Raw genomic sequence first — 121,896 nt, forward strand, 5'->3', positions numbered from 1 at the left:
CATGACTGGAAGCTACGGGCTTCGTTTACCATCCGGAGGCAGGTCGGCGAAAGATAGACGAGTGGGTCACTCTCCACGTGGGCCAACAGATAGAACCTCCTGACAAAAGGGAGCCGCACCTGCTGGAGGAGCTCCGGCCAGTAGTGCAGTCTCCGCTTGAGATCAGTCTTCACCCAACGCACTGCAATTTGATAAACCGTCTCCTCCTTGTCCACACCAAGCTCGCTGTCCGATATAAACTCAAGCAGACGCTTCCAAGGCAGCCTCTCAAAGTCTGTCGCTTTAGCCAGCTCCATTATATTTTTTAGGACAAAGCGGCGAGCACTGGTTGCCAGCTCTCTGCAGGCATAAGCCTCTGCAAAGTCCTGGATCTCTAAGCAGTTGGAAACATCCAGCCGCTGTTCCAGAAACGCACAGCAAGCGTCTTTGACTGAGGGAAACTGAAACAAATCAGCCGTCTTCAGAAGGAGGTCCACGTTATCCTGAGTGACGGTCACCCGTCCTGTGTAGCAGAAGTCTACCAGCAGACCTAGAAGCTCTGCCGACACCTCATGTAGAACTACACGGTCCATAACGCTCTCCCTCAGTGTTCCTGCAAACATAGCCCGGAAGTAGGTGCTGGCAGCGGCCAACACCGTGCGGTGACAGTGGAACTCGCGACCCTCGGCACACAGAGTCACATCGAAAAATTTACGTTCCGCTCTGAGTTCATGGATTCCCCGCAGCAGGTTAAAGGCGTGGGCCGTGTCAAAAAACGGCAGGGTGGACGGTTGCGTCTGCAAAACCGGCCTCTCCATCTCTTCTCTCCCTGGATGATTGGTTTCCTGCATCGAATTATGTTTTCATCTGAAAGAGAGAAAGACCAGAAACATAAATCCATGTCCTCCAAATACCTTGACAATATATACAAAGAAAAGCAGCAAATTCTCACATTTCAGTACCAGGAAACATTTTTCATGCTCTCTAAAAATGGTCTTAACCATTTAATGATTATCATAACAGATGTTGATTGACGTAATATACTACTGTCAAACACTGATCTACAATGGTAAAGAAAGATCACAATGATTAAACATTCAGAGTTTGACATAAAAAAAAGTTTAAAAACAAACTCAATGCCTGAAAAGCAGATCAGCAGTTACACAGGCAAACATTTAAGCAATATGTCACAGGCCACTGTTCTTTCTCCTACCTGACAAGTCCCTCTAGAAACAAACAGCGACAGCAGCGTACGTACTACAGAATATGAAACAGCAAAACTCGGCAAAACTCTTGTTAGAAGGACCAGATCCTTGCGCCGTGTTTAAGAAAGAGAGCTCGCTTGTGCTCAGGAGCTATAAATACACCAGCAGTGTCCATTTCCCGGGAAGGGGGAGCTTTGGGGAGAACACCTAACGCGTTGTGAGCCGACACTGTGGGTAGAGTTTAAACTCCACCCCACCCCACTGGTATGTCTCTGTGGTCAGTCACTGTGAGTAAAGTGGTCTTTCAGAGAGGAGCTCAGTGAGTCAGGGCCTCCTCACCACCACCATCATCATCATCGTCGTCATCAGCACAAAAGCAAAGTGAAAACGCAGTCATACCATTCTGCAATCAGCTTACCACAACACAGACGCACCAGCGCTGAGCCTCTCTGGTCACAGCAGATGAACGGGAATAACGCCGATGTCATTCCTGTTCATGATGCTCTTGAAATGATGAGACAACCATCACAGAATTAACTGATAACTATCTTAATAACTGCTCTAGGGATATCACAGCATTATCATTCTGTCGGTGAGTCGATCCCTCACTTCGGTTGAAGTTAAAATACGGTTTGATCAACTACTTCCAGATTTTTGTTTTTTATGAATGAATATTTATTTTTCTGTTTTTTTCATGGTTGTATAAATCATCCCAAGAGGTTTACACCACTTAAAGGTACAATATGTAGTATTTATGGGTTTATATAACCCAAAATCCACTTTTTTATACATATTATGTGCTCCTGCATTGTCTAGTCGCTGTATAATAGTTTTAGTTTCATTTTCGTAGTGTTTCAAAAAGTCATGTTAAATAACATGACCACGGACCGCGGTTGCATAGCCACTGTTAGCAGTGAGACGCCGTGTTTCTACCGGAGCCTGTAAGGACAAACGCGAGAGAACAAATCAAGCGTCTCTTTACTTGTAGCGGAAGTCCCGCCTCCACTCTCTCCGCTTCGTCTGCTACGGCCCCGGTAGCTCGCCCTCTCCCTCGCCTCACGAACCTCATCTGCTGACACGGAGAAAGACGACGAGGACGACATTTGACCAGCTGGGGATACCGTAGCGCTCAGGGAAGGGAGGGGGTGAGCAGAGCTGCAGGTCTTTGTTGTAAATTTCAGCCTCTCCTTTAGATGGCACTATAAACTACTTATTTCCCCTTTAATTAATTAATTATTCTAAACATAATATCTATGTATTCTATAACGAGGCCCTTTTTTGGTCTCAATTCTAAAATACAATATTCTGTATATGACACTAAATTCCTGCAAATAATTAATTGCTGCTAAATGCAAAGTATAACTGCTTTTTTAACTGTTTTGGGGAAATAAATATCAGATCACGTATGTACAATCAGCAGAAAAAAGCATATGTACAGTATAAGGCAATAAATAATATCAGTTGACCTGAACTAATGTCAACATTCGTTCCCTCTGATAACTCACAGTTATCTCCTTACAGAGATTTGTATCAAGGTTGTTGTAAAGCCCCGCGGTGCTCTGGCCAAAGGCCTTGGTACACATTCCACGCCACGGTTCAACAATGCAGTGGTCCACACAGCTTTACAAGGGATTAAACTGACCTGTGAAGGACGGACATGGCCTCTCAAACCCAGACCTGCACTCAAAGCCCCCACATCTTTCCTTCCTTACTTGTGTGTACGCGATCATGTATATGTTAAAGGTCCCATATTATGCTAAATCAACTTTTTAATCATTTTAATCCTTATATTTGGGACTCTGGAGGCCCTATCAGTCGCCAAAATGTGAAAAAAGATGACTCGCTCATGTTTTTGTGGTCCTCCTCAGTCTAAGTACAGGAGATAAAACACGCGATGTTGACTTCCGCGCTCCTTGGGACGCCACAAGATTCTAAATTCCTGGAATTGTTGTCTCGCAGAGCTCCGCTTTATCCTTAAAACATGCGAGAGTGCTGGCAAGAGCAACGGTATCTGGAAGTCCACGAAAAGTTATATACTTGGCTCCACAGTGCAGCACAGAGTTCTACACAAACTTTCAGCCTCAGAGGATTTATCTGTCCAGTGGATACATGTTATATATGACGGCAATGTGCCTGCTAGAGCCTGCAAATGATCACTTTTCCAAATGCTTACTGCCGTTAGCTCACAGTAGCCTCTGTGGCTGATGTCATTTCCTGTCCTTTAAGTTTAGTTTTACTTTTTTTTTTTAAAGAGATACTACTAAACAGAGCGTTCTGAACAGGGATTTTTGGCAGAGTGGTTGAACTGCTGTGGTGTTTCATCCTTAGGGTATTTTGACCAAAACATGTCACAGAAATGTTCATTAGGACACCAGGGAACTTGTTGAACTTGGAGAAATAGGGTATAATATGGGACCTTTAAGTATTGGCATTTCTTTACGCAGAATTCAGTTCAGTGATTCACTAGCAGTAGAAATGCTTGAAACTTTCCTATTTTCTTGCACACACCTTGTTATGTTGCAGACACCATCATATTTTGACAAGTAACGTGATGGGAGTCCAAAACAGGCCTACATCAAAATGATCCGACCAGACTGTATGTGTGGTTGCCATGGAGAGCGTGACCAAGAACAAATCCCTCTCCTCCCTGTCCCGAGTTACAAATACTAACAAAGTCTACGCACAAAGAAAGAGTCAATAAAATTTGTTCCTCACCAACGCCAAGTTATAACCGTTTTCTGTTACATAACATTATCACAAACATCAAAATGAATTGGGTTAGGAGCATAATGTACACATAATCCAAAAGGATCACGATATAAAGATGGAAGATAAAAGGTCTGGAGCATACTGTGGTAGTTGAAGTTGAATCACAATGAGAAAAGAGTCTGGCATTTTGAACGCAACCAGCATGAATAAAGTAAACCGTCACACCCCTAATAAGGACAGCTTGAAAGGAGTATTAAGCAGCTCACAATGAGTATGTTTACCAACCAGCTCCAGGAATAGCTGACAAAATGTTATACTCTCAGAAGGGAGAGAGGGACGCTGTGAGGCAGCAGAGGTGTGCAAACAATCCCACCGCTGTGAGTGTGGAAATGTAACGTGTCATCCATACACCTGCACAGATAGACACTTTATAGGTGAAAGTGCCCCGCTTTCATGAAGCACTACAACTGTAGAAGTCTGTCTTCCCCCGGACCTGAACTCATGACCTGCAAATATATACGGGGTAAAACAAATTGAGATGTTGTGCGCTGTTAGTCACAAGACTTTGTCACATTCTGGCTCAAGGATGGTCAGTGTATTTGCTATTCCTTAAAAGGTTGATGATGAGACTGTCTAGGTCTGTGTTTGGGAACCATGTTGGAAACAGTCAACTAATGAACACGGAAACTCTGAGAGTACATCTTTTGTTTTTTTAAACAAATGAAGAAGAAACTTGAAGCCAAATAATCCCCTCACACAGGTGCTGCCATCTTGTGATAGCGACATCATTTGCATAATTTGTTTGATATATAGCAGGTATACAACATTTTCGGGATTTAACTATCCAACTATAAAAGTAAGGCAACATTCTGAAAAATGCACAACACTCAATGGACACAGAAGCAAAACTTAACAAAAACAAAGCATTATTTTATGTCTGTCTTTTTTCATTTAATAAAAAAAAAAAAGGGTGATTTATTCGCCGTTTCATGACTCCCAAGCATTCAGTGATTTATGTCGTACGCTGTGTTAATCTGGGAGCTGCTCTGTGCATGTGAACAGGGTATGAAAAACAGTTAACACAAAGCAGCTGCTTACAACTCTTCTTCTCTAAGGTTTAATGCAACTGCTGCCCCTCGCAAACCTGTAATTTACAAACACTCTTTTGAATTTTTGTCACCTCGGCGTCAACAGAAAAACAGAGACAAGACTCAGTTGGAAACTTTTCAAATGCTAGCAACTAAACAGACAGTTCTAAACATTTCATATGGAAATATTGCTCCTTTTGAAATGTGACATATTATATCCTATTTCTTCAAGTTAACCTAGTTCCCTGGTGTCCTAATGCACATGTCTGTGACATGCTTTGGTCAAAAATACCATAAGGATGAAGCACCACAACAAGTTCAATCACTCTGCCAAAACAGCCCTGTTCAGAACGCTCTGTTTAGTAGCATCTCTTTAGGTCCACCTTAAAAAAAAGTAAAACGAAACTTAAGGGACACGAAATGATAGAGGCTACTGGGAGCTAACAGCAGTTAGCATTTGGAAAAACGATCATTTGCAGGCTCTAGCAGGCACATTGCTGTCATATATAACATGTATCCACTGGACAGATAAATCCTCTGAGGCTGGAAGTTTGTGTAGAACTCTGTGCTGCACTGTGGAGCCAAGAATAGAACTTTTGGCAGACTTCAGATACCATTGCCCATTGACCATTCCCAGTGAGCGCGGAAGTCAACATCGCGTGTTTTATCTCCTGCACTTAGACTGAGGAGGACCACAAAAACTTTAGTCTTTACCGTTTAGACTACTACTTTTCCAAGTGAAGAAGCATCAATAAACAGAATTGTACGGGAAACGTCGTGCAGAGTGAATGTAAGTGTCAACACAGGCTAGTTTTTGAATTAAGCCTCTGGCTTTACGACCACGGATGATTTCAAATACCCAGTTTTGTCTTGTATCAACTACCAATGCATTCCTGTAATTCCTGCTCATGACAGGATTACAGTTGGAACTTTCCATAAACATCAGCGGAGGAACTACGCAGATGCTTCACCCAAATAAGAGTGTTAACACGAAACTAAATACAAGTAAAACTCTTTTGATTGTCTCAGTTATTCTAAGGATTGTTTGGTTTGCAAAGAAATACGAGACAATTAATGCCACGGTTACTCAGGGTCTAAAGAATTATTCCAAAAGGCAGTTTCATTACAAAGCACACTGTCTGACATGGCTCTAATTAACAACAGGAAAAGATGAATAGCACTCTGGCAATTTATCTTTTTATTATGTCTGTGGTGGAAAATCCAAAGACAGAGCTGCAAAAGGAGGAGAATGTGGACCTGGGCATGGCGAGAGAGAGAGAGAGAGGCCAATTTGGAAAAGGAGCCTGAGGTAATGACTTTTATACATATATGGGTTTTTGTCAGTGAAGTAGTATTAGGCCATGGCGTGTTTCTCACAGTAAGACAGAGGACCACAATTTCAGAGCCATGACATAAGAAATCGCTCAATGTCTGGCCCCAAATCATACACAGTAGACTATACCGACCATATCTTATAAGATAATTGCAGGATTGGGCATAATTGTGCAACATGGATACCATAAATGTGGGTACAACATCATGTATGAAGACTGTGTGCAGACGGAGCTGTGTTTTGGAACTTAATAGGAGACAAATGAACGTAGAAGACAAAATGTCATAAACAAAAGTAGATAAATCATAAACCCCGGCAGCTGTTCTTTTAATTTGTGTGTGGAGAAAATTTCAAAAGAGACTGAGGAAGAGGGGAATGTTGCTCAATAAGCCATTTCATGTTGCAATTGTTTAGGTCACAACGAGATGGTCGTCCTACATTTCACACACCGTCAGAGACTTTTTTTTAGCAGGCAGTTGTTGAATTCTTCCTCACGACCCAAGAAATAGCTACCATTGTTTCACAATGGCCGTCTTTTATCTGGGATATATTTTTTTTTTAACAAAGAAACACTCAAAATAGTACAATCATTGTAAATAACAAAAATACTGACCTGTGCACAGAAAGATCATCGTCATATTTAACGGTGAATTATGTAATAAATCAAAAGCAACTGGCCATAAAATCCTCCTTATATGTCACAGAGAATCAGGAACATTGTTCATATAACAAACTGAACTCACCAACAACAACAGTACAGCCAAAATATCTGCATAAAAAAATATATTTTGCAGACTGCAAATCATGTTTATGTTTTGAAATCATGTTTTGGCATGTGGCGCCACCTACCGCCATCTACCAATCATTGCAGTCAGTAGAGTCTCAGCTGCCGAGCAAACACGGGTTGCCAGTTACGTCAGAAAACGAAACCTAAAAGACCTCGGCATTTTGAATTTGAATGTAGTAACCGTTTTTGGCCACATTCTTACATATGGCACCTTTAAAACGCTGGTATTTCAGGATATTTCACCAGCTTCTCATTATTATTTTTATTTGTAAATTACTACCAGATGATGTCTGACAACGTGGTGACTTAGCTAAAAGTGTGATGAAGAAGCAGGGGAAAGAAAAAATACTTTAGCAGAAGTATTTCAAAAATAGTACAGACATTTTTTTTAGTGTGGGTACTTTAATTCCACCAGCGACAAACACTTTGTCATAGTCGTCTTGCAGATCATACCATACATGTCCACAACAGTGAGCCCAGAGAGGCCTCAGTTTTCCAACTGGTCCCGTGCAAAAGCCATAATATTCAAATGTCTTATGCGACGGTCGACACGAAGCCACATATGCACCAGCTCAATCCTTCAAATCGCATGCTATTATTACCACAACACGACAGAATGGAAACTGTTGAGCAACTTTCACGTCGCTAATTAACTCCCGCCACGCTTTATGCGATCTCATACCAAATGTCTGTCTGTGTCGTTTCGTTTATCGACACGTTTAATACCATACAAACAACATTAAACGCGTTAAAACGATGTATCTGCAGCATACACACGATTTCAAAACCCCGCATCGCCTGTAAACATCTAATTAGCGTCACGTTCACGCGACGCTCGTTTCCTACGGGACATAACGCCACTGTCGCTTCTGTCATTCGAACCAGACAAAATAACGCCACTCAAAACCCGAGACAACTCGGGAGGACTTACCGGCGTTCGCCTGCACCTGGTGTTAACGCTTTAAACGAGCTTAGAGCGACCACAACGTGCGAAAAGGACGAGATACGAAAGTTTGACGCCGCGGGCTCCGAGATCCTCTCTCTGCGCCACGATACCGTAAACAGAAATACACGATGCGTTCAGGGACGGTCGGAAATGTGACAACCCGGAGAAACTCAGACGCATTTGATGACCCTGGGCCCGAAGGCAGTATCATTCTGTGATTTTAACACTGACAGAAGACTGATTCATATTTTCTTTACTGTAGTTGTTTATTACAGTTATTTGTAATTTCAAACCGTGTTTATTTGCATCACTATGGAAGCCTGTTTTGGCCACATGGCAAAAAGAGAATGCATAGCGAAGACATAATTATGAGACACAAAATCATTATTATCAGACAGTCATCAAGTCATAATTTTGAGATATAATGTAATTATTATGACACAGCAGCTAATTATTATGACTTAGTATCTCATCATTATGACTTAATATCTATTTATTATGACTTAGTATCTCATTATATGCCTCATTATTATGACCTAGTATCTCATTATTATGACTTAGTATCTCATCATTATGACTTAATATCTCATTATTATGACTTAGTATCTCATTATTATGCCTCATTATTATGACCTAGTATCTCATTATTATGACTTAGTAATAGTATGACTTAGTATCTCATTATTATGACTAAGTATCTCATTATTATGACTTAGTATCTCATTGTTATGACCTAATATTCATCATTATGACTTAGTATCTCATTATTATGACTTATTATGACTTAGTACCTCATCATTATGACTTCATATCTCATTATTATGCCTTAATATCTAATTATTATGACTTAGTATCTCATTATTATGCCTTAGTATCTCATTATAATGCCTTAGTATCTTATTATGACTTAGTATCTCATTATTATGACAGTATCTCATTATAATGCCTTAGTATCTTATTATTATGACTTAGTATCTCATTATTATGACTTATAATGCCTTAGTATCTTATTATTATGACTTAATATCTCATATTATGCCTTAGTATCTCATTATATAGCCTTAGTATCTTATTATTATGACTTAGTATCTCATAATGATGAAATACCTTCTCATAATTACGACTAATATATTAATAGATATACAAATATATATATATATTTTTCATGTGACTTCCATACTTCCATATATATATATAAGTATATATATAAGTCTGTGTATACATATAAATGAGCCAGTTATACAAATTAAAAATACTTCCCTGCATGTAACACTTTTACAAAATAATACGTAGTGTTTGAGTGGAATAACCTTAAAATAACTTTAGTTAGATAAAATAAACTATGTGAATTATTAAGGTGGGGAAAGTCTATAAAACTAGAGATGTAGGTCGACAGTTGTGTAGAATAGCTACGAAATAGAGTGGAATAACACTTTAAAACTGTGTTCTGGTCATCCTCTTCGTTAGATGGCGCTGTCGCAAAAAAGGAGCGTTATTTAAAAAAGGGAGGGTCCACTGTGCTCGGTTCTTTTTTCCCTCAGCTCGTCACCGGGAGGAGCTACGCACTGCAGTAAAGGAGCCGCAGATACAGCACATTCACCTGCACCTTTATTTAGACTTGTCAATTTACATCACATAATACCGACAAGCGAAAATGGTGAGTATAAAATCATATTAAATGTCTAATATATTCTTCATCCGTCGTTTTAATGTTAAATTCGTAGTCAACGTGAATGGTGGAGAGAGAAAAAAAGAGATTTTTTTTTTCTGTTCTAAATTGATTTATATTGGATTGCACCACTACTTGAAATTCATAACCAATGCACAATAACACACAATTACAAATATAATGGGGGCTGCAGAGCATGTCCTTTTAAATAGTAGTCGAATATATTTATACATTACCTGCAGTTAATCCTTTCCTCCCACACGACTCTCCTAAATCAGATTAAATCAAACGTTTTACCACTGGTTTGTCGCCATTTCTGCCGCCATTTTGTCGATTTTCTGAGCCTTTATACATAATCTAAGACAAATAAGATGCAGCACAGTGTTGTGTTTAAGATCAAATTGAAATTATACATGTATTTTTTTTCTTTATGTGTCTCATTAATCTAAGCCAAGCATACTATTTATGTCTAGGATATATAAAGAAAAAGAAAGAAAACAAAAGAAAATGGGATGGGACATAATCTCAGTGAAGAATTGAAATGCGTCTTTTTAAGCAGACAGCACAAAGGAACACGTCTGACCTAGATAATCCTCTCTCTGCAGTAATTCTATGTGCTGAAGGAGACAATTCCTGGTTGTTGTCTTTGGTTTGGATTTGTATTCATCATTTTAATTATGAATGGTGTGGAATTCTTGTTTCTCATGCCAGAAATGCACCTTAATCCAAATGTTATTTCTCTTCACCCCAGCGTGAGTGCATCTCCATCCACGTTGGTCAGGCCGGTGTCCAGATCGGCAATGCCTGCTGGGAGCTTTACTGCCTGGAACACGGGATCCAGCCTGACGGACAGATGCCCAGTGACAAGACTCTTGGAGGAGGAGACGACTCCTTCAACACCTTCTTCAGTGAGACTGGAGCCGGAAAGCACGTCCCCAGAGCTGTTTTTGTCGACCTGGAGCCCACTGTCATCGGTGCGCGTCATAGCTTTTCTCTCATAACATTAACATAGGCACAGTTATGAATGTGTAATATTTAAATAATACGAAATAATAATATAACAGCTAATATTCTTCTTTAGATGAGGTGCGCACTGGGACATACCGTCAACTGTTCCACCCTGAGCAGCTGATCACTGGGAAGGAAGATGCTGCCAACAACTACGCCCGTGGACACTACACTATTGGCAAGGAGATCATTGACATCGTGCTGGACAGGATCCGCAAACTGGTGGGTAATTTAGTGGTGGACCGAGTTTCAAAATTTTTATAACGAAAGGTCAAAGTATTATACATTGTACTCTTGTTTCACATATTTTAATCCCTGTCTCCCTCTCTGTCCTCAGTCTGACCAGTGCACTGGTCTGCAGGGCTTCCTGGTTTTCCACAGCTTTGGCGGCGGCACCGGCTCTGGCTTCACCTCACTGCTGATGGAGCGTCTGTCTGTCGATTATGGCAAGAAGTCCAAGCTGGAGTTCTCCATCTACCCAGCTCCCCAGGTGTCCACTGCTGTGGTGGAGCCCTACAACGCCATCCTGACCACCCACACCACCCTGGAGCACTCCGACTGTGCTTTCATGGTGGATAATGAGGCCATCTATGATATCTGCCGCAGGAACCTCGACATCGATCGTCCCTCCTACACCAACCTGAACAGGCTGATCAGTCAGATTGTGTCCTCCATCACCGCCTCCCTCCGTTTCGACGGTGCTCTCAATGTTGATCTGACCGAGTTCCAGACCAACTTGGTGCCATATCCCCGTATCCACTTCCCTCTGGCCACCTACGCCCCTGTCATCTCTGCTGAGAAGGCGTACCACGAGCAGCTCTCAGTGTCCGAGATCACAAACGCCTGCTTCGAACCGGCCAATCAGATGGTGAAATGTGACCCTCGCCACGGCAAGTACATGGCCTGCTGCCTGCTGTATCGTGGTGACGTGGTGCCCAAAGATGTCAATGCCGCCATCGCCACCATCAAGACCAAGCGCTCCATCCAGTTCGTGGACTGGTGTCCCACTGGTTTCAAGGTCGGCATCAACTACCAGCCGCCCACTGTGGTTCCTGGTGGAGACCTGGCCAAGGTCCAGAGAGCTGTGTGCATGCTGAGCAACACCACTGCTATCGCTGAAGCCTGGGCGCGGCTCGACCACAAGTTTGACCTGATGTACGCCAAGCGCGCCTTTGTTCACTGGTATGTAGGTGAGGGTATGGAGGAGGGAGAGTTCTCTGAGGCCAGAGAGGACATGGCAGCGCTGGAGAAAGATTATGAGGAGGTGGGAGTCGACTCCATTGAGGGTGAGGGAGAGGAGGAAGGAGAGGAGTTTTAAAGGAAACGCAAGGGAGAGAGTTTAAATTCCATAAATGATAAATTGATAACTGGTATTTGACTTTTGCCAGTTCGATCATGTTTAGAGCAAAGTCTTTTAAATGCCTGTTTGGCTCTGATCTCAATAAAGTTCGCTGCAAAATGAATATGTCTGTTATCTATTATTTATTTATTATTTTTTGCAGATGCTGACATGAGCTATTAGTTGCAAGTGGTAACGCCATGATCCTGAAACAATGAAATCCCTCGGCTTTGGACAAGTTTAGAATAGAGAGTTCCAACAACAGGTACTGATGTACATTCAAAGACCCTTATCTCCTTCTGCCTGCTCATTATTCCTCTCTGAGATATGAGCTACAAATGAGCACACACACCAGCATTTCATCTCCATGGACTGAATTTTAAGCAGTTTATTGAACTGAAAATTGTGATCGCTTTGGTGGCTTATTGTCTGTCAATATTCTGCTGGTTAAAAGGGACTAAAAAATTATGGATAAATCATTTTTTCCATGCAAAACTATGAAAAGCCATTACTGTGGTTTGTAAGTAATCCACACTGACATTAGAGGTCTACTTTTGCACACAAGATACCAACCTACCAAGAAGATACTCATTTAAAAAAAAAAAGGAAAAGAAAAGTATTACTGAAAACTATAAACAATGGCTTCTTCATATTCTAGATGTCATTATTCAAAATATGCTTACACAGGAGTGGTACTATATGCGTCTGCCTGTTCAGTGGTTGTCTTCTGCATCTTCTTGTGGTTATAAAGGGGGAGTTACTGTTGCTTTTCTATAATCTTGAACCAGTCTGGCCGATCTCCTCTGACCTGTGACCTCAACAAGGCGTTTACGCCCAGAGTCCTGCAGCTCGCTGTGTAGCAGTGCCAAAAGGTATTACTTGCCCGAGACAAAGAGGATTGGATTTACTGTTTAATACTGAACAAACTAATTAGATCACCAAATCAATAGCAAACGTTATTACCACCCCAGACGCCCAGGACACTCCTTCTAGTATTGGATCACAGTGCATCTTACATTTTATATACGTTTGCTTTGAGTGCCTTTTTTTTAAACTTTATGTGAATATAAATATTCAAAAAGATCACTATTTTTTTTAGCTTCCAATAGCTCCCATGTTATTCGATCCACTGATGCAGGAAAACACGATGTACATCAGTTTAATGGGTTTTAGAGCTTTATGTGACTCTAATGACAAACTGTGCTTAACACATCTTTGTATTGGATCTTAGTACTTACTATATTTTTTAAAATAAATATTCATGTCAAACAGTCCTTACTCTGGGGACTGTTTACACCTATTCAGTCACTAGAGGGAGACATGTTCTAGTTTTTATGTTATGTACGCACATGGTTCTACCAGCAGTTTCATATATTAATATATACTATCTCACTCTTTCAGTCGTTGGGGTCACAAATAGCCTTCATACTGGCTCCAGAGGCCAAACCTTAGCCGCTGTACAATCTCAATGTACATTTTCCATAAATTAACAAGTGGATTGCACCCGTCTGTTTATAAAGACCCATTGAATTTAAACTCAAACATTATTCAGCAATCTGTTGCATTTTGTCTGTTTATATTCATTTGCATTAGCCTCACAACTCTCACATCTGGAATGGAGAAGTACCAACTACTAAAATTCATGCCACATATGTTATCTTTTGATTATTACTGTGTTACTCACACGTTCTAATAAGTTTTTTATCTGTGGTGGTTATGCAGCGAGTAGCTGAACTAACTTCAGGAAGTCTGTTTTGTGAAGACAAGTTAGAGTTTGAGTTCTTTTACATTTGTTTTTAATTTGATAAATGCCAATGACAGTCAATCAATGAAATACTATGTGACATTTTTGGCTAATGTTTTGTTATTTTCCATAGTAGTAGTAGTACCTCTAGACCACATGTGTCAAACTCATGTGGCCCGCGAGTGATTAATTGGTCTTAAAAATCTGTGTTAAAATAGGTCTATGCCGCTTTAAGGCATGCGTTGACCATAAACTACATTTCCCACAATGCACGGGGATCGCGTTACCCGCAAAGTGACGGCAGTGCCACTAGATCATGCGACGAGTGAAGTAAGTAACTAGGTAACTACTCCGTAGCATATTGCTAAATAACTTTCTGTATTTATCAGAAAGTTATTTAGCAATATGTTACGGAGTAGGGAAATTTGCTTTTTGGGCTTTTGGGCTTTTATGGGGTTTTCCGTTGCAGTACCCACAGTGGCCACCATGTAAAAATTGTCTTCAAGGCAGAGGGGGACGGTGCTCTATCCAGTTCGTATAATACATCCATGGCGTGTGTGTAAAACGAAGTCGCGGCAGTTTCATGCAGCCGTGCAGTGAATGACTCCGCCCACGTTGACTATAGGTACTACTTTTGTAGCGGTAAAACCAACCTAAACCGTGCTGTGTCGAGGCGAGCTGGGACCATAAGTGGAAAATGTGCCTCATACACGGTCATTAAATTACAATTAAGAATATACAATAGCATTTGTCTGTAGCTATGTTGTTTTCTGACACTTTAAATTGTCCTATTAATGAAGCCTGGACATCAACCGCTCCAATGATTTCCATTATTCATTTTTATTACGTTATAAGACGAAGCAGAAATGCAGTTCAGCAAATAACCGAGCGGCCTAGTAGTTGCATCTACACGATAACAATGATGATACTGACACTTTTTATATGTTGTTGTAACGCTCTGCTGCAAATTTAAGACCACAGGCCAGTCGGTGAGTAAATTATTAATATGGGAAGCTGCAGTTTTGAATGTCAATATGTCTCCCCAGAGAGAGAGAGTGAAAGAAATGCCGATCCTGAGGTTTAATCAATAGAAACAGAGTGGTCATTCAGGAGCGGTGAAGCGGAATGACAGTGGTTGACAAGTCATGAGATATTTAACTCAAAACAGTTTTCTGATGATGGAGAGAAAGCTGTGAAATTGAGTTTGTACGACAAACAAATCTGTAACTAATACGCAACCGCGTCGCATGATGTACCCGGTGTATTATATTCTAAATGATAATGATGATGTATGTTTGTGTGTTAAAGGTCATGGCCATGTTTTGGTTTAATTGAATTCCCAGGCTATTGTTGCACAGCAGTGCCACTCCATGACGCAACAGCTCTGAAGAGCGAGATAATAACACATTCTGGGCTTGTCGAATATTGCACTCTTTGTGGCACTGGGTGTCCGCGGGGGGAAAGGAAAACACCGGGTAGCTGCATAGCATATTTAGTTTGTTCTTCTCCTAGAGGCAATATGCAGCGTGTTCAGCAAACCATATCCTGGATAAATAAATAAATAAATAAATAAAAGATGCATTATTTTAAAGTTATTAATATTCATGCATTCAAATGTGTGTTGTTTTAGATTTGCTTTAAATGATGTTTGAACTAAACCTGTGTGCGGATGTCTGTACTCAGTGTGCCGCACCACCCATTTATTTACCCGCAATAATTAGTTTATTCACTTGAAGCAATAAGTGTTTACTTACAACACTTAATTATTTTGGAAATAAATGAATCATTTTCTAAATGACTTTCCTTGGGCTCTATTAAGGGACGTTCGAAACATAAATTCTTCCTTTCATTGGCTCATCAGCGAAAACCACTCCACATAACACATCCACTACAGCAGGGGTTCTCAAAGTGTTGATACCTGAGGGCCAATTTAGGAACCCAACATTGGACTGAGAGCCGCCAAAGGAAAAAAAGGGAAAAAAAACAGAAATAAATCCCATTTGTACTAATTTTAATGACCAGATTGCAGTTCTACAGTTTAGCGTTAAGTAGTATAAGCGTTAATATAATGTAATTTAAGCATTAATATAATAACGCTTTATAATTTACTGGGTAATTACCCAGTATTTTGGCCATTGTTCTTACCTTCTAATTACAGGTTAATACCAAGTAACACATTTCTGTTACCATATATTTACTGGGTAAATAGCTAGTAATTGGGGGCTGTAGCTACCTGCTTATTACCAGCTTATAACCTAATAATACACTAAAATTCACCATATAGAAACCAGGTAAATACCCAGTATTTTTGTTTACACTTATTGGTCTGTATCCAGTAATGTCCAATAAACATTTAACAAGCTTAGTAGCTCCTGGATTAAAACTATCAACTGTAATTCAGTGCGGGCCGCCAGAAATGTTTCTGCGGGCCGCCATTGGCCCCCGGGCCGCACCTTGAGAACCGACGCACTACAGGGTCTGTGTTTTTTATGATTTCATGTCTTGTTTTGCGTCCACTCTGCTCATCGTGTGATGAAGGAGACCTGGAAGAGAGAGTAACACAGTTACCCACTGTGTCCTCTGGCGAATCGGCAAGAGCCACGTTTTATTTGCAGTTTGGTGTGTTGCATGAGCCCGGTTTACACAGCGTCACTGCTGCTGTCAGCCGTGTCAGTCAGGCATCACTGTGTCTGTGCGTGCCAAGGACTCTCAGCCAGCACGGACTGAAAAATCCCGCTCATCCCCCCCACCCCCCCTGCCTTGTCAAACCATTTGGATGTCACATGACTCACATGTTATACAGGGTTAATGCCAAATTACACATTGAGGCCACGCTGTGTTCTTAAAGCGCGCTCTCTCCTCTCTCCTCTCTCCGAGTCAGTGTTCACATGCAACGAGGCGATCGCGGAAACTGTAACGTTCACGCTCGTTCTGATGAACGACGTGTTTCCATTTGCTGAGCGAGTGGGTTTGAAATGGAAGAATTTGGCAAAGCGTAATCATAAAAAAACCCTGTCAGTTGTCAGCGATGATTGAAACGTGTTTCTCTTGCCACAGTTTGCCAACGTTACTGCTGAGGAACTTGCACATTTTCTGCACCCAGTCATCATTCTCTATTGTGCTGTGCTTGCACTTGCATACTATACTTTATTCTACAGTCCACGTAGGTTTTTCTCTTTCTGTTGCGGATCGTATTTAAGGGGGAGAAAGTGAATAATAATTTGTGAGGGCACATGGCAGTCTGAAGTCTAACACAATCATATGCCGCCGATGATTAGATACGACGTCTGTGGGCACATCTGCATTTGCTGAGTGCACACTAAGAGAAATATGTCATTTGCAAAACAAAAAAATTCTCTCTGCATATATATATATATACAGTCTTGTAAACTGAATATGACTTTGATACAGTAGCTTATGCTGCCATTACAGAGGCCATCAGAGCACCTAAGTGGAAGATTAGAACCCCATTTATCCTTCGGAGAAATATATTGTTTAGATTCCTGGACAGCAGGTTTTCTGACACATCAGCAAAAATGTGGCTGCGGTTACATTTGTCATTATACCATTCAGCCCCTCCCCCCTCCCCTCCTCCCCTCCCCCTTCAATATATACGGTGACTTCTCTCCCACTGGTGAAGATTCCTCACATCACACACGTCTGCTTGTTTAGTTTGCCTCCTGAACACAACACAATTAATCATGCTGTCATACAATCTATGCACGAGCGCTACAGTAGATGGCCCAGGGGTGACCGGCCATGCACAGACGAGCACATTTAGACAGAATAGCAGACGCCGTCGTGCACTGATATTCATTATTGCTGCGGCCACATGTGATTAAGTAAAGGGAAGCGTTGCAGTGTGCGCATGTAGTCAGATCGCCTTCCATAATTGCAGGGTTTTGTGCACTCGAAAAAGTCCATTTGGATAAGTCAATCATGCTGCCGTGAAAGATGGACCAAAAAAAAAAAGGAAATAATTCTTCAACTAAACAACTCATTCTAACCAGGATGCCAGAAGAAAGTGTTGTATTTAATAATAATAAAAAAAAAAACAAAGGTATGAAGCAGAGATAGAATAGGTCACCGCGTTCTAACAGGGACGGAGGCGCAGATGCATGTGGCAACACTCCGGGACTGAGACGACTGAAAGAAATAATTGGATAATTCTATATTTGGCTCCACGTTTGTGTATTCCGCTCTTCAGCTTTAATCAATTCTTCCCGAGTACATGACTGGTCCCCTCACCGACACACTCCAAAAAAGTCTTCAAATATGAAATGCCAGCTAAACGAACAGCTAATAACAAGTTGTTGTTGTTGCTGTTGTTTTTTTTTTAAACTGAGTTTTCCCCCTGAATTCTAAGCCTGTTATCTCCATCACTAGAGGAGGAGTGACACCAGCACAACAGTGTTGCTGATGACAAAAACTGTTCATTTTGGTGCCGTCTGTGGGAAATAATAAGACATTAAACCCTGGGAGGGCTGGAGAGCCTTATGTCCCCTACAGCCTGTCTTCAAAGAGCGGCTTTCCTCCTTCTCACCAAAGACGTTTGGATTTGGGGGCTCCTGCCTCCTGCCTCCTGCCACATTTCCTGAAGCAGCTGTGTTATTATGGATGGAGATTATGGAGTGTTGGTGGGCAGAGGATAACCTCCACTGATTATTAGGGAAACAAAGAGCGCTGCTTTCCTGCTGGATTCCTGCTTCAACACATTTATACGACTCTGAGTACTTCTAGAATTTCCCACACAAATCTACTTCGGACATAAAATAAACTTTTGCCACAAGATTTGTACTGAAAACACAACATTTCATGTCACAGGTTGTTTTTTTTTAATGCTGCCACGAGAGAGAGAGAGAGAGAGAGAGAGAGAGCGAGTCACTGTGCTGAGACAGTCTGTGCTAAAGCTGTGTGACTGGATATCAGGTTCAGTCTTCAGTGCTCGCGGGTGTTCAACCTGGGAATTCTTAAACCCGGATGTTCAAACTCCTGAGGAGACTTTGATACGGAGCAGCTGCGTTCTTGTCGGCTCTGAACTGTCCTGAAACCGAAACTATTTCAACACAAATGAGCGTCGCTCACTGCAGGCTATCAGGCATCTATCTTATAAAGCAAGTTGCGTTTGTGTGTCTGTCCGTGTGTCTGTGACAGGCATATCTCGCTGACTGTTGGTCAGATCGCCCTAAGACTTTGGATATGGGTTGAGCATGGCCCGATGGTGTGCATCCTTGATTTTCACTTTTTTTTTTTTGGAGGAATGTTAATTTTCGCTGATTTATCACGCTACACCAGGTGGTAGGCAGAGGCTCATCAGCAGCAGCTGCGCTGTCTGGAGCGGGGAGGTGGGAGTGAAGAGGCTGTCCTCACGGTGGGTGAGACATTTTCACACGGTTCACCAGAGAACATGGTGTTACACTGAAACGACGAAGTTGGTGTCCATTTACCAATACGGAAGCACATATTTATTTTGCATTAGCATGCTACTACTTTGCGGCTAACTTGACGAACCCGTTTCCATAGGTAAGCTAGCGAGGCTACGATTAGTATTAGCGTAGTGCTAACATAATAATACAAACACTGTGCAACCTCATTAGGCACAACGCAAATGCTTTCATTTGCGATTAGCATTAGCATAGCTAGCTGTTGTGACTGTCAGCCACGCCAGGCTATTATGCTAGCCTTTACTTTTCTTAGCATGCATTACCATAACTGAAAAATCTTCTTCAGCTCCCACTATAGGAATACATACTTCCTACGGGCACTGCACTGGTAATAATAAAAAAGAGTCATCCTTCCTTTAGAAAGGCGTCTTGGCGACAAAAACCATGATTCAGATAAGAATATTCATATATAGATTAAATAAAATGTGGAGTTGTCACAGTAAAAGAAATTGATAATCTTCTTACCCCACAACATGAGAGAGCTGCCCACGGGATTACAAAGTTTATTTAGTGCAAAGAAACTCAGTGCCAGTGAAAACAAGTTAATCCTTTCATATTCATGCTCACGTGTGTCACTTTTTCTGCATCCAAGTTGAAAACCCATGCTCAGTTTTTCTGCTCCGTCAAAGACGCTGCCACAGAAATACAGAGATGATAAAGTTATCACAACACAAAAGAAAATAAGGCAACACTTTGTCAATTAATATCATTGTGAAGTTTCATTAAAACATATTCTAATGCCGGAGAAACACCAGTGGAACTGAATTTTTAGCACCAAATATGAATGTTTTTAAATCCAGATTGAAAACACTGCATTTCTCCTAAATTTTAATCTCGTGCACGATATTATTTTAATAATTGTAGAGTAAACTGTTGTTTAGTGCCGCACTCTCATATTTTATGCTCCATTTTAGTCAAACTTTTTGTTTTATTTCATTCTTTTTATGACTCTGTACTCTGTTTTATTTACGTTATAATTGGGTTTTGTTCAAATTGTACATTTTAATGTTTCCAAAGTTGTAAATCAAGTCATTTTGACAAGTTGCCCTTGTCTATGAAAAAAGTGTTACAGGAATAACAGAATGTTGGGGATGAAAGGCTTTGTCATAATTTTGATTTAGAACATTAAATCCTCAGGTTTTACAGCCATAGATGTCTGTACTTTACTTTGTTATTTATATTTCTAGCAACTTTCACATTTACACCACTACATTTCCTCTAACTATCGTAGAAGAAGAAGAAGAAGAGTTGGTAATGGTCTGTATTTATACAGAGCTTTTCTAGTCTTGATGAACTGCTTTATTCTATAGTTTATGTGCTTCAACGTGGAGTTAAGGACACATGTAGCAGAGCCAGGAATTGAATTACCATCTAGGGTTGTGAATCTTTGGGTGTCTCACGATTCGATTCGATTCCGATTCTTAGGATCACAATTCCATTGAAAATCGATTCTCGATTCAAAAATTGCTATAATGTATAGTGTGTTAAGGCAAATTATGGCATCAAAACAACACAGTTTGTATAAGATAATGTGATTTTTAAATAAACCGATTCCAATGATGTAATCACACAAAGGCAAATTTTTTATTTTTTTTTATATATTTTTTGGGCCTTTTTGCCTTTAATGATAGTATAGTATAGAGAGACAGGAAATGGGAGGCAGAGAAATGGGGAATGACACGCAGGAAAGACCGCTTGGTGCGGGATTCGAACCAGGGTCGCCTGCAGCGAAATTTAAAGGTGCATTATGTAATAAATCTAAAGCAACTGGCCATAAAATCCTCCTAATATGTCACAGAGACTCAGGAATAATGTTCATATAACAAACTGAACTCACCAACAACAACAGTACAGACAAAATATTTGCATTAAAAAAAATATTTTGCAGACTGCAAATCATGTTTATGTTTTGAAATCATGTTTTGGCATGTGGCGCCACCTACCGCCGTCTACCAATCATTGCAGCCAGCAGAGTCTCAGCTGCCGAGCAACCACAGGTTGCCAGTTACGTCTGAAAACCAAACCTAAAAGACCTCGGTATTTTGAATTTGAATGTAGTAACCGTCCACATTCTTATATTATTATAACATTTATTCATTCAAAACAAATAAAAACGTACTTACAGTACAAAAAAACATAACTTGCATAAATAAAAGCTTAGGCTAGCTGCCCTTTTCTTCCAGAAGTTACAAAAATAAACTGTACACAAATAACAAAAACTTCAAAAAAAGTTCTCTAGTTTCTAATACTCTTACTTCAGTACATTTTATATCAGAAAATTACTTTTGACACAGTAAATGTCTTACACACCTTAAGACTCTTATTAAGATATATCCCTTTTAGGTAAGTATAGTATAGCATTTTTTCCCTGTCTTTTCCTGTAGTGTTCTGTCAAATTTCTATCAATCATTTCCATCTCAATCTCCCAAAAAAATGATCGCCCATAAGAAAACATATCTGAGGCAGTTGGACAAAACGACTGAACCTGTCTGCTCCTTGTGTGATTATGCAGCTGTGTCTGCCCACAGACTGAAATTGAAACACAAAGTGTTCTCAATTGCAGACAGACGAGCTTCAAGGCTGTGTTTATCCACACCGGAAAAACAAATCTCACACTGCTGCCGCGCCGTCACCAAACATCCCGTCATTGTGACTAAAATCATTTCACGCATGAGGAAGCAGAGGTTTATTAATATCAGGTAAGAAAAAGGGATGGTGAGAGCTGCGGGGGCTGGAGCACCGAACACTGACCAACTGATGTGGCCACGTTTTAGCACGACTCTGTTGTCTCTTTATTCGTCCATTAGATCTCCAAATTGACTTTATGGCTCTTTAGAATATGCTCCGAAGGATCCATTAGCTGTTTGATTCGCTCACTTACACGCGGTTTTATTAGCAGAAAATAAAGTTGGGTAAATCAGACAGGGGACGGGATGTCACTAAATATATCTGCAGTCTCTATGTGTGACATTTACTCGTCATAACTATGTGATAGAGAATATACAGGAACACTTCATTTGACGGATCGCTAATCAAATGTTGATCGCTTCGTTTATTCCGGGGAAACCTCTTAAGTCTGTGTGCACACCTTAATGCACCGGATCACACTTCCTCAGTTTGACTCCTAACAAGTTCATTAAAGGGATAGTTTGGATTTTTTTTTGTGAACATTAAATTGTATGACAGAAAAGTATAGTTCCAGGAGAGAGCTGGGGTCACAGAACGGACTCTCTCTCCTCTCTCTGGTAAAGTTCCTCGTCTGTGTACTCTGTGGATTTTCTCCACACGGTTCATCTTCACCAGTTTCATAGCCATAGTTTAATTTCCCTCACTCTCTCTGACTAAAACAGGCTAAACACTTGTGACTTGCGCCGGTGTAGTGATATAGGACCAGAAAATAGTGGCAAATAGATTGCGGGATCTGACACACTGATGGACAGCGGTTTTACTGTTCAAACGTGTTAAAGACATAGAGTGGTCCTGTTGCACATAAGTGTTAGTTATGGAGGTCTACTTACATATATTAACTTGTTTTTATGGTCAAAAACCTCCTAGTTTCTGTAAACTAGTCGATAGAAATCCTCTTTTCTGACAGTGTTTTTCTGCTGCGAGATTTCAGAGTGAACTTTCACCCCCAGAAGACAGAGTCTTGTGATTGGCCAGTACTATCCAGCACATCTGTTCTCAGAAGCGCAGCGCCCCCCTCTGGAACGGTGGATGCATTGCTCCTCATTATCAAAACATTGTTTTAACAGTGTTTAAAAATAGCTTCGTCACGACTCCCCGCCACAGTCACTTTTATGACTTTGACCCGGAGTCAGACCCAGAGTCAGAAGACACTGTTGCTCGTGAAACACCTCCACAACGGACGTTATTCTTCTTCTGCGGTTCAATGTACGTAACAGGATGTGCCCAGACTACCGCCCGGAGCAGGACAATCGGTTGTTCAGGAGAACCGCTGCTTACGTAACTATTACGGGATTTTCAGTGATCTCGTTGAGCCCCGAGATTACAATAAAACATTCTCAGCAATGGCTGAACTGTTTGTTTAGAACCGTCAGGGCTTCATAAACAAGGTAATGACGCAGATACACACCAAAAAAACAGCGTTAATAGGAACTTCCGGTCTAGTTCCGCTTTAAGTCTTTCACCTCTGTACCCCATGTTTCTACACCTGCTCAGTCAGGGCTTGTTTTAACCCTTTAACACCTAGCGTATCGCAGACAACATGTTTGCGCGAGTGCACTTTGCATTACTGTAATTATGCGACGGTTCGTGCTATCGGTAAAAATTCCAACGGTTTCCGAAAGCTGAGAAGTTGCAAATCAAAGCTGACGTGCGGTTTCTACGGTAATTTCACTCGTGCCGTTTCGGGAAGCTGGCGAATCAGCGTCTTTGTCACCAGAGAGGGGAGACAAAAACTCCAATTTTGACATTTTGAAGAAGTTACCTTCATAATCATCAACATAATAATCCTTCCCCAAGATGGAAGAAGTAGAGTTCATTTGCTAAATCCAAAGATACTGAAACTGAATATACAGGATAAAAAGACAAAGCAAAGAGACACTCTAGCCTTTTTTCCAATCCCCCCTCCATTTATAGCAGCTATAGTTCAGTTTTGAAAGTGATTAAAATTCATGGACAGAGAAGTCTTTACCAAAAGTTGCGGCACACAAAATGTGACTCAGAAATAGTGGCAGTCTAAATGTCAGCAGATCAAAATGATCACGAAGGTGCCACGAATGCAAATGTCTGTGGCAGCTCCATGCTGTGATATTTCAAATGTCTGACCTACTGGTGAAGCTTGATGAAAAGGGAAAAGTAAAGTAACAGTTCCATCCTCCACCAATGCGCCACCAATGTTTTCAAAGCAATTTCTTGAAATAAATGAACAATAAATGAACCTAAAACAGCAGATAATAATCACACACATCACACAATGACTCATCATCCGTAGACTATGAACGTCACAAAATGATTGTAATTTTTGCACCAAAATAAGCCCACGGGGCCGACACAACTGTCTGTTAAACCCCGGCCACTTAAAGAACAGCTGCAGTCTTTTACCCGTCCGCTAATGAATTCATCTATTCCTCAATTTGGGAGTTGAAATAATTCCAGCTTCCTCCACCTGACCCGTCACCAGCTGCATTTCTGCTCCAAAATCAGTCTGGCAGCCTCCCCATCTCCTCCACTCAGCAGCCCGTAGTAAACAACGAGCACAGTCCATCATCTGCACGCAGGGGTGATTCACACGGATGCTCCAGTCTTTCCTCCGTTAATGTGTAGCTCTTATCTGACTGTGACTTGTAAACACGCTGTGGTTATCAAGCGAGCAGCGAGCAGAGGCCCGTAATCCTCAGACAGGGAGAATGGACAGAAACGAGGTGAAATCAAGACTATTAAATGTCACAAATATCATGGAAATAAAAGGCTGATTGAGGTAATCCCGGCACTAACTAATCTTTATTAAATCTGTCTATCAGGTTTACTTAACAACATGTTTTGTGCAATTTATCCCTCATAGTGTTCTAATATGCGCATATGAAGCCATTCTTTTGCACTAAATGTATGTTTTATTTTTACATTTTTATTAATACTCCTGTTTTGTACTATAATTGTGTTTTACACATCAAGGAGTGCCAAAGAAATGTCATTTTTTTGCTGTTCTGCATGTAACGAATGACAATGAAGCCTATCCTGTCCTTAATGGTCGCTCAATTTCCCACTCCCATTATCTGGAAAGGTTAACAGTTATTTACATACATTTTAGTGGTGATACGTGTCTAGAGAACCACTTTAATATCTCTAATATCTATCTCCCCGTGTGTGTGTGCGCGTGGGTTTTCTCTGGGTTTCTCACAGTCTAAAAAAATTGGAAATGAGGTCAATTGGACACTCTAAATTGACGGTGAGTGTGAGAGTGGATGGTTGTTTGTCTTTATATGTGGCCCTGTGATGGACTGGGGGTCTGTGCAGGGTGCACCCACGCCTATCGCCCCCTATGTCAGCTGAGATTGGTGCCCCGCAACCTTCATGTGGAGGACAAAGTGGTAGAATATGGATGGAAGGATGGATCTTTCTTCCTTGGATCATAATGTGCAGAAATGTTAATATAAAGCAGTTATTTTACATTGAAATGTATGCTGCTCTACAAACACAATAACATGGCCATCATGCACACACACCTATCACACATCATTCAGAACCCAAAGTTATCCAACAAAGACCATAAATGGTTGATGGCAGTTCATCTTTAAATGGAACATATTATGCAAAATCAACTTTTCAATCATTTAAATCCTTATATTTGGGACTAACAGTCGACAAAGTTGAAAGAAAAAAGATGACTCACTCATGTTTTTGTGGTCCTCCTCGGTCTAAGTACAGGAGATAAAACACGCAATGTTGACTTCCGCTCATTGGGACGTCACAATGCTGAAATTGTTGTCTCGCGGAGCTCCGCTTTGTCCGTAAAACACGCGAGAGTGCTGGCGAGGGCAACGGTATTCGAAAACTTGGAAGTCTGCAAAAAGTTCTATTCTTGGCTCCACAGTGCAGCACAGAGTTCTACACAAACTTCCAGCCTCAGAGGATTTATCTGTCCAGTGGATACATGTTATATATGAAGGCAATGTGCCTGCTAGAGCCTGCAAATTATCACTTTTCCCAATGCTAACTGCTGTTAGCTCCCAGTAGCCTCTGTGGCTGATGTCATTTCCTGTCCCTTTCGTTTTACTTTTTTTTTTTAATAAGAGATACTACTAAACAGAGCGTTCTGAACAGGGCTGTTTTGGCAGGGTGATTTAAAGGGACACTGTGTAGTATTTATGGGTTTATATAACCCAAAATCCACTTTTTTATACATATTATGTGCTCCTGCATTGTCTAGTCGCTGTATAATAGTTTTTATTTCATTTTCGTAGTGTTTCAAAAAGTCATGTAAAATAACATGGTCGCGGGCCGTGGTTGCATAGCCACTGTTAGCAGCGAGACGCCATGTTTCTACCGGAGCCTGTAAGGACAAACGTGAGAGAACAAATCAAGCGTCTCTTTACTTGTAGCGTAAGTCCCGCCTCCACTCTCTCCGCTTCGTCTGCTACGGCCGCGGTAGCTCGCCCTCTCCCTCGCCTCACGAACCTCATCTGCTGACACGGAGAAAGACGACGAGGATGACATTTGACCAGCTGAGGACACCGTATCGCTCAGGGAAGGGAGGGGGTGAGCAGAGGAGCAGTTCTTTGTTGTAAATGTCAGCCTCTCCTCTAGATGGCACTATAAACTACTTACTTCACCTTTAAGTTCTAGAGATGCTATATAGATATAAATCTATATGGACCAACGTGGTTACCCAACACCGACGTTCCCGTGGATCCACGCAGTCACCTCAGACACTTAAGCCAAAAAAAGTTTTCCGATTTTCCAGCGAACCTCGTCTCCAGGCAACTGCACAGAAACGTCTTTCAGAGCCAAATGGTTGCACAGTGAGTTCCGTTTTATTGCATCCATTTGTATTCTGCCGAGTAAGAAAATAACCACAAAACTGTCAGTGAGAAATACAAGCAATTGAGTAACACTAGGACAAGATAAGGTGGACTCGGGGTGGAGGGTAATATTGGGTGTGTCCTGAAATCCTTCTTAATGTGAGAAAACCTTTTGTAAGCTTTGTCTGTTCAGTAACCAGTAAATGTTGCTCTTTTGTCTCATTACGGTTGATTCTTTTTAGCACAGTATTTTGGTTTTCCCTGTCAATGCCCATGGGTGAAAACTAAGAATAAAGCACTGGGAAAAAAAACCACACAAATTCTGTGTTCTGTGATTATTGACGCAGCTTTGCTTTTTTTTTTTTTTTTTTTTTGCAGTCAAGACATCTTAATATAGAACATATAAATAGTTAATTTAGCCTAAAAAGATGCTTTCAGAGCAGACATGCACTGAAATTGGGACGTATATTCCTGACATTGTTCAGAGGCAGTTTTTCCCAAAGCATGATGGACATTTCTGAAAACCTTTCTTTCTGTGAGCGAGTGGTCGATGGTCTTGTATCCTCCTGCACGCTCAAGCCAGACGCCATTCATGCCTAACTTAAATATTGATGTTTCTGAACACACGAGAGCTTTCTATTCCTGCCATCCTTACTGTCAAACGATTTTTGTTTTACTCTGCTTCTCCTCCCATGGGCTTCTCTGAACTTTGTCTTTTTACTTTGCTCATATTCTTATACCCAAACCTGCTCCAAATCTAGAGACCCCTTTTATTTATTCATTATTTATTTATTCATTTATTTTGTGTGTGTGTTTTTTGCTTTGTCCTGACTTTGCCTGTCTGACACTACATTATGCATCTGTTCTATGCGTTATGTTGAACTCTTCTATCCTCTGCTTCTTCATGTACTTGCATTCCATAATAATAATAACAATAATAATATAATAGTAACTTTATTTGTTTAGCACCTTTTATACAAGGATTGCAGCTCAGAATGAAAATGAAAAGTCTAAAGTCAAGTTTTAACTTTGAAGTAAAACAGTAACAGGGTGGAATAAAATAGGAAAAGGCTATAGAGTCAAGAGGTTAAAACCAGGTTTTAACTTTTGAAATAAACGATAAATGCAAATAAAACACAACAAAAGATAAGTTTTAAAGGTGCCATATGTAAGAACATGGCCAAAAATATGGTAAAAATACCGAGGTCTTTTCTAGGTTTCGTTTTCTGACGTAACTGGCAACCCTTGGTTGCTAGGCAACTGAGACTCTACTGACTGCAATGATTGGTAGACAGCGGTAGGTGGCGCCACATGATTTCAAAACATATACATGATTTGCAGTCTGCAAAAGTTTTTTTTTAATGCAAATATATTGTCTGTACTGTTGTTGTTGGTGAGTTCAGTTTGTTATATGAATATTATTCCTGATTCTCTGTGACATATTAGAGGATTTTATAGCCAATTGCTTTAGATTTATTACATAATGCACCTTTAAGTCTTCTTTTAAAAGTATCTAGTGAGCTGGCTTCCCTGATATCTAAGGGCAGTGTGTTCCAAAGTGTAGTGCGTGCCATGAAAATAAAAAACAAGATTTTTTTTTTAATGAGCCCTGAATCACTGGTTTCACTTTATATTTACTTACAACACCACACCAGAATCAGAACTGGCACTCGCTGAACTTTATTTATCCTGAGGGAAATTCTTGTAGCAGCACTTGCTCCAAGCACCGAATAAAAGCACGTCGACACAAGCGAGTAAAAGACAATAGGATATAAATATAAATATACCGCTGAGTATAAGTGATATTGCATATGGAGCAATAACAAAAGGGGGAGTGAAGTATTACGCCATACGATGAATGCAATATTGTGCGCGATAATGAAAGTGTAATATTGCACATGTGCTGGAAGAGGAGATAATACTTTTCTTGTGTTTGCGCTGTCCTTCACAGAGAAGGGCGAGGAATTATTAAGTGCTGTGCTATAGGAGCGACTTCCTCTTTGTGGTCCTCGCTGCTCATGGTGTTGTCTCCAACAGGATAATGAGAAATGTTCTCAGCATCCTCTTCTACAGTTGTACTCCAAGGACAAGCAGAGACAGAGATTATCGTCTGTTCACCAATGAGCCTAATTTGTCCAAGAGAAGTACACTCTTAGAAATAAGGGTTCCAAAAAGGTCCTTCTACAAGGCCTGAGGTTCTACCTGGAACCATTTGCCTTCCTGAAGAAAGGGTATTTCAAGGGTTCTTGGTGGAACCCAAAAAGGGTTCTCCTATGAGGACAAGCCGAAGAACCTTATATGGTTCCTCTTAGCACTTTTATTTCTAAAAGTGTAGGGACAAATATCTAATTCTGGACTTTTAGTCTGAGGGTTTGCATTGTGGAAACGCATTGACGAGAATAGCGATAACATTGAGATGCGTGACAGCGAGTGAGCGAGAACCAACTCACTCTGGACTCCATCACTCTTCCGGGGGGCCGCGTGTTGTCAACAGCTCAATTAAACATCTCATCTCAAAGACATTGAGGACGTGCTTGGACGAGATACTTCTCTCCGTGCACATTTCACCTGCTGGACACGGCATAATTACGCCGATCCATTTCTGTTCTGGGGCTTATATAATGTCATTCTCGTTCGTAACGTAAGTAATGACATAATAATAATAATAATAATAATAAATTTTATTTGTAAAGCACTTTTCATAAAGTTATCTCAAAGTGCTACAGAAACCAAAAAACAAAATAAACAAAAGACTAAGAGAAAAATCAGACACGATTAAAATCAGACACGATTAAAATCAGCAGAAGAAAGAATAGCTAAAGGAGGAGAAGAAAGTGCAGAAAAGAGAATAAAAACATCTAGGAACGACCTAGGAAAGCCTGTTCGAATAGAAACGTTTTAAGCCCTTTTTTAAAGGCATCGACAGACTGGGGTTGTCGTAGGTGTTCAGGGAGGGAGTTCCAGATGTGGGGGGCAGTGGAGCAGAAGGCTCGGTCTCCCATGGTGCGGAGTCGTGTGCGGGGCTGATGGAGGAGGTTGGTACTTTGGGACCGGAGGTTACGGGTGGATGAGTGAGGGGTAAGGAGGTCTTTGAGGTATTGTGGGGCGTTGCTGTAGATGCAAAGGTGGGTGATGAGGGCGATTTTGTATTGGATTCTTGAGGTTATGGGAAGCCAGTGTAGGTTCTGAAGAATGGGGGTGATGTGGTCGTATTTGCGGGTTTTCATCAGAGTTCGGGCAGCACAGTTCTGAATGAATTGAAGTTTCTGAAGGTGTTTGTTGGGTATACCGATGAGCAGGCTGTTACAGTAATCAAGCCTGGAGGAGATCAGGGCGTGGACGAGTTTTTCAGCATCAGAGAAGGTGAGGAATGGGCGGAGTTTAGAAATGTTCTTGATATGGAAAAAGCAGGTTTTGTACAGACATCAGCCACAGAGGCTACTGGGAGCTAACAGCAGTTAGCATTTGGGAAAGTGATCATTTGCAGGCTCTAGCAGGCACATTGCCGTCACATATAACATGTATCCATTGGACAGATAAATCCTCTGAGGCTGGAAGTTTGTGTAGAACTCTGTGCTGCACTGTGGAGCCAAGAATAGAACTTTTAGCGGTTTTTTCGGATGTCATTGCCCTCGCCAGCACTCTTGTGTGTTTTACGGACGACAATTGCTGGAATTTAGCGTTTTGTGACGTCCCAAGGAGCGCGGAAGTCAACATCGCGTGTTTTATCTCCTGCTCTTAGACTGAGGAGGACCACAAAAACATGAGTGCGTCATCTTTTTTCACACTTTGGCGACCGATCGGGCCGCCAGAGTCCCAAATATAAGGATTTAAATGATTAAAACGTTGATTTTGCGTAATATGGGACCTTCAACGTCTACAATTAAGCCTCTTTGTGCGAGTCACAGAAATAGCGTACATGTGCACGTCTCCCCGCAGATCTTATAGACTCTTGTGTAACATTCATTGGCAGCTCTGTTTGTTCTCAGATCGTCGCTTCGTCTGTTGTAATATAAATGCAGAGCGTCATCCGTCACATCCAGCTTACACCACGGAAGGCTGTTACTAATGAGCTTAAATAAGAGTCAAAATAGATCCCCCCGTTTTTTTTTTTCTTTCCTCATTTCCCCACAGGTGAGAAGGAAATCTTTGATGAACAAAACCCGACAACGACACACACACACACACACACAAACTGTAGAAATGCGAGGGCCCCGTGGCCCTCGGGAAAGTGCTGATTTCGATTAGCATAGCTTTGAGTGAGCCGTCCCATTGTCATGTGTTTGCCACAATGAATCAAGTTCAACATCGGCCGCCACTGGGCTGTCGCCATCAGAAAGATTTGCCAGAGATGAGGCTGATTTGCATATCAAACCAAGGGACATCAGCTCCCTGTGAGAAATCTGCCCACACCTGCAACTAAATGATCGATATGACCGTCACAGCCCCACCTCATTTATTCATAGCTGATGGGCAGAATTCCGAAATAGCAACGGGAGGAGCTGTTTTAAAGCCGTTGGATTATTAGTTCGTTTTACTTCTTGGAAAGCTGCTCCCTCAGCAGTCGTCTTGATTATCACATTAATTCTCCGTCGGCGTACAGAGGGCTTAGGTCTGTTTTCTTTAAAGCACTTTTGTAGTCGTGCCTCTTTTAATTATTTAGACCTGGAAATGCATTTCTATCAGAGACACCGTTTTGTGTGTTTTCTCGCCGCGCGTCCTGAATAATTAACCGAGGGGATCAAATGCACTGCGTTCTTAAATCGGAGCTGTTTGATCAGCGTTTTTTTTTTTATCCTGCTTAATTCACGGCGCGCAGCCATTTCCACATATTAACGATCAGCTGTGACCTAAATGAAGAGTGATGTCTTCTTTGATTCAATTCTGCGGGGCTGTTTTTCAGCTGCACGCACTTGAAACTATCCTGTTGAGCTTTCTTCATCTCTCTCCAAGATGTATTATTCACCTTGCACTTGTGCTCGTTCCTGATTTGATGTTTATCTCTAATGTTGGGGAATTGGAAATGGGGGAAAAAGAAGAGGGGAAGAACTTGCATGCTCTTTGTGGCAATGGTGCATTTATACCTTATAAATGCACCATTGCCACAAAGAGCATGCAAGTTTTTCCCCTCTTCTTTTTATGGCAGGTTATCTTCTCGCTGTCTCACAATGATGGAATGTAAGTTAACAAGGAACCATTTCACGCAGCTGCACTGGACAACACCCTCTGAATAACGTAATTGCACGAGGGAAGAGCTGCAACACCTCGAGGCCGACGCTCCTCCATCATTAATGCTGCTGCACAGTTCCGTGTTCGCCGCACATGGGGGATTATTGAGTTGTACTCTTGTAACATCCAAGCTGGCAGCAGTGAACCAGTTTGCATTAACAAGGCTGCCGGACAAATGATGGGGGGTTGAGTCGGTATCAGCTGCAGCAGATGCACACGCCAGTAATTGACTCTTTTGAAAAACCCTCAGCACAAGAAAACAATTTGTTATTTGCCTGTTAATCAGGACTTCCCAAGAAGTGTAGATCCAATCTCGAGTAACCGTAGATCCAACCTTGGAGGGGTGGTGGTGGTGGTGGTGGTGGTGGTGGTGGTGGTGGGGGGGGGGGGGGTTGGGCTTTAATAAGCTCTCATATCGGAGCAGGAGCCCACCAGCGAAGACAGCGTCGTATTTACTTTACGTCTCGGTTTGATTAAATTAAATCGTGGAGTCGACCAAGATCTGGTTCAGCTCAACATCACTTTGTAATTAGATATGGATGAAATCTTTTTTCCTATGGTGCCTAATTCGTCATGGAGATTATAAAAAAAAAAAAATTCTGTTGGCAATTAAGAGATAAGGTCAAACATGTAAGTTAATATAATATAAAACAAAGTCAATTAGTGTTTTTTTTCTTGGCTTACTCATCCCCAGCTTCACAGATGTGTGTTTATTTATTTTTTATTGATAAAATACGGGATATTAATTTGATTTGGAGGACCCATAATGCATCATGGTGATTACTAAGCTTATATAATAATAATAGCTTAAGCTAATAATATAAAAACAGATACAGCCTACCGTTCAAAAGTTACTAACAAAAGTTAGAAATGTTCTTATTTTTGAAGGAAAAGCACTTTTTTCAATGAATATAACATTAAATGAATCAGAAATACACTCTATACAATGTTAATGTGGTAAACGACTATTCTAGCTGCAAACTTGCAAAATTTGATTTGAATCCACATGCTGTTACGGGGGAAAGTAACCACATACAGTAAAGACGTGTTTTTTTATTTTTTTTACATACAAATATATGAAGAGATACCAATTTGCTCCTATATATAAATACAGAACTTGTGAATAAAATGTTGTGCCATTGTCCATGAAAGTCCAAAAATGGGATTGACAAAGTTAACGCAACAATTAAAAGTCTAAATAAAGATGAAATACATAGAGAAGATAAATACAATAAAATAGGTACATAAAAACGCAATACATACAAATACAAAACCAGGCAGCAAAAACACAATATCATATTAATGCAATACAGCACGTGTCAAACTCAAGGCCCGGGGGCCAGATGTGGCCCGCGAGTGATTAACTGGTCTGAAAAATTCTGTGTTAAAATAGGTCTATGCTGCTTTAAGGCATGCGTTGACCATAAACGACATTTCCCATAATGCATGGCAATTGCGTTACCCACTAGTGACGGCATGCTGTCCTCAGCCGCGATATTTCAGACTGAACTCTCACACCCAGAAGACAGAGTGTGTTGTGATTGGCCAGCCAGCGTAGAGCCTTCCCAACTGTCTTGTGATTGGCCAATACCCGGAAGTGACATATTCAGCACACCAGCTCTCAGAAGCGCAGCTCCCCCCTCTGGACCGGTGGATGCACTGCTACTGATTATCAAAACATTGTTTTAACAATGTTTAAAAAAAGCTTTGTCACGACTCCCCGCCGCAGTCCCTTTAATGAATTTGAATAAGTAATAAATACAGAAAGTTATTTAGCAATATGTTATGGAGCAGTTACCTTTAGTTTACATTATATTTGGTTACATTTTGTTACATTTATTCTGTATGACAGTTACATCTGGCCCTTTGAGGGCAACCATTATGCTGATGTGGCCCTGATGTGAAAATGAGTTTGACACCCCTGTATTAGACTTTCAGTAATAATGAAACATATCTGTTTTTAAGCCTCGCTCATTTCGTCCCCATAAGGAAGACAAGTCCCCATAATGTGACTGTGTAAACAGACTTAGGTCCCCACGACATCAGTGATACCTGGAACACACACACACACAAACTTGTTTTTATATCATCGAAATAATGCATTCCTTATCCTAACCTTAACCATCACAACAAAGTGCCTAAACCTAAACCTTAAGCCCAATTTATACTCCTGCGTAAAGTGCTCTGCGTAGGTTACGCAGAACGGCCACTGTTTCAACAACAACAGTCTTTCTCTCTCTTTCTCTCTCGACGCCATTGCTCACTGTAGCCAGAAGCAGAACAACCTTGCCCAGCGACCCCTACTGTTCGGGCGGGAAATTGCAGCGCGTATCCACGACGCAGAAGTATAAAGGCTCGAGGCGTCTCCGTGGTGACGCAGTCGGATAACGCATACGCAGTCGGAGAAGTATAATGTGGCCCTAAACCTAAACCTAAACCTAAACCTAAACCCAATGCTAACAATCGGTTTGTACACTTTTTGGACCTCACAAAGATATAAATACACACACAACACTAACCTAAACCCTTCGTCATAAACTCCCAAAAGCCCTTTAAAGTTTGACATGACTCCAAATGTGTCCTCACAGCCCACTACAGACACATACACACACGTGTTCCTGTCACCACACCTGAATCTACAGTATACGACTGTAACGCTGCTGCTGCTGCTGTTGCTGCTGCCACGCGCACAAACTAAAAAAAAACCTTGTCATAATGACCACTGGGTTTGTTTTTCTCATGTCAGCTGAAATGTTCGGTCCCTGCAGGACAGAGAGTCTCCAGTGAGAAGTTCCCGTGTGTGTCACGTCTCAGCGCTCTCCCTCTGACAATCCCCCCCTTTGTGCCAATTGTAATCCCTGTTTACAACCTGTAATGATGAGAGTTTAACGATCTCTCTTTCTCTGTGTGTGTGTGTGTGTGTGTGTGTGTGAAGTGGGACATGCTGGTCATCAGACCATACAGCACTTGTTGTGTCATCCATTAATGTTTTGTTTATGATGCAACAATTCTGTCCTTTTTATCATCCCGGGGACAAATGCGAGTCTCACAAATGTTATTATGCACACGCACACACACACACACACACACAGTACAGGGCATCACATGCATAAAATAAGGGTCATCCTTTTGTTTGTGGAGGGAACAAAAAAAAAAAATTGTTTTACACACAAACGGCATGGAACGCACAAACACGCACAAACACGCATCCATGTGCGTAAAATGCACATCGGAGACTCTGGAAGGAGAAGAATCAGACGAAGGACGGAGACGAGTTGCATTTCATCTTCTTGATGCTACGCTGCTGCTGCTGCTGCTGCTCCTATGTGTGTGTGTGTGTGTGTGTGTGTGTGTGTGTGTGTGGGTGTGTTAGTCCCCTCGGATGAGCACATGCGGCTGAGGATGCAGCTGGGAGCATGAGTTCTGACCGAGAGGAGTATGACATGGTCTGTCAGAGAGCTGTGACCCTAATTGTTGACCTCTGCCTGCACAACAGCACACTGTTGGATGAGGATACCTGTGAGGATTTCCTCTTCCTGTTGTCCAGCCAAGGCGCCGTCCATAAGGAGAAGAGTAAGTACAATATGGAACTCCTGATCTATAAGATAGTCGACGCTGTGATTGTTGTTGCTCTGTAAGTCTCTGTGCTCTGGTTTTCTGGGTTTTTTTCGTTTGTGTTTATCATATCTAAAGTCATGTTTTATAAGGTCTCTCTGAGAGAGAGAGAGCTCTTAAGATATTACTCACCTCAGGGCAGCAAGGAGCGAAGAGGTGTGCAGACTCCAGAGAGCAGAGTGTTAATAGTTAAGAGTTACGCCTGACGAATGCCGGCTCATGCTGTCCTGATCGCTCAGGCTTTTACGAAGAGAAAACACTGTTTGTTTACATGTAAACATGTTTGTTTTTTTTAAACTTATTCATGAGGGGCGATGTACACATTTGTTGCAGCTTGTGCATCTGTTGCTTTGGCACTTGTAGAGAGGAATAATAATCCTCCAGCCTCTTTTCAAATCAGAGCAGCTTCTTCCACAGCCTCTGGCAGACTGTTGTGTTTTTTTTAAGTTTGTTTCTTCGACTGCATCCGACACACGTCGCTTGATTTTGCTCGAAATTAGCGCTGCGATGTTAGATAACGCTCGACAAGATTGGAATGCGCGGTGTGTGGATAATTGTAGATCTTAAAAAAAACAAAAAAAAAACAACTTCATCTGGAAAACGCTGGATTTTGAACGCAGCCTTGATTTTGATCCGTTGCAAATAACTGTAATCTATACTCATTAGCTTATCTGTCCTAATTAGATTTTTTTTTCCCTTCCAAACAAAGACTTTGTTGCGCGTTGATGTGAAAATGTTTTGACATCTTTTGTTTGACAAACTTCAGCCGTGTCAGCAGGTGCACACAGGAGAGAGCAGGGAAATATCAATTCTGGCTTCTTTTTCAAGGGTGCCCCCCCACCCCCCCCCACCCCCTGTTCACAGAGCGCTTGTCAACCAATCCTGACCAAATCCACTGTCACCTCACATCAGCCTCAGCGGAGGAATTGAACGTACATCCCCCCGGTGCCACTGGCATCTAAGACTGAGCTGTGGGGACATGAAATGCCATTGCACGTTATGTTGCCACTGATGTAAATGATTTCTGCCACATGAGAAGCTAAAGACAAGCTGCTGCACATAATGGTGGAGGATGTGTAGGATGGGGGTTGGGGGGGGGGGGGGGTGTAGGAAATGTCTTCTTACATGCATCAACAAATCCTGCATATAGATGTGGTCATGTTCACCAAACAGGACCCATAATGCATCATGGTGGTGATTACTAAACTCATATAATAATAATAGCTTAATCTAATAATATAAAAACATATACACTCTACTGTTCAAAAGTTTGGGGTCACTTAGAAATGTCCTTATTTTTGAAGGAAAAGCACTTTCTTTCAATGAATATAACATTAATCAGAATATAAGGAACAAAGCTTGAAATAATCAATGAAACCATGTTTATTAAAACTAACAAAAAGTAACACTTTGACTCAAGTATTCACGATTTTGGAGTTTATTTCGGGTTTTAATATTTTTTTCTTCAGGGCCTTAATTTTCCCATAATTGAAGTTTCAACTTTTAATACACTACTATTTGTAGGTCGTAAGTCAGGGGTCACCTATACAATTTTGTTTGTGTTTTCCATCAAAAGTCACACTTTTATTCATCAAAAGAGTTGCAAAACGATTAGAAAATATAGTCAAGACATTGACAAGATGAGAAATAATGATTCCTATTCAAAATAATAATTTTGCCCTTTCGCCAAAGAACAAGCAAAACTGTTTTCAGCTGTGCTAACATCATTGCACAAGGGTTTTCAAATCATTCAGCCTTCTAACGCAATTAGCGCGCATTAGAACACTGGAAATGGGCCTCTATACACCTATGTACATATTCCATTAGCTAGAATGGTTGTTTACCACATTAACAATGTATAGAGTGTGTTTCTGATTAATTTAATGTTATATTCATTGAAAAAAAGTGCTTTTCCTAAAAAAATAAGGACATTTCTAAGTGACCCCAAACTTTTCAACGGTTGTGTACTTTTTAAGACAGTTTTTTTTAGGTTTAGGACAGAGTTTTAGGTTTATTTGACTTTGAATTGAACACAGTGAACCTTCAGTCACGAATGACAGTCTGGAAGCTTGTATTTTCTGTATGGTAAAGTAAACACAAACATATACGCATGCAATTTTGGCATGCAAATTTCAGATGCATTGCAGATGCACTGTGTATACACAGTGGGAAAAAAAAGAAATATGTTCGATGCAAATTTCCACAACCCCCGGGGGGGAGGCAACAATGAAGTCAGGCAAAGAAGCATCCACAGGAGAAGAAAAATGTGCTCAACAAAAATCCCAAAGCTTCTACTGTAGATGTAATGAGATGAGGGGGAAGGAAATGACACAAAGAAAAGTTACTGGTGAGTTCAGTGATGAGTGAGAGGCTGAGACTGAGAACAAATGCAAACACACAAAGCCGATATTCCCGCACACACCAACGCTGACGCGTGTTGCAAACTAATGCACAGCTTTAGCATCGGTTGTTCCGGGTGAAAAGAGCCGGAAAAAAGTTACTTAAAAAGCAAATACTGATGAGTCTGTGCAGTTCAGCTCACCGCTGTGTGGTTTGTAATGGTTCACCCTAATCTGAGCTGAGTTTCCACCACAGGGTGTGTGTGTGTGTGTGTGTGTGGTGGACTGGATACGTGAATTACATATTTCTGCAGCTGCGTCACCTATAGAGTCAGCGGCGCGACACAGAGTTTAAGCTCGCCAAAAATCCTCAAAGAAGGAAAAATGCGACACAGAGCAACAATAGACCAGCATTCAGTGTTCTTTCCTCCTGGCATGTGGTTTCTTCAGCAACGAGAAAGAAGACGAAGACTTTGTGAGAGACGAGGCCGCAGGCGGGCATTTTTCCCCTGTCGTTCATAACAGACCACTGTGCTTTGTGCCTCAACACAAGGGTGCCAAAAAGTGGGATAGTACACATCAGGTATTTTGGTTCCATTCTCCGTGTTTGACGACAGAGAAGCAAACAATTGTGTGATGTACCAGACATGGTTGGAATGAGGATAAAGGTGTCTGTAAGAGTCTTAACACCAAAGTTTGGTGTGTTTTGGAGTTCTGGTTAGTTTATTTTATTTTTTTTCCATCTGAATATCGCAAAACATGTATAATACTACAGCTGGAGTAATGGATCACTACAAATGTTCTTACAAAGAAGTGATAAGTCACATTTCAGTTTGGTAAACTGAAAGCCAAATGCTATTCCCCACATTTGTCATGTGTTTGCTACCAACGCCATCTGCTTCCTCATCATTTTCAACTTTTTCTGCGACGGTTTCCTTCATTTTCTCGGCGAAATGTTGGCAAATGAACTTCTTCACATCTGCTCCGAGAAATACTTAATGTAGTATGCATGTTATTATTATTTTTAGTATTATTATTTAATCTGAAGCTTTTGTGTAGAATTGCAAATATACGGATGTACATATGTTTATATAAACATATACACATCCATATACTATGTATATATACATATACACATATACACATATTCACATAATATGTGAATATGTGTATATGTATATATATTATATATATATACATATATATATAGACACATATACACACATATGTACATATATACACATATATATATATATATACATATATACACATACATATACACATAAATATACACATAAATATACATATATGTATATTTGTATATATCTATATATATATTACACATATATTTGTATGTATGTTATATATACACATATACACATACCTATATACACATATATACACATAAACATACATATACATATATGTATATTCATATATACACGTATATATATATGTATGTATATATATACACATATATGAAAACCTCTGTTTCCATTTGCCTCATTTTCTCCTCTGTGAACGAGCACATTATGAACGTACAGCTGTTTAAACACATTAGCAGCTCTCAGCCTCACAGCAGCAGACATTTACAACAAAAAAAAACATCCCACTGTCGGATGAGTGTCCCTATATTAGTTACAAATCGATTGGGATAAATTGTACCCGATGCTATTGCGAGATAATAACCCATTATCTCCGACGACCGATTTGTTAAATCTTGCGCTGCTCTGTTTGTATTCCGATCGAGACTAAAATGTCACTGCGCGGAAGCCACCTGCTGTTCATGCGAACGGCGACGCGAGACTTTCCCGTGTGCGATAAACGAGCACTCAGATCAGCAGCTCACACTCTGCTGAGCGCACACTTCCTGCTGATCAACTGCCTGCTTTAGATCTTGATATTCACTCTGGAGCATTGGCACAGGTTACAAAACACATCCCCTAAGCCTGTGTAGTTCCTGGATGCTCTTTTAAGCCATCTCTCCTTCAAACACACACACACACACACACGCACGCACACACACACACACACACACAAAAAAAAAATTGGTCCAAAAATTGACCAAAAAAAATTTGGTCCAAAATTTGACAAAAAAAATTTGGTCCAAAATTTGACAAAAGAATTTTGGTCCAAAATTTGACAAAACAATTTTGGTCCAAAATTTGACAAAAAAATTTTGGTCCAAAATTTGACAAAAAAAATTGGTCCAAAATTTGACAAAAAAATTTGGTCCAAAATTTGACAAAAAAATATTTGGACCAAAATTTGACCAAAAAAATTTGGTCCAAAATTTGACCAAAAAAATTTGGTCCAAAATTTGACCAAAAAAATTTGGTCCAAAATTTGACCAAAAAAATTTGGTCCAAAATTTGACCAAAAAAATTTGGTCCAAAATTTGACAAAACGTCATACTATACATGTTGTCCAAAATTTGAAAAAAAAAAATGGACAAATTGAGTATAGCATGTTATAGCAACCTAAGGAAGTGATTTCAATGAAAACAAAGTGAGGACCGGCCAAAATGTCCTCACCGTAAAAATGACCTCACTTTGTTGGTTAAAAACCCTCACTGGTCCTCAGTATGCTGCAAGTACAAGAACACACACACACACACACACACACACACACACACACACACACACACACACACACACACACACACACACACACACACACACACACACACACACACACACACACACACACACACACACACACACACACACACACACACACAGCAGCAGCTTCAGTTGTGGGCCTTGGTTGACGAGGCTTATTTTAGATCACATCATTTCCCGCACGCCCTCATCTCATCTTGGGGTTTATTAAACAAGACCTTGGCCAACCGGAGGACATCGCATCGCAGCGCCCCGTGGACCGTTCGTTCCGTCCCCACTGGTCTGCTCCTCGCCGTCCGCGGCGTTTTGCGGGGGGGACAGATGGTGCAATGCAGGTTGAATCCAAAACAGGAAAAAAACAAGAACATCAAATTAACTGCACTGTGGAGATTAGAAGCCCATCTGAACCACGGTGCCTTTCAATAATTCATACCAACGGTCTACTGTCGCTGTGCTTTATTGATACAACATTTCACTGTAGACCACAAAGGAACGCCGGAGACACGGTCCCCTTTCTGTTGCGAGAGATAATATGCCAAAAAAATGTCTGTCTCAGCTGCCACGAAAAGAGCAACCAGCAGTCCTCAAAGGCTTCTGCCATTATTGCTGTAATTATTAGAATAATAAAACACTTCTCTCTCTCTTCTTTTTTTTTTTTTTGCACCTTTTCCCTTCCAGGAAACAGAATTAGGGGGTGTTTATGTATTCATAGGTATCCACACAGCCTTTAATCCCTGCTCTGCACCTTAACACAAGTGGGAAGGTGTAAGATTAGATAACATAAAGGTATATTTGATGACACTTGAGCTTAAAAGCAAATATATATATTGTAGCCGAGTCAGGTCAGTAAACCCAGATTGGAGGAGGGGGAGGAGGCGGAGGAGGAGGACATAATGACGGGCCAAGTGGAGCACATTTTTCATTATAATTAATGCACTAAAAGGCAAAAGTCACACAGTGGCTTGAATACCAATCATCTCCACTGTAGGGACGTCCGGGAAGAAAATGACAAGAGACAACGCTTTCATCATCAAGTGTTTCTCTGAAGGCTGCTCTGGTGCATCATCCTCCACATTTCAACTTTGAAGCTCAACGGTAACCGGGGACGTCCCCCCAGAGGGCGCTGGTTTCTAGACATACTGTAAATATAATGTCCTCAGTGGGACGGCTGTGGAGCTACTGTGAATGTGAATGAATCCATTATTTGATTTTTTTTTTGTCTTCTCCCTCTCTTGAAGGTCACCACGGTGGATGATCTGCATATTTGGTTTGGCAGCGTTTTTTTATTTCCCTTTTCTGGCACAACCCTCATATTAATCTGGGCTTGGGACCATGTAGTGAACTCCGTGCGTCCCCTGTTGCTCGGGTCATTTGAGAGTGTCCAATTAACAATGAGCAATAGCGATTGGCTACCTTCCTCCGGGTTACCACAACGCTTGGCCTGGTGGAACCTTGCAATCCTTGGGTCACAAGCCATTTGTCTTTCTACACTACTACACTACTACTGGTGAAGAAAGAAATTGTTTTTATTTTCGTGACAAGGAAAAGGTCAATCTTCACAGGAGTTGATCCTAGCTGGAGAAAGACCCAGAGCAAAGTGAGCCCTCCACATTTATACCTGAGCAACTCCCCCTTTTAAATTCCTGCAATAGACAAAGAGTCTGCCATTCCAGGCGGTGTTTTCACACCTCTTTGTCTACTCTAGGTATCGGGGAGCCGACTCCCTGCGGATGTTGTAGGAAGGTGTCAAGGCCACGTTATACTTCTCCGACTGCGTATGCGTTATCGAGCCTTCATACTTCTGCGTCATGGTGACGGATACGCGCTGCAATTTCCCGCCCGATCAGTAGGGGTCGATGCGCAAGGTTGTTCTGCTTCAGGCTACAGTGAGCAATGACGTCGAGAGAGAAAGAGAGAGAAAGACTGTTGTTGTTGAAACAGTGGCCGTTTCTCACTTTTCTGTGTCACGGAACGCAGTTTTAAGATAATTTGAGGCGAGAAATTGGCCATTTAGAGTCTAAACATGTGCTGTGTGTGTTAAGATATGACGTATTTATAGTTTGGCAGCGACGTTATCGGCGGGGATCAGCCCCGCGTCTGTGGACGCTCGGTGCGCAGAGTGAGCCCTTGCCGTCTCCGTTGTCCCTTGACGGAGTGACGGACACTTAAAAAATATTTCGTGCAGTCGGAGACGACGCAGAGGCTCTTCGACAGGCTCTGCGTCGACGCAGAGTCTCTGCGTAACCTACGCAGAGCACTTTACGCAGGAGTATAAATTGGGCTTCAGTTCAGGCTTGAGACAATATACAATACACTATAAACAAAGGACCTGGTATTCTGTGTTCAGCAGGTATAGGGTGATGGGCATCAGAGTGAAGGCAAAAGGGCCAACAAGGGCTCAGCATCAGAGTTATGTCACACTTTTTCGTTTACTACATAATTCCATATGTGTTCATTCACAGTGTTGATGGCTTCAGTGAGAATCTACAATGTAAATAGTCAAGAAAATAAAGAAAAACCTTTCAAATGAGAAGGTGTGCCCAAACCTTTGACTGGTAGTGTATGGGCAGCACCTGATGAATCCCCATAAATAAATAATAATAAAGTCTCTGTTGCAGAGACGAAACCACAGTGTCTTGTACCGCGTTTTAAGTGCTTAACAGGACGGTACTGCCGTCTTGGTTTTCTCCCACAAAATGCATCAGAGTCATTACTGGTGTAAGTGATTGGTGTGTGTGTGTGTGTGTGTGTGTGTGTGTGTGTGTGTGTGTGGGTGGTGGTGTTGAGTAATGCAGAAAACAGGCTGTGTGTTACCCAGACCAGCGCACTGGGCAAAGGCCTGTGCTGTGCCATCAAGCAGAACATTGGTTTATTGATTAAAGAATCAGGCCACGAGTGAGCACGGCCTCACAAGGCAAGGAGAAATGCAGTTGAGCGAGAGAAATACCCTTTTTTTCCCTTTCTTTTATTCTCCATTTGCATTACATTATTCTGTAGCTTCATATGTATGAATGTGCAACAGTTGAGTTTTAGTTGACCCTTCAAACCCCCAAGACTATCGCTGTCCGTCAGTGTGCTTACATTTCCATTCTTGTGCAGAGAGAATGACTTTCAATTTCGAGAATTCGTCATTGACATTTGCAGTTATTTTAGGTTTCAGACAGTTAAATCCCACAGGATGTCATTTTTTAAGCAGCGTGGGGTCATGGGAGTTGTCGTTGTTTGTGGCGGAATGTGCAGTAAATGGCAGCGGGGTTAGTCCTGATTCATTAGTGACAAAATGAAGAAAATACACCGGCTGTGACTGGTAGTAATGAATATTTCCTTCCTCACGCTGATGTTTGATATGAAGAGCATGTGTGGCAATGACGAAGCACCATCATCATCATCATCGTTTACTCCTGCAGAGAAGCTGTTAACTTCTGTACATGCAATGTAGATAAATCCAGCTGAAAAACTTCAAGATAAGCGGTACATATAGTAGAGCTCAAACAATTAATTGATTATTGATTGTTTTTTTTCATGATTAAAACAAGATTTCTGATTGTTTTTAGCTTCTTAAAGGTGAAGTAAGTAGTTTATAGTGCCATCTAGAGGAGAGGCTGAAATTTACAACAAAGAACTTCTCCTCTGCTCACCCCCTCCCTTCCCTGAGCGCTACGGTGTCCTCAGCCGGTCAAATGTCGTCCTCGTCGTCTTTCTCCGTGTCAGCTGATGAGGTTCGTGAGGTGAGGGAGAGGGCGAGCTACCGCGGCCGTAAGCAGACGAAGCGGAGAGAGAGGAGGCGGGACTTCCGCTACAAGTAAAGAGACGCTTGATTTGTTCTCTCGCGTTTGTCCTTACAGGCTCCGGTAGAAACACGGCGTCTCGCTGCTAACAGTGGCTATGCAACCGCGGCCCGCGACCATGTTATTTTACATGACTTTTTGAAACAAAAACTATTATACAGCGACTAGACAATGCAGGAGCACATAATATGCATAAAAAAGTGGATTTTGGGTTATATAAACCCATAAATACTACACAGTGTCCCTTTAAAGGTGAATATTTTCTTTGTTTCTTTGCTCCGCGTAACAAAGAAATCATTAAAAGTGAATCATTTTGATTTGTGGACAAAACAAGACATTCGAGAGCATCGTCATTTCCAGGATCGACAAACACCGATCAACGTATTTTAACATTTTCTGACATTTTATGGACCAAACGATTAATCGGGAAAATAATCATTAATTGCAGCAAGTTATTTTATTCAAGTTAAATCACGATAATGTGACTGAAGAAAAATGATTCAGCTATGGCTGGATATTAAAAATCTGTTCTATTCAAAGCAAAAAAAAAAGAAAAAAGTCAGCTGTGACAAGTTAAACTGCACGTTGGGGGTGGTTTAAAGTTTGATGAGAAACTTTTCAGGAGGGGGTGAAAAAGCAATGTCATTACCGCCACACATTCCTCATCCTTTTTTCCATGAAGTGTTGTGCACCTCCTCTGTCTGCTTCTGTTCATGTAACGCTTTTGTCATAATGACTGTTGAGCTGTCTGTCACGGTGAAAAGCTTCAGGTCTCTGGGGCTGACACTGCTGTCACGCTCGCAGGGTTGATGGTGTAGAATTAGATGTGGGGAGTCTGTGCAATTCCTCACATAAATTACAGTAATGTGCAGCTTTAGAGGGCGAGAGTGCATCTGCCCCCTGCAGAGAGCAAATATATGTAAATACCGTTACTGCACTAATGTTTCGGAAAACTGGACGGACATTACGAAAAACGACACGAACGATTTGATCTACTGCACGCTTTCTCTGTTGATCGTTTTAAAACAAAATATAATACGGTTATATACAGTTAGTTTATCAAAATAGTTCTACTTTGTTTTTTTAACAGTGTTTTTCTAATGATTTGAGATCATTGTAGATCACACAATTATATTATTATTTTTATAATATGTGTATATGTATATATATATGTGTATATTAATATGTATATATATGTATATATAATATATATACATATATACATATTAATATATATGTATATATACATAATACATACTATATATATATACATAATATATATGTATATGTGTGTATATATTATATACACACATACATACATACATATACACATAAACATACATATATATATATATACTGTACATATATACATACATACATATAAAGATATACATATATACACACCCATATATATATATGTGTATGTATATGTATGTATGTGTGTATATATGTATATATACATAAATATATATGTGGGTGTATATATATTTATGAATAGATTAAAGAAACCCACATATCCACACACCCACATATAATATATGTGGGTGTGTGGACATATATATACATACATATATTATATGTATGTATATATGTGTATATATACATATATACATAAATATATATGTGGGTGTGTGTAATAGTAGTTTGTTTTCACATTAACAGTCACAGTATTTGATTAAACTTGGATGGATTGTTTATTTTTAATCGGTTCTACTTTACAAACTATTACGTTGATGAAGCAACGTTATGCCACTAATTTACGATGACGTGGAAGCTTTAATTTTGAGGCTGCACTGACTTGAAGTTGGGAGAATAGACTCCCATCGTTCACTCTTCTCGATTTGGTCCATACCGTGTCCAGGTTTTAGTGACCAGACGTTCACAGACATCACGCGCCGCTACCAGAAGTCTTGTTTTTTTGTAAATAGGAACATAATTTAGAAAAGTAGCATCATGATTTATTGAAAAAAAAAAACGAAGACGATTACCTCCTCAGGAAAATGTTTACTGCTGTTAAAAAAGATTTCGGCTCATTTTCTCCAATCCCCGCCCTGCAAACCAGAAGACTCTGTGACAGTCTGGGGCTTAAATGACTATAATCACGTCTCGAGTAAAGCCGTAGATCAGTGAGAGGGGGAAGAAAAAGTTGACATTCAACTTGTAATTTCAGTGAGGAAATAAAAAAACATCAAGGCTTTTAGATAGAGTTTGGTGTTTTTTTGCTACAGCAACAGCACTTGCAGTTTCCTGAAGCCGAGGACCGTTAGGATTACAACCTCTCGGGTTATGTTTCAGTTCAGTGAGTGGGGACTACACAGTTTGAGCTCCAGAGGTCCAGATATTGATTTTGTACATGAACGCTGCAAAAAGTGAATTACCACTTTTACACAGACTCAGAACATGCTTCGCCACCCAACTATTCGATAAATTAACGGTAATTAAAGGGACAATGTGTAGTATTTATGGGTTTATATAACCCAAAATCCACTTTTTTATACATATTATGTGCTCCTGCATTGTCTAGTCGCTGTATAATAGTTTTTGTTTCATTTTCGTAGTGTTTCAAAAAGTCATGTAAAATAACATGGTCGCGGGCCGCGGTTGCGTAGCCACTGTTAGCAGCGAGACGCCATGTTTCTACCGGAGCCTGTAAGGACAAACGCGAGAGAACAAATCAAGCGTCGCTTTACTTGTAGAGGAAGTCCCGCCTCCACTCTCTCCGCTTCGTCTGCTACGGCCGCAGTAGCTCCGCCCTCTCCCTCGCCTCACGAACCTCATCTGCTGACACGGAGAAAGACGACGAGGACGACATTTGACCGGCTGAGGACACCGTAGCGCTCAGGGAAGGGAGGGGGTGAGCAGAGGAGCAGTTCTTTGTTGTATATTTCAGCCTCTCCTCTAGATGGCACTATAAACTACTTACTTCACCTTTAAAGGCTCTAATTAGAGCACAGGGGGGCAATGTAGAACATAACTAAAAATCCTGCCTTCAGCCTTGATGATGCATGTGTCAGCAAACAAGTGCCTGATTACATATTCAATAGACGCGGAGGAGGAAAAACAGCTGGCATCGCCTCATGAATCTAACATTCTCTCTCTCCGTGTCTTCTTCTGTGGGTCCGTCACTACAACATTTTTCGCCTCGCACATTGTCAAAGGACGTTGGCGCCTGAATGAGACATCAATTACAGATTTAAATCAAGCATCTTGTAGCTATAAAATAAGTAGATGGCGCCTCAGCTTGTGCATTTTTAGATCTATTCCCCCTAATGAATAGGTCAGTCAGTGCTGTAGGTCAATGCTGAGGTGCCACCTTTATTTAATTTGTGCCAGAGAGAAATGTGCACACCCTGCACTGCCTCTCTAACCACTGACCTTTTCATATGGATCTCGTCAGTAACAAGAAGAAGGAAAAAAAACGCTGAAGATCGTGTACAATTTTGCTGCTGTACTGTATATACTGTTTATTCTGTATAACACATAACATGAAACCATCTCCAGTGGTTGATTCCTGATAATAGGGCACAGAATTATTATTATGATTATCGAAATAAACCTTTAATGGGCTTATTTCGATAACCGATTAATCGGTTTTAAGCTTTTTTCAAGATTAAAACAAGATTTCTGACCATTTGAGCTTCTTAAATGTGAATATTTTCTTCGTTTCTTTGCTCCACATAACAAAGAAATCACTAAAAACCGAATCATTTTGTTTTGTGGACAAAACAAAAAACAAGACATTCGAGAACATCGTCATTTCCAGGTTTGACAAACACCGATCAACGTTTTTTTTTTATTGAATTTTTTTTTTATGGACCATGAGATTAATCGAGAAAATAATCGACAGATTAATTGATTACGAAAATAATCATTAGTTGCACATCTGCAATCCTCTGTCTGGGCTTTCAAATATACAAATGAAAAGCCATCCAATATCAAAATAAATCTAATCAAATGTGACCTTTACGGTCTAATAGCGTCTGGTGAAATTCCCAAAAATGCATTTTTATTGCCAAAGAAAATCACATACGCTGCTGTAACTCACTTAGCATCTGACATCTGCCCTTTGATTCGATCCTAAACCGATCAGCTTGATCAATAATTGCACGTTTTTTAAATAAAGTAAAAAAGGGTATAAGAAATGTGAAAAATGACAAACATGTCTCTGTGTCTGAAAGATGTGAACAAGAACGTTGCGTCATTTCAACGGACGGATGAGTGCATTTGTAAATAATACAAAATCAATCAAATTAGTTTCTTCCTCCTCATCCATCTTTCTATTTTTAAAAAACTTGTTTTTTTTGGTTTCATCAAGCTCTTTTTTCCCCCACATAATTCTCCGTAACATTACATCATCATGTTCTATATCCTGTACGTACTTGTGTGCGCGTGTCCTACTGTGTCAGCGACGTACTTTCACACGTATCTCAGGAGGTCCAGTCAGCAGCGGGGTGTCAGTTGTTTCATCTGTTCGCCTGTGGGTAACAGACGTGAGATGTTTTCCTTCTAAAACTGGAACCCCCTCAGCAGGCTACGACAAGATAATGAGGAGGAGGAGGTCTATTAACGTTTAAAAAAAGCAGATCCACTAATTAGATGGCGCAGTCGCACGCATGGAAGGTTAAATTAAATACAAACGCCAAAGCTCAAGGGACGAACCAAGGGTGTAATGTGTATGCAACACCACGTTGTTTCATACTCGGCTGCCAACAGAGCAAAGAACTCACTGCTGCCGTGTTTAATATAGTTTTCCTCCCTTTACTATGAAATGTAGGTCGGAATAGTGGATCGATAATTCCATAAAATCAAGTGTAAATCAAGTGATGTGAGAAACAATTCTGCGCCGTACATCTTTGTTCACAGCCTCGCAAATACATTTGTCCCCGACCAGGCTGAAGCATGAACTGACAATTCTGATTCTCCGCTCAGATCCGTGTCACGGATCTTGTTTAGGCTGAGGTCCAAATCGGATTTGTAAGCATATGCGATCAGAATCTGATCTTCCAGACCGACTACAAGTGATCAGATCCGATCTGCGTGTGTCCACGTTGACGTCGTCTCGTCTTCCACGTGGATTCCTATAGTTACAGGCCACAAAACGACTTGTCTAAACAAAACGGACGAGAGACTTCTGTGTCTGTTTCTGCCCCAAATGGTGCAAACTTTCTTTCGATTGCAAGGAAGCGACAGAAACGGAGGAGACGACCCGAGTTGTGTCACCTTTTGTGTGTTGTCATCACTGCTGGAATGGCAGTGGTGCAGCCAGACCAGAGACGCCTGGTGGAATCACGTGGACTATTGTTGTCATCCACACTTTATACCATTTTTTAGGTGACATGTTGTGAAAAATCTACTTTTAAATCATGTTAATAGTTATATTTGGGACTCTGGAGGCCCTATGAGTCTGCAAAGTGTGCAAAAAGATGACTCACTCATGTTTTTGTGGTTCCTCTTCAGTCTAAGTACAGGAGATAAAACACTCGACGTTGACTTCCGCGCTCCTTGTTATGTCACAATGAGACATTCATGGAATTGTTGTCTCACAGAGCTCCGCTTTGTCCATAAAAAAAATGCGAGAGTGGAGCGGAAGTAAGTTCTATTGTTCTATTCTTGGCTGCACAGTGCAGCACAGAGTTCCACACAAACTTCCAGCCTCAGAGGATTTACGTGTCCAGTGGATTCATTCTATATATGACGGCAATGTGCCGGCTAGAGTCGGCAAATGATGGCTTTTCCAAATGCTAACTGCTGTTAGCTCCCAGTAGCCTCTGTGACGCTGACGTAGTTTCCCGTGTCTCATTTGCATTTAAAGAGACAGGCACTCAAAACGGAGCGTTCTAAACAGGGCTGTTTTGGCAGAGTGATTGAACTGCTGTGGTGCTTCATCCTTAAGGTATTTTGACCAAAGCATGTCACAGACATGTTCATTAGGACACCAGGGAACTAGGTTAACTTGGAGAAAAAGGGCATAACGTGAGACCTTTAAACTACTATCTTCCACTGTGTCGATCATTTAACTTCCGTCTCCCCCGGATCTGCATTATCGTTGTTGTCCGAGTCGTGTCAAGGCACTTTGAAATCCTATCTGAGCGACCGAGACGTTCAGAATCTCATTAGAAATATTATTGTGGTTTCAATCAGCTTTAGAAAAATTAGATCTGAAGTATTTTTTAACTGTCCAGTCTGTCAAAAAAAAAATCAATCTGGATATTCTTAAAAAATCCGATTTGAGCTGCAGTCCAAACAAGACCGATGCGGTTCTGGATCAGACGTATATCTGATACTGATCTGATACTTGGCCATGCAACATGATTGAGAAAACAAAGCTTTCTGCCAGCACGTAGACACCGAGCGTTGAAGTTATCGACCGTGGAAGCGCAGCAAAATCACACAACGGAGAGTGTCGTACGCTACAGCTAAATCCCACCCACAAATTTGCTGCGATGGCTTCCCTTTCTGAGTTCTTCCTCTGTGGGTGGTCAATAAAAGTAAATCTTATGTTATCTTACACATTCCTCATGCTTCAATACTGAGTGGTGTCAGACACATGGTCTCAAAGGTATTTGAGCATGTACAGTCTGTAAACTACTGCACCTTCTCCAAGCTCCAGATTGATAGCTTATATTGTGGATTTATTACAAGCAAATGTTTCTCATTAAAAAAGTTGTGCAAGGGCAAACAGGGGGGTAAAGCAATCTATTTTGTGAATACTGATGGCCAACTGTCACTGGGTTAAAACACATAGCTGGAGTTTGTCTTCAAAAACAAGGGCTTAGAAGTTTGCCATGACCCTGGAGGTGGAAGTGAATAATTCCGTGTTTTTCTATCTACAACTCAGCGGCTACACGTCGTCTCCTCAAGAGGAGGGGGAGTGTAAGGACAGGCACTCTCTACAGTCTCGAGACGAAGCGGCACCGACAACTGAAACACTGGAACCTAACAAGCAGAAAGTGTCTAAAAAGGCAGAAACGCAATTAAACACGCGTCAATATCAGGATAGAGTTTCAGAGATGGAGAGATGACCCCAAAAACAGGAATATTTTCAGTTTGAAACCGCCTACTGCATCTTTAGGATCAGACAACAGAACCATTTTAATGAATAAGTCACTAGGATAGTTCATTATACACAATGAAGAATGAGGTATAGACAGAACTTTTTGTGTGCCTGCCTATTAATCTTGCAACGAGCCGCAAGGAAACGCGCGTTTGAGTCATAGCGCACCTAGAACATGTGGTGCCTTAGGCTCAACATTAATTCAGAGCGTATCATTCCCATTTCCTGGAATCTCTGCCACTTCCTATATTCTGTGTTTTCACTTATACGGCCATTAACAGTCCCCCGAGGAAACGTGACACACAAGGAGTACAATCGGGGACATTCAATTCAATAACAAGCCCATGACAAAGGACTAAGGGGCATGTAGTTTTGTGACCATGCCAAAAACAATTTTTTATTTTTTTGCTGGGAAAGTTCGAGCAGTGATCAACAGGAGGTGTTTGAACACTGGGGAACACACATTTCATTAAAACCAAAGGCGGAATTAGACTTTTATTCTCCGTCTTTGCACAATAGCGGTGGTACAATCGCAGGTTTGTTGTGACATTTCGTCCTGTGATTATATCAGCGTCCCCTGTGCATAGCAGATACTTCCCAGTCTGAAATCCTCGTTACCTGCGCTGACAAGAATTGATGGAATGACCTTACGGCTCGTCATTGGTGGGGAAAATTGGTCCACGGGTCGACTGTGGGAACACGGAGGACGTGAAAATAGCCCCGGTTTTGATTGCTCACATTTACGTCGGCGAAACAACTGCGAGACTGAAAGACGGGAGGGATCAGAGGAGTAAAGGGCTCCATGCTTTCCATGAAATAAACTCTTGAAAGCCAGCCAGAAAACGCCGAGTTATAATCACACACACTGCGGAAGCCAAGTTCCATTATTTAACTGTAGATGCATAGATTAAATGTGCGTTTATCATTTTTCTGTAGAGGCTGCGCTGGGCTAATAAATATCCAGATAAAGACTGTGCTCTCCGAAAAGAAAAGAAAAGAAAAACATACTTGAAAAATGATTCTGAAGCAGAGAGTCATGATGTGCCCAGAAAGCGGAAATATAACAATATGCTCCTGCAGTGGCTTCACCTCATGTGTAATGTACATTCTCCTAAAGGGACACTGTGTTGTATTTATGGGTTTATATAACCCAAATTCCACTTTTTTATACATATAATGTGCTCCTGCATTGTCTAGTCGCTGTATAATAGTTTTTGTTTCATTTTCGTAGTGTTTTAAAAAGTCATGTAAAATAACATGGTCGCGGGCCGCGGTTGCATAGCCACTGTTAGCAGCGAGACGCCATGTTTCTACCGGAGCCTGTTAGGACAAACGCGAGAGAACAAATCAAGCGTCTCTTTACTTGTAGCGGAAGTCCCGCCTCCTCTCTCTCCGCTTCGTCTGCTATGGCCGCGGTAGCTCCGCCCTCTCCCTCGCCTCACGAACCTCCTCTGCTGACACAGAGAAAGACGACGAGGACGACTTTGACCAGCTGCGGATACCGTAGCGCTCAGGGAAGGGAGGGGGTGAGCAGAGCAGCAGTTCTTTGTTGTAAATTTCAGCCTCTCCTCTAGATGGCACTATAAACTACTAACTTCACCTTGAACACTGTTATTTGGTAAAGAAGTATTAAAATGGTATAAAAAAACATTATTTTCCAAACTGTTGTAAAAGCTACTTTGACCTTGTTAAAGGTGAAGTAAGTAGCTTATAGTGACATCTAGAGGAGAGGCTGAAATTTACAACAAAGAACTGCTCCTCTGCTCACCCCCTCCCTTCCCTGAGCGCTACGGTATCCGCAGCTGGTCAAATGTCGTCCTCGTCGTCTTTCTCCGTGTCAGCAGATGAGGTTCGTGAGGCGAGGGAGAGGGCGAGCTACCGCGGCCGTAGCAGACGAAGCGGAGAGAGAGGAGGCGGGACTTCCTCTACAAGTAAAGAGACGCTTGATTTGTTCTCTCGCGTTTGTCCTTACAGGCTCCGGTAGAAACATGGCGTCTCGCTGCTAACAGTGGCTATGCAACCGCGGCTATTTTGCATGACTTTTTGAAACACTACGAAAATGAAACAAAAACTATTATACAGCGACTAGACAATGCAGGAGCACATAACATGTATAAAAAAGTGGATTTTGGGTTATATAAACCCATAAATACTACACAGTGTCCCTTTAAGTGCATTTAAAATGAACTTTATGTGGATTTGTGAGCGAGAGAAGTTGCCCTGCACACACGCCTTCACAACGACTCCGCCAGCTTTATTTATGTCCATCGATTTACGTCCTGTTCCTCAACAGTTTAATGGTGCATGGCTGGAGAATTAGCCGTTTGTCTTAATTTGGCTCGAGAGCGGCGGATGGAAACGCATTCGCCTGACTTTACGGTTTACGGCGCGTATCACATTCGTCATTATCTGCTAATCATCACGCGAGGCAACAGTCAATGCCGCGAAAGGTCTAACTTTAACGATTCTTCAAAGGCCTACAAATTACAAATAATGATCCCAACGGTTTGTTGGAAAACATTCTGAAATGTGGTGCTAATCATGCGCGAGACAGAAAAAAAAAAGACACTTTGAGCTAAAAATAGAAAAGAAATACAGAATAAACTTGGCTAACCTGGGGAAATGCAGATGCAGATGATTTGCATGTACATGTGAGAGTTTGTAACGGAGGACTTTCTTTTCCCCCCCCCGCTGTGCTCATCAAATATAAACAGCCTTAATCCATGTCTCATATCTGAAAACTGCTCTGCAGACTCTTTCAAAGCTCACGTTCATCTAAAAAGCTGCAGGTCTTTGCATTTCCAGCACAGGTACGGGCAAACCACGAAAACTCCACACAGTCGGACAACAGGTTGGAAAACCACTGTCCACCGTGTGCACCTGAAACAGGGGTGTTAAACTCATAGGAAAATAATAGCATAATAACCTATAAACAACAAGATCTCCAAATGTTTCCCTTTGTTTTACATTTAATGAAGTATCTTTTTTACAAAAGGTATAAAGACAACCTGAAATTTCTTGAGAAAAATAAGTGCAATTTCAACAAAATTATGCAAACGTTTCCCATTTACACACAACTTACAGATCACAGTGGATCTGAAACTGACAAATGCAACTTTTCATATTATGAGCAGACTGCAAATTCATCCTGGACCCTTGGGTGGGCCGGTTCTGGACCGCGGACCTTATGTTCGACACCCCTGACCTAAAACAACTCAACATCCATACATCCATCCATCTTCTACCGCTTTATTATCCTCCGTAGAGTGTCCAAATCCCCAAATCTGCACGTCTTTGGACTGTGGGAGGAAAAACTCAATGTATAGTTTATTAAAAAATAAATATTAATACATGTAAGTAATTTTATCTGGATTAAGTCAAAGTATTTTTTTTTATTTCCAGGAAAAAAGTTAACTGTACAAATGAGAGTTGTTGTTTTTGAAACTTTAATGAAACATACTAGAATGAATCGACAGCAATTGTGGTAAATTAAACAATACTCATCAGCAATATAGTGTCGGCTCTAAAGGTTTAACTCAGGCCATTTGCATACCTTAACATGATATTAATCACTTTCTCTTTTGTGACAATTGTAGGGATAACTGCTGCGATAAATCACACATGTAATCAGAGTTGTGTGATTTTTCTTTTTTCTTTTTTTTAGCGGGACATCATCATTACCACAGGTGAGAAACGTGTCCGAGGAAGTAATGCGTTGCTTGAGCCCTCGTAATGACCTGCAGGTCACCTTTACTACTGGCAATATATCCGGTGATAGATCACTGATCCCCCCTCCCCCCCCACTGTCTTTGACAAGCTAATCCCCAGCCATGCATGTAATTAAAAACAGTCAGGTGTGCTGGTATTAAAGTGCGTGACATGACAGTGAAGCAGCAGGCTTCGCCACCAGTGCGGTGACTAATCGCCCGTCGCCGGATGCTATACCTGACCACAGACGTGCACTTGACCGATTACTAAATGATAAGTAGGGCAGTGACAGGGGCAACACATTCTAACATCACCCAGATCACGCTCAGGATTTCCGCGTGTGGGGGAAAAACAAACGCAAGGATCGTCAGACACCGGTGGGTGTGACAGAGGATGAGCCTCAGGCACAGATCGGCCTTTACAGCGCCGGATCCATATCATATCACCGTGTATTACCATGCTGTAATCACCTCAGTGCAGTCACACCTGAGCTGTGGCAAGACAGCAGCCCTCCTGTTTTCCTGGGTAATAATAAGAATAATAAGTAGAATATCACATACATGACCAGTGTCTCATCTGCCTTTTTATTCTCTAGTTCATGATTTCAATTGCGAAATAAACCACATGCAGCAACAGACGAGAAAAGCCGCCGCCGCTCAAGGGGTTTATTGAAATGTGATCGAGAGCGGTGATGAGGCCGGGGGACGGCACTGGTGTGTTTGGAAAAGCTGGCGTAGGAGCAGCGGTCCAGAGGGTAACAACAGTATTGTTTGTGTGTAGTATTTATGGGTTTATATAACCCAAAATCCACTTTTTTATACATATTATGTGCTCCTGCATTGTCTAGTCGCTGTATAATAGTTTTTGTTTCATTTTCGTAGTGTTTCAAAAAGTCATGTAAAATAACATGGTTGCGGGCCGCGGTTGCATAGCCACTGTTAGCAGTGAGACGCCATGTTTCTACCGGAGCCTGTAAGGACAAATGCGAGAGAACAAATCAAGCGTCTCTTTACTTTCTCTCCGCTTCGTCTGCTACGGCCGCGGTAGCTCCGCCCTCTCCCTCGCCCCGCGAACCTCATCTGCTGACACGGAGAAAGACGACGAGGACGACATTTGACCGGCTGCGGATACCGTAGCGCTCAGGGAAGGGAGGGGGTGAGCAGAGGAGCAGTTCTTTGTTGTAAATTTCAGCCTCTCCTCTAGATGGCACTATAAACTACTTACTTCACCTTTAAGGTCCGTACGTATTCCGCAAGAGCAGAGAAATTAGTTCTCTCTTCGAGAGTGACGTCATTATTTTCACACAGTCCTTCTTTGGGAGTTCTTGCAGCTTGTCCTCGATACAAACATCTGGGCAGAACTTAGTCCTCGTGTGGAGCACAACTATTGTGTGACTGGGACGTGGTTAACGCAGAGATGTCGTCACTCCTTATTTCTTTCTTTTTACAAATGTATATTTGATTGCGTTTTCCCTTTTACCGAGTCGATTCTGGATTCACAACAAGCATTTGTCCTGAGGGATGATGGGTTTTTATTGATTGTGGGAATCAACAAAAGACAGAAAATTCTCATCTTAAGCCAACTTTAAGTTTAATTACGCACATATTCTAATAACCATAACTCAGGATAAGACACAAACTAGGCAGCTTTCAAGGTTCCCTCACTAGATGCCAAGGCCAGAGGCGCAGCTCGTGAACAGGCAAGGCAGGCAACTGCTTGGGGCCCCGAGCCGATAGGGGGCCCCCCACACGCGGAGCCTGAGGGATGTTTTTACTGAAATGTGCAGTGAGCAGCCACCTCCACGTCCCCCTTAAACAACAATGGACGATTTGCAATGATATCTCAGTAGGAAACCCCCCTAAAGGGGCCCCACCTCACGTTAACCTGTGTGAAGTTATCGTTCTGCTAGTTGGAAAATTAAGAGGATTATTTACAGTGTAATGCATATCTTTTTTTACTAAGTTTATATATTTTTTTTCAGTTATTTACAGTATTGTATTGTTCTTTATATGTATATTGTTTTATAATGTGGGTTATTTACAGTGTAATGTAAGTTTATATCATTTTTTTTTAAAGGTATTTACAGTATTTAATTGTTCTTTACATTTATATTTTCACATACTTTTTAATTACAAGGTTTTTCCATGTTATTTCATTCATTTTGAAAAAAAAAACATTTTGAAGTAATACATTTTTCGTTGGTGTCAGATTATTTATAACATAATGGTGATGAACACTGGTTGGAAGGAAAGGCCCCCTGGGAATTTTTGCCTAGGGCTCCTACAGACTCTAGAATCGCCTCTGGCCAAGGCGCCAGGTTTTTGTATGTTTTTGTACCCATTTTTAACAATAAATGCACCGTTTAACACTGTTGATAAGTGTTGTGATACATCATGTGTTGGTTAACATGGACTGTGGATATTTGTAAGATGCATCTGCATTAATCAGAAATCTGAAGGCGAGGCCTGTGCTTTAAATGTCACCACAGGTGAAGTAAAATCCTCTATGCAGAGCTTCTCCACTTTTCAAACTTTTGACGACACTGGAAGTGTGTTTTATTGACTCTGTGCAGATTTAAGCAGTTTTATTAAAAAAAAAAAAGAGGTCAGACATTTTCTGTTGTTGTTGACAATGATGGACTGCCCCTGTTAAGGATTCTTGTCACAGACTTTCTCTGTGGATCCTCTCCACTAAAAAAAAAAAAAAAAAAATATCCATCATGATGTGTCGGCTCTGCAGGTTTGTTGTCCAGGAACTCAAATACAAAAATATGATACTTGGTAACGCGTGTGTCCCCGACTTCCAATACGATGCGCACGTAATTCTGTTCTGATGAGGACCTGCTTTCTTAGCCACTGCTGCTGTGGCGTTTGGCCAAGAGTGAGGAGAATATGTCAGCGTTTGAGAGATGCCCTGCACCCAGAGAGGAAATGGAAACACTCTCTGTGGACAGCCTCACACCAGTGGAAAGACAAGTCCTGAAATATCCGGCCTCTGCCTTACTTGATCAGGAAATTATATCTCCCTCTGTGGCTCAGGAAAAAAACACACCTCAGTGCTCAGCTTTCATCAGGACTCGGACGGTGAGGTCTCTTTTTAGATCTAAAATGGAACCACTTACTGACGAAGGAGAAGTTTTATAGAGTGTTATTAATGGTCATTAATGTTGGCTCTATATATAATCTCTTGTGCTTGCCACTACAATATATTTGCAGCTACAGTAATACATAAATGTTATTTTAATGAAGACAGAGGTCACATTTGTGTCCTCACAGCTGCTGTTTTACGAACAAAACATGTACAACATATTGATTTAAGTGTGAATTTCACATTAAATTAAATGTTAATTTTGCAGTTTTGAGTCCTGGTGAACGTGGCTTTGGACGTTAGGAATATTCGGGTCATTTACACAACTATTGGGATAAAGAAACACAAACTCATTGCCCGGTGACTTACTGACAAAGTAGGATTTCTGTAAGATTTATAGAGTATTAATGGTCACTAATGTTGCCTCTATACAATCCAGCGCAGATTATGCTTGCCACTACAATACATTCGCAGCTACAGAAACACATACATGTTATTTTCTTGAAGACAGAGGTCACATTTCCAGCATAAAGTCGCTGTGTCCTCACCAGCTGCTGTTTTACGAACAAAACACAAACAACAACATATTGATTTAAGTGTGAATTTCACATCAAAACAAACTATAAATATTATATTAATTTACGACCCGTTTGGATGTTTAGTTCACGCAGAGATTTTGAGGTTTCATTAAATTGTAAAACATTTACAATAGTAAAACAGCGGCAGCGTGGACTAATTGATGTGTTTGGAGAACGTAATGCTATTTCCTGTAATGTAATTGGACTAGAGCTGCTGGAGTGTAAACTCCACTAAATCCAATGAGGCTGAATGAAGACACACACACAGTTAAAACCCCTTTCCTGACACTTTTGCTCATGTGCGTTTGATTTTAGAAAGGCTAAAAAAAGAAACACAACCCTTAGTCTCATGTGCAGTGAAAGCTTGACAGGCCTGGTGTGGCTGCTGTCGCCCGGACAATTGGCGCTCAGCGTGAATACGGTCAGGAGCGGCAAACGCCATCGCAGCAAACTAAACGCGTCACAGATATAATGAGAGAAATTTACCCCGGACAGGTGAAAAGTAAACCACCCCATAGGAATTAAATCACATCGCTGCATGACCTCGAGAAGCAAGTCCGTAATAACTATAGTTAATATGATTTTATTCTTAGCACAACGTCGTGACAAAGTGTTCAGATCCTGGCTATGGCAAAAATGTCTGTGTTTTCATGGTGACCTTGTCAAATCCAGCTTCTGGCAGTAGAAACACCTGATTTATTTTCACACACTGAGGGAGTGTGTGAAACACAAACCGTATCTGTATACGAGTAATTTTGCAGTTTTGAGTCCTGGACGATAGGAATATTCGGGGGGGTTTCGAGTCGAGTGTGTCGACGTGTCATTTACACAACTATTGGGACAGGAATGCTCAGAAGTTTGGTTACTGCTCTCTCTTACTTGGTCGGGTAAGGACAGAATAATTTGACCCAAGCCACACTCTATTCCAGGGGTCTAAAACTCAAAATTTGAGTCCTTTAATGACCTGGGGGCAACTGAGCATCTAGTCTGCTCAGTACAGGGGTGGACAATGAAAGAAAAAGTCAAAATCTGGGAATTGTACCGTGATATTCCATCATCATGGAATCACAATATCACAATATCTGTGTTCACAGAATTTCAAAATAAAGTGTTTGTTCTGATATGGAACTATAGATTATACTACACACTATTTATAACCTATATAGTTGATAATACAATCGCAAATTTATGACAAAATTAATCTATTAATTTAAAAAAAAAAAACCCATAAAGAAATAACTTGATATGGCAGTGCTCATATACAGATTGGGTGTGTGGCAAAATACATTGCAGACGATGTTATGCAGATTCATATGGAACGACCATTTCATATACAAAAATTCATGCAATAAGTAATTCACAGTTTCAGTCCAGTCTCGCAGACGGATGGAACAATTTCAGACAGTTGCATTAAAGCTCCTGAGGTGAATACCTGAGCACATACTGATTTTCGATTTTTTTTTTTTAATTCTCAAGGCGCCGGGTCCCTCTGGAACGCAAAGCTCGAGCCCGAGCTCAGTTCTCTTTGAACTCTACTTAGTTTCTGTAGCTGGGCCACCAGACACAGGCAGATCCAATGTGTTTTTGAGGTTTGCGAGCAGGGGAGGCTCTTGATGTACGGTTCATTTGAAAGATGAATTGTGGTGAGTGCATCCCTGGTGAGGACTGACCCTGCTGGACACGCCACAGCACTTTTGAAGTCATGCGTCTGCAAACACCATGTCTACACACACACACACACAAGAAAGAAAGGACCCTGCCAACCTCCCTAAACAGATATGTTTCAACATGCATCATTAAAGGTAGGGAGATCATTTACTGGAGCATTGAAAATGAAAAATGTCAGTCAAATGTAAAAATACCATCCAATCATATTGAACGCCCTGAACGAAATTAATTTGATCGTGATGCATCAATCACACAATGGCGCATGATCGGAAGACAATGCCAGAGCTAATGCTAGCTTGCTAAATCTAATCCGACGGTTGCAGCAATGTTATGGCAGAAACGCCAAATGCAAACAAGTTTTCCGGAAAACTGCTGCCAAGAACAAGGCTGATGCAGAGCAGATGAAGAGTGAACATCGGTGTAGCGTCTGAACGGTGACGACAACTGAAAGCCCAGAAAAAGCTGCGAAGTGATGACAGGGTGGCCCTGTTTCTACGGGATCGTACCCATGTTCCCCGGGTCCTATGTTCCCCACTTTGTGGAAGCCTGGGTGTGGAGCTCCAGGGTAAAGGGTTAGGGTTAGGGTAGGGTAGGGTTAGGGTAAGGGTAAGGGTAAGGGTAAGGGTAAGGGTTGGGGTTGGGGTTGGGGTTGGGGTTGGGGTTAGGGTAAGGGTCCTATGTTCCCCGGGTCCTTTTGGGTGAACACCGGGGAACATAGGACCCTTTTTTAGAGAAAGGGTCCTATGTTCCCCCGGTCACATACAAATCGGGGAACATAGGACCCGGGGAACATAGATACCGTCCCGTTTCTACTGGTTAGGTAGATTAGGTCTTTGTGATCGTTGTTTTTCGGCACCGAAAAAGTACCAAAGTTTACCGATGCTGCACACTGGTGCTCGCGAATCCATGTGAAACCAACGCACTTCGTGAACAAGCATTGCACGTTCCTGTGCTCTGGAGACGTAGCTTCGGAGGGAAGTCTGAAAAAAGGGGCTTGGATTTTGAATTCAAAATGTCTTAACTGTTTTTCCCCCGGATCTCCAACCCTACCTTTACCAACCCCACCAATAAATCTACGATTGAATGAGAAATATCAGTTTTCACACATGAACATCCTGCACGTTTCTGGATGATGTTAAACTACAATAAGTCAGAGTCACATGGTACAAAATACAGACAAGGCTTCATAAGCACATACAAGGTGCTGATTCATTTTCAAGTGGGGAATAAATTTTTTAAGGAGGTGACCAATCAGATCAGCCCACCTTTGTCCTTCTCTTTAAACAGCAGAGGAGACTATGCCCTGCCACAGCCACTCCCCAAGAGAATATTTTAGTTTCTGGACGTCCTTGTCCGAGGTGACAAATTGCAAAGAGTGACAATCTGAAATAAAATCTAGACTGGGAGTGGAGATTAGTTTCTCTCTTGAATGATGAACATGTGAGCTGTAAATATTTAGCTGAAGGATAAACAGACTGAAACACCTGGAAGTCGGGGTAAATGGTACAACTGTCCTTCACTAACATACACAGCACAATAATAAGACATGATGCAATGTTTTTACTTTTACTTAAAGTGCAAACTAATATATTGGTTTTGATTTAATAAAAACACCCTAACCTTAAAGCTCACATAGAGTGGTCCTGTTGCACATATATGTGAGTTATGGAGGTCTACTTACTAATACATTAACTTGTTTTTATGGTCAAAAACCTCCTAGTTGCTGTAAACGAGCCGATAGAAATCTCTCCTCACTGAAGCTCTCGTCAGCCGCGCTGTTTCAGACTGAAATCTCACACCCAGAAGACAGTGTTGTAATTGGCCAGCCAGCTTGAGCGTTTCCCAACCGTCTTGTGATTGGCCAATACCTGGAAGTGACGTGATTAGCACACCAGCTCTCAGAGGCACAGCTCCCCCCTCTGGAACGGTGGATGCACTGCTACTCATTATCAAAACATTGTTTTAACAATGTTTGAAAATAGCTTCGTCACGACTCCCCGCCGCAGTCCCTTTTACGACTTTGACCCGGAGTCAGACCCAGAGTCAGAAGACACTGTCGCTCGTGATCACCTCAACAACGGACGTTATTCTTCTTCTGCTGTACAATGTACGCGGAATGTACGGACTAGAGCCCGGACCAGGAGGATCCACTGTTGTTGTTTACGTAACCGGACCGGGTTTTTTCAGAGATCTCGCTGAGCCCGAGATTATATTACAACACAGCGTTGTCAGTAGTGGCTGAACTGCTTGTTTCAAGCCTCCAGGGCTTCATAAACAAGGTAATGTCGTAGATATACACAAAAAAAAAACAGCGTTAATTGGAACTTCTGGTCTAGGTCCGCTTTAATCTTAACTTATCTTATCTTAATCAGGCCTCAACCCTGAAAAAAGCCCTTTAAAGTGGTGGAGCCCAGACAAAAATATGTCCACACGCGGTCAAAATGTCCTCACAAAGATGAATGTTCACAAAGTCAACACACACACACAAATTACTCTCTCTGACGTCCCTTGTCCCCCGTCCAAGAAAGTGACAAATCACTATCACTTTTGCCCTTTGGTGACAATAAATGTCTTTTTTCCAACAGCTCATTCAGGTTGTCATGTGCCAGATTTCTGAGGAATAGGAGGCACTCTTTCCTACACCATCTCTGCGAAATTTGAGTTTGCTTACTCAAAATAAAAGTTGCCCTGTGTATAAGATAGATGCCAAATTTAAAATATCACATTTTAAAAATACCTGACATTTCTTTGGGGGGGGGGGGGGGGGGGGATGGGATGCTCTTTGCAGATAAAGGTTAGAACGTGCATACACGTTGTTGTATGTTTGGAGGCCATCAGTGACCTAGAAACCATGTCAAAGGAAACAATGACTGGAATCAGCATGGGAGTAAAACAGGCCATCGAGTTGTTTGTAAAGTGATTTTTTTTTTCTTTCTCCTTACTTATTTGCAGTTAGAGCAATTGTGGAAGAAGTCACTGGTAGAGAAAGGATGTCAACCTTCCTTATAGACGACAGCATTTACTGTAACATCGACTTCCTGTACTGTGTTAAAAGCTCTTACACATGCACACAAGCCAGCGTTTAAAACGAAAAACAAACTCATTTTCTCGACTTCTGTTGTTAAATCTGACCCACATGACGTGAAGATGTGAGTAAGTAACTCATAAATGGTGAATGTAGCTTCAGAAACATGCAGTGGACTCTTTACTACAGTAATACTAAAGTAAACCACTACCTCAGGGATTAGTAAGCATACTCTCCAGTACTCTTGCTGGGCCTGTGTTGTGAAAACAGCTTCCTGCTTCTTTTGTGGAGGTCTTGGTGTTCTTTTAAGACTGCAATAATGTGGCTTATCTTAACACTGTGAACAACGACAACGATTTTCCCTCTTTGTTCCCCTGGGTAGAAGCTGAACCTGAATGATCTATAATCAGTGTTAATCCTCTTGTGTTAGTCAGCTACATGCTCAGGTTGCTGCTCCAGAAGGAATTGATTTATCCTTCTGTCCAAAGGCAAATTATATCCGCCGGCTTCTTGTGTATTTAGAGGTGAATTTTGCTTGTGGATTTTGCTCCTTAACACACGTGTGTGTGTGTGTGTGTGTGTGTGTGTTTTTATTGCCTACTTGACCCCGGGGCTAGCAAAAGAGCCAGGTTATTATAGCCGACTACAGTGTGTGTCCTTTTTACCCAACTGTGACACTGATTTGACTTATTTATCATGCTCGGATCCATTTCTGTCACATGCATAATTCTGTGGCGGCGCTCTCAGCTGCTCTTCCGACAGCCTTCAGTACCGCGTCCACCACCTCCATCGACCCGGAGGATAATTCACTGCATGCACTGATGCAATCAATTGTGTGAGCTTATTGGTTCACCCCACCCCGCCCCTCCCCCTCTGCCCCCCTCTACTTATTTTTAGGTGATCTCTGATGCTGCTGCTGCTCTGTGCTTAGACTTGTGCACATGTGAACTTCTATTGCAAACCGTTTCCACACACACACCTACTGTACACGAGTCATGGCCCGGCCCTCATTAGTCTGGACCACATGGGGAGCGTCTTCTCTCATCTTATGTTCGCCTCGAGAGGATTCCTTGCAGTCTGCTGAGGCAAGACACCGTCGCGGTGTTTTGCATTCACGACGAGGAAGGTTGGGGTTATCGTAATAGTCTGCGCGTCTTGATGTTTCAAAGTTATCTTTACTCCTTAAAGCCTCGTTTGCGCGTGACACTGTGGCGCGGCCTGCGAGCACGCGCGGAGGGCGTTTAAGCTCAACGTGTTGCAGAATGCGCCAACGTGCGCCGGCGTCATTATCCAACATGGCGACACGAGCTGTATCTATGTATGTACGACTTCAGCAGAGTTGTTACGAAGCTTATTTTATGCTTTTGTTGCGTGGTGCCTTTCTATCAATAAGTAACACAGAACACGTGCTATAAACACACCGAATGAACGACAGTAGAGAGATGGCATAAGTAAAGTACGCTGCCGAGCAACAGTAGTAAACAACAACTTTCACAAACGATCCCTATTGTTTTGCCACATTTAGTTAAGTGATAGTGAATCTCATTCCATGAATTTAAGACCTTTTGACTGTCTCTGTGCTCTCGGACAGAAGACTCATACAAACGCTTGTACTAGCGATCCTGATTGACCCGAGTTGGCGCGCCGCAGCCGACAAAGTTACAAAAATTCAGAGGTGCGCGACCAAGCGTCGCGACACCTTTCGGAGCTGACGCGCATCCGGCCCGACACAGGATATGACGTCATTTTTGTCGCGCGCCCCGGCACACTACGGCGACCATAAACCTAGCTTAACGTCGTCCGTGAAGAAAGCTAGCTCACCAGCAGCAGGGCACAACGTGGCGACCGTGGCTTATATGACAGCAGACTGCTCTTCAAACAACCCTGGTCTAATTTCATGGGGGTCGTACCTATGTTCCCCGGGTCCTATGTTCCCCGTTTTTCCCAAAAAAGGTCCACTTTGTATGTGACAGGGGAACATAGGACCCTTTTTTTTGAAAAAGGGTAGGGTTAGGATTAGGGTTAGAGAAAGGGTCCTATGTTCCCCGGTCACATACAAAGTGGGGAACATAGGAACCGGGGAACATAGGTACGGTCCCGTCTAATTTCATGCCACAGCTAAACAGAGCAGTTTCTTGCTTCAGAATTATCGTAAATAGTCTGTGAGCAGCTCCTGTGTAACAAACCTGACCCATTCCACACCACAGACTGACTTCAGGGACTTGGTGGTGAACACAGAACAGTGTTTAGCAGCAGCTCAACAGTCACATATTTCCCTCAGGACCTGGTGAGGAGAGAACCAGAGTGAAAAGAAGACTACACATTTTGAGTTTGATATATCAGGGGGTCAGAAATACGACTCTAAAAGAATGCAAATGTTGCCTCATGTCTCGTAGATGTGTAATTTACAACTATGTGTGCGATATCAAGGCGGTAATATGTAAATCTGTTGCTCTCAGTCGGCAAAAAGAAAAACAAACATTTAATCTAGTAATCGAAGAAAGAACAATGATTTATACGCCTCTTCTGGGCTCTGTTTCCACTGCCTCACATCTAAAGCTGTTGCTAAGGGAAGAAAACTTTTTTATGCTGCAAATAAAACCAAGAAAGCAAAACTTCTAATAGAGTCTGGCATTAACGGAAATAAAACATTTCAGCAGTAACAGTCGAGAGTTTCAGAGATTGATCGAGAGCCTCAGGTCGTCTGCCACCTCTGATGAGGAGCTCAGGACAGAGAGCAACAAAGCCAAAATGTGATTTTCCTTTTTTTTATTATTTAAATAACCTGTGCATAAAACTCAAATAATTCACTCAAATACACCATTTATCCAAGTTTAATCAAACTTAGGCCACACATGTCTCTGAGAAATTACATTTCTCCTTATAACATTACGGGTCGTGAGGGTTTACACAAGCGAGGGATTTTGTTTTCTTCAGCCCTATTACGGTGGGATTAGTTTTACATGAGGAGGTGTGGTAAAGTCATTATTACCAGAGCTTCTCTAAAGTGACTGCAGTCCCGTCCGAATGTGCCGTTGTGTCAGTAATCATAACCGGACGATGTCAGCAAAGTTTACAGCGACTTTTAACGTGGGGTAATAACCGGAACAATTAGCCCAGGTAACACTAATCCAAATACGTGCATAAATAATCCTTTATCTCCTGTTTACAAGTAGTTTTCTGCAGATTTTCAAGCACGGGTGGAGGCACTATGTTGGTATGTGTGTGTGTGTGCACTTTCTTGTGATGTCAAGAAGCAGCGTAGTATAAATCGAGAGCCACCCGGTGTCCGGGAAGTCGATGTGAAGTTTTTTGCGTGTAACCGGTGCCGGGTCGGGGATCACGGCTCTGCGACTGGGCTCAGTAAAGGGCTTGGAAAAACAAACTGACCAAATTTACTGAGATTTCTTATCCAATGCGAATTGGCCATTAATATTATAGATGTCCTGTGGTAAAAACTACATGACTCCACCTCCCCATGTAAAACTATTCCTGTTCTAATAGGGCTTTTGAGTGTCGCTGGCAGCACCGGAGTTGGTTAAACAGGTGTTTTGCTTGAAGAAGGTCTCAGGAAACAGAAGTTCATACTCAAAAAAAAAAATAAAGCTGTGGTTTTATTAACCAATAATGCAACAGAAGTAAAAAGCCACAGTCCCAGGCTAATAACAAAAGTATAAAGAACATTTTACTTAACACAGCCTCAAGCTGCCAGGTGGCTTCTTGTTCAATCCTAGCTCCTCCCTAATTGGACTGGACCATTGTGAAGGTTAAAGTAGGTAAACTAAAACAGACAAATCAATAACCTTAATCCTGTGACAAACAACATGTAAAATAATTAAAATGTTTTAATTATTATTACACTAGGGAAATAATCATGAACTGTGAAGGAAATGTCACACACACTGAGGTCAGTGAACCATCTACAGGTGGTGTCACTGAACCTAAACCGTTATATAGAGTGGAACTTTTTTTTACACTCACTTTGGTTCAAATTTCTCTTACAGTATTTACGCGGTAAATGTCATTTTTTTCGGAGACGAGGTTTCTCTGAGATGTGGCAATATGTCAAATATGTAAAACAGTGGCCATTAGGGTTATAAATGGATACTGTGACCAACTAAATTGTGAGCATTGTTTGCCAGAGAAGGTTTCCCCCCGACGCCGACACATGGAGCGGCTCATATAACCCGGTGTTACCAAAATACTCTCAATTTTCATATGACGAGAGGAGAGATAAGTGACAATAATTACATCATCAACAACAAGAGAAAATATTATAAGGCCACTGGGTATTGAAGCAGGAGATATGTGAGATAAGATGAGATAAGATCTTTTTTTTTTATTAAAACCCATAGGGAAATTGAGAAATCGTAGCTGTTACAGTGGATTTACATCCGTATATGCAAAAGGAATATGCGCTAAATATCCACAGACATGTAAGAGACAGAGAGCTGAAGCTCAGCTGCTTAACTACCTGTCCGGAATAAAATGATCTGCCACTGCATCGTCAAACTCCTGGTGTCTGGTGGGTGACACAGCAACACCCCAAACTGCAAAACTAATGTGTAATTGTGAATAAACTGTTTGTATTTCAGCTCAACATGTTTCTTTAATTTCTGATGAGATATCATAGTCATTTTATGACTGCATTTTTTTTTTAACTACTTTCAACAACCTCAACCGTGTAATTTACCAGTAATATTCTCAACATTTATTTCACCTCAATCATGTCTCAAAGAACTGGGGCTAATTCCTTCACCTAAAATTCACTACTGTCCTGGGTTACTAGCATAGCTGTTACTAGCGTACCTTTTACTTGCGTAGCTGTTACTGGCGTACCTGTTACTGGTGTACCTGTTACTAGCGGAGCTGTTACTAGTGTACCTGTTACTGGTGTACCTGTTACTGGTGTACCTGTTACTGGCGTACCTGTTACTGGCGTACCTGTTACTGGCGTACCTGTTACTAGCGGAGCTGTTACTAGTGTACCTGTTACTGGTGTACCTGTTACTGGTGTACCTGTTACTGGTGTACCTGTTACTGGCGTACCTGTTACTCGCGGAGCTGTTACTGGTGTACCTGTTACTGGTGTACCTGTTACTAGCGGAGCTGTTACTAGTGTACCTGTTACTGGTGTACCTGTTACTGGTGTACCTGTTACTAGCGGAGCTGTTACTAGTGTACCCGTTACTGGCGTACCTGTTACTGGCATAGCTGCTACTAGCGTACCTGTTACTGGCGTACCTGTTACTGGTGTACCTGTTACTGGCGTACCTGTTACTAGCGGAGCTGTTACTAGTGTACCTGTTACTGGTGTACCTGTTACTGGTGTACCTGTTACTGGTGTACCTGTTACTGGCGTAGCTGCTACTAGCGTACCTCTTTCTAGCGTAGCTGTTACTGGCGTAGCTGTTTCTAGCGTACCTCTTACTAGCGTAACTGTTACTAGCGTACCTGTTACTGGCGTAGCTGTTACTGGCGGAGCTGTTACTAGCGGAGCTGTTACTATTGTACCTGTTACTGGTGTAGCTGTTACTGGCGTGCCTGTTACTGGCATAGCTGCTACTAGCGTACCTGTTACTGGCATAGCTGCTACTAGCGTACCTGTTACTGGCGTAGCTGTTACTAGCATTGCTGTTACTGCTGTACCTGTTACTGGTGTAGCTGTTACTAGCAGAGCTGTTACTAGTGTACCTGTTACTGGTGTAGCTGTTACTGGTGTCACTGTTACTAGTGTACCTGTTACTGGCGTAGCTGTTACTGGCGTACCCGTTACTGGCGTAGCTGTTACAGCTCAGCCAAACAAATACAAACTATAGCTTTCATACAATAAACATCATTATCATGTGAGCCCTCAATATTAGGTAAATGAATATTTCAGAGCACACGTTGTTACCCCTCTGTATTATTGTTGGTTAAACAGTGACATTTGTTTGGCAAACACTCATCAGCACTCTACCTTCAGCTGAGGCATAACTAGCCCTCTGCTCACAGCCATCAGTACCACATCAAGTGCTTGTCCAGCCACTGTCAGCCGATTGTCACGCTGTTCGCTTCTTATAAACCAATCTGTCACGCATTGTTAATGTTCAGAGGATATTGTTGCCCGTGCCGTTTGCAGCGGCTGCGTTTACAAGAACACCTTAAGGCTGTGATTCAGCCACAGGACCGGTGGATTATGGGTGAATATGTATTTTTTTTTAATCTTTAATCTGAGTCATGTGTGTTCAGCTCACACATCACTGATACAGGTTCAATGCAGATGTTTGGTTAGGTTCAGGAAACATTGTGATTTGGAGTGAAAGGACTATCTTGGTGAAGGTTTGATCTTCATAAAATGTAATAAAACTACATCCTAATTATTATTATTGCCTGCACTTTGCAGCTCTACCCAGATTTATGAAGCTTTAAAGCAAGTTTCATCTCTTTGAGCTGCAGTCTCAGTGGTTTTTATATTTACTCTTTGCCCCTCATCTCCCTTGTGGTGTCATTTGCTTACCTTCTTTTTTTTTTTTTTTTGCCGCAGCAGGCAGCTGTTGTTGGTCCAAAATGCTCAATGCACTTACACCTCAGCAAACAGGACACAGACACAGTTGGAGACAAACCGGTGAACACTGTGGACCACTTAGCGGATAAATGGATTGATATCGCCCCCCTGGGATTTGTTGGGAGGCAAATGGAATGTTGGACTTATTGTCGCCAGGCGGACACAAACATGACCCGAATGAACGATTGTTGTTCTGCAGCAACAGTTTGCCAAGTATCCCAGTTATCACATGGTCACAACCATAGACATTTAAGAGTAGACGCCGCATTGGCTGCTGGGGAGCAAGAAATGCGGCGCCATCTTGGACCGGTCGTTTTACTATTAGTTGAGCAGCGGAAGCAATACGATGCCAGAACATTGTGCAGCATATTCATGCGTTAATAGACGGACGTTTGAAAACAGGACTCGAGGGATTACTTTTCACAAGTAGGGTTGAACATTACCCAGAACAGGTGATTAATTGAACCTAAAACTGATTTTTGCTCTATGATTTCTATTGCTGTGTTTATATTTATAGTGTTTGCAAAATACCTACATATCACATATATCAAAATATTCTATTACTGTTAATAACCCTATGACTATTAAAATACGCCGAACCATGTGTTCTGTATCATAGCTACATGTATGACGTTTGCAGCAAAAAAAAAAAACGCGTGAAAAATAAGTTTTGAATTCAGAGTTACGATTGATAAAGTGCGCATTGAGCTGCCAAACAGATAGACAGAGTGGAGCGGGTGACGGGTCCAAGATGGCGGCCCCACGGCTCGTCAGCGCCAATACGCAGTAGCGGTCGATGCGGCGTCTACTGTTATATGTCTATGGTCACAACTCTGCAAAATATGTCAAATCACTTGCTCCAGTACGTTTTTTACCATCCATCATCCATGACCTCTGTGTGGAATTAGCTTTTCTTCAAATCTCAGTATCCCCTGATTTCTTCTGTTGCTCCCGTCATAATTACAAAATCTGCTTGAGGAGGACATGCATGTCATTTCGAGGCATCGCTGCCGTCATTCATCCCGACAGAATTGGTCTCTAAACCTCGAAGCTGTCCTAATTTCTAACTGATTAAAAAATATAAATCAAAGACCCGGGCCATCGTATCGCACTATCATGCTAGACTTTCTTGCAGGAGCGGTTTCAAAAAAAACACAAACAAAAACAAGAAAGAAAGTCCCCTGGTAGATCTGCGCTACGCTCTCCACGATCATAATAGTGAACACTTGCCCACTGCGCCATTTCATATGCGCGTGTAAGCGCTTCAGTGCAATTAATTTGTATTTACTGTGCACATCCAATTGATTTCAAGGCGATTCCTGCAGTGGGAGCCTCTGGTCAGAGAAGCATCCTCTGCAGACCACAGGCTGGTGAGGAACTGATCATAATCTAGATAGAGGGAAGACAGGAGGAGGGGGGGGGGGTGTTGCACTTTCTTCCCCCACCCTCTCCTCTCTCTCTCTCTCTCTCTGTGTGTGTTGAAGATTGTACTGATTGTGGTGCAATATGTCGCATGACCACGGTCAGAAGTGCAGACTGAGGTGCAATTCCCCCCCCACCCCCCCGCTCCTCCTCCCCGTGTTTATTAAACGAGTGGCTCGCGCCCCTTGAAGCATGTGCGGACGTATACATGTGCTCATCACAGCCGCTTACCGCGAGCTCACTTGACGGAGAACAAACAAAGCGAACGCTTGCATGTGTTGCTCATCAAAAACCCGCGTCTCCCTTTTCATCCCTCGTGGTGCATTTGCCTAATCTCATTCTATGTAGAAATAAAACAACTCTTTGTGTGTGTGTGTGTGTGTGTGTTATCTGGACATCTATTCAAAGAAAAGCTTTGATATTCATGAGGATACCCTCATACATATTCATGCTCTTAAACTTATGCATGTTGCCTTTCTTTCTTTGTTTTTGCTGCATTGCCTGTGTTTTTTAAGAGGGCAAACAAACAAACAAACATCGCCTTACTTTGCTTTTTCTCCCGCGGAACATGTTTCAGTGCCCCGGCAGAAGTCGACGTGGGCAAAGCGGCCGCCTTAGCACACGACTAAAGTGAGAGGCTGTTGAGTGTGTGTGTGTTTTGACTGTGCGCTGGGCTGAGTGAGGGATCTGCCCCTAGACATTTGCTATACAGTATCCTGCTGACTTGCTTTGCTTGCTCACACTGCCATAGAAACAGGGTTCCTGAGTGCAGTGGAGGCTCATTCTGTTCAGGAGCAAGCAAGGGAGAGGATCGTAGGAGAGAGTGAGGAGGGAGGGGAGAAGAGAAGAGAAGAGAAGAGAAGAGAAGAGAAAAAAAGAGGATACACAGAGAGAGAGGAAGAAGAGTGTGTGGAAAAGAGAGAGAGAGAGAGTGGTGAAGAGAGAGAGAGAGAGAGAGAGGGAGGAGAGATCAAGAGAGGAAAAAGTGAGAGACTCTGACACTGGTGAGTACATAGCTGTCACAGCACATTGAATCAGATGTTCAAAACTGCCTCTTTTTGCCTTCTTTGTTTGCTTTTGACGATTGATTTCTCCAGCGGTGCCGAGGTGTTGTGAAACAGGTTGCAGGTTGTCAGTTTACTGGAGGGGGGGGGTGGTGGTGGTGGTGGTGGTGGTGGTGGTGGTGGTGGTGGGGGTTTGTGAGAGGGTGAGAGACTCGCAGCGCTCGGATGCGGAGACGGATGCAGAGCAGCGCTAGAGAGTGGCTTTTTGACTTGTTTACCAGTCGTTAAAAACTGTTGTAACCTATCAATTTAGAATCTCTATCTAACAGCAGTGTGTGTGTGTGTGTGTGTGCGTGCGTGTGCTCTGCGCTACAACTACTTCTCGTTTTTTTTGGTTTTTTTCGGTAACCTCTTCATACCAGATCATACTCCTCTGTTTCATTTATAGAGCAGTGTGTTAATATTTGATTAGAGTGGATGTCTGCAGCTGCACTTGTCTCCTCTTTCTTACACACCTCTGTCCACACACCAGTGCTGCTGGAATCAGTTATATATATATATATGTTGAATTCTCCAGTTTTTATACAGTATGGAAGAAGCACGCTCGTGCACCTGTACGACATGAGGTGAACAAACTTACTCGACTGCATAGCTCAGAATGTTAAGCCAGGTCACTGCTTTTGTGTGAATGTATGTTTTTTGCATGTATGTCTCCGTCTCCTCCTGTGTGCACACATGATCTTATGTGACTTCCACTTCCCACCTCCTCCTCCTCCTCGCTCGCTCACTCGCTCGCACCGGGGGTTTGATCAACGTCCATCGTGACACTTTGATGTAGCGTCCGGGCCGCGGAGGGTAATAGGGAGGATACATCAAGAGAACCCTGCGCCTCACGTCAGCCGCGAGTGTGTGGAAATTGTGTTACAAGACGCTGTCCTTACAGCACATGGGATGTGAGGACAGGCAAACGAAAAATCTAGCAGAAACTATCCCCGCAGAACATCTTCCACAGAGATTTTACATCACTGTTTATGTTTATGTTCTGCGGTTCACTTGGATCCTCTGGCTTCCTTCACCTGTTCCTACAGTGCAGTTGCTTTTACTACCCCCCCCCCCCCCAGCAGCTTTGGGAACAAGCTGAATTTTTACAAATCCAGCCTGCCTTATCAGCTTCGTACTTCCTTGTGCCATGACTGGACCATGGTGGCCCTTCCTGGCAGGCTATGTGTGTGTGTGTGTGTATGTGTGTGTGTGAGAGAAGAGAAAGGGGGTGGTGTAGTGGGTGGCGTTTTTTGACATGATTGTCTGTGATCGGGATCGCCAGAGGGTTGGGTTTGCTTTTCTTTGTGTGAGTGGATTCAGGGGATTGTGGCATTTTGTCTTCTCCCTGCTCTGGTGTGACATGTTTTATGACTTCTTGTTAAAATGTCACTCACCAGAAGCTGCTCTGTAAAACGTCCCCTGTGCAGGAGCTTAGTGTGCGAGCGAGAATACACAGCGGTGTGATAAACCAGGTACACACACACGCATACACACACTGCTCCGAATGCATTGGCTGGAGGATGGGTAAAATAACGCTGAGCCGCCCCCCCCCCCCCCCCCCCTGCAGGTATAATTTGTTTCAATATCAAATTGGGCTGGATGTTGACAGCTCTGAGGTCCTGGATCAATACACCTGACTGTGTCCATTCAGGGGGAAACAATCTTGTTCTTGTAAACAAGGACGATACCGGCGAGACTGACACTGATTGCACTCATTAACCAAAAAAGGTACGGAACGATATATAATGTGGAATGAAACGCACGAGCCTGCGTTTGTGAGAGGAGGACAAATGTTGCATCACGAGGAAATTCTACTGCGTCTAGAGTGGCCTTGATATCCATTATGGACGGACGGGGGGGGGGGGGGAACAACACAGATTTGTTTAGCTCTGCAGCAAACAAATCCCTTGTCAAATTCATAATTCACAATCTCTGTTAGAGTCTCATTTCTTACACACAGTGCATCCGTGAAGTTGGAAACAGAGTGACTGGGAACACTTCGAGTTATAATCTGGCACGTATAATCTGACACACTGAAAGAACAGCTGTAGCTACTAATAATTTGACACGCGTGACACTTGGAAACCGGGAGAATGTGGACGTTCGTGATGCAATCGTCTCGCAGCTACTGTAGAGAGAGAGAGAGGGAGGGAGAGAGAGAGAGGACGCGTGACTCTGTTGTAGTTGCTGGGACAACAGAAACAGAGGTAGAGGTTCTTGGAACACAAGTGACCTTTTTGGGCTGCAGACACTGACTTTTCAAGAGCACGTTCACCAGCCAACACGCGTTTCATTTTGGCTGCTTTAACCTTATTTAAGGACGGACGATTTGACCGACTGCTGCAGCTGCTGGCATTTGAGCCAGTCACAGTGCCGTACAGCGCCGGTTCAAAAGGTAAAAAAAAAAAAAAAAAAAAAGATACCAGCAGAACAAATACTGAGATGGACAGGGTGGGGAGACGCAAAGCGACGGCAGAAACGTGGCGTTTTGTGATGATCAAACATCATAAAACCAACAGCAGCATCAACTTAAGGCCCCTGTTTTTGTCCTCACAGTTTTGGTGCCAAAGAGGTTTGAATTAAAGCGGAACTAGAGCGGAAGTTCCTATTAGCGCTGTTTTTTTTGGTGTGTATCTGCGTCATTACCTGTGTTTATTGTAATCTCGGGGCTCAACGAGATCACTGAAAATCCCGTAATAGTTACGTAAACTGCGGTTCTCCTGAACAACCGATCGTCCTGCTCCGGGCACTAGTCCAGGCACATCCGGTTGCGTACATTGAACCGCAGAAGAAGAATAACATCCGATGTGGAGGTGTTTCACGAGCAACAGTGTCTTCTGACTCTGGGTCTGACTCCGATTTAAAGTCATAAAAGGGACTGCGGCGGGGAGTCGTGACGAAGCTATTTTTAAACACTGTTAAAACAATGTTTTGATAATGAGGAGCAGTGCATCCACCGTTCCAGAGGGGGGCGCTGCGCTTCTGAGAACGGATGTGCTGGATAGTACTGGCCAATCACAAGACTCTGTCTTCTGGGGGTGAAAGTTCACTCTGAAATCTCGCAGCAGAAAAACACCGTCAGAAAAGAGGATTTCTATCGGCTCGTTTACAGAAACTAGGAGGTTTTTGACCATAAAAACAAGTTAATATATGTAAGTAGACCTCCATAACTAACATTTATGTGCAACAGGACCACTCTATGTGACCTTTAAGGAAAAATTGAAGCAGCAGAAATAACAGTTCTAAGACAAAAAAGTGTAAGAACTGAAAAAAAGCTATAGTATATTTGGCGTTTCATTGCCGATTGACTCATTTTCATATACGTTCTAAACACACGATTACAGTTTCTGTTCCAAACTCCGAAAGAAACTAAACATAATTATAAATATCAGGAAATCCAAGAGCGTCTGTAATGGCACCGAGCTTAAAAGCCTTTATTTCATTATGTGCGTTTTACTGTAAAGCGCGTCGCAGCTACAGCGTGAAAGAGCTTTCTAACAGCCCCAATGTTGTTGTTTTTGCTGGTGATGATGAACTCGGTGATCTCCTCCCAAACACCACCAGCAGCAAAACTCACACCAGAAACACCCCAGAGGCACTCCTTACTTTGACTGGGTTTTTTTTTTGTCAGGTTAAAACGGGAGAATATAAACGTAGGTTTTCCTTCAAACGGCCAACGTTTGAGGAAAAAGTCGATAAAGGACGGTTTGGGCTCGCGGAGGTTTGAAAAACCAGGAGGTTTCGCAGAGAGAGAGGAGACAATATGACAAACAGTTACCTGTTTTAATGTATGGGGACTGGTTTGCAAGTACAATGTAGGGCAGAGATTCTGATGCATCTGCATTACACTAATCAATAATCATTCTTCAGGCCCCAGTGGTTAGCTGCAGGTATTGTGGGTAACCGAGTTCCTTCTCCTCATAGAGAAAACACTTTGTGTTTGTCATTTTTTTCTCTCCTGTTATCAGCTGAGCTATAATGCATCATAATTACAGTGACGGGCCTCTGGGTTCGACCTGTCAGGTCTTGGTTTATTCAGCAGAGTCAGTAATGAATGCATCATTTCCTCATGCTGACTTCATGTTTCTTTGCTGCCATCAGTCAGGGGCCCCAAAGCCAAAGGTCAGGTCACACCAAGGTCCTGGACCTTTACCAAATCTGATGTGACGGCAATTTTCCATGTGTATCATTTGATGTGACCTTGAAAGCAATGAAAGAAGTGACTGAAAGTTGGGTGACTGAGCCCATTTCACACAGATATCACAACATATCTTATTTTGAGCAAAGGCAGTTACTTGTTTCTATGCACAGTTTAGGATAGAATGTGTCAAATTTCTGCATTTGAAAATTACAAAACTATATATTTGAATAGTGTATTTGCATTATCATACACCTTTAAAACGCTGTTTAAATCCATAGAAATCACTGTATTTATGTTCAAGGTAAGGGGCCATTTCATATTGGTCACCTTTTAATGATGTCATCGACTTTAAGATAAGCTAAGATAGAAATGTACAGCTTTTAGTCTCAGCGATTGTGAAAAAGACCATGACCGGGCTTTTCAGGACTTTGAATCTGACGAGCATCAGAACATGAATAGCGTAGAGTACATACATTATGCTCTTCTATATATTCTCCTGGGTATTACTCTATGCGTTTACCGTAAAGCACATAGCAAATGCGCAACGAGATTTGTATACTACCGTATACGACAGCGATGACTTCCGCGGCAAAACTGCATATGAAGCATCAGACTGAGGAAGGAAATAGGGCTGAACGATTTTGAATAAATTGCAATTATTTTATGAATCGCGATATCAGAGGGAACCTGTCATTTTTACATCATTATTCTCATTTTCATTTGAAAACATATTTAAAATTATTTATTCAGTCTGTAGAATAAAATGTGCATAGATCTAAAATGATATTATGACACACCTTTTGGCTTTAAAAAAACATTGCACCTACTGCGATTTGAAAATAGCAGGAGGCCGTATTGCGATTTCGATCAAATTTCGATTAATTGTTCAGTCCTAGAAGGAAATATTCAGCACCACCACAGTGCTCCACGATGTCAACAATCAATGTATTCGGGTAATGTTTTGATCGAGAGAGAGAGAGAGAGAGCAGAAATGATATATTGTGCATTTCAACAACAACAAGCTATATCATTCTGAGCGAGCGTCACCATTCATGAGCCAAGACTTTGCTTTGTTTTTCCCTCACTGTTGTTATTTCCTTCCGTGTATCAGCTTCCTCTTTTATTTTCGGGTCAACGGTGTTGACTCTGCATGAGCAGAGCACGCGGGCCAAGTTTGAGTAGTAGTTATTGATCTTCCGGCCGCATTATCTGGGTGCGTCAGTCCGTACCACTTTGAGAAATTGAATTTAGAACCATTTCAGTCAAACTAACATGTCTTCTAAAAGTCTGGTTCGTCCATTGCAGCACATTGCTTTGTGGATTTAGACGACATCTGTATCTCTCGTGAGAAAACATTAACAGTTACCATGATGGATCGCGATCAGGCAGGCAGGCTGGGGAGTGTCGAGTCGGGCCAAATCCAGGGTATCTGCAGGTTTCAGCAAATATAGGCGATAGTATGTTTCCGACGCATGACGCGTTTCCATGACAACTGACCGAAAAAATGGCGCTCGTGACGTCATGTTTACGTGACTCCCGATTGTTAAAATTAGTCTCTAAAGTAACGCTAAACTTTAAAAACAGAGGCACACATACGCAGTACATACGCTGCTCTTTTCGTGTTCTAAACAGACCGCTCCAGTTCGACTGTTGCTACGTTAACAGCGCTAAGCAGCTAACGGAGCTAACGGAGCTAACGGAGCTAACTGGTAAACGGTTCCTGGACTCCGGGTTCCGCGGCATGTAAACATGACGTCACGTGCGTCTTTTTTCGGTCAGACGTCATGCGTTAGCGTTGACGCCCTTAACCGCCATTAACCCGCTAATGCCGTTAACGTGCCCAGCACTAACAAAAATAGAAAATACACAAAAAATATAGTACGTCTAGTCTCTACATCTCCTCCTTGAAGTCCCACGAGAAAAAGAAAAAATATATATAGCATTAAATAGTCTTGCCCCCAAAAAATGTAAGACCTTTGATTAAGGAATTTAAGGCCAGCAAATAGCATTTTTAATGAATTTAAGACATTTTAAAGGCCTTAAATTTAGATATTTAAGACTTTTTTAAGGATGCGCGGACACCCTGAAATCAGTCAATCTGGTCACACTGAGATGATTCGTCATGGTTACTCGTGAGGTGGACAAATGTTGCATCATGAGGATCATGAGTGCTTGTTGCTGTTGCAATACTGCAGACAGACAACTTTATTAATAGATATTGTGAAGAGGATTTCAACACATGCCGTTTGCTAAAGAAACAGATTACAGACTACAGCTTTAACGTACATGGTAATAGTGATTTCCATCTTCTGGGGCTGAACAAATAATCAAAATTATATTAAAATTGCAAAACGCCGTACTGCAATTTTCTAATCGCAGGAGGCGCAATATTTGTTAAAGCCAAAACGTGTGTCAAAATATCATTTTAAATTCATTATTATCCTGATCTACAGACATCTTACTCTACAGCCTGAAGAGAACATGTTTGTTTCTTACAGATCTGCACAAATATTAGACTGTTATCCTTTTAAATGTGTGTTTTTTTTAAGAAAAATTAGAAAAACCGATGTCAAACTAAGCATCCAATGTTGCACTACGCCTTTTATTCTTATTCCTATTATTTATGCAGCGTTTGTGCGATCGATAAACAAACAGACAAACATTATGATTATGTAACGAGCACATATTTATCACCTCACTCTGTGTTTTAAACAAACTATTAAATATTCATTGGCCCTCACAGCCTCTGGTAAACGACCGTCGTCGTAACAGGCTCTTAAGAATGTGCCAAAACATATTAATGCCTCGATGATTTTTTCTCCCACATGTTATTTTTTCCCTAAACCTGAGACAGAGACATTAAGAAGCTTTAGCATCTTCCCACTGCCACTCATCACTCACACCCTCTCTGTGATCGCGTCAGGGCAGCTGCGACTGCGTATTTATTCATCATGATTAACAATGCGTTTTTATTTTTCCGGCGCGATGAAACATTCGTTCATTCGTTCATTTATTTATTTATTTGTTTTAATTGGAGGAAAAGCTTTCCGTCGCGCAATACCAGACACGCCGGCCTGAAATGGATGTAACACAACCATTTTAATTCCCTGGTGGTGAGAATTAGTGAGACTGAAAATGAGCTTCAGCTATTTTTACTGACGCAAGATTGCAGCTAGTTTTTTTTTTTTTTTTTTTATTGCGATAAACCCCCAGGAAATTAAAGCATCCATACGGTGACCTGCAGGAAGCAGGAGGCAGATCAATGAAGGTCCCCCCCACCTTTGCGATGCTGTAAATTGTCACGGTTTATCATAGGATATCACCATATAGTCCATCTCCTTTAACTCCAGCTGCTTTTCTACAGCCCTTTTTGCTCCAGAGCTCGTATAAAACGAATTAAACCACTTAATATTGGATGTAATAATTATAGTTCTCTGTACAGTAGATACAACCATTAGTCACAGAGTGACGTGGTGAAGTCACAGAGGCGAGGATGCTGAGGATGATGGATCAGGCTGCAGGATGCAGATGTAGCACACAGGTCTAGCAAAGGGAAGAACAGAGTGTTACCTTAATCTGCTGCAGGAGATTGAGGGCAAACGACACGGTGGTGCAAGATCAGAGGCTCGCAACACCTGAACTGTGGAGAGAGAAGCGCCATGTGTCACCGTTCTGCGTTTAAAGGGGACATATTATGCAAAATCAACTTTTAATATCATTTTAATACTTAGATTTGGGAATCTGGAGGTCCTATGAGGAGACAAAGTGTGAAAAACGATGACTGAGTCATGTTTTTGTGGTCCGCCTCAGTCTTAGTACAGGAGACAAAACATGTGATGTTTACTTCCGCGCTCATTTCTAAGTCACAATGAGACATTCCTGGAATTGTTGTCTCGTGAAGCTCCACTTTGTCCCTAAATAACTTGAGAGTGCAGGTGAGGGCAATAGTATCCGGAAGAGCGGAAGTCCTCAAAGAGTTCTATTCTTGGCTGCACAGTGCAGCACAGAGTTCTACACAAACTTCCAGCCTCAGAAGATTTACGTGTCCAGTGGATACTTTTTTATATATGACGGCAATGTGCCGGCTAGAGTCGGCAAATGATGGCTTTTCCAAACGCTAACTGCTGTTAGCTGCCGGAGCCTCAGTGACGCTGACGTAGTTTCCTGTGTCTCATTTGCATTTAAAGAGACAGACACTCAAAAGTGGTGCTTCATCCTTAAAGTCCTTAAAATATTATGCTAAATCAACTTTTTGATCATTTAAATCCTTATATTTGGGACTCTGGAGGCCCTATCAGTCGGCAAAGTGTGAAAAAAGACACACTCATGCGACTTCTGCACTCATTTAGGACGTCACAATGCGCTAAATTCCTGGAATTGTTGTCTTGCGGAGCTCCGCTTTGTCCGTAAACACGCGAGAGTGCTGGCGAGGGCAATGGTGTCCGAAAACCGGAAGTCTGCGAAGTGTTCTATTCTTGTTTCCGTAGTGCAGCACAGAGTCCTACACAAACTTCCATCCTCAGAGGATTTATCTGTCCAGTGGATACATGTTATATATGACGGCAATGTGCCGGCTAGAGCCTGCAAATGATCACTTATCCAAATGCTACCTGCTGTTAGCTCCCATTAGCCTCTGTGCAGGATGTCATTTCCTGTCCCTTAAGTTTCATTTTAGTTTTTTTTATTATGGTGGACCTAAAGAGATACTACTAAACCGAGCTTTAACTAGGTTAACTTGGAGAAACAGGATATAATATGAGTCCTTTAAGATGCATGCTAAAATGGAACGACTGAAGGCAGAACCGTAAGGATGCTCATGCCACATTATGTGAAAGTTTTCCACCAGATAAGCAAACATTAAATGAATAACGTGCTGTTTTATATATAAAAATGTGTCTCATAGCCAGGGAAACATGTCCTCTGGTGCCAGCTCAGGGTGCCAAAGCGGAAAACGTTGGCAAAACACTTGTTTTTTCTCGCTAAAACAAAAACTCGGGGCTCAGCTTTCGCTTTCGGTACAAACATGACATCATCCGTCGCAGCACAGGACAATCACATATACATGCAGGAGAACGTTCCTGGTGGTGCGTGACCGTGCGACGTGGACGCTGTGTTTCAGGTTCAATAGTTGTTTCTGTGACAACTCTCCATTGTTCTGCCCTGTGTTCAGAGGCAGAATCTGTCACCGACTAGATTTGATAGATTGTATTTTATTAAGTCACGGCCACCTCGATGCTCATCTGTTGTTATAGTGGAAGTGAAAGGAAATAACATCAGTGTGTGCAAAAACACAGACTGTGCTCGTTGTTAAACTGATGTCAGATATGTGGAATATCACCAGACGTGACCACTCCTGCTGATTTGTGATGCTTTTATATCACGTCTGCACTTGATGACTAAGGCTAAACATATATATGGGCTGATGTTTACTTAGTGCTGCTACAGAGACAGCTCATAAATATGTAAGCTTCTTCTTTTTCTTTTTTTTTTTCCTCTTTATCTCCCGAGTGTGGAGGAGAATCCACAACAGTCACAAAGCTGACACGTTTTATTTCAATAAAGAAGACAAATCTGCAGGATCTCGCGTGCGACAGCGCCGCAGGACGACATCTTGCTCGACTTTAAGTCACTATTTTTGTATCGTATACACTTTCATGTCTTCTACTCTCTACAGGCAGTGCCTTCAAGGTGTAATTTCATCCTGAAAATCTGAAATAAGCTCCTTAAATACAGAGCAGTTTATAGATCAATCTGCCGATTATTTGCCTGATTAATCACTTCTTCACTTGGTTGTGCTTAAACACATTTGCCATTTAAATGTTATCAGTCTGTAGCCTTTGTCGCAAATAAACCCACATTTATCAGATCTGGGTGGAAATGATTCATTTGGAAGTAAAAATCAATGTTATTTCACAGTTTGCCACAAGGCAGTTTAACAGCAAAAGAGTAATTACTTGATTTTTTTTTTTTTGCAGCACCAAATGTATCGCGAGTCCCGCTAATTGCAACAAAAGTGTGAATGTGCAAACATCTTGTGGGCCAATTCAATCCTTCCTTTTCTTTCTGAACGCTTGTTTGTTTTTTATCTTGAACAGGGCCTGCGGAGGTCTGCAATTAATTTCAATATTTGCTCTCTGCAAACAGCCCCAGAGAATAAAGGCAACCTGGCACGCTGGAAGCTGTGTGACAGAGATAGGGCGCCTGGTCAACAGGCAGGTTAATTGTGTGATAGGACCAGATGCTAATAGTGGACTGAACTCAACACCACCTCGTGGGAGCTCCCCCCACCCCAGGGCTCTTGAGTGGCTCCAGAGCACAGCGCGTTTCTTGTCAAATTATATTGGACATGAAGGGGAGTGTGCTTCGAGCCAAATGCACCTGACTGTTGAAATTCGTTTTAAAGGTCCCATATTATGCAAAATCAACTTTTTAATCATTTAAATCCTTATATTTGGGATTCTGGAGGTCTTATCAGTCGCCAAAGTGTGAAAAAAAGATGACTCGCTCATGTTTTTGTGGTCCTCCTCAGTCTAAGTACTAGAGATAAAACACGTGATGTTCTGCACACATGGAGACGTCACAAGACGCTAAATTTCTGGAATTGTTGTCTCGCAGAGCTCTTCCTGTCCGTTAAACACGCGAGAGTGCTGGCGAGGGCAACGGTATCTGAAAACCGTAAGTCCGCGAAAAGTTCTATTCTTGGCTCCACAGTGCAGCACAGAGTTCTACACAAACAGCCTCAGAGGATTTATCTGTCCAGTGGATACATGTTATATATGACGGCAATGTGCCTGCTAGAGCCTGCAAATTATCACTTTTCCAAATGCTAACTGCTGTTAGCTCCCAGTAGCCTCTGTAGCTGATGTCATTTCCTGTCCCCAAGTTGAGTTTTCCCTTTTTTTTTTTTAAGAGATACTACTAAACAGAGCGTTCTGAACAGGGCTGTTTTGGCAGAGTGATTGAACTGCTGTGGTGCTTCATCCTTATTTGGTATTTTGACCAAAGCATGTCACAGACATGTTCATTAGGACACCAGGGAACTAGGTTAACTTGGAGAAATAGGGTATAATATGGGAGCTTTAAGATTTCTTTTTTTTTTTTAACATCAGACGACAACATTTGGACCTTTTTGAGGATTTGAAGAAGTTGTGGAGGAGGGATGGGAGAATCCACTTTGATTAAGTTCACACTTGTGGAGGAGATAACAGCTTTCTGAGAGTCTCTCCGAGGTGGATTGTTATAGAGTGTGAGTGCTGGCACATTGCGTGAACCCTCTGAAGCCCATTAGCAGACTCACAAGTCATTAAGTTGTGAGACACAGACTGTACGAGGCTTTAGGCCGACTGGAAATGTATTTAAGTGAAGTTGGTGTTAAAAACTTTGATATAAATCAATCTAAATGCTAATCGTCATCATCATCAGTGCTGTGGAGGATTTGACTGATGCATAAAGATGTTCTTATCAAAAGGAAAGTCTTCTCAAAGTTGGACTTTGATATAAATCAATCGTGAGTGCTGTGGAAAGATGGTCTTACCTTATGTCAGTGTTTGATACTTTTCTCTCATCAAGCTCTGTGTATTTGTGTATATTTTCAATGCCCAATTATGGAAACAAATGTCACATTTAATCAATCACTCTTTCTCTCAATTCATCCACCACATGAGAGCTATGTGTAACACATACTTCTCTGTTACCCAGTGCCTGATGAATGAAAGTAGAGATGCAACTAACAACTATTTGCACAATCGATTAATCTGTCGATTATTTTCACGATAAATCGAGTACTCGTTAGATCCATGAAATATCAGAAAATGTTTATGTTAAAAAAAAAATGTTGGAAATTATGTTCTCGAATGTCTCCTTTTGTCCACAACCCCAAAATTATTCACTTTTAATGATTTATTTGTTATACGGAGCAAAGAAAAGAAGAATATATTCACATTTTTAAGAAGCTGAAACAAATCAGAAATCTTGTTTTATTCATGAAACTCAAACAAATGTTTGTTTGAAATATGTTGTATACTGTTCACATCAAGTTTAGCACGCAAAAAACACGTTTTTCTTCATTTTAAGCCAGATATGGAACGTTATTCTGGAAAAAAATGAGCAAAAGGATGTTTTCTGGCCCTTTTATGGTTAAAGGTGCCATATGTAAGAATGTGGCCAAAAACGGTTACTACATTCAAATTCAAAATACAGAGGTCTTTTAGGTTTCGTTTTTTGACCTAACTGGCAACCCGTGGTTGTTCGGCTGCTGAGACTCTACCGACTGCAATGATTGGTAGATGGCGGTAGGTGGCGCCACATGCCAAAACATGATTTCAAAACATAAACATGATTTGCAGTCTGCAAAATATATTTTTTAATGCAAATATTTTGTCTGTACTGTTGTTGTTGGTGAGTTCAGTTTGTTATATGAACATTATTCCTGAGTCTCTGTGACATATTAGGAGGATTTTATGGCCAGTTGATTTAGATTTATTACATAATGCACCTTTAAGGTGGACATTTTTGGGGTTCAGTGTTAAAGGGTTAAGAGCGAACAATGGTACAGAATTGGCATAATAACCCAAATGTCATCACATATAAATAGCACATGTTAAGAATCAGGACATTGTGGCAATAGAACTATTTACGCCACTCAAATATACAAAAATGACTCTTGAGATTTTAGCTCTTGTAAAGTAGAGAAGTTGTATATTATATCTATAAAACGGGGAGTAGGGTAACCCATTTTCTACAGGAAAAGGACAGTGAAATGGAAAAGTGTTTTGAAAAAAGCATGAACTTCAGGTATCGGCTCCGATAAAAGCGATGCTCTAACAGAATCTACGTCAAGGTTCGTTATTTTCTCAAACTTTTAAGATGAGAAACATTCAGCAGCAGACTTCAACAAAAAAAAAAAACGGATCCTCAAATTGTCAGCAGCCTGAAGAGTTTGAACATTTTCACCGTGACACTCTGCTGGACAAGACGTCCGTGTCACAGAAACACCCTGCTCTAAAATATTCAAACGTATTTCCCTCCTGACAGCATATCTTAGCCTCGCAGGTTGGAACTGTCAGCGACACTGTCACTGAGTGACTGAGCTGACAAAACCAGGGCAAATGGTTCTCAGTGGATATCGCAGAGAAGGTGCATTCCCCCAAAAAAATCTTTTGTCTGCACTTCTGCGTTTGAAGTCGTATCTGAGAGAATATGTTGTGGGTCTTTTAAAGGTTCTGTCCCCTTTTATCTTTATTGCCGAGACCGCTGTGTTGCACTAAGTGGAGGCCGACTCTAATGTGCACTATTTCTGGTAATAGTTTAATACAAATTGAAGCAACGGGTAATAGCGTCAAAGTATGTTGTCTAATTACTAAGGCACTTCATTAACGCTCATTTGGAGAATTCAGCCATAAACACATGTTCTCATCTTGGTGAAGTGTAAAAAGCAGAATTTTACACAGCTTCAAACTCCTCTGGCTGGTTTTGCTCAGGGAGGTTTAAACTCCTCCTCACGTGTGGTGGGGATTACGGATGCGGGGATCTGGGGGGGGGGGGGGGGATTTAAAGGCTTTTCTGATTGTTCTGCAAAAGACACCATGCGATACAGAGATCCAGAAACGGCTGAGGTGCCCACATCAAGATTAGAGCGTATTATTTTCCACCCTCGGGGGGCAAAAAAAAGACAAGACAACGACCACGGACAGATTTGTGCCAAGTGCATTCAGGAGACATTTAACATTTATGGAGATTTAACAACTCTGAAGCATGTATTTATTTATTTATTTTTGCTGAAATTGGCGGCGTAAAGTTGACGCACTTCTCCAATTTCCCCGAGACACGGTTCCCTGCTGATTAAAGTATACCCCACCCATTCTCCACAACTAGTTCAATTTCATTTAAATATCATTACCGCAAGAAACACTTAAACTGTATGCAATCCACTTACACACATATATTCCCACTGAAAGTACTTTTAAATTCGCTGCATTTCCTTCAATACCAACATTGCAGTGATTTGCAAAAACTAGAAAATCCAGGAGGAAAATGATGGTGGTGAAATCTGAGAAAATTAGTTTTATGGAAAATATATATAAAGATGGAAATTTCATCTCATCTTTTTTTTTTTTTTTTTTACTACTTTTTCACAGGATCAGGGCTTAACTTACTGTTATTAATCACAGGGTTAGGTTGTAGAAATTTTCTCTGAAGTTAAACTTAATCACCCAGGTCTACTTTCTTGAGGATATTCACATTAAAAGCACTTGAAAATCTGGTATTTACTAAAATGTATGTTATGGAAAAAGAGCAGGAAAGTATCATCAAATACGGAAAATGGCGGTAGCTCTGTGGTAGAGAGCGAGTGCTCTTTCAAATGGAAGGTTGTGGATTAAATTCCCGACTCTCTGCTCGTCTACATGCTGACGCGTCCGTGGTTAAGACCCCACGTTATTCCTGACAGCCGTCATGTTCTGTGACAGGGAATGCTCTGCACATAGACGCGCCGTGTGGATGAGTGAATGACAAAAGTCACGATAGCACTATATAAATACAGAGCATTTTAAGATGCAGAGAACAGCTTCAGCTCATGCATTTTGTACGATGAAGAAAACATTCCGGATTAAAATGAGTAAGTATACGAGTAGAACAGTAATCTAAATATCCCTTTACCCATCATTCAGTCTAGGGCTGTTCGATTTTGAAAAAGATTTTCGAAAATAAAATCCAGATTTTCTTGTCTCAAAACCAGATTACGATTTTTTTTGTGAAATGAAAAAAAGGCAAAGAAAATTATTCAAATATGCTATTTTTTAGCATGAGAGTGACAAGAGTGCAAATCTGGCTCCTTATGAGACAAACAAAAAATCCCTCAAGGGATTAATATAAAGAACTAGAAAAGCACTTGGAGAGTGCAGACCTCCGCCAAGGAAGCTCAGTGCCTACAAAATACACCCTGCAGGCGCGCCTGGGTCAGACGGCGAGTGTTGTAACCAGTGATAGCATCTACGGATCACGCCCAAAATTTAATCACCTGTTCCCGGTCCCATTGCGGACATTTCCTGAAAATTTCATCCAAATACGTCCTTGACTTTTCCAGTTATGCTGCTAACAGACAGACTTGGCGGAGGTTAAAAACGAATGAACTTTTGCCATGTGGCTGTGCCCCATGCTATCTTCTTATAGACCTCTTGTAAACATGTAAACAAAACAAAAAACAATCCCTTTGGGATTAAGGGAAAAACCTCACTTTCACATTTAACTTAGGGTTAGGGTTATTTTCAAGGTTTCAACATCGTCCTAACTAAATAATTTTAAAAACGATGAATCCAACAGGCCTGATTCAGTCTTCTGGTGACTTCTATGTAGACCTTTTCCACAGCAGACATGTTGACATGTCACTGCAGGAAAACCACACGTGTAAATAAAAAAACCAAATGATGGCAGAATTCCATTTAGCCGGTTATTGTTGGTGCCGGCGGCTTGCCGTCAACACAGGTGTCTCGTGCTGGGACGCGAGAACTGAAAAGAGCTATTGTTAATGTTATCAGTAATACCTGTTGTGCTAACCCCCCCCCCCCCTCCCTTCTATGACATGTCAAAATGTCTGCTGTGAAAAAGGCCAATTTGTGATGCATTTTGCAAAGAAGCCTCACAAAGGCAGCCAGTGTGCAGCGTTCACCTGCTGCCAATAACAGCTGGTTTGTTTTCTGTAGAACTGTAATGTAACTTTACAGCATGGATTATGCAGCTTGATTTGTTACCACTGGTGGAGGAAAAAAAAACAACAAAAAAAACCCAAGCATGACAGAGTTCAGATCAAATGGAGATTCAGCTCAAACAAGGCCAAGAAATCCAATAAGCGGCAGACAGCAATCCAAAAGGTCAAAACGTGAAACAGGTCATGTAGAAAAAAATCAAAATAAGAACGCAGGAGAGCTTGGCCAAAAAAAAAAAAAACACGAGACAATCTGGCAGAGGTCAGGTGAGAGTGAGCTGGTAAATGAAATAAAGCAATGTTCAAATAATGAGGCACTGTTCAAGTGAAATAATGAAACCAACCACAGCTAATCCAAATAATTAAAATTAAACAGTCAACGAACACTCGGCAATTAGGAGAAACTACGCAAACAGACACTTGAAAGGACATTTGGCACCTCTCATTACCACAACTCATAGAGTGTTTGCGATATCGAGATAATTCAAAAGCTACGGACTGGGTTTGACCTGGGTTTTCGCGATACGTCTGCTGAGATTGTCACTGCAACCCCTGTGACCCTCATGTGGAGGATAAAGCGGTATAAGATGGACGGATGGATAACAGAAACCAGAGGAATAGAGCTTTACGCCCATATACTTGTCATTAAGGTCACCCCTCAGGACTTCCACGGAACGACCGTCCAATCACAGACGAGATTCACCAGCGCTCATGTTTGTGACAAAAGTGAAAGTTATCTTGGATAAAAATAGAAGCATGCACTGAACATTTTTTGACAATTCTACAGCCATAAAATCTAGATAAATCCAGACGGCCTGAATATCATCAGGGTCAGAGTATTAAAGGTGACAGAGTGGTCCAGTTGCACATAAATGTTAGTTATGGAGGTCAAAAACCTCCTAGTTGCTGTAAACGAACCGATAGAAATCCTCTTTTCTGACGGTGTTTTTCTGCTGCGAGATTTCAGAATGAACTTTCATCCCCAGAAGACAGAGTCTTGTGATTGGCCAGTACTATCCAGCACATCCGTTCTCAGAAGCGCAGCGCCCCCCTCTGGAACGGTGGATGCACTGCTCCTCATTATCAAAACATTGTTTTAACAGTGTTTAAAAATAGCTTCTTCACGACTCCCCGCCGCAGTCCCTTTTATGACTTTGACCCAGAGTCAGAAGACACTGTTGCTCGTGAAACACCTCCACAACGGACGTTATTCTTCTTCTGCGGTTCAATGTACGCAACCGGATGTGCCCGGACTACCGCCCTGAGCAGGACAATCGGTTGTTCAGGAGAACCGCTGCTCACGTAACTATTACGGGATTTTCAGTGATCTCGTTGAGCCCCGAGATTACAATAAAACACAACGTTCTCAGCAGTGGCTGAACTGTTTGTTTCGAACCGTCAGGGCTTCATAAACAAGGTAATGACGCAGATACACACCAAAAAAACAGCGTTAATAGGAACTTCCGGTCTAGTTCCGCTTTAAGGCAGGCATGTCCAAGGACTGAAATACATGTGGATCTCTATACAGACACTAAACATACACTAAGAGGGCATTAAATGAGTTTTACATTTTTTTTAAAAAGGTACAGAACGAGAAGTTTATCCCATTATGGCACCTGCTGAACACCACATTTCCCACATTCACACACTGGTATACGGGGACAGCATCACTTTCTATCACAGAGATGGGCATTTTCTATACGGCACTGAATATCATTTCCTCTAAGGACACCCTCCGGGACAGTGTCATGTAGGGGCAGTAGAGAACTTCATAAAGGCAGCCTTTTCCGATTGGAAGGGCACCCGCAGGAAAAGAAGATGCAAGGGCGTCTTATAGGGCACTGCATCACTGTTCTCCACCACAAAGACACTCCATTAGAAATAGCACATTTTTGACTCTGGAGGGCACTTTGGTGTGCGTCTTGTGACTCAAGAGGGCATATTAACGCACAGCCTTTTTATCCATTAGGGCACCAGGGGGGGCGATTGTGAAGCAAAGCTCATTTAAATTGACAACAAAATAATATACTAAAGCCAAATTAATGGCAAAATTTAAAAGGATTTGCATACATGTATGAGGCCGGCGCTCCCAACCGACACTCTTGAGCTACATGTTTGCTCTCATGTGATGTTTGCAAAATGATGCAACCACGAAGAAAATGTCTAACACTTGAAGTAAACCTGAAGAAAAGTGAGTTTCATAACCTTCCAAAGCACAGAGTGCATATAAAGATGGGTCAACGGATGGCTCCCAAAACCAAAATAAAACCATCTCAATCGCCCCCCCCCCCCCCGGTGGCTGACTGTGACTGCGGTGAATGTCATATTCTGAGCCTCTTCAATGTCAGAGAAAGAGACGTTGGCCAAACCCCACTTTTTTTGCGAGGATTAAAAAAAAAAAAAAAAAAAAAAAAAAAAGCTGATGCACTGTTTGTCCAAGTGTTAACCAGATCAGCCAGATGTTGATACTGCAGCATCACTCCATGATCACTACACTGTCCAGTCTGTGGTCAGCGAAAAAGATGTGAGCATCAGCTTTATTTTTGTGCAGTTTGGTGCCTTGTTATCAATATATATGTATGCAGTACATTCAATATACTATATTATTATTATGAAACATATAGTGCTGCATCTGTGGATACCTCAAGTCAGTGATGTTTCACTGTGGTGTCTTTAGTGCGAGTGGACATTTCCCTGCTCAAGACCCTTCGTTATACAGCATATAGATTGCATAATGCGCTCTAATCGCCTGGTTACTATGGAAACCAGGTTAGATTTGAAAAGCCCTTGATGGTGACAGAAAAAAAAGGGGTCCCAAGGTTTCACTTTGCACTCTGATTTAATTTATTCGCCCTCAGAAACACCTGATGAAATCTAGACTCTGACTTAATGACAGAATCAAACAAACTCTGCATAAAATCTGCAAGACAGAGGTCGGTGTGTGCTTCAGCTTGTTGCGAAACTTTTTTTTTTTCTCCGTGCACTGACTGTGGAGCTGCTGTTGCAACCACCTTAGAAGGCATTAGCTGGTAACTCCAATGTTTTTTCTTTCACACAGCGATTCTCTGCCCTGCCCTTTGGCTCTTCCCGCTGAAAGACTCCTGAAAGAGCTCTACGTGGAGATTGATTCAGCCGCTAAAGTGTTGGCTGTGATTTTGTTTCTCAGCTCGGGAAGAACCTGGGAAGAGGGGTTTTGATTCACTGCAGGATAGTGATAGTCCACACCTCCGTGGCATGGGTGTAATCACTAATGGGGGGGCACTAAACCCTGAGGTCATCCAAGTCCCATGCTGTCAGGGGGAGGTGGTGTCCGCGGGGCGTAATATGTTCACAAAGCTCTGCCCCATTACCCGTCTGTCTGGAGAGGAAGAGCGATGGCTTTTATATCACTCTCTCTTTCTTTAACGTTCACTCCCGGCCTTCTGTCAATGTCTCACTATCACTGCATCATTAGCTCTCTGCATACGCTGCAAGGTACGGAGAAGTTAGAGGCATTGCAGCTTCAGCCCGTCTGCTTTTTCAGTCATTGTGATAGAAATAACTTTTTTTTTTCTTTTCCTGAAGGCAACGTAGAGGCGCGGAGGTCTCTCATTAACCTTATCACACCGCACCGAGGTGGATGACAGCTGCGTGGTTCACATCCAGCTGCTTTGATTATAATAGAAACATCACAAGTGTAAAATAAAGAAAAGAGAGAAAAAAAAAAAACATAGCTCAAAGCTTCTGTGATGTTCAAAAAGAGACAATGATGAAGATGGTAATTGTTATTAAATGTTCCTGATTCATAAAATACAGAGGTGGAAAAGAGTACAAGTAAAAGTACCACTGTTTTGATGATGTTTTACTTAAGTATAAGTAAAAAATACTGGTCTGAAAAAGGACCAGAAAGTTTAAGTAAAATTTACTGCGTAAAACTTTACAAAATAAAATACTGCCAAAATAAAATATGCAAACACATAATGTATCAGTCAACATGGGTCAAAGGTCACAAATGCCTCAACTTTCTTACTCACTCATTCCCGTTCTCGTCGTTCACCTGTCCTCATCGTTATTCACCTGTCCACATCTATATTAACCTGTCCTCAACGTTATTCACCTGTCCTCATCGTTATTAACCTGTCCTCATCGTTATTCACCTGTCCTCATCGTTATTCACCTGTCCTCATCGTTATTCACCTGTCCTCATCGTTATTCACCTGTCCTCATCGTTATTCACCTGTCCTCATCGTTATTCACCTGGCCTCATCGTTATGCAACTGTCCTCCTGTCCTCATCGTTATTCACCTGTCCTCATCGTTATTCATCTGTCCTCATCGTTGTTCACCTGTCCTCATCACTCCCCTGTCCCCTATCTTTTTGTGTTTGTTTTTCTAAATTAAGGCCAACCTTTTTTTTTTTTTAACTCAGTAACAGATACAATTTAAAATGTAGAGTAGTAAAATCCTTCACAAAAAAAAAATCATACTTAAGTAAAAGTACAAGTGCACGGAAAACCTACTCAATGTCAGTAATATGAGTAAATGTAATTCATTACTTTCCACCTCTGCTAAAATACACCTGTTACCTTCCTGGTCTCTCTCTCTGCTCCATTCTCTTCTTTTCATCCACCTCTCCTTCACTAACCTCCTTCATTTCCTCTTTCCTAACCCACCGTTCGTACATTCTCTCAGAGAGATTTCTTCCTGTTCAAATGTAGCTCTTTCCTCTCAACAGTTTCCAAGTGCTTGCTCGTTGTGTTCCTTCCTCTTCCTCCACACAATAACAGTAAGGTCTTCTTCACCTGACCATGTAAAGTGCTTTCAGATAATGTATATACAAATCAAATTGAACTGACTTGAATTGAAGTGGAGCAGTGATGTGCTCCACCTTTGCAGCCGTGTTGTGAACAACATCATTTCTGTCCAACTAAGTGTAGGTGGTTTTACCTGTGAAGCACACTTCACATAAAAAAAATACATAAAGCCTCACTCAGACCTGATATTAAAGGGATAGTTCATAGATAGCTCATACCGACTCCACAGTGCACCCGAGGCAAATCGATTGTAACGGCAGACTATCGATGTACATATGTGTGTTGATAGAATAATATTTGAAACAAAACTAATGTCGCATCGCATGAATTTTTGAGGGACTACTTTCTCAGCACTATACTTCCGGCAGTGGAATCAGTCCGCCGCTGCCGGAAGTATGACGCGCTGCTGCTGCTGCTGAGACATAAATCCTTCAAATTGCAAGGTTGGTTTTATTTCAAACACACTATCAACACAGATATGTACATCGATAGTCTGACGTTACAATCGATTTGCCTCGGGTGCACTGTGGAGTCGCTATGAGTGTTTTTAATGCCATGCTAACTTGTACCATTGACTTGCGCTAGCCATAGCATCAGCGAACTCGGCAACTAGAAGAACTGAATGAAATTCCTTGAAAACGTCTCCAGACGTCTCCATCACACCGGCTGAGTTGGAAAATAGGTCTTATGTTCAAAATTCCGAACTATCACTTTAACATCCACACAGAGTGATCCAATCATATGCAGGCACAGTGAAGTACAACTGTTCACACCTGGCATTCAGGTGTTGTCCTGGATGTGTCTGATAGGACCTGGCGTCTCCATCCTGTATAAACATACACAATGATGTTTATAAGAGATGTGTCTACTGTAGTGAATCAAAGCTTTTCTTGTGCTGTTGTAACATGAAATATGATTTGGTGGCAGATACGAATACATTTAGTGTAAAAAACAATGCAAATACAGTTGTGAGGACAGATTGAGGTCATGCGGGATCAGGAAAGTAGCTACATGTGTCCTAGGTTTGTGTGATCAGATCGGAGGATGCTTCCAAGTTCAAATTCAACTTCATCATTATTATCCCACAGGGTCAGTGTGTTATACAGCAGCAGAAACACCACAAACGCAGCTGTATGTCCTTGTCATCTTGGCAGAAGGAGTGCACAGCCAGACGGTAATAACATGTACGGTCAGATCAGTCAGGACTAATGTTAACACCAGGCTCTTAACAAAGGTTTACCAGCAGGCTTCATGGTCAGCACAATAGAGGCTGTGAGATGCAGCTCAAGGGGGCCATTAAAGCGATTAAATTTTATTTGTATTTTATTCCCAAATCTGCATGTTTTCCTCGCCATATGCCAGGATTCCAATTCGGCTTTCTTAAAAACGGTCCTAATTTGACCAAATGTACAGTAAATATAGGCTAAACTGACCAGACTTAATTTGAGACAAACTTCCTCGAACTTAATGAATCCATAGTAATATTATCCCCCCCTGAGTTAATGCAATCATAACTTCATAAAAGGTAGGGCACAGTCCATCAAATATAATTAAGTCTAATAATAATTAGCTTGGCATCAACCCATTAATAATCAGTGGGGAGTCCCTTCTGTCAGACAATGAAAACAGTCCTCATTTTGAAGCCTCTGCGTGACGAGGGAAACAAGCCAGCCGCTGTGCCCAAATACAAACTTCTTACCTGTCAACTCCCTCTGTTGTGACAGACTTTCACCACGGGGCGTTTGCTGGAGTGTTTCAGAGCACAGTGCAGGGTTGGCGTCGGCAACAGTCCAGTCGAGATGAGGCTTTGTGGAGAGCTGTGTGAAATCCGAGATGACATGGAGAGGCTATAGGGCCGAGGACAGCTGAGAAATCCTCTTCAGGCATAAATCCTCTATACTGGAAATCCCGTCGAACCGCTTGGCTGAGCTCTAAATTTGCCTTTTGTGGACGCTCACATTTACATTTTTGATCATGAAATCACATCTATTTGTGCAATTTCATGAGAATATTTTTTTTTTTTTTTAAATAGGATCTAAAAAAGTATCTGAAAAGTATTAAGTACTTTCTTTAAATTTACATACAGAGCCAAAACAAATGAGTCGACAACTATTTTGATAATCGCTTAATCGGTTTAAAGCTTTTTCATTATTACAAAACAAGATTTCTCGTCGTTTTAGCTCCTTAAATATGAACATTTCCTTCATTTCTTTGCTCCACATAACAAAGAAATCATTAAAAACGAGTCATTTTGGTTTGTGGCCAAAACAAGACATTCGAGAACATCTTCATTTCCAGGTTTGACAAACACTGATCAACATACTTTGGACCAAACGATTAATCGGCTAATCGAGAAAATAATCAACGGATTAATCGATGATGAAAATAACCGTTAGTTGCAGCTCTAATACTACAATAATACAAACCTAAGCCTGAATAATCAGATGTGCTCTTGTAGGACTTTGTTGTTGCTTGTGTTTTACATCAGAGGGTGAAAAAAAAGGGTAAATATTTGAAAAGTGCTCATTCAGTGTGCATTGAAGCAGCTTCCTGTTATCTCTGGAGTGTTTTGTGGAGACCCGTGGGGGGGAGGGGAGGCACGGATCCTCCGAGAGGCCACTGAGACGTTCCTCAGCACCGAGTTATTATAGATAAATCAAAGCAATCGCAGTGGGGGAAAAATAACTCTCCAGCGAAATTTACAGAATTGAATCCAATCCCTGTGCGAGAGAAACACTACCGAGTTGAAATATACTCAAGAATGGAGCGAGTCTGGCAAGCGTCCCCAAAGGCCAAAGAGATGCAGTGCTGTATGTTTCCTGTGTTTGTTCTTTCTTCTTTCTTTCTTTCTTTTTTTAAGCCGCTGGTCCACATGAATCTTTGCAGAGTGCTCGTCAGCATTCCTGCTGCGTCTCCAGGTCTTTGTGTGCTTCTGGTTTTTTTTCTTCCCCGGGACGCGTTTTCAAAACACAGGGAAATGAACGAGGTTGACTTCTTTTTATCCGTTTCACGTTCGAGAAACAACAGAGGAAACCTTCAGACACCTTAATTCCCGAGAGTCTTTTTTTTTTTTTCTTCTTCTTTTTAAATTAGATAGATTTTATTGATTTTCAAACATTCGTCTACAGTGAGAAAATTATCTGTGTGTGTTTACATTACTAGGCTCCTTTTCTTATCCCTTGGCTGAACTGAAAAGACTAATGGAGGTTACTTTAATATTTATGAAGCACATCTCCCCATGTTCTTGGCTCGCTGTCACAGTCTTATATAAAAAGCACAAGACAATTTGAAAAATCATGCGCTAATCGACTCTCTCTCTCTCTCTCTCTCTCTGTGTCCTCTCTCTCACTCTTGTCATCACCATCTGTTTGTCCATATTGCGTGAACCTTTGTTTTTTCCGTCCCGTGGCTCACCCAGACGCTACTTTTGGCCTCCTGCTCGGTGTGTTTGTGGTCTGTGGCCTGGCTCTGGTGGGCCTTCTCACGTTCATCTCCTGGAAGCTGTGCTGGGTGCCTCGGCGGACGAAGGCCCATTTCCCCAGTCCGTCCTTCACCCCAGAGCACTGCCCGCTGCCGTCGCCCCTCCCGCCGCCCAGTCCCCAGCATACGCCGGTCACCATGGCGACAGAGAAGGTGAAGGACCCCGTGGGCTCCATGGGCTTCCTGGAGGCAGCGGTGAAGATAAGCCATACATCTCCTGACATCCCCACTGATGTGCAGCTCTCCATGAGGGAGCACTTCCTGCGCCGCACACAACGCATGCAGAGACAAACCACTGAGCCAGCTTCCTCCACTCGGTTAGTCACGTATATATACTCTCTCTCTGTGTGTGAGTATGTGTGATGTGAGCATCCATGTGGAAATGAATGCTCTGGGCGTGCAGGCACACTAAAGCAGAATCCGAGACACAGCATCATGTGGCATATTTGCCTGAAATCCTTTAAATGTATCACTAATGAGGGGTAGATATTTCCTATCTCAGCAATTTGGCGTCTACAAAGTTAATTATAATAAACACCGTTGCTCTCTGCCTCAGAGGCGTCTCTCTGCAGCTCATTATGGTAAAGCTAATTATATGTGATGGCTTCTTCATGAGTATTAATGAAATATAAAGGAGAAAGTGCTTTCGCATGAAAAAGCAGGACTGTGTGTTTTGTTGCGTTGATAGGGAAACATAACAAGGGTAGTCTGTGTGTATATAGACTAAAAACAGATGTAGCGTTTCCTGAAAAATACATTATCAGTGACAGGTGCATCCATATTCTTAATTCATAATCTGAGCAAATTACACGATTGGCATTGGCCCGAAACAGGTACACTTCCCCGACTGATGGTTTTCATCAAAAACAATCTCGACGACAACCAAATCTCAAGACGTTTGTTCAGTCGTTGCCTTCCTCTGATAAAATGCGTCTTTAACAGATGTGAGAACGCGTGAGGCGACAGAAACTGCTTAGTCTGTGCTCATTCTTACAAGTCGGCTTCAAATATCGTTTCCCTGGTCAATTGTACTTCAGCGCCTCAACGCTAACCGCACCCGTTTTCTCTCGCCTTCCTCCTTTTCTCGTCTCTGTAGGCACAATTCGTTCAAAAGACACCTGCCCAGGCAGATGCAGGTCGGCAGTCTCGACCTGGGGAACGACTACATGGTCGAGAAAGACGAAAAGCCCACCAGCATTGGTCGCATCCAGCCAGAGCTCTACCAACAGAAGACCCTGGAATCGGACGACTCGTCCAAGAACGACAGCAAAAACTGTGGCAGGATTAACTTCTCTCTCAAGTACGACTACGAAAACGAGGCCCTCTTAGTCAACATCCTCAGGGCTCTGGATCTGCCCGCCAAAGACTTATGCGGCACGTCTGACCCGTACGTGAAGGTCTACCTGCTGCCCGACCGCAAGAAGTTCCAGACTCGCGTCCACCGGAAGACTCTCAACCCTACATTCAGCGAGAGCTTCCAGTTCCCCGTGCCTTATGACGAGCTGGCGGCCAGGAAGCTCCACATGAGCGTCTTTGACTTTGACCGGTTTTCCCGGCACGATATGATCGGAGAGGTGGTGCTCGACAACTTGTTTGAGACGTCAGACCTCTCCAGGGAGACGAACATATGGAGGGACATCCAATATGCCACCAGTGTAAGTGTCTGGATTTCCCTTTATATTCAGTACCACAGAACAAAGAGAGATACTGTACTGTACATCATGCAGAGCAGAAAAACCCAACAAAAAAAACTCCCTTTTAACAGGAAGATATCTCTGACAGTACCAGATTCCAGATGTGCAGCCATCTGCCTCGGCCGGTTGGGGTGAAAGGAAAAGGCTCTACTGTATCAGTTACTTTATTTTATTTAGTACAGTAACTACCACTGAACATACTGCTGAAGTGCCCTACATAACAATGCTGGATGCGTTACAACTCAGACATTAGACTTTATTGTTGAATCAACACATCTTTTAGGTCCATTTAAATCAAGTTTGCCGACTTCCTTTCATTAGTAACTTAAGTCATGAAATAAGGACTTTCTCAAATCGATCAGCTGTCCCCAAAGTGTCCAGGACAATTGTCCAATCATGATGTTTGAGGCTGATCCCAAAACATGGTCACTTTGTATTCTTGTCGTCTACCCAGTGTTTAAGACGTACAATTATTCAAAGTCGATCAATAATAAAAGTATCTGGCGGAATGTTGCCATAACAACATTACCACAACTATTTATTTATCCTATCTCATTACAATAGGACTGCAATCAAACTAGATATCACATGTTCAGTGATTAAGTGTTTAAAAACCACAAAATGCACAGGTAGTATAATTTATTATTGGACAGAGGAATTAAAAACCAATCGACGAGACAGGGTCATTTATTTGGGGGAAAGCTAATGTGAGGGAATTAAAATCCTTCCTTCATTGGAAAAGCATCACTCAGCAAAGGTGTTTAGATCCTTACTTCCTTTTTTTTTTTATATTGAAAACATAACTAGATGCAAATATACAAAGATATTTCTGTCTCACAGCTCACTCATATAATTGCTTTTTTTTTCTTTTCTTTTGGCATTGTTACTTGCTGGAGTCCAGGGACCCGTTTTAGAGCCTCAGCTCGCGGCTGTATTTGGCAGCATGTTTGGCGCCTCACAGCGCTCATCACTCTATCGCCTCCTCGGTGCCCTCACATCAGAGGGTTTCACCCCCTCCGGTTGTTGAACTTGAGCTCCTTCAAGGATTGTTCAATAATCTCAGCCTTATTGCTTAGGAGAGCAGAAATGCCGGGGCGCTCTCTTTGGCACGCAAAACTTTATTGAACCTCCAAATGATTTTATGACAAAATCCCTTGCTCACATTAAATGCAAGATTGGCAACATAAAGAAAGCACAGATGGTGGGATTTTAGTAACAAAAAGCAAACATGAATTAGTGCATAATGAAAGTCTCGGGTAATGTACAGGCAGATCTTAAGAACAGTGCAGCTTAATGAGCAGACAGGGGAGAGAGAACAGCCAGCAGTTTTCTGCAGCTCGTAGATCAAACGGAGATATTTGTCGATAACATTGACCTCAGGTAATGATTCTGTAGGAGAGCGGCTGGTTCTCACGAGTGTGTTCAAGCTCAGCAAAACTATTTTGTCTTCTCGACTGCGATATAGTGAAAGTGATCACTAAATAAGAGGAAATTATCTTAGGAATATAAGAGAGTGGAATTTTGAAGTGGACTGTTCTTGTATATAATTATAATGGAAAGTAGTTTTACCCTTAGAACACAGAGAGGCTGTAAGGATGTGCAATATAAGGCGTCTTATAGCCTTTTCTTTTTTAGCACAACCGAGGCAATCTGATGAAATGTCTTTCTATATAAACACACCTGAGCAAAACTACTCAAAATTTGTAAAACATAACTTTGCCTCAACAACACAAAAAAATGCATTTTGTAAAGCCTTAGGAAGTGACCTATAAACACACACAGCCCCAGGACGTCCATACAAGGAGTAGTGATTTATTCCCATGGCAATTTAAATCCAATCTATCCATCTTTTACCACTTTATCCTCCACATGAGGGTCACGCTGGTGCCAATCCCAGCTGACATTGGGCAATAGGCGTGGTCACACCCCGGACAGGTTGCCAGTCCATCACAGGGACACACGATGATAAACAACCATCCACTCTCACATGCACACCTACGATCAATTTACAGTGTCTACTTTACCAAATCCCAAAATCAAAAAATGTTTTTGGACTGTGGGAGAAAACCGGAGACCTAGGGAAAACCCACACACACACACGAGGAGAACATGCTAACTCCATGCAGAAAGACCCTTGTTTCGACCGGGTCGCAAACCCCGGGTCTTCTTGCCAACCACTACAATCCAATCCAACTTTATTTATAAAGCGCTTTAAAAACAGTGCTGTACATCAGAGATAAATAAAAAACAAATTAAATATAGAAACATGAGACCCAATAGACCTATAAACAAACATACAATAAATTACTGTAGGAAGTATAAAAACAACACAAATAAACACGTCATACCACAAAAACAATAAAAAAAAAAGAAAACAAATGTCTCAAATCCAATGATTAAGAATGGGTTTTAAGGGGTAGTTATAGAATTGTGAAAATGTGGCCTAAACATTGTCACATTAACGTTGGTTCCAAATGTCATCAAAGGTCTGTTAGCAGATACAGTTAGAAACTTTTGACCTGGTGATGACGACATATGATGAAATATCCTCCTGATCTCCTGAATATATGAGCCTAATTTAACGCCACCCAATTTAATATTTCAGTGGAAGACAAAAATGTTTATGTAATGGGTGTGCTATAAGTCAGAGGCCCCATCGAGTCAGGAAAGATCCATACTGTGGGACAATGAATGTCTTCTAAATTTCCTGCTGATTAATTGTCATACCATATATTCTGGTCAACTTCCTCCCAAAAAAAAAACCCACTGTTCCAGCTGCAGCGGCGGTGACGGCGACGAGCCAACTCGTGTTTCCACGAGGTTAATTAAAGTGTCACTTCGTGCTCTAACAACGGCGGGTGCATTTTCTGCTGCGCTCTCACATTACGCCTGTGCCTCCACACACTTCAAGTGAAATCCCTGCCTTCCACAGAAAAGAGAGACAAATCGCAGCGTTAACATACGAGGAGACGTCGAGACCGCTGCGCTCGCACACAGTTGTTGGGATTTGTGGATCAGCAAAGCTCCCTCACCAAACTCATTCAGAGTGATTAGAGGTCGGCGCAACCTTAATACTGTTTTTTAGGGACGGGTCTAAGAACTCACATGGGACCGATAAGAGAACACGGGAGAGTACTATCTCAGAGGAGACTCCTACACCACTGTTCCTATAGGGCCTATGTTCTCTTCTTTAAAGTCATTTAGAATAATATATAGTCTACACAAGGGATGGTAATAATGTAAACATCCACACGAAACAAATAACAAACAAGTGGTTTACACTGAGCTTTGATCTGTTCTTTTAAGCGGAAGAAAAAAAACCATTATGATGATGTAATGAAAACTGCATTGAGAACAAGGACGTTTGGTGAATACAGACAGAAGACTAGCCTTGACTTTAGAATAAACCCAATTCCTGCAGTAAAATACTGATGTCTGGATAACATGAAGAGTTTTTTCTCTCACTTGAGAGGTTCTAATCTCTACTAGAGATTTTTTTTTGCTGGGAGCAGCTGGGAAACAGCCAGTTTAATATATTCACATAAGAAACCTCTAACATACGGTGCTTAACAGATTTTTTATTTGACCGTCCACCACCCAAAGCCACAGCTGCCTTAAATTAACAGCATTGGTAATTATCTAAAATCATTTTTTTATGTTTCTCTAATGGTTAATACTGCAGTATTATAGAATGTAGATTTGCAAGATGTACTGTTCAACTTTTACATCTGTGTTAAAGAGACAACAGACACATTTAGTTTCCCTCGTGTGCTCCTGTGTGGTCACTGTTTGTAAAGACACAGCAGTAGCATGGACACGAGTGCTTTTCCTGGGAGCCAGTGTTTTATCGTGTAATAATAGAAGTATATTTAGCAAAAAAATGGTTAAAGTAATGTCCAGACCAGTATCAATACAGATAGTATTGTTTTTCCATCACCATTGTACATTCTGTGGCTTCTTATTGGCTCATTAATGCATGTTTAATGCACGAATAAGCTCCAATCAACTAGTGTGCTAGTCTCAATAGTAATTGTTTTGACTGTTATACGTACAAAAGTGTGGGGTCACCTATACAATGTGTTTGTGTTTTCAATTCAAAGTCACTCTTTTATTCATCAAAAGAGTTGCAAAATGAATTGAAAATATAGTCAAGACATTGAAAAGATTAGAAATAATGTTTTTTATTCAAAATAATGAGTTTGCCCTTTTGTCAAAGAACCAGTAAAACTGTTTTCAGCTGTGCTAACATCATTGCACAAGGGTTTTCAACATCCAATAGCCTTCTAACGCGATTAGCAAACACAATGTACCATTAGAACACTGGAGAGATGGTTGCTGGAAATGGGCCTCTATACACCTATGTACATATTCCATTAAAAACCAGACGTTTGCAGCTAGAATAGTCGTTTACCACATTAACAATGTATAGAGTGTATTTCTGATTCATTTACTGTTATATTCATTGAAAAAAAAGTGTCTTTCCTTCAAAAAAAAGAACATTTCTAAGTGACCCCAAACTTTTGAACGGTAGTGTATATCATTCAAATCACACATCAATAATCCAGTCTCTCGCTCAGCTTAATTCCATCCCTCTCATTCAGCTGCACAACCGGTACCAAAACTCTGCAGCATGCATCCGTAAATGACATAACACCCTGTTCTCCAGCAACTCCCCTGGCTCCCTGTTAAACATCGCATCACATACAAGACTCTGCTCCTCACCTTCCAAGACCACCAACAACCTCGCTGACCTCGTCCACATTAACTCACCGACACTTCCAATGCCACCCGCCCGTTTCACCACCATGGGGTCGAGAGCCTTGAGCCAACAAATGACCACATGACATCAGAAACTCTGATTCTCTCTCCATCTTCAACTCTTCCTCCTCGACAGACACTTTCATAATATACTTTACTTTACATTCTCATCTTGAACATTTTGGTGTGCTTTTATTGTCGTATTCTTGTATTTGTACGGTGACCTTGTGTCCTGTACGGCGCCTATAAAAATAACGTGAAAGTGGAAGACACTTCAATAGTCCATTCAGAGACGAGACAATACAAGATTATCTCCCAGAAAGACCTTGAGCAAGACACTTATTGCACAACTTGTGCTGAATATCAACATGAAACTAAAACATAATTTCTCTGTGTGTGTGTGTGTACATATATATTCCTACAGGAAAGCGTTGACCTTGGAGAGATCATGTTTTCACTTTGCTACCTGCCAACTGCAGGTAGACTCACTCTTACTGTCATCAAGTGCAGGAACCTCAAAGCCATGGACATCACTGGATACTCAGGTAAAAATGTGTGTAGCTGTGTGTGTGTGTGTGTGTGTGTGTGTGTGTGTGTGTGTGTGTGTGTGTGTGTGTGTGTGTGTGTGTGTGTGTGTGTGTGTGTGTGTGTGTGTGTGTGTGTGTGTGTGTGTGTGTGTGTTCTTGTACTTGCGCCATACTGAGGACCAGTGAGGGTTTTTAACCAACAAACTGAGGACATTTTTACGGAGTGAGGACATTTTGGTCGGTCCTCACTTTGTTTTCATTGAAATCACTTCCTTAGGTTGCTATAACATGCTATACTCAATTTGTCAAAAAAAAATTTTGGACGACATAGTATATAGTATGACTTTTTTTTGTCAAATTTTGGACCAAACATTTTGCGGCAATTTTTTTTTCAAATTTTGGACCAAAACATTTTCGTCCAATTTTTTCTAATTTTTGACCAAACATTTTGGGTCAAATTTTTTGGTCAAATTTTGGACCAAACATTTTGCGTCAATTTTTTTTTCAAATTTTGGACCAAAACATTTTCGTCCAATTTTTTTTCAAATTTTGGGTCCAATTTTTTTTTTAAATTTTTGACCAAAAATTTTGCATCAACTTTTTTTTTCAAATTTTGGACCAAACATTTTGGGTCCACTTTTTTTCTTCAAATTTCAGACCAAAAATTTTCCGTCCAATATTTTTTAAAATTTTTAACCCCACATTTTGGGTCCAATTTTTTTTTTCAAATTTCAAAAATTTTGCATAAATTTTTTTTTCAAATTTTGGACCAAACATTTTGGGTCAAATTTTAGTAGATGTCATTCATGAAGTAGATATTTGTAATTGTGTTGATTTATAAAGTGGAAATGCTGGTCCTCACTTTGTCAGCAACCCAGTCCTCAGTATGCAGCAAGTACAAGAATGTGTGTGTGTGTGTGTGTGTGTGATTCACTTTAATAATTGCAGATGAGTCAAAAGAGATGACGCACAGCCTCTGCCCGTGACGGTCCAATTGTAAACTGTGACAGATAAAATGAACAAGTTCTCCCAAGTCTTGTTTATTCCAGCAGTTATTAATATTCAGCACTTGCAATATTACGAGACTGTAGCAAATAGTTGCCGGCGGTTTTGTTTAATTTTATACGCTGCTGTTCCACTCCTTAATACTCTATTATATCACTTGTAAAATGTGACATTTATTGTTTCTGAAATGCCAGGGTTCAGATGTGAACATGATGGTTTTCCTTCCCGGTTTAATGACATTTTATAATTTTTTTTATATATATATATATTTATTTATTTTAAAGTGAGTCACAATTTTAATCCGCAGAGTTCTTAGGGATTTTCGCTGTATGCAATCATAAAAATTGTACAGCTACCAGAATTGTGCCTTCAAGCATACTGGGTTGTAAAAGCGCCTCGCTCTCGTTTGCTGTTCTGGATTCAGGGCAGCTTACATCTGACTGAAACGCGGCATAATGGATCACACCAAGCGATTTGTCACTGGCTGATGAAGATTGAAATCGGCATTCATCAGGAAGCTTTCACAGTCGTGCTATTTATGCCATCGAAGGCCTTGTTTCTTTTGTTTTTCCCCCTCGTACTTGGCGTCGTCGACTCATCCACATTTATTGCACATTACAGACACCAGGCTTCCTCTCATGCTTAAGTAAAAACAAAACACTTAGACTAACACATCTAGCCGCTCCCTCTTGACAAACATCTTTGAACCCTGTTGTTCATACATTTTCGTTTATTACACCAGAGGCCTTATCGTTGTGCTAATTATCGCCCAGGCAGACGTCTAAGCCGCTGAACGTAAACAATCTTTTTCTTTGCCGTTTTGAAAAAAGGTTCCCCCCCCCCGTAAAGACGACAACGTTTCAAGAAATAATCTCCGTTCGCGCGGCTCAAAAACGCTGCAGTACATACGCCAGGACTGTAAGTTGCGCTGTAACGTTACAACAAAAACGTTCGTTTGTTTACTAGCGACATATCTACCGACTTTGTCATAAATACTTTTACGAGAAGGAAAACACAATTCTGCCACACGGGTGAAATCCACCTAACTGCATTTACCACACACACACAGATTCACAGACGAGAGCGAGCTGTAGATCTGTGTGTGGAACAGTCGCTGATCCGCTTTGTTTATTCAAGTAAAAATAGGTTTTGTCGTCCTCTCTTCTGTCATCTCTAAAGACAGGACGTGTTCTTGTGATATCTAGTGTCTTTTCAGACTGACGTTAGTTAGTTTTCGTTGACAGTAGTTGGTAAAACTGTCAACAATCTCCAAACACGAGACAATGAATGACAAGAGATGCGCAAGAGAGAGCTGAGAATATGAAGTCATCGTTTTTTCCTAAAGTAGCGTATTTGCCGTCTACACGGAAAAACGCAAGACCGCCGTTTTGAGATTGTCCCACTTCCAAGTCCCCTAAAACGCCGTGAAAAAGAACCTGGTGAATGTCCAAACGTGACAAGAGAGTGACCTTTTCTTCCTCCGTTCATCAGATCCTTACGTCAAAGTGTCACTCATATGTGACGGGAGACGTTTGAAAAAGAAGAAGACGAGTATAAAGAAGAACACGCTCAATCCAACCTACAATGAGGCCATCATCTTTGACATCCCACCGGACAGTATGGATCACGTCAGCCTGCACATCTCGGTCATGGACTACGATCTGTACGTACAAACTACAAATGAAACCATTTGTCTTAGAAAGTGGCAGCTGTGAGTGATGGGCTTTCAGTTTGACAGGCAGTGTTTTCATGGTTTAACAATCAATAGATTACATGGTTAAGTACGGAGGAGCATTAGGGCCTTATGCTACATTTAATCTGCTAATACTTTTTGTGCTCAACTACAGAAGGGTATTAAGGCCATGTAAAAAAATTTTTTTAAATAAAGTATTAAAAAAAAAAGTAAAACAGCATGAATTATCAGATGAGGGGGGAGAGAAGTGTGGGATTAAAGTCAGAATTCTTAGAAAAAGTTGGAATTCTGAGGAAAAAAGAGAATTTTGAGTTTAAATTCTAGAAAGTCAGAATTCTGAGAGAAAACGTGTAATTCTGAGATAAAAATTTGAATTCTGCAAAAAAGTCAGAATTCTGAGGAAAAAGTCAGAATTCTGCGAATAAGTCAGAATTCATAGTGTGATTTTTTTCACAGAGAAAAGACAGAATTTAATTCTGACTTTCTCAGAATTCATGCAGTTTTATTTATTTTTCGTCTTTTAAAAAAAACAAACAATACTCTTCCGTAGTTACGCACACAAAGTATTAGCAGATAAAATGTAGAATAAGCGCTACATTTTTTTAGTTGCAGCCCAACTTTAAGTGTAGTCGTTGAAATCTAATGAAGCCTAGAGTTCACAATACATAAAATATAAAAGCTTCTCCCTCCTTTATCCGAAAATACGTTAAACTTCATAAGACTTGGATGTTAAAGCTTTTCTGCAGAATGAGTATCAGTGTAATACATGATTTTTATACATTGGAACCAATTTAGTGGCCAGTCACAGATGGGTTATCAGATCAATGAAAGAATCAGTAACAGCTAAAGGTGAATAGAAACATATTTGTTCCATTTTCACATTCTTTAACAAGGTGTTTTAAGCAGCATTTAGAAGCACAAAGTCTTGAGGATCATGTAAAAGTTGCGGGAAATTAATCTCAAATTTTACAGGATTGAAATTACTCCTGGTGCTCAAATTAGAGCGACTTTAATTTTCTACCTTTTTATTACGAGACATAAAGCAGTAACAGGAGAGGGAAAAAAAAGTGGCTGCAGTGTAGAGAGCAAACAGAAAGTGAACACGCATGTTAAAGGTCAGACTTGAAAGGTCAGACTAAACTGTGTTCTGTTAAAAAAAAAAAAAAAAGGTGGCCCCTCCCTAGACTAGAAACCTAGTTTCTCTTCTCTTATGGTGAAGATTAAATCAGTTTAAACAAATAATATTGGGATTTTCTACGTAGTCTACTTCAGACATTGTTAATAGGACACAGATCTGCTTTGTTGTCCAGAGATGAGTCAATTCGAGTGTCACAGGGAAAAAGTCAGCAGTAGATTCACCACATCAATCAAGAGGACATCCAGACTCGGATCTGTGTCTCCTCCCCGTTACAGAATGTTCTTCATGCCACTACACAACAACAACGTGATGTATGGGATGTCACGTCAGGTTAAATCTGATGTATTTATATACGTATTGTCTTTGGTGCATTTGTCCCCACAGGGTAGGTCATAATGAGATCATTGGCGTGATGAGGGTTGGATGCCATGCTGACGGACTTGGCAGGGATCACTGGAACGAGATGCTGGCGTATCCACGTAAGCCCATTGCACACTGGCACCCCCTGCTGGAGTCTAAGAAATCTGAGAAGGAGGTGGGTTTGAGACCTTGAGTCATCACAAGGGATTTTTTATACCTATTTGCATGATTTTGTGACAAGGAAGTGATGGTTTTTACATGTTACATGAGTCAGGATGTAGGGCTTAACGATAATGGCGGAAAACATGAGTACAACAATGTGTCGTCAAAGCAGACGAATTCGACAATAATCATGATACATGTCAGAAAATCAAAAATCTGACAAAGACAAAACTGTGATTTAAAAAAAAACAAAAAAAAAAACATCTGGTGACACTTTAGATTAGGGAACGCATATTCACCATTAACTCGGTGCTTACTAACGTGCATATAAGTCGCATACTAGCCCTTTATGAGTAAATATTAAGCACTTAACACCTTATGTAGAAAAAATCTTAATTCATTTTGTAATACAGGTGGAATAAGGTTATGTAGAATAATATGTGCTTAATGATTATAAAGGGCTAGTATGCTACTTATACATGTTAGTAAGCACCTAGTTAACGGTGAATATGTGTTCACTAATCTAAAGTGTTACCAAACGTCTTAATGGAAAGAAAACAAACACTTGTTAAAAAAAACAAGAAACATTTTACACATCTGAGGCATAACATTCATAGGAATAATAAAAATTATTGCCCAGCCTCACTCTGGGCCAGGTATTTTTTTTTGAATGAATGGATTTTTTATTTTGGTTTATCTATCTCTTAAAATCAGTGAGTGAAAAAAAAAAAGCAATCGGCTGAAGCTCAAGGCTTATTTTGGCCTAGTGGGGCTTTACTGAACTGATGCAACAATCTGGTTTTCTGTTTACAATCTCCAAAGCATGTTGAAATTGTGGTTTTAAAGCTTAGAGGTGAAAGGAAGGAAGGATAATGATCCAATAAACACGCTTTAAAGTATTAGTGTAATGATACAAAACACAACTGTTGAGAATGTGTGATATCAATTATTTTGTGTTTTTATAGGTCGACACCACCCGCATGTTTTTCTCATTAAAGATCTATTTTTGTCATGACATGTTTTGTTTTTTTGGAATAAGCATCCGTTTTCTCTATTCCTCGAGAGCGGTTAAATAAATTGGTCACCGCTAAAACCATCAATATTGCTCTCGTAACGACGGAACACCAACGCTCTACCTCTGTTCAGCTATGTTGTGACCCAACGGTGACAGCGCTGTAAAAATAAACAGCGTGTGCCCTATGAATCATTGCCGTGTGCCTCTGTGTCCTGCAGTGGAAGGCGAGGACGGCCAGCTTTGACAGCCAAGGCTCCTGCCCCTCACCGCGGCCCCCTGCCAGTCCCTGAGCAGAGCCACCTGCGACCCAGAAGCCCAGAAGGGGGTTTTCCTCCCTCCTGCTGATCCACTTCCTGTCTGTCTGATTGAGGAGAAACACAACCCCACTGTCTCTCTCTATCTTTCTATTTCCTCCCCGTCCTCAAGTCTAGCCCTGAGAGAACCAATCTAAGGACCACTACCAGTCCCGCTAGTTGTGTGAAGCGCATCGTCTTTTCAGGTTAACAGTTTTAGGCTCTCTGATTTGAAATGTGGGCAGTGTGATGATGATGATCCAGAGCCGCCCCTTGTTGTCCTCAGAGGAGACCGGCTGGACAAATATTTAATGTTGGGTTGTCCAGGCCGAGGCAAACAGATCTCTTTTCCCTGACAGGAGACTGCAGCTGTGTGCTACAGAGACTCTTTGATGTGGTGGGGGGAAAAAATAACTGAAAGCTGCAGAAGTTTCACGTGGGGAAGTGGAGGACGTGTTTGAAGAAGAGAATCTGAAGAAATCTGCAGCTCTCATTGAATTTTACAGCGGTGTGTTCATATAAAACAACACTGAACAATACTGTGGCATTTTGGAACTATTAGATGTTAAAAAAAACGCTCCATCAGTCATTGTTTGAGAATAACAAAGCTGAAATGAATTTTAAGGCTCCAGCTGAGCTCGATATACTTCCAGGTTTTTCAATGACTGGAGGAAACTAACCGAGTTTCTGTGTTATTGAGGATCAGGCTGGAAATAAAAAATTGTCATCTTGACAATTTTGAAGCTTAAAGAGGTTTCACGAGCACCTGTGGCAAAGAGTTTAACGTAACGATGAAGCGGGAGGGAACAGCAGGATCACTGCGTCTGCGGCGTCATTAGCGGTTTCAATCTCAATTCTCAGCACAACGAATAGATGGATAAACTGCCCCGTTAAAGGCACAAATGCGTGATAGTAAACGACGCCAAAAAAAAGGTAAGATGCATTTGTAAACGATAAAAAAAAAAAGTTTATTCGATAGAGGTTAGAGGGAAATTGTGAGCACACTTTACGCACATTTACCTTACTTTCAAAATGCAAAGTCATAAACACTCATGTTTTCCTTCAGAAGAACACACTTTGAAGACTCCAGGTTTTTGGTGGCTGTGTGTAGGTTCATGTAGTCGTCTGCCTTTTACTGTATGTGAATTTAATTTTGTCCAAACAGAAAAGATATGATGATGGGTATAGATTAAAAAAAAATAAGAAAAGAAAATAATATCTAGCCTTGTTGGGGGTAATGACTGAGAAAATCATCGACTTAGACACATGCAACTTTCTTGATATGTATCCTGCCATTAATCATACCGTTATACAGGGATCATGTGTACGTAAATATGCCATTCATACTTGTTATGGTGAGAAAAAGCCTGCAGCACTGCTGTTACATGACTTTTCTTGGCATTAGCGGAATTACTATATGGCTCCTGTATTATGATACATTGGAATAAGACCTGGATTACTGTTGTATAACTGATTCAGGGGGTACAAGTTAATTAAGTTATGTTTGCATACAATATAGATATCTATACATCTATAGATATTTGAAATATTAAATATCCCACAGATGAAAAATGTCAGATCATAAGAAAACATCTTTACGGTTTTATGAATTCTGTAGTTATTTGTCAGGCAACATGATCAACGCTGTAGCTGATGACTGTAAAGTGCATTAAGAGTTACTTTGTGGGACTTGGTGAGGGCTAATGCAGGAGAAACAATAGACTAATGTCTTTTGAGATGGAAAAACGCATCATTATGTCAAACTTATTTGATGATGATTTTACCACAGAAAAGAAGAAGAAAAAAACAATCACACGGCTGGGATGTGGCTGATGAATCTTGGTATGTTTTTCATTCATTTATGTATTTATTTATTAATTAATTAATTATAACGAATGAAGCTTTGCCTGTACACCGCAGCTCATACGCAGACTTGCGCTCGTGTAACACATCTGGCACACGCTATATCTACGTCTAGTAAATTTTATTGTTAAAAGGACAAGATTTCAAACTCAGTCGTTATTTTGTAATCGTTTTGTTGTCGTTTTGTTACTCGTGATATCTCCAAATACCATCCATCGTACGTTTATTTACCACCTCTGTTGTATGAAGTCTGAGTGATAAAAGACCACAGGTGAATGTGTCAATTTATGTTACGATGTTGTCGCCCTGCATTTGTGATCTCCATGTTGATTTCGAAGTATATTCCAAAAATAAAAAAAATGGTACAATGTGAGCCAATAAATAGTAGTAGAAAAATGTGAGTACTTTGTCCCAACTGCCAAATTTGGATGCGATACCATTCACATTTTTTGGAATATACAGTATTTGCAGATTATTTTTGGTTTGGCACTCCACTGAGAAGCCCACTGTGCAGCCTTGCATGTTTACTGTAAGTCATGTTCATTATGTCAGGTTCCACATGTCATGTTTCGATTTGTCAATACAACAACCTCCTCACTGAAAAATGAAATTGTTCCACAATGTTCTGATTTTTACAGCATTTCCACTTTGTTTCTTATTGCAAATTGAAATCCAACACGGTTGGAATCTCCCTAATTTACAGTGGCCCTTAACGCTTAATGCAGTGCAAGCAAGTAGAAAACAAGTAGGAAATAAATAAGTCCCAATGAGTGGCTTCAACCAAATGGATAAATGCACCAGAAATACAAATAGCATAAGACAAATTTCCCTCAGGACGATAAAAACAAAATACAGAAACATAAAGCACAGCACACAAGTGGCACAGATGGGGGAAGAGAAAAAAAAGCAAGCTGGGAATGAAATGAGAGTAATTTCTGGAATAGAATTTGGTTTAGTTTTATTTCAGCAGCTGCCGATAAGCTGCTGATAATTTAAATCAGATATGTAGCAGCGTTCGTTACTGCTGGCATTGACTTGTTCAGATTGCCGGTGCCTAATTCAGAAACCGAGGACGAGCATTGCTACAATCCTACAAAGTGTCTGCAGCCGGAGAACAGTGCAGTACAGTGAACGCACTATATCATCATTGGCCAGACACCAAGACGAGAGCAGATGCATACAGCAGACCTAGCAGGGTCTGTTTTAGTCATTTCCTCCATAAGTTCACCCAGAGCGAGCTGTTTATTGCCGCCGTGTGGGTGCAAAGCTGAGACGACAAGGCGGGGGCAGCGGATGGGTGGACAGGTCAGCATCTACAGAGCAGTGGCATTTCTCTAATTGGCGCTTGTTATAGCGAGAATGAGTCAGTTCATTATTGTTTGTGCTCGGCGTAATCCATCACGACATCAACACCTCCCCCCCCCCCCCCCCCCCCCCCCCCCCCCCACAGATGTGACACTTTGAAACTTGCTCTCATTCACGCCGTCATTGTCACGGTATATTTCCTCTCTAGACTAGTGGCATTATCCATAGATTCATAATACCTTATTTGAGTGTGAAATTTGAAACGTGGTTGAATACTTAAGTACTTTCTGTTCCTTTTTGTTGGAAAACATGTGCTTTATGATGGTCATATATTTCTCTGATAATGTGGTGTGTTTCCATAGTAGATGAAACCTGTTAAATCAATTGCCTCAGTTTATGGACCGTCTCAATTCCTCTAGCTTTGCCTACTATTGTACCGTTTCTTGTTATGATCTTGTATCCCTTCTAACTGTTATGATAGCACTGAATTTCCAATTTTTTTAAAATCGAGCATTTTGTATTTGTAAGTACAGAAATGTTTGAGAAAATGTGCTGGTGACTGACGCCTACAGTTGGTAGCGCAGACGAAAGTCTATCATGAATTCATCCATTCATTCATTTTCAGGACTCGCGACGAGTGACCCAGTGTGTAATAAAGTAAACCCTAAATTTCACACAGCCACAAATTGTCCTCCTTCTGTTCCAACAAGTCTGATAATCAACATCAGAAAATAGCTTGTTCTATTTTCTCCCATGGGGTGTGATGTGTTACCAGTTCTCTTTCCTTTGATTAAAAGACTTATGCAAAATGGCTTCAGCGTTGTTACTTTTGCAATAAACACACCACATAATAATAACAACACACAGCCAGTGGCTTAACAAGCAGGGAGAGGTGGCAGACGAGTGCAACAAGATTACTATTGAGTCAATACATGGATTAAATGAGGAGAGTACACATAACACTCTAATATACTGAATGGAATTTTCATGGCATTTATATTGGTTTGTCTGGTATTTTACACAATCAAAATATGTAAAATGCATCAATAATTATCTCAAAAAGGTACATTTATACATACAGTTGTTTTTGTTTTTTAAATGTGTACGTTATCTGTGATCCATATAAAACATACTAGGTAAATACAGTCTAAAAGTGGTGACAAAGATCTTTGTATTCACCCAATTACTGCAGCCTGACTATAGTAGCTTGCATCAATAATTAGTGGGACTTACTTTCACTGAGCCAGTGTCTACATGAGTTCTGTCGAGTTGCACTGGGCGTAACAAAAGAGAGGCATTACAGCTGATTACATTCATCCACAGCATTGACAAGTCTGTTGGAATCATTTTGAAAGACCTTACGATCTGACACCATGGTTGGACACCACTTCAGTGGTTCAATGTAGGCATCCCAAAGGTACCTAAAGTCTCTTAAAATGCACAAGGCAAGGTTCCACACTGCCAGCAGGTGGCACTTTACTCTTGACTCAGTTTTGATGTGCTGATGTTCCAAGCAGATACAGCAAAGTTAAAGGTACAGGTGGCCAACATCCTGTTGCAAGGTCATAGCTTGCACATATTGTACCTGTCAGGTCAAGGTCAATTTTGTAGACGTGTTCAGGGTCGGTCTCTGGTCCCACGTATGAAGTTTCGAGCGGATCAGTCAATGTATGGCAAAGTTGCAGGTCACTTCTTGTTCTGTTGCCAAACAGCGGCTAAATTCAAAATGCCTGACTTCCTGTTGGGTCAAGTTCATGTTCGTGAACATGTTCAGCATCCGTCTCCTGTGTCAAATATGAAGTTCCGAGTCAATGTGTTAATGTACGGAGAAGTTACAAGTCTCTTCCTGTTTTGAGACTAATGGTTGAAATTGACCAAAAATTCCAATGGTTACCGTGGCCACGCCCTTTAGAATCTGCAAGATCATTTGAGAGCTTTTCAACATTGATGCGTCTATTACAGATTGACACAGTTTTTATGTTCGGTATGATTAACATTCTCAAAAGACTTTGTTCATTGACGAAACATGCCAAATTCAAAATGGCCGACTTTCTGTTTAATCGAGGTCATTGCAATTGCAACCCAATAGACTGTTTTGTTTGCCTTGGGCTGTGACATGTTCCCAACAAGTTTCGTGAAATTTGGTGCAACTCAGTTTTGGCTTTGTACCGAGCCATTTTGCATCACTTATAAATATTTTATAAAATGTTGCGTGACAATTAGAGTTTGTTTTCACAAACATTAATAGCCTCAAAAATTTGATCCTTTGGGGAATTGTTCCTCGCATCACAGAGTGAGTGCTCGGGCCCTGCATACAAAAGTTCAGAACATGTAAGTAATTAAACAATAGCATTTTAGTTACTTTACTGACACTTCCTCATCCCTGATGATCACTTGCATTGGAAGAAATTCAAGCCCACTTTAAATAAGGTAGAGCAGAACTTTGTTTATCTGAAAAGTATAAATAGATACAAAATACCATTGACTGGCACATTAATGTAAAGGTAACATGGTTTGAAAACCTCTGATCCAACAGTAAAAAGGAGATATGATCACATCATGCTGTTTTAAGTAAAAGTTTGACTTATTTATGCCCAGTGTTTGATTGACAACAATATCCTGTTCACGATCTGCAGCCAGCTAAGTTAGACATGCTTTATATTCACTTCTGCAGATGCTTCTTCAGTGAAAGTGGAAGTCCCATAATTCAATGCAAGGGACTAAATCATGGGAGGGCGGATCACATGTACAAGTTTACCTTTGATTTGAAAACACGACACCACTTCCCTGCTGTCAAACCAGGAGTTTCCTCTTCGTGGTCAGTCTGTAAATGATTTGGTAGCCATCGTCCCAGCCGTAGAGCTGTTTTTCCTCGGGATTGTATTTCAGACTGGCATGGGCTCCGTACCTTCTAGGGAAGTAGAGAAGCGGAGCCTCCTCGCTGATCACCATGTCGTTGACATCAAACACACACTGAACCCGTGACCGGCTGGCCAGGCGCGTGTTGTAAACAACATAGACAGTGCCGCAGACCACAAAAGCCGCCTCTGCATGTTCCCTTGGGCACCTGGTGTCCCATATTTCCTCTATATCAAGTGTGGCAGGGTCCATTTTTGCAAGGTTGATGTTAGGCTCACTGTCACTATTGGCATACAGCAGCCAGAGGCCCTCATCGTCTACCGCCAGGTCTGCAACAATCTCAGGGTTGAGGTTGTAAACGGTAGCATGGCTGTCCACAGGGAACATGGCAGTATCCGTCACTGAGCCACTAAGCAGGTCGTATTTGACCACCTGCATGTCTGCACCAGCCTCCTGTTTTAAAAAGTACAAACAGCCGTTATAAACAGCACTGCCAGGACCACTCCACGAATAGGGCAGCTGGATCTGTTTGCTGCTCCCAACTCCCGAAGAGCGTGAAAAGTCCTGCACAGAGTCAAATTGATAGAAAACATCTCCTGATGTCCCGTTAAAGACATATACTCTGGACGACCTGGGGTCTCTGGTCCACATCCCCTTGGGACTGCCAAGTCTTTTTAGGATCTTCACTGATCTGATGCCAGAGATTATTTCAACACAGTCTGCAGAAAAAACAGGGGACACACACACACTTTAAGCAGCAAACTTTAAGCAGCCTGCAGCAGTCAATATATGGCTTTTCAAATTAAAGCAAATTCAAGCCCTTGGGGGAGAAGTTGGACACACAACTCATAAATAGAGGAAACAGGAGTGCAGCACACGGACAGAATAAAGATGCTCTCTGTAAGAGAGGTAAGACTAATAACGCGCTGTCACTAAAATACACAAACAAAGGCTCACGTCCCTGATGTGTCCCAGGGCAAAATTATTGTGATGCTCAAACATCTGAAGATGTGTCTGTGCAACGCAGTGCAGTACAGAGTATTTTGGGTCACAAATTAGGCTTTCACAATGATTCACTGTGTTCAAATCTCACTCGTGCGAACATGAGCTTGGGAGTACAACGCAGACGACCTCAGGGCAGTTTCCTTTCCTCTGCAGAGTCAGAGCTCCAGATTTCACAGGAGGTCTGACCCAGAAAAAAGTAAATGAAACTTTTTTTTTTCCTGGATCATCATTATCTACTATCATCCAAATCTGAATGACAGAAATGCACCTTAATTATTATAATTCTGAACAAAGGTTTGGCTTTTACTGCATTATTGAATGTATGGTACCTGAGGAATTTGGTAAAACATGGAATCAAAATTCACAACATTTCACATCATGCTGAAACCGTTTTTTTTTTTTGTATTTCCTGAGTAATTGTGGCTCATTGTGCTTGTTTTACACCAGTGTTGTCTGTAGCACCATGCATTTGGATGTGAGCTCATGAAGACGAAATGCTCAAACATCAAAACCTGTGGCGTAGCTCTGTCTCCTGGAAAACATGACCGACTTCATGAGATGACTTGTAACAACTCTGTGATTGTTTCATATTTTCCAGTGGCATGGCCTTTCCAAGACAGCGACTCGGGGAAAGCGTTGGTGCAGATGTGTTATGATAAATGTAACTCCACTCCTGTGTCATCACGATTGAAAACAAGAAAAAAAGATCGAAAGCAGCTACTCTGCAGGGGGGAAATTTGGCTAAAGTGTGTTTTTATTTCGCTACAACTCACCAGACACTTTGGACGGCAGCTCCTCCCAGTCTTCCTCCCCTTCTTCCTCCTCCAGCCCCCAGACTCCCTGCTCCACCACCTTGTCTGCCCTATTCACACAGGCCCGAGGTGAAGTCTGGGTCTCCACGTTGTCCATCTCTCGCTCCACCCGGTCCATCTGAAGTGCAGCTCCTTCCAGATCCTTGAACAGCACGCTGTGCTCGGTCCTCAGCCCATCCATGGTCTCAGTGGTTAACTTTTTGAAATCTTTGAGCTCTGTGTGGTAGCGACGAGATTCTTCATGCCAAAACTGCATGCGGTCCTACAAGACAGAAGGGGAACAAATCAAGTCCCATCACCAGGAAGATGTCATTTCCCTAATGAGCAGCAGAGATACGGTTGCAGATCCTGGAAAAACTGTTTGAGCAGGCTATATTTTTGCCAAGCCTCTTTCTTCAGACTTACCTCCGAAGCTGCACCTCCAGAGAAACTGGAACTCGCAACAAACACAGATTCACAAGAACTGCGCAGCATCGGTAACTTTCGATACTTTTCAGTGATGCAATTTTTTTTTGGGGGATACTCTGGTCAAAAAACAACAAATACTCTCAAAAGACCACAAAGTTAATCTACCTTTCCCCCAAAACGTCTTTCTTTTGCGAACAACACCTGTTGTTGTTGTTGTGGCACCTTTTCTGCCATAACTTTGCTGCACCTCATTAGATTTAGCAAGCTAGCATTAGCTCTGCCATTGTCCTCTCAGCAGATGGCAGTTTGATTGATGCATCACGATCCAATTAATTTCTTGAGGGCAATTCATTATGATTGGTCGGTGTTTTTACAGGCCCGTTGTTCCACTGGTGACCGACATTTTTCATTTTTGTGCATTAATTCATTGGTTACAATCAGGATGTGAAGAGGATTTTAAGTAATACAATAAAAAAAAATGCTCCAGAAAATGATCTCTTTTAACAAGCAACTTCGACGTGTAAACATTGAATTTGGGGAAATGATCCAACCAACAAAAGAATGACTGCACTATTAAACTATAGTGTGACATATGTGACAACGTTCATAGCGGGAAATGCATGTTGACACACTTTCAATATGTGATCAACCACAGTGAGCAAATAAGGATTATGTCAAGAAACTGATTTCAGGAGCTTTACATGGAGGGCTTATATTGACAAAACATACCTTACACATGTTCTACAATTTGCTGTTGTACTGCATTATATTGTATACAACATAATGATGAACAATGAAGTAGAAACATGAAATGTATCCTCCAACTAGAATTCAAGAAATAACAACACTGCTTCCATTACTGTGAGGTGGAAGATGGGACATTGAAAGTTTTTTTTTTCCCCTGGTGTTCTATACTCCATTTACAGCATATTATGTCATTCATTTATCATTGCAACCACATATACAGCAATGCAGGACTCCTTGCATTATTGTGCACTGTGCCTTAAAAGGGTTATCCAAAGTATTTTGTTGTACTTCGTAAATAAATGCTATATATGTCACTATCAAAACAAGGTAATCTAGCCTGTTTATCTGATGTAACCACTGTGGGATAACTTTCCAAACTTGGAGTAAATGAGTATCTTTTTTTTCCTTCCCATTATGCCAAAGTTGGCATCACTGCATCATTACGTGCACTAAATATCAACCTGCTAGCACTGTCATTAAGAGGATGTCAGTATGCAAACGTTTGCATTTTTACCTGAAAGCACCTTTGTGCCTTGGCTCAGCCTCAGATGTAAAAAGCTGCTGTTTTTTTTGTTGCCGACCACAATTTTTCACATGAAAATAAATATGCCTGTTTCAATCAAAGCATCTTCACCAAACGGCAAACAGTGCTGCGTTTCCCAGTGCTACGACCGACACAGTCGGAGTGAAGGGTGAATCATTCAGCGGCAGATGTAATAACTGACGGCTGCTTCACCGTCTCATCTGCCTCCATTTCATTTTCTCCCCTTTGCTTGGTTTAGGCCTCTGGTCAAATGGAAATAAGAGTTCAATAAGAACTCGCTGATGAATTGCTGTGTTCATATCAGAGCTGAAGTTGAGCCAGCATATTGAAATACAAACTGGAGGGGAGCCACAGGGGGGCAAAGTGAGCAAAGCTTAGCTGTAAATAGATACTTAATTTCATGCAAATTACAGTTTTATGATTGTCATTTTTGCATCAGAGCCACACACTGTTGATGGAAAAGAAAATTAAGACTGAAGCTGTCGTGTACTTAAATTCGAGTTCACTTAAATTACTCCCCGAGGCATCCAAACATGTAATCTCCTTGCTTTTCCTAACGCATTCACCTTAAGCCAACATTAAAAAATGAGCGTGCTGTCTTGTCGTGAAACACACACTGCTTTGTACTGCTTTGCTTCTTTTTTTCCCAACACACAATACTGAACACTTTCCCTAAGGCATTTAGCAGTGATACAGATTTGTTCTACCTTTGCAAAAAAAAAAGCACCTTCCTATTAGTCTTTCAGGATGTTTGATGCCAAGGCAGCAAAGGTTAAGCTTGTACTCATTACTAGTGTGCCACTGTCTTACATGCTGAAGAAATTACAATGTTGTTGAACAGAAGTTGCATGTTGCATGAGGAGGAGAGCTCTGCATGCACCAGCTGGTATTCTGCCACAGGCCTCTGTGGAGTTGATGAGCTGAACACATATTGCATTAATTTGACTGGATTAGTTAAGAAATTAAATTCAAATCAAAGGAGGAGGCGGCAGCAACCACAAACTCAAAAGCATCAACTTGCATTTCTAATTAGCTAGATCAGAGAGATGTGTGATGCATGGGAAAGGCAGTATACTGATCAGATAGTCATTTAAAGGAAGGTTTCTTCTTACCTCAATAGCTAATAACCTGTTCTCCAGATAATCCATCAGGCCCTGGTAATAATACTGGGCTTCCGTGCAGGTCACGGCTGTGGAAACAAGGAGGACTAACACCAGCTTCATTGTGAGCTGATTAATGCAACAGCAGAGTTTCTTTGTCTATCCAGAATTTAGAGAACTCTCCAGAGGACCCTCCAGCCGTATTGTACCCAACACTTTACACAACCTACAAACACTGGTATACAGTGCAACTAGGTGCAAAGAGGTGAGGGGGATCGAGGAGTAAGCGGCCGCCCAGAGTTTCCAATTCTTTGACTGCTCTCAGTTTGCTGGAATGTTTTCACAAACTCTCAGGGAGGAGCCTCAAACCTCTTGCCACTTGCTTTCTAGAAAAAAATGAATGAATGCACTCCCCAAAGTCTCCGTGTAGGTTTGGTGAACGTTTTGGTACACACTGCTTCAGTCGTGTTAGCAGACATTATGGCATAAATCAAATATTAAAGACTTTTATGAGAGGACACATTTGCTCAGCATTTCTGTCTCCAACATTCAAAAATTACAAATTCAATAATTATTCAAACACGCTCTACCCTTGTTTGTGTGTACACTGATATAGAATGAGCAGCAGTAATTGCATACAGTAGTACGTCTTACAAATGATATGTTTCATTACCCATGCTACTGAACTGGGGCAGTGGCACATTGACAACGATTGCCGCTGATGCACAACAAAAAAGGCATCCCAAAAAGTTTTTCTACAATTACAACGTCCTATTCAAAGTAGAATATAAGACAGATATAGAGAGTGGGTCTGGACCCAAAAACCTCAGGTTTTACTCAAGATTCACATGAATATGTTTCAAATAACATTAAACTTAAAACAAAGTTGTGATACATTTATTATGCGTTTCTTTAAAATCTCTGAATTACCCATTCAAAATAATATTAGGTGCTGCCATAACGGCAGTAAAATACATGTATTACTAAAACATTTGCTCCGTAACATTGCGAGAGTAAAGCAAGACGGGTGCAAACAGGTTGTAGTTTGACTCTTTTTAAAAAAGCACCCACAAAACTTTTCAGAAGTAAATATTAGTGCTCAAAAACCTGGTCACTCAGTAGTTTGACGGGATAAATATTTCTTGCCAAACCCTGCCACTGTATATACACAAATGTTCCCTCAGTCAGGTCTGGTAGTATTTTTCAGCATACAAATTATGCTGCGAATAATAATTGTATGCTCCCATTGGTATACAACATCAACAATAATCAACAACATTGATTTGCAACTAAGACCAACAGCGCTAAAACCAACATAATACACAATAGACAGGCGTAAATAATAATAATACACGTAATGTTCATAAATAATCTAAAAGCATACAGGAACATCTAAGTGAGAACATGTCTGTTGGTCTGAAGTATCTCAACAATAGTTGAATAGGTTCCAATGATATTTGGCTCAGACACACACGTGCCCCACTAAGGACGAGCTATGGGTAAAATGAAGAGCGATGCTTGCAATCTAGTTCAGAGAGTTAACTCTAACCAGCTCTGCTACACTCATGCGACACACCTCACATACTCCACAATCCTCTATCTGCTCAAGCTGCACAGATTTCCCTTCTCTCCCTGTGTGGTCATTGCCTCTGCTGCCCTACACGAGCAACCACCTGCTGGCTTCGACACCGTGGGTATAAAAAAAAACACTTCATTTTGGGGACAGTTTAAGCTCCATCTGACAATCTTGATATTAGCAGTCAAACAATGTAGATGCAAGATAGAATGAATGTTGACGTGTGAAACAAGAAATCGAATGTCTTTCCCTTTGAACTGTGATTTAAAACTAATGTTTACCAACCTCTTAAAACGAAAAGCATGTAAGATTTGTTTACCGTTACTGCAATTACAGCAGTACGGTTTTGACTTAAAGGAACTTTCAAATTGCATGGACAATAATAAAAGGAATCTGTGGAGTTTAAACAACACAGTGGGGGGGGGGGGATGGGGGACAAGCTGCTCCATTTTACCA

At 41.4% G+C, this 121,896-nt stretch overlaps 4 protein-coding genes across 5 annotated transcripts in view; 2 read left to right on the top strand and 2 right to left on the bottom strand.

Annotated features, from left to right (window-relative positions):
• The window catches only part of klhl21 (kelch-like family member 21), a 14,485-nt gene extending 6,327 nt beyond the window's left edge, over window positions 1-8,158 (bottom strand). The window contains exons 1-2 of one of the 2 annotated variants that reach the window (XM_083895712.1): window positions 8,033-8,158; window positions 1-846 (exon numbers count right to left, since the gene is read on the bottom strand). The exon at window positions 1-846 is cut by the window's left edge and continues 230 nt beyond it. In XM_083895712.1, the coding sequence (XP_083751838.1) occupies window positions 1-830 (830 nt within the window). In that variant the 5' untranslated portion in view covers window positions 831-846; window positions 8,033-8,158. Of the gene's footprint in view, window positions 847-1,192; window positions 1,301-8,032 lie in introns of those variants that run through there. The other variant, XM_083895711.1, reaches the window with a different exon arrangement.
• A 1,478-nt stretch (window positions 8,159-9,636) lies between these two features.
• Window positions 9,637-12,042, top strand: LOC310931661 (tubulin alpha chain-like; the record flags this gene model as incomplete). Its single annotated transcript, XM_083894884.1, has 4 exons — window positions 9,637-9,704; window positions 10,468-10,690; window positions 10,798-10,946; window positions 11,062-12,042. The coding sequence occupies exons 1-4, from the start codon at window positions 9,702-9,704 to the stop codon at window positions 12,040-12,042; spliced, it is 1,356 nt and encodes a 451-aa protein (XP_083751010.1). The 5' UTR covers window positions 9,637-9,701.
• A 23,323-nt stretch (window positions 12,043-35,365) lies between these two features.
• Window positions 35,366-109,218, top strand: syt6a (synaptotagmin VIa; the record flags this gene model as incomplete). Its single annotated transcript, XM_083895376.1, has 7 exons — window positions 35,366-35,537; window positions 96,515-96,893; window positions 97,673-98,231; window positions 103,453-103,573; window positions 106,052-106,223; window positions 107,776-107,926; window positions 109,147-109,218. The coding sequence occupies exons 1-7, from the start codon at window positions 35,381-35,383 to the stop codon at window positions 109,216-109,218; spliced, it is 1,611 nt and encodes a 536-aa protein (XP_083751502.1). The 5' UTR covers window positions 35,366-35,380.
• A 5,964-nt stretch (window positions 109,219-115,182) lies between these two features.
• Window positions 115,183-119,987, bottom strand: olfml3a (olfactomedin-like 3a; the record flags this gene model as incomplete). Its single annotated transcript, XM_083895297.1, has 3 exons — window positions 115,183-115,967; window positions 117,027-117,327; window positions 119,877-119,987. The coding sequence occupies 3 exons, from the start codon at window positions 119,985-119,987 to the stop codon at window positions 115,183-115,185; spliced, it is 1,197 nt and encodes a 398-aa protein (XP_083751423.1).
• Between the last annotated feature and the right edge of the window lie 1,909 nt (window positions 119,988-121,896).

Source organism: Microchirus variegatus (assembly GCF_963457635.1).
Source record: "Microchirus variegatus genome assembly, chromosome: 9".
NCBI lineage: Eukaryota > Metazoa > Chordata > Actinopteri > Pleuronectiformes > Soleidae > Microchirus > Microchirus variegatus.